Below are 121,896 nucleotides of genomic sequence, written 5' to 3'. Positions count from 1 at the left end.
TTTTGTAAGAGGAGCAGCTTGCACACACACACACAAAATTTACTCATGTAAAACATGACGGCGAGTTATATAACGATGTGTGTTCGCCTCCTCACATAATTTGTATAACGCGGCTGGGATGCAATTATAAATAAATAATAATGAAATACGGTCTACATACGTTCATGTGAGTGCAACTTCAGCAAAAGATGACGAAATAAACTCTCCTTTGTGCCGTTAACGATGCACTTCGTGTCACGTATCCCCAAAGTACAACCTGTAACCTTAGCTTTATGGAAGGTGTTCATGAGAAACAATCGTTCTTAAGTTACTGTTTTGGAATTGAATTAACTGCAAAAACTATCCTCTAAAGCCTGGCATTAACGTATTCCCCTAGCATGAGAAAACTGCCAAAGCTGATGCTTCCGATTTAGTGATCCACCATCGCTGAACCTGCTGACGACGGTACGAGTGCGAACATTACTCCGAGTGGCGTACACAACTCTTCACGACATTTAGTCATTTCCCAAATGTGGCAACGGGCGATTGTTTCTAAACCAGGTACCCAACGACCACTTTGTCCCAAGTTAAATGCCCGTGAATGTCTCTACGCCCATGTATATTTCCGAATTTCACTCCGATTGGGCAATACAGAGAGAAAATAGCTGCGGTTGTAGTACTTTTTTTTTAAGCCGAGGCTTGTGGCACATTAATAAAAAAATATATCCACTTCCATATCAGCCCCGTTGATCAAGAAGATGATAGGCGATGCTGTAGATACTGTCAGCTTTTGTGTGGCGAGGCGGAGTAACTAATATAGATCATCGGACTGCAGAGTAGTCCACTTCATCTCGAGCCATTTCTCGGTGGAAGTTCCGGTAGCGGGGCCCTCACACACACCGGGACTTCATCTTGCAGACGCTGTCAATCTCGTAGATTACCTCTGTTTTCCGGCTGCCAAACTATCTACATGCCACAGCTGTAGAAAAGTGGGCTAGCTACAGCGGCCTTTGTTAGGGAGACAGCAGGTATTAATATAAAGGCAGCGGGTGACGTGCCTCAACAGACTCATCCAAGCAGAAACTTTCTTGTAGAGTGATTGCTTATGATCCACAAAGCTTTTAATCAGGAAGAAACTCCAGGCATTTCATGGTAGGACTGTGCATTATTGGCCGCTCTCCAAAAATGCGATGTCCTTGGTGAGACAAAATCATCCGAGCGTCATAGGGAGCCAATCATCGGAAATGGAAGCATGCTTGAATTTAGAAGCATTTTTGAGGAACATCCAGGGAAGTTTGGTTGTTTGATTCTATCAAGTTGAAGTTCGGAAAACAGAGGCACTTACACACATGGTTGTCTCATGTCATCATAATATATATACAGCATACGCATTATATAACTGAGCCTCGAGAAAACTGAGGTAATGCATCAACCGGCTCCTGAGAGCAGTGGAGCTGCAGCCAGGATACAAATGAACCAACAAACTTAACTCAATCAGCAAGTTCACATATCTGGGAAGCACAGTGACAAATGACACGTAGTCTGGACCAAGAGATTAAAAATAGACAAAGCAGAGCCTCATCCGCTTTCAGTTGCCTTCGATAGGGTATACGGGACAAACCAGGCATAGCAATAAGGACAACGTGCAGTGTAGAGAGCAGTCGTTGTAAGCACTCTCCTTATGACTCACAAACTTGGACCCCCTTACCATCGCCGCTTACATAACCAACTCAACAATCTCCAGCAAAGACATCCGATAAGTCTGATGGGGATCAAATGGCAAGACAGAGTAACGAACACAGAAGTCCCTGCTCGAGTAAGAACGAATGCAGCCCCAACTTTGGTCGTCATTACCCAGCTTTGCTGGGCAGGACACCACTCAAATCAGAGGTAGAGGTCAGCGCTCGCACGATAAGGATGTATGCACTCAAGTTTGAGATGTACAACTGCTGTAGATTCACGGGAAAGGCTCGCTAAGACAGACAGCAATGGCACGCAGGCGTGGCTCAAGCTACTCGGTTAGTTGGAGAGACAAAGAGTTTCGATTTAAAGCTTTCGTGACTGCAGGGATTCATCTTCTTGGTTCTTTCGGTAAAGTCACGTAGAAGGGAAGTAATAAAATAATAAAAATAAAACATAATAAAATAATTCTCACGACGTTTCGGCCACAACGCAAGCAGCCGTCCTCAGGTGAAACCAGGTCTGTCGAGGCGAATTATTTTATTATGTTTTATTTTTATTATTTTATTACTTCCCTTCTACGTGACTTTACCGAAAAAACCAAGAAGAGACAAAGAGTCTTGCAGACACTGAGAAACAAACCAGGATGCAAGGGTCGGAAGCGGTGGTTTTAGTCGACCAGTGAATTTCGATCTGGAGGTACCCTCAGCCGGATCAAAGTGCGTGTGATCTCTGTGGAAAGGTGTGTGCCGTTCAAAAGCTGGTCTTGCTTGACACAAGACAAATCACAGGAAACAAACATAACGACCGTATACGATGCCGAAGGACTGCCGACTCCAGGTGCAAGATAGGTCATTATCCTTGGGGACGGACTATATGATGACACGCATTATACAACTATATACGTCCGAAATGAATATGCTCCAGATGTACAGAATCTTGAGACGTGGTTACATTGTAACGCTATATAAATCCAAATTGTATTGCGGTCATTGTAGTGTATGGAATACAAATAAATATGGCTGTTTGCCGCCAAGGACATCACCGAGAAAGCAAAAGGTTCAATTAACGAGCATTAATGACTTCTGTTGCAGATACTGTTGGGAGAGTGGAATTATGTCCATGTGCCGTCATAATATGAATCTGCTCACAGGTAGCAGGTGCGTTCGGCTGAGAGCTGTGAAGCAAAGTGTTACGACTGCCCGGCGAGATGCAATGTGAGATGTAATACCTTTTAAGAGATCCACGGCCACCACACAAGCTTCCTTACGAGTGATGCAGGGTCGATGGTTTGTGCAGCAATGCGTGAACAATTGTAGAAAGCGTGTTGCTTGGGAAACCAATTGATGGCAAGACAATAGCCTGTAGTGCTTTAAATTGTCCACAATTTCTTTCACAACAACCTCTGCAATAGTTTTGCCTACTGCAGGGGTAATTGAGATTGATCTGAAAGTGTCTGGGTTTTGTGGATTGCCCACTTCATTTTACAGCTACTTTAACTGCATGCAGTTATACCAATTCTAATGGTATGCTAAACGGCTTTGTCAGTGGTGAATGTGCACCAAAAAAGGTAGGCTTATCTGATAGGTTTGCTGGGGATATCTTGTCCCGAGGTAGTCGACATTTTTGTAAGCGTTGACCATAACCAGAACTTTTTGGATATTTAATGAGCACCATTTAAATGCTTTGAATTGAAGAGGTAAAAAAGTGCTCGTAACAATGTATATCGACAAGTCATTTATAATAAATGTCAATGTTTCCTTAATGTTATGCAAGCACGTGTCCTGCATACTTTGTTTTACGATCATCAAACTGCACGTAAATAACGTTCAAGTCAGCCGTAATTAAACCATTCATAAATTAACACGTAATTCTTAATTTAGTAATAAAAACCATGTCTTCAATTTTAATTGAGGTTTTTTTTGTACAATTAATATATGGAGCTTGATTAATGTGTCCATCAAATCATTTAACGTGTTAATTTTTGAAAAATCACCCAGACTAAATGTGATTTTAAAGAGCTCGGGTGCGTTAAAAAAAATACGTCTTTCGGAGAATCATGAAGGGCAATGTGCTGAAGAGGTCCCAAGATAAAATGATCTACCGCTCCGTGACATTCGTAAAACATTGTGCGATGCAGATATTACGTAATCTTTGCGGCCAACTGAGCAATTTTGCCATACTGAATTGTAAAAATGAGAAATTCAAGTGAAACCTGCAATATCGAAGATTTTACATACATTGCAATGCGGTATTAAAATTTAAACACTGTTCTATTCATTTTGGCTAAGTTGACTTTCATGGATGTACATTTCACCATCACGGGAAAACCGATGATTATTTATTGTGACTAAAAGTAATCCATCAAGTTATATCCCAATATTGATAATCTGATTTTAAACTGCCCGTTGGCATCAGTGTTCTACTGGTTATATTCTGTAAAGGAACTGAATGGCTATGTAGAGAACACAATGGATTCCAGGCCATCCAACATCGAACACTCACCCTTCCAAGCACCTTTCTGGCAATATTGGTTAGTTCATTATCATCACGTGCCACCCCCCTTTCCCAGGTTAGGCCACGCGAATACAAAACACCCTTCGTCAGAGCTGTCTGTAGATGTCAGTTTCGTTGATGTTTTTATGACAATGAACCAGTGATGCAGGGTACATCGCATCGGCACTGCATGCGAGATTAGCCAGTCCATCACCCCATGAGCTTTGGTACAATGGGTGTTGTTCACATTCACATGAAAAAAAATAAAACTGGCGTTGATCAATGATCCCACAGCTCAGAAATTACAAGCCAATTACTCAATTGGAATTACACTAAGCAACATCGCCCCCTACTGAAAACAACTTGCTGAACCCTTATGAAAGTCTTGAGTCCTGGGTAAACGAGCATAATAAAAAATGAAATATCCGGTGTTCCCGATTCGGCGATGAAAATGCTACATTCCCATGTTTCTCTCCAGCATTACCATTCTTATTTTCACTCCAATTGCTTCTTAGCAGGTGGTAGTCATTCCACTGAACCTGAAGGGATGATGGGCTGAGTCAACTCTGACCTGAATTAATGAGGTGAAAAGTAAATTCACAAAGCAAAAGCTGGATGGATATAAGCACACCTTATACAAGCACAGTTCTCAAATGTAGCACAACCTTGCATCACCCTGATGTGGGGGGAGGCAAAGGGTAACTTCTAATAGGGTTAGGGGTGTGCTTATATTCAGCTTCTGTTGTATATGCATATCGATGCAGTATAATTTACATAATGTTAAAGGCAAAAAATCTCTTCACAGTACTCTTAAATTTAGGGCATAAAATGTTGTCGACAAAATGATATATGTATAGAAAATAGCCCTTATTTAAATACCACCTATCTATTTGCCTGTTGAACCAAATCAGAAAGCTTTACCCTAGGTTATATGTACAGTATATGAGAGCAGAAGGAGAAAAGCACATCAATATTTTGTTAAGAGCTGCTTCCCAAAATCATTCGGATCAAATCGAGTCAATACAACTGCATGAAGTTATTAAATAAAAATCAGTGGTGCCTGCAAATGTAACACTCAATACGGCAGCTCTGCTTTGAACTCGACCGCAAGCACAGTACTGGATAAGAAAATAGATTTTCATGAAAACGGATAACACAAAACAGTGCTTACATTTGTTGTAATAATGGTCTATTAAAAAAGACATGTAGGAACGCAAGAACCCAACAGCAGAAACGAAGGTAAAATACAAACATTTATTGCAAGTTTGTTTTTTTGCAATAGGCTATATACGCATCAATGAATTAAGGTATTTGCTGACTGCACAGTTTACAGTACATTTGTACAAGAATTGCCATGTCTGTTCGTGATTTAACACCATTAGCTAGTGGACAATAGCTGCTGTTTGTTGAAGCTTGACATTAATGATAATTACAGCATGGCCACAGAATCTACTTTGTCCCCTATGGCATTTGATTGCAAGACCACAACAATAAATATATTATCTATTCATATTTTAAGCATGTCTTGCCCAAAAGCCAGCTCTTCTACAAAACATGCAAGTTTTACGTATGCTGAAATCATGCACTTGGAATAGCAGTTAAATTTGTAATGACGGATCTCTTAACAGATACATTATGCTCTTCAACGCTGTCTTCGAACAGCTTTCAGTTGACCGCATCACCGTTGGAGTCGAGCAAAGCCAAGCAAAATTACAGCTGTGGCACACACTGCCCTATTAAGAATTAAGAGAGAGAAAACTCACGTAATCAAATGTCTTTCAAGGACATGAAAACTGGAAAACAACATTGGTTTTCAAGTCAGAACATCATGCATGAAATAGTCCCCCGCACATTGCAGACTGCTGCTTTCGCAAAAAAGCAAACAATGAAGTGGCACCTCATTAAGAAACAGCATACATCAGTGTGCGTGTGGGACAATGCGAGGAATTCAGTCTTCATAGTCCAAGTCTCCATCCACACTCAGTGCAGAAAACTTGCTGACAGAGCTGAAACTCTGAAATATGAAGATAAAAAAGCAATCAAGCACCCAACAACACATGTGACTTTAAACTGCATAATCTTGATTTCAACTCAATTTATTTTCAATGAAATACAGCATACCTCACACACACTTTTACATCGCCACATCTTTTTTTAAACGGAAAAAAATATTACATACATTGCTTAACCTTCAAATGTCACAGTAGCTATACATATACTACCAGAGTAAAACCGGGAGAGTGTGGGGGTGCGATTACACGCTAGGGTTCAAGTGTTGGTATTGGCTCTTGACGCTCAATTTAGCATGTGCACAGAACTCACCAGTGGCTCAGGCTCATCGTATTTCTTTGTTTCGATCAGTTGAGACTCTCTCTCTTTCCGGCTCTCCTTTCTGTCGATAAAGCAGCTATTTATTAGCTCCACTGCAAATAATCTCTCAATACTTATTTAAATTAAATTTGAATTACAGTTTGTATTCTTTAACAAAGTACGAACTGCTCGTTGAAATGTTTACACATCAAGCTCATTTCCAACAGCACAAAGCAATAATTCCCATGGCCACGTAACATGTGCAACATTAAAACAACACAAATATAACTGCTAAAAATATTGTTCAACCATGTTTTCCAATTTGGGTTTCTAAAGCATCTAAATGTGACTGCATGTCAAGGTAATGAACAACGGCCGGATATGATTATCCAGAGCATTTTCAAGACAATACGAATTTGTCTTTTATCATCTTTTTCAGAGGGGGGCTGCAAGGCATAGAGAGAAAGGGGTGATGGTATGGTAGGTTGGAAATAAAGATACATTTCAGAAACGTTACAGAGGAAGAAGAGGAAGAAGGCATTGAGCCTGGACCTGAACAGGGGAGATGTCTCTGCAGCTCAGACAGTCAAGGAGAGGTAATTCCAGATAAGTGGCAGCTGTGGAGAAGGAACAACCTTCCATAGAACAGAGTTGGCCTAAAGGTCTTGGCATGACTTCGTTACAAGAGTGGAGAGAGGATGTGGCAGGTGGAGTAGAGCAAGATAATACGGAAGAGGCGGGAGGAACGAGTCAGTGGAGGAACTTGGAAGATGAGGAGGATGAACGTTCAGCAGATCCGTTGCTGGATTGGTGTAGCCAATTAAGGTATTGGACTATTTGGGTGTGGTCTCATTTACTTGTGTGCGAGAAGTTGAGTCATTCTAGATTTGAAGCTTTCGTGACTGCTAGGATTCATATTCATATATGTTGTCAGTAATGTGTCTAAACAGCCAACCTGTCAGGGTCTTTTTTGACAGCAATGATGCCACGTCCTCGGCCTTTACCACGATTCAGGTTGTTCTTGGCTCGCACTCCGGCCTTCTCTGTGCGGCCAGTAGTGGCGTCTGGCTTCCCTTCAAAATCATCTGTTCAGGACAGCCAAGAACACAACCACTTGGCAAATTAAATTCAAAGACATGTCGATTGAATAATACTTATGCAAATTGAAAAGAATTACAATATCTAATTTTGACGAAAAAATAATTGCTTTAAAAAAGCAATGAAAATTTAATAAGCAATGAATTATCTTTAGGGAGCTGAAATAATTTAAGGATATGCACAGTGTAGACACAGCAAACAAAGCATGAATAATTGGGCAAGAGTACATCTTACAATAACTTATAATTAACAGATTATTTACAGATTACAAATGCATATACTGCCGTAGACTCAACTTTTTAAAGATATTCAAAATTTGTGACAGTAAATTCCAATTACAACCCAATCAATTGGAGAAATGCCAAATAAAATAATGCTAGTGGCCGGAGAGTTTTATACAATTAAAAAAATGTAAAACCACCTTTTTGAAGAACAAGATATTAATATAAACATGGTGTACACCTTAACTATGAAATATGGAACAATAAAACCACATTTTCAAGAACGTTTATATTGTTTACACAATATGAATACATGTTTAAGTATACAAACCGTTGAGCTTGGTTGTCCTGCTGCCATCTGGCAATAGTTTTAGGTCCTTGTCTGCAGCAACTCCACGAGAATATGTTGCTGTGGAAGGCATCTTGTTGGAAGGTACACTGGAATAAAATGCATAAACATAAAGGCTCACGAACTATCTCCGCCTCTTAACATGACATCGGTAAAACAATTGCAATATTGAGAATAATTTACAAAATCTTGCGCGCGTGCATTACCGGCACTCTGTGGAGGTGTTCACATGACATTTTTTGTATCGATTAGCTCCAACAGCAACATCACAAATGTCACATAAAATTAAAAAAAATCCAAAGGTCATAAAAAAAAGGACTTTCAGCGACACTGATGACCACTACCAAAAGTGAAATGATGCAAAGGCAATAATGGGACCATTAATTAATGTGGAAATATAAAGCCAACAGTGCTGACCTGTTAGCCGGTTTGTGTGCTTGTGTTTTCTCCTGGCATAGTGGCAGTTCTGAAAGGTGTTCGCTGGTGGCACCAGGGTGCGTGGGTGAAGTAGGACCAACTCTTGCAGATCCACAACGCTTGACCCAAGCATTCTCTTTGGGTGGTGGAGCGGGCACCAACTTAGCGGCCGTCTGTGGTGTCGCTTGTGGCACTAACTGCGGCAGCTCTCTCTGCTGGCTTGATTGCTGCGGTTGCTGTTCTGGCTGGCGAGGGGGTCGGGTGGCCGGTGATAGAGGTCCATCTTCCCGAGTAAATACCTCATTATCTCCAGACACATCACTCTCTTTACGGACCCGTGGGCCTGCCACATCATACAAAATAAATGTAAAACCATTTAATGCAAATGTCTATTTTGAATTCAGCATGACAGAGCCACTCACACTCAGGGAAAGCAAATCAAATTGTTGCTGAATCCGATATGACGTGAAACCCATGTCCTTCTTTTATTACAACACCCACAAAGTAGCTTGTTAAGCAGCTAGATTGACAATGGTCAAAATGTTTGCCATAAAACGTGTTTGTATGAGGTAAAATAGGTGCAGCAGCCTCTGTAATGTTGAGGGTGAGCAGCAATGTGTAGTCTTTGAGCAGTGAAACATGTGCGATAGCTTTAAGTCAACTCAACAATAAAAAAATCATTTTTTTCATTTTTGTATTCAGGTCTCCCACGCGAACGGAATAATACACGTCACTCAATTCGCACATGCTTAAATGGAATGGCAATCCATCACTGTGGTCATGTGAGAGGGCCACACCTACCCCTGGCAGATGCACTGCTTGTGGCACTGGCTCCCCGAGATGAACGGCCGGTCTCCGAGGTGTCACTGGTGGGGCGCCGCTCCAAGCGATCGTCATCGCTGCGCCAGCTGGGATGTCTGCCGGGACAACGCAGCATAGGCGAGACCATACGTTCACAAGAATACCGTTATAGTAAGCAGGGCAGATACCCCGTGACTTATTTGTTTGCACATAAAAAAAAAATTTTAGTAACTCTTTTTCAAATTTTCCAAGCGCTTTCGGCTGCAAGAATGTTTGTACGTTGTTTTACTATCCACCCAAAAAAAAACTACAAATGAGATTCAAGGCACCATGTGGATAAAAGTGTCTTTAAATTGCTGCACTGTGTTTATTGACACCATGGAGATGAAAGTATCACTTTTATTTCAAATAAGGTCTATTCAGAGATCTAAAAATAAACGTTTCAACATTTTTGGCCATCAGCTTTTGTGTGTTTTTCACGTGTGCGAAATACTTATCGTCAACGGCATGTATTCAATGTGTATGTTAACACGATTCATTTTAGGATAAACATTTTTGTTGCATGTAGACATTTTTGTGAATTAGGGTTCGATTATATTTTCTACTTTTATCAGTTTATAAATTATGCATCATGCTTAGCAGCGAGATTTATTATGATTAACAAGTCAAAAATAAACGCGGGAACGGCAACTTTGTTTACTAAACTTCCAAATAAATCAATGTTTGTATTTCATGATTTAATAGTTGTGCAGACTTGCGGTGTATAATGACAGGCCTCTGGCAAATATCCTGCTTTTCATAGCATTAGTAAAAACCATTAAATTAATCCATGATGTAGACACAGGAGTCCTTCACTATGTTGCATGGCAGAAAATAATCTGCCTTGCATATAAAAGCAACCAATATTACTGGAAATTGCATTTATACTTCATTTTACAGGATATATATCTTACATTATTTCACAGTACAGTATACAACTCATCTACAATAGCAATTTATCTAATACATTAATTAATGATACTATTTCTTTATTCATATCTTAATGAATTTTATAGCATGGTAGAATACTAATCCAAAAAAGGTAATTCATCAAATTAATTAAAACATTTCAGGAAAAAATATTACGTCTTATATCTCTCTGTACTTTATATGGTAGAGCACTACGAATACACAAGCACCATATAAACTTGTGTAACAAGACTAGAATGTTAGCTCCCTATTCTGCGTGCACAGAAGGAATTCCAATGAAACTCAGTAAATGTACGTACAAGCCAACATTGAACCATAAACTTTCCCTCCATGCAATTCTTGCACTGCCTGAATGTTAAGAGCAACACATTGTCAAACAATATTGTATGCTCACGATACATTAAAATTACAACTTTTATCAAATTGTACATATATAATACCTTGATTATGAAAAACTATGAAAAACGAAACCTGGAAACTCAGCAGCAATGGAAGCAGTGTGTGCAGCAAAGTCTTATCGGCATTGGGCACATGACACAAGTGAACATTTTATGCTGATCTTGATCGCCTGGATTACTAGCATTGTACTATAATACATAGAGGTTCAATAACCGATGCTTTGGCAGACACTAAATCCACTGCACAATAACATTGAATAACTGAAAACTACAATATAAATGAGCACCCTCAAGAGAAATTGTTGTGTAATTGGGCAAGAGTAACAATGAATAGTCGGCACGTAAAGGCAACTAGGCTCTGATGTAACAACAGCAGATGGGCAGTCCACCACAAAGTTCTGGGTTAAACCCGGATGAGAGTTGAGAATATTATGAAATAGTATGGAAAAAACTGCAAGAAAAACAAGGGAAAAGCTCTAGGAGCTAAATACAGGCAGACCTCGCTTAGCACTACCCGGTAGAACGCAGATTCCTTTTCGCGCTCTTTGCCCTGGAGAAAATTATTGCAAAAAACTAAAATCCTAAAATATAAAAAGCACTTACGAGTGAGAACACGCAGTGCTTGTCTAGGATACGTATCTAGTGTCATATTTGTTTACATTCACTCAGCCAATGAGAGCGATGTACGCTCCGAACCAAAAACCACCCCAACCCCTAAAATTCGATAATTATCAGGATGTGATCACGATCACAGCCCCCAAAAAAATCATCGATTTTTTTTTTCAATGGTACTACAATATTTGTTTAGCCAGGTGAGAACTCGTGAGACCAGGATGCAGTCTCAGGCTCCATCTAAAAGAAACCTCCCCACCACTGCCTTGTAGGAGGAGAGGAGAATGCACTCGTGAGTATAATACATAATACTGACTGATGTTATAATACATTATTTTTATTTGTTAAATGTTTACCATCTGCTCATACATAACAATGCTGTCATGAACACATCCCCATATATACAATGATGAGCCCTCTTAGGGCTGATTCTATTAGCGCTCACTTCTCCAGCACCGCATCTTGAGCACGAAGCGAGGTCTGCCTGTATCTCTCCGATATGTTTGTTGTACCGGGTGTTGTTCGGCATGATGTCCGATGTTTCGTTTCGGGAACTTCAGGAACCGAAAGGTTAGACCTCATGACGAACAACGTGGTACAACTCAACAAGACATCAGAGAGCTATGCAACACAACCGCGAGGTACGTACTCGTACGAGGCAAATGTCCTCTTCATTTGTAATTCACGGGCATACATACAAAAAGAGAGAGCACTCGCCTCTAGTGTGCTAGGGGGGTGGAGAAGCGCCTGGAAGGAGACGTGCAAAACCCAACCCAGCACCCGGAGCTGCATGATGAGAGCAGCATCGCAGATTGTGCCATCCTTCATGGGGGAACAACCAAGCGGTACTCTCCGCTTAAATAAACAATAACCATCTCACAACCATTTGCATAGGTAGGTAACAATGGCCACATGTTATGGCCATATGTTACCGTTATTTTATAACTGAATAATGATCAATTTTCCTATTTCATCTCTTTTGAATCATCCTGCCCATGGGGCATTACTTTATTGTTCCATTTAATGTTAAAAGCTTGAATGGCACAACCTCTTGACAAAAAAGGCAGCAGAACATGGCAATGGTGCATCAACAATGGAAGAAGTCCCTTAATATGGGGAAAAAAATAGCCCAAAATGTATTTTCCCAAACTACACGAATTTAGGATTTCATGTCATTTACATTAAATTTACATAACTATTTAGTTACGCCTCTCCAACTTTCCCAAAAATGAAAATAAGCAAGACAATAAAATTTATCAAAACTATTGTCAAAAAAGTATCAATATTAATTGAGTCCAATTCCTCCAATGATGCATGCACACTGGGTTAGCAAAAAAAAGTAATCTAGCCTTTTCCACACACATGTACAAATAATGCAAAAACAACACTTCTTTGGCAGCAGGCTACTTCCATGAAAAACAAGAATTGAAGATTTCTGCAAAGAAAAAATACTTTAAAGTTAAAACGACAAAAGAAAATAAAAATAATAGTTTGGTGCACAAAACAACGACACATTTCATGCATGTTGTACCACTTAAAATATAACATACCTGCAAATGTACTTAAATGGCTATGGATATACCAGGCATATTATACATCACCTCTCCCTCTGGATCCACTCGGGTTTTCCGAGGCGCCCCTGTTCACTTAGGCGCCTTTCCATCTCCTCCTGTTCACGCTTAAGTCTCTCCTCCACCTCCCTCTCACGAGCTGCGGTGTCCACCGGCTTGGCACCACCAAAAATGAAGGCCAGTTTCTGAGTGGCAGGTGCAGGAGGTGGCGGCACGCCCTCCTCCTTGGGCGTACTCCGCGGCTTCAGGTTGAGCTTGGGCCGTTGTACAGGACCTGCCGAATAAAGGCGGCTGATAACGCCCTTACATGTTAACAGTGGATTTATTTTGTTGCATTAAAAAGAGCGCGAATTACGTAAAAAAGGTTTCCCGCTTTCAAGTCATCGGGCTGAAGAAAATATTTGTAGTTTTGCAATAAAATATTACAAAATTCACCTCTCTCCTCCCTGATATAATCGTCCCTCCGCCCGTAATCTCCTCTCCTTTCAAAGCGCTCCTCTCTTCTGTCACCATAGCGATCTCCTCGATAGTCATCATGTCGGTCATCATAACTCTCCCTTCGGAAACCAGATCCAAACGGCCGGCGTCCACTTCTGAAGTCTGAGCCTGCCAAATGCATTGGATCACTCTGCAGGTTTACAATGGTGCACTCGTCGCACAAATCGTAATGTGCAAATAATTAACAGGATATGCTTGAATTACTCTAAATGACATTTTCGAAATTACTAATATATTTTAATGATTGCATCCTTTTAAAAATGTTTCGGCATTTCAAGTACCACATAGTTCAACCTAAATTCAGCAGTGGCCAGTGGTTAGCCATTTATTTTCATTGATTGAAACTTCACACTTGTCCAGGCCCAATTTTCACTCATGATATACTGTAAAACAAAACACTTCTATTAAAATTATGTAAAAGATAATGGGTAGTAATCCATATGAAAGAAATGTTTGCCTTGGCTTTGACTATCCGCCACTGCTGGGGGAAGGGTCTCCCCTCGAGTGCGCCCCGAGAGAGCACCTCCTAAGGGCATTTGGCCTAAACTTTTCCGCTGCCCCGCTTTAAAAACAAATGCAGTATCTTCAAGCAATATGATCTACTACAAGAACCTACAAACTTTGGACCTTTCATGCATAATTCTTATTTCTACGTTCTAAAATTAAGCGACAAATACAAGTGCCATGTCAAGAGAATAACTGACCCCGATCGCTGCTCCTCCTGTCATCATAACCACTGTCACGATCGTCATAACGGTCCTGGCTGTCCCGGTAATGATCCACATCTCGTCGCGGCCCAAATGAGCGCTCCCGATCTCTAAATCGCTCTCGATCTGGCTCATAACGATCTCGGCCCCCTGGGAAAAAACAAGACGTAAACATATTTCTGGAAATTAACACGTTGGTTGGACAAATACATTTGTCAATAATTTCAAACGTAAAGCTTCAGCCCTGCAATTGTTTGTTCACGTCACTTCTGGTGGAATGGTCTCCACTATTAGACCCCCTCTAGAGCAGGGGTCCCCAACCCCGGGCTGCGGACCGGTACCGGTCTGTGGCCTGTTAGGAACCGGGCCGCACAGCAGGAGGTGAGCGGTGAGTCCGCGCGTGGCCCGCCCATTATTTTATTTGCCACTTCCGTCCGCGCCTCTTTCCCGCACTGTGCACTTGTCTTAGTCACGGTTTTGGTAAGCCCACAAGCTAACCCCTAGCCAAAATGAGTCAAAAATAAACGTCGCTGGAGAGTTTCTTTGAAAAGGGGGAAAGACCCAATGATGACCCCCCCCCCCTGGTCTAGAGGGCATTCGGCCCAACTTCCAATATGGGCAGACTTGTTGCAAGAGGTGGTAGTACCTTAGTTTTACCCAGTCGACCTGCCAATCGACAAATTGTGGTGTAACCATTTATACTAATGGCTGGGATTTAAGAACCAGTGCCCTCTAAATTTAAATTCCAGCATCCTAACCATTACACTGTGGAAGCATCCAAATTAATGTAAAATTACTGAAAAAACTAAGGATGTAAAAGTTTTTGGGTGCTACTTACAGCTCGACATTCGATCACGATCTCCATATTGGTCCCCGTTTCGGCGTGGGAAGTCATCAACGTTGTTGTTATTGGATCGAGACCGCCAGTCATTATCTGTTCTGTCATCACGGCTCCAGTCCCGGTCACGTGACAAACCTCCACGGTCATCTCGGTCTATTCACACACACGTGAAGAAAAACCACATATAGCAGCAGACATACCGACAGTTCCCAAGGACTTATCTATGAGCATTTCTGGGGTCATCGTGTAATATTGTAAAAATAAAAAAATTAAGTTTACCTTGTGTTTGATCAGCTATATCTACTCTTACTCTTCTGTTCCGCAACATCTATAAATGCAGAAAACATGCAAGGAGTGATATACAGAATATTACTATACCAGTGATAACGCAATATGTTTTTAACTTAAAAAATACTATGTCTGGATGTATCTTAAAAATTTACCACATCCGAAATATATAAATATTTTACTTGCAAAATGTTCACGACTAATATTAAACAAAGGTGCACCATCTTTAAAAGGATATCTGTAGGGTGCTTTTCATAAGAATAAAAGAAAAAGTAATAAATTTCAGCTTTTTCTACATATTTGATGTAAGTTTGAAAAAATATTACTCACTTCATCATTAAGTGCCAGAGCCCTCATGAGAGACTCAATGTCATCAAATTCAGCATACCCAAAGCCCTTGAGCCGGTCAGAGTTGCTGGCTTCACGTGGCAAGCGTACAGCACTGACCTGAAACAGAGTTCTGTTAAAACTTTTCACATTTGGAATTTCCTTTTTAATGCATATAAAATACCCAGATTGCAGTGCTATATTCTCAGTGGGGAGGATTGGTACATTCAGAGATATTTTAAACACAACTACATGCATTAGAGGTGACCTAGTGTGAGCTCTTGTGCTGTCGCTTCTTTAATGTATTAAAAATTGCATTGGGGGAGAAAAAACGATAATCTATTTTTTACTTGATAAGCACAAGGCATTTCCCAGTAATTGGAATAAAGATACCCCCGGTTGGTTGTTTTCATATATAAAGGCTATGATTCTAATATATACCTACTATACATATATTCTCTCAGACAATAAATAAATCACTTATTTAAAGGTGCATCTTTATTTCGGTACAATAAAGTTATATTTTCCTAAACAACTCATCAGCAATTGTAATTTCCTCCAAGCTAAACCTCCTGCTGAGGAAACAAATATCATTTTGAACACTCCTTCCTGAACACAAGCAAGCTGCCAGAAAAAAAAAACTTGGAACAAACCTGGAGTCCAGTGAAGAATTTGAAAATTGACTCCTCGGTCACATCATAGGGCAGGTTGCCAAGGAAAGCGGTGTAAGGTGGTTTGGCGGGCAGTCGTGCCATGTCCACACTGGGGGCACGGGCAGCACGTGGGGCAGTGGGCAGCAGTGCACGATCCACTGAAGGCTTGTACACACCATCATCAGCAGGCCACGCCGTTGACACTGTAGTCCACGTATTAAGATTTTACATTACAACTATTCCAGACAGTGAACTAAAAGTAACTATTCAAAAAAAACCTTGACACCGTTTATAAACATCCTATGCCTCTACCTTGCTTCAATGTTTCAGTTTGCCTCAGTGTCAATTTCAGACTTCTTAAATAAAGGTTGTGCACCCCTGCAAGCTCTTGCTCACACCAATGCTGGCAGAAGGCTCTCCACTAGAGGGAGCGCTAGAGGACATTTGGCCTATTCTTCCAAACTGACCAGACCTTTTGGAAGTGTAGAATACCCACACTTTTACCCCCAAAACGTGTCACCTACCCATCGACTGTGGTGATATGGGGGGGGGGTGAATTTAAGAAACTCGTCTATTGCTTCAACTGCCGTACTGAGAGATCAAACCGGCAACCTCTGGATATGAAGTTAAGTATGCTATCCATTACCCCACAGCAGCATCTTTCCGATGTTTTACTTTTTATGGAGTACAAGTTATATTTTAATATATTATACACCTAGTGTATATATACTAGATGTATTTGCACGACATTCACATGGGTCCGTTTCAGGTCACAATATGACACTGCAAGCAGTATTCCAACATGTGATATACTATCTGAAAAAGCCAAAAGGGCCTGAAAACACTTTACGTATCTGACATCCCTAAATTCACCTTCTCCTTCAAAATCTTCAGTTTCATCTGCCCAGTTGACCGGCCGAACTGGTGGCACAAATACACTTCCCGCAGTTGCATCTTCAGCCAGAAAGTCGTTCAGGCTGACGGTTTTACCCTTCTTGGGCTTCTTTTTCCCTGCAAAAGAACATTAGAAAGTAATCGTGTAAAAAAATCGCGAAACAAAATTGGTTGCCTCTTGGATGCAATGCACGCAAAATCCTTGAGAGGAAAATTTAATCTGTGATTTGGCATCAAGCACGGGTGCAATTTTACCCCATTATTTAACATTTATCCCACTTTCCTCACACGTGCAAAAGACTCATTAGTAACTCTGAAATCCATACCAATGCCATCCATCCCTTTCCACATAAGCCACTTCGTTGAGCTATCATTTGTGACCAGGTCGCTTCTGAAAAACAGCTGTATAGCTCAGTGGGTCGTACCCGGTAAAATTAAAGGTCTAGTTAAGATAATTTGAGCGCTTTCTTTCCACATGCAAAATAATCAAGGAACTGCCCAACTATCTAGTGCAGGATGCTTCCAAAATATATAATTTTGGATGAGCAGCTTACTAGAAGTACAGTACTTTTAAAATTGTTCTATGATGTTTCCAGACTGTTTGTCGGTATAAATTTCTCTCCAATTCAGGAACTGAATTTTGTTCCCCCATACTGCAAAAATTTGCAGTATGGGGCAACAAATTCGTTCTCAAATTAAATCATTTGAGTAATATTTCATATTCGGACCGTAAATCTAACACACATGGCCCGCGTTTTCGAAAACGTCACGGGGCTTTTAACTTCCACTGTTAATTAGACGGCGCGTATGTGGTTAACACTCAAGCAGTATTAACCAGGGCGGCTGTGGAATGGCACCACGAACCGCTGCAAATGCGCTAACGCTTGGCCATGTCAACGCCCGAACAGCCATCACGTTTAGATAGATGCAGGTGAACGGTTAAACTTGAGCTTTTGAGCGCCTAAATATTGCGTCTGTAGGGGAACTTCGGCGCTGTCGTCGACACAACACGGTGGCCAATTTAATAACAAAAAAGCCCTTACATGTTTACATTCACTTGTGCAATGTGATTTAGATTTACAGCTTAGCTTAATGACAGCAGTTCTCAACACGCTATATATAAAAAAGGGTCAGCCATAAACCAGAGCAGGGAGAGAACGAAGGGACTGTTAAAAACGACAAAGTGTAAATATTTCACAATAATTTGCACAACCCATAACAGTAGCATCGACGGGGAAGACGCGCCCGTTTGCTATGCAGAAGCATCTAGAACACAAACACACACAAAAAACCTTGCACATCACATTTCCCCCACCCCACCCTCTGCAGCAAACAACACGACGCGCACACAAGCACGGCTCCTATTTGAGACGGCTGCGTCAGCTACGCGTCTACCAAGCGTCACGGGCCTACACCGAACGGAACCCTCGACGCCTGCGGGAAATCCCTCGCCGTGCACGGCAGGGCGACTAGGCGAGGTCGGTGGGTTCAGCTTTAGAGGATGTGACATCGTTAAGGCGTGCGTGTGTGCGTGCGTGCATGCATCGGCGACAAACGGGGCGTGAATGCAAAAGAGCGGGCGCGACGTCTCGTGTGCACGATACGGATTGGAACGGCTCGGGGTTGGAAGAGAAGGCGCAGAAGGAGGAGGAAGGAGAGAGCAGCTCCCCAGGATCGCCTCACCCAGAGCGGCCATAACAGCGAGGGTGGCTGTGGCGGGGCGGGACGTCACGTGACGGGCGGAGCGCGGGGACCCGGATGAGGGGCGTCACGTGACACGCCACGGACGCGAGGGCGACACCCCAGTGACGTCATTGAGTGAGGTGCCTCAACCGCGTGGGACGCTTCGTGCTTCTGTTTTCGAACAATTGACGTCGAACTATGAAACTACTTACGAGGATGGGTTTTGCCCTTTCTGGCAATAAAATAGGTGTTAAGCATGTGCAAACACTCAAACAGAAACCTTTGGCAAGGAATCGTGTCTGCATTAAGCACGCGTACTTGTGGTGAACATGCTAAACAAAACCACGCTCTGATCATTGTGTCCACACCACAGATAATATGGGAAATGTCCCATATTTTTTAACTACTTTTAATATGTTACCAGGTAAGGCCCACTGAGCTATTTATATATTTTTCAGAAGCGACCAAACCACAGATGATAGTTATTAGGTTTTTTCCGGTAAAGTCATGTAGGTGAAAATAAAAATAAAATAATAATAATAAATGAAAATAAATCCATTAAATCACGACGTTTCGGAGGCAACACAAGCTTCATTCATCGTCGTGATTTAATTGATTTATTTTCATTTTATTTTTATTTTCACCTACGTGACTTTACCGAAAAAAACCTAAGAGTATGAATCCTTGCAATCACGAAAGCTTCAAATCTAGAATCACAGAAGATAGCTCAACCAAGTGGCTTTTGACGTGGACATTTATTTATAGCAGCATGTTGATTCTAAACGTATAGGGGGGAAACCGGAGAAAAATCCACACCATCACGGGGAGAGATTACGCAAACTCCAAATATACAGCAGGCATCAGGGTCGGGATCGAACCCACGACCTCCTGCATACCAGGCCTGCATACCAGGCGAGGTAGTTAACATCTCGTCACCTTGTGAATGCAGAGGCAACAACTACAATGTCACGTTCGGGTGGTCAAGCCAGATAACCTCTTCAGGAGCATCGGAGTGTATCGCTGTGATGTCTCATTCGTATTTGTGGATCGGGCATTGGGTCATAATATGTTGACATGGTCTGTTCTAGATAGCCACAGTCGCACACTGGAGAGTTTTTTTCCATTTGTGCATCAGGTGTCTGCATCTGCCTGTCATGGTTTGTGCAGTGGATGCGGTTTAGGGTGGACCGTGAGCCCCGTTGGGTCTTTCACAAGGTGTTCGTCAGATCTTTTGAACTCCATTCAGCTCTCCAAGCTTCATCGGGGTTGAACGCGCATTGTTGAAGGTTAAGTGCCGGGGTCCAAAAGCGACGACAAGGGACGTTATTGAGGTCCTGATTAATGGGAATGCGACTTTTTATCGATTCGCAGGACTTCCCGGAGGGTTGTAGCGTTGTGGCGGATGGCTGGGGGCGAGATGTGTGACAGCACCGGCAGCCACGGTATTGGGGTCGAACTTAAGAGTTCCAGTGATACACCGCACTGAAACCACTCGTTCACTAACTCAGCCACCCACCCATCGACCCACACACGCACTCAGTCCACTCATCTACCCACTCAACCATACACTCAGGCACACACCCACTCAACCACCCAACAATCCACTCAGCCACTCAGACACCCATTCATCAATTGAACCACACACTCATCCACCTAGACTACAGCAACAACCGCCGTTCGCCACTAAGTGGCAGTGATGTCATAACGGCGCTTGTGCCAGGCTAGGTGGATTTTGAGGCCACGTGAAGTGTCGAAGACTCGCTGACAGGAGATCACGGGACAGTCTCAGATGTTAAGGGTTAACTGACTGAGATGACAAGCAGATACCTGTGCTCACCGCTGTGCCACCTATCTGCGTTTTAGCCTAGATTTGAAGTTTTCGTGACTGCAAGGAATGGCTAAAACGCATACATTTTGGTAAAGTGACGTAGGTAAAAAATAAAAATAAAATAAATCACTACGTTACGGGCGCAACACAAGCGTCCTTCTTCAGGTGGGGACAACTTAGCGAAAGCACACCGCTTAAGTGTGTCCACATTTAGTTATTTAATTGTTTTTTACCTACGTGACTTTACCGAAAAACCAAAGAGTATGCGTTTTAGCCATTCGGCGTTCCGCTCGTTGTTGTGAGCGTTAGTTCCTCTGCCCTCCGCTATTGTTGGAGGGCGACTGCCTCCAACTGCCCAGAAGCAGCGTCCTTCACGAACCTCCACCATGGGGGTCGATCTTGACACTGCTGGAACCGGTCATCGATAAGTCCACTCGGCTCTACATCCTGTGCGGCATTCACTCAAATCTTCTCTAGCCCCCCCCCCCGCATCCCCCACCCCCCTCATCCCTCACCCCCTCATCCCCCACCCCCTCATCCCTCACCCCCTCATCCCTCACCCCCTCATCCCCCGCACCCCCATCCCCCGCATCCCCCACCCCCCTCATCCCTCACCCCCTCATCCCCCACCCCCTCATCCCCCACCCCCCTCATCCCCCACCCCCTCATCCCCCACCCCCTCATCCCTCACCCCCTCATCCCTCACCCCCTCATCCCCCGCACCCCCATCCCCCGCATCCCCCACCCCCCGCATCCCCCACCCCCCGCATCCCCCACCCCCTCATCCCCCACCCCCTCATCCCCCACCCCCTCATCCCTCACCCCCTCATCCCCCGCACCTCCATCCCCCGCATCCCCCACCCCCGCATCCCCCACCCCCTCATCCCCCACCCCCTCATCCCTCACCCCCTCATCCCCCACCCCCTCATCCCCCACCCCCCTCATCCCCCACCCCCTCATCCCTCACCCCCTCATCCCCCACCCCCTCATCCCCCACCCCCCTCATCCCCCACCCCCTCATCCCCCACCCCCTCATCCCCCACCCCCTCATCCCTCACCCCCTCATCCCCCGCACCCCCATCCCCCGCATCCCCCACCCCCCTCATCCCTCACCCCCTCATCCCCCTCACCCCCCATCCCCCGCATCCCCCACCCCCGCATCCCCCATCCCCCGCACCCCCATCCCCCGCACCCCCCACCCCCTCACCCCCCACCCCCTCATCCCCCACCCCCTCATCCCCCTCACCCCCCATCCCTCACCCCCTCATCCCTCACCCCCTCATCCCCCACCCCCCTCATCCCCCACCCCCTCATCCCCCACCCCCTCATCCCTCACCCCCTCATCCCTCACCCCCTCATCCCCCGCATCCCCATCCCCCGCATCCCCCACCCCCCACATCCCCCACCCCCTCATCCCCCACCCCCTCATCCCTCACCCCCTCATCCCCCTCACCCCCCATCCCCGCATCCCCCACCCCCGCATCCCCCATCCCCCGCACCCCCATCCCCCGCATCCCCCACCCCCTCATCCCCCACCCCCTCATCCCCCACCCCCTCATCCCCCACCCCCTCATCCCCCTCACCCCCCATCCCCCGCATCCCCCACCCCCGCATCCCCCACCCCCCGCATCCCCCACCCCCTCATCCCGCACCCCCTCATCCCCCACCCCCTCATCCCCCACCCCCTCACCCCCTCATCCCTCACCCCCTCATCCCCCATCCCCCATCCCCCACCCCCCGCATCCCCGACCCCCCGCACCCCCCACCCACTCATCCCTCACCCCCTCATCCCTCACCCCATCATCCCTCACCCCCTCATCCCTCACCCCCTCACCCCCTCACCCCCTCATCCCCCGCACCCCCCACCCCCCGCATCCCCCACCCCCCGCATCCCCCACCCCCCGCATCCCCCACCCCCCGCATCCCCCACCCCCCGCATCCCCCACCCCCCGCATCCCCCACCCCCGCATCCCCCACCCCCCGCATCCCCCACCCCCCGCATCCCCCGCATCCCCCGCATCCCCCGCACCCCCCACCCACTCATAAACCCCAGCCCCTTATCCCCCACCCCATCACCCCCCGCATCCCCCACCCACTCATCCCCCACCCCCTTATCCCCTATCCCCGCATCCCCATCACCCCCCGCACCCCCCACCCCGCGCGGGTCACGTGGTGGGCGTCTTATCCGCTGTAGGGAATGTGCGAGGTAGCGGCGCCCTATCCGTGCTGTGAAATCCGTGGCCCTCCTTCCCCGCCTTGCTCGCGTCTTACGCGTGCGCCAAGTACGACAACTTCCTTCCATCTTGGTGACAAGTTGTCATCTTGCGTCGTCGTCGTTGCTGTTGATGTCTGTGGTAGGTTTCGTACGTGTCGGGGCGAGTGGCGGCGGCGGTGGGTGTTGTGTGCGGGGAGCCGCGGGTGAAGTTCGCGGGCTGCGCTACCAACCCAGCCCTGGACCCAGCCCCGGACCCAGCCCGGGTTCGATTCCGACTCGCGGCCAACCTCGCTGACGAATTATCTGAGCCGGGCATGGGCCTCCCCTAGGTCGACTCGGCCTCTTTACACGAGGCTCTGGTGCGGGGAGACAAAGGCGGCCGGGCGTGGTGACGGCCCTGCCGGAGGTGCTCGCCAACAACTTAACAAGTTCATAGTAGAGGGTTATTTTGGGTGTTAGATCGCGTAAATATCAGAGGTGGGACAAAGTCATTGTTATGCAAGTCCAAGTCGAGTCGCAAGTCATCAAATTCATGACTCGAGTCTGACTCGAGTCCAAGTCACATGACTCGAGTCCACACCTCTGGTAAATATATACATGTGTCGTTAAAACCCGCCACCACCCAGCCGACACAGCCAACTAGTGGGGGTTGTCACGTAAACAGAACGTGACAGGACACAACATACGGTGTTGATTTCACGTAAACAGAACGTGACAGGCCACAACATACTGTGTTGATTTCACGTAAACAGAACGTGACAGGCCACAACATACGGTGTTGATTTCACGTAAACAGAATATGACAGGCCACAACATACGGTGTTGATTTCACGTAAACAGAACGTGACAGGCCACAACATACGGTGTTGATTTCACGTAAACAGAACGTGACAGGCCACAACATACGGTGTTGATTTCACGTAAACAGAACGTGACAGGCCACAACATACGGTGTTGATTTCACGTAAACAGAATGACAGGCCACAACATACGGTGTTGATTTCACGTAAACAGAATATGACAGGACACAACATACTGTGTTGATTTCACGTAAACAGAATGACAGGCCACAACATACTGTGTTGATTTCACGTAAACAGAATGACAGGCCACAACATACGCTGTTGATTTCACGTAAACAGAATATGACAGGCCACAACATACTGTGTTGATTTCACGTAAACAATGTGACAGGCCACAACATACGGTGTTGATTTCACGTAAACAGAATATGACAGACCACAACATACGGTGTTGATTTCACGTAAACAAAACGTGTCAGACCACATACTGTGTTGAGGTGGAACATTCAAGGTAGAAGTCAGATAAAGTTCTTAATTTTGGAGCTTTCGTGACTGCAGGAATTATTCTTTGGTTCTTTCGGTTTAGGCCTCGTCACAGAGACGATCCCTCTGTGTGCCGATACGTGTTCTCTCTCTGTGTATCTTTGTGATATCTGTCTGCTTATATGTCTGTCTATAGTTTTCTGGTTAGATTTTTGTTGCTATTTCTTTTATACCTGATGATGATTGCTTGTGTTGCAATCGAAACGTCGGAGTATGCTATTATTTAATTTATTATTTTATCTTTATACGTGACTTTACCGAAAGAACAAAGAATCAGATAAAGTTGTTTTATGCAACCAGGCCCCGGCGCGTTTAAACTTTTGACTGTAGTATTATAATTATCATCGCTCTACAGCGTGAAATGTGTAAAGCCCACTGTTTTGTTGTGGTTGTGGCTGTATAATAGTGCCTCGCAGACAACTCCCCTGTACGTCGTGATTGCTATCACTGTTGGCGAAAGACACGAGTGTTGTCATCTATGTGATGGATGGTTGGACTCGACTCTCGTCAGAGCAATGTGGAATTTCCAACACTGGTTCAGAAAATGTCATTGGAGCGAGGAGTGAGTGTCAACGTCGCTGAATTTAAATCGCGGCGAGGAGAATGGGAGGCCAATAAGACGACAACGTTTTGACAACATCAAGTGGTGGTCGCCTAATAGCGTGAGGCGCACATCAGATGCGCCTTTAAGAGTTAAAGCTAAATGGCAAAGTGCACAAACAAGTTGTTGTGGGTGGTACTCGTCTTCACTGGTGGGCCCCCGGCATTCTGCGCTCCTGTGGCTGTCGATAGCCTATGGGCCCATGTGGCGATCACTTGTTGACTTCCCAATGAGTGGTGCTAGTCTTGTCGTCATGTCTCTTGACAAAAAAAGAAGAGACCCGAGTCTCACCGGGCCCTCACCTGGTTTTTAAATACAGGTTTCCCGTCGGTGTATTTGGTGGTGCCAATTTTCCTTCTTTATCATCATCATCGTGCTATCGGCACGTTGTCGCTCCACTCCCTTCTGTCACCGCTTTGTGTGCTGTTGTTAAATCCCAATGTGCAAATTCTGTCTACCATCTGATCCGATGTCTTCCTCTTGATTTACTTCCGCGTGTCGATTTGAATCGCAGTTTTTGTGGTAACCTCTTCAGAAACGTGCGTTTAGAGTATTTGGCTGCTATAAATGTCCGCATGATAAGCCACATCGTTGAGCTATCATTTGTGGCCAGGTCGCTTCTGAAAACGAGCTATATAGCTAAGTGGGCCTTACCTGGTAAAAAAAAAAATTGTATCCAACCTTGGTAAATATCCGAGCTGCTGTCATCTGTTACCAAGAATTAGACAGACTTCCTCTTGGTCTATCATCTTTCTGACTTCCTCATTGCCTACTTTCATATTCCTACCCCAGAGTGATGATGGCTGTGAGGATGGTAGTTGTACTGCAAATGCTGGTGAATTTGTGAACTCAAGATCCGTTGAGTGGGTACAGTACTTATGTTAGCTGCCCTCTATCACTCAACAGATGCATTCACATTTGTATGGCAGGGTTGTAACAATAATGAATGCAGGTAAAAACTGAAGCATAATGCTGATTAATTTCATAAGACACCAGCCATTATTTTATCACAATCATCAACATGTAAACCATTAAATTACAAACGGCATTGCACTGTAACATTTTCTAATTGTGTGTGCATGATGCTTACATATAAGATCATTAATGATAAGATGTTTAATTTCTGCGTAATTGTACAAAGACAGTAGTGTTTCTTAATCATGGCATTATTTAACTTAATACATGCCCTGAATTGTGTATTATTAATTATCATGACTCGCATGGAACATGATATGCCGTGGTTTTGTTTAACACTAGCGACTTAATGACTCCAAAGAGTTATTTCGATTTCAAGTTCAAGCTAACATGTGCTTATCTCATGATAAACTGCTTCGAGTGACTTGAGCAATGTTTTCATGGTCATTATAGTTTTGACACGCAATTCACCATTTAGTGGCCGTACCTGTTAATGTAAACATTTACTTAAAGTGCACTTAATGGTATATTAATATGCATTTTATCACACAAACGACATGAAAAAGAGCACAGTATTTATATATTGCCAAAGTTATAACGAGTATCACCAGTCCATCCTAATCAAGTACAGTATTCACACAGTCTGAAAGGGGGATTCATAAATGTTGATGTTTATAGTTATTGTATAAAAAATGTATGCATATACAGTGTGTAGCGCATACACAGTGGGGTCTGCTGCCCCCAGATACACCATTAAGCGACAACATAATTTGGGGATTACAGACCCATTTCAACCGAAACTGGGTGGCAGATTGTGAATTCCCACGGCATCATGATAGAGTAGTAGAACAAGACGGTTTAAAGCAAATTGGTTGAAATCATGTTCTTTGGTTTCTTCCTAAATGGCTGTATAGTCTGTTGGGCAGTGTGCTCACCACCATCAACTGTTCAATTCCTGCAACTGGCCAGTTAATTTCTCCTGGGGAATCACTAAAGCATGCCCTCAGCTTTAAAGTGCACATTTTAAAGGTCATGCGCCAATGTTCAAGAGCAGGCTATTGTGTCCCTGTGTCATTGCACTAATCGCAATTGTTTATTTACCCAAAGCTAAATTATAAATAAATCCCTCCCCCCGGCATACATCATAATCTTTTATCGTTTTATACGTGCATTCATCTTCCCAGTCTCTCTGCCAAACTTGTTAATTTTAAAATGACTTAATGGTTAAAGATATATCTTGTAAAACAAAGGGAAAACTTCAATCAGTTTAATTAAATATATTTTGGTGCCTTTGATGTAATCCACTACTAAGTTCTAACATTGTGATCAAAGCCATGTCTCGAAAATGGAGCTGATTAATTAATATGCCCAGGTGTTTTAATAACAGGCTATCAGTGGCATTTATCATGCATCATTTCACACAATTTCATCCGTATTGTGTGTGTGTTCGCAGGAACCATTTGAGGTGGTGATAATATTCGTTTTGTTCTGCAAACATGGAAAACCTGGGAAAATCCAGGAGTGTTGGTGAAAGCCAACTACAGAAGGTGATAAGGGACATGCAAGGTGAGTAGAGCCCACTGCTGCTCCCGAGAGAAGCCTAGTCGGTGATTAACTGTGACAAACTTTTATTACCTCATGGAATATAAATACTTAATGAGAAGAGTGGTTGTGTAATAATGCAATGTGAATTATAGCGCAAAACTCGGGTTAATGGATGACAACATTGAATTGTGCCTGCAGAATCTGTGGAAGGTTTGTGCAAAGAATTTCAAGAACATGGAGAGCCCATAACGGATGACAGTGGCAACCTGCACACATTTTGTGCAAAATTGGAATACCTTTTACAGGTAAAGAAATCCCTACACATTAGAAAAACTGACCACATGTTTCCGTTATCGCCGTGTTTTTTTGTGATTACCGGTGTGTGAGGAACATTGCGCTGTGTGCATTGCCTATGTCCTGTGCCCTGGTAGTTTGACCAGAAGGAAAAGAACACACTGCTGGGCCACAGAAAGGACTACTGGGATTACTTTTCAGACTGCTTGGGGAGGCAAAAAGGCCACAATGATGGAATACGCTTTGTGAAGTCCATCTCTGAGGTAGGATAATTTACCCTTCAGAGTAAACAAATTGATGTCTCCTAAAGAAGAAGGACTACCATAAACGCTTTACATATCTCCTTGTGATCGGCGATAACACACCGTGTCCCGTCTGTATTTCATGAATGCATAAATCGCTCAAATAACCAAGTTTCCTTTTGGTAGTTGGGCAGAAAATTGGGATAGAACTTTCGTTTTGCTTTTTTGCTTGCATCTCATGAAAAGGAGTATTTTGCCTTACTCTTGGACTGCATGAATTACTAGAGACTAATGAAGCTGCTTTATCCTTTCTAAGCCACAGATAGTGCAGGCATAACTTTAAAATTAATACAAAAACCCCCAAGGTCATTACATACAAAAATCCCTTTGGCTCTTAAATTACCTCTACTTTATGTGAACTAATAGCCATTTTCACTCAATTATTGTACACATTCTCTTTTCATGGATGTATAATGTGTCGATCGAAATTTACAATTGTTGCCCCTTTTTATCTCTTAACACAACCCTGGTAAATTTTAAGCTGCATGAATGCATGCATTAATATCAATTAGTCCAAAATGTATGAACGTGTTTCACCGTTTTTACAAACGTGTCATAAGGTGAACTGGTTACACATTCAGCTATCGCAGAGCACTGACGAATCTTCTTTGAGTGACCTTTGGGTGTTTTTTTTCCCCCTCCACACTGTGTAATAGCTAAAGACATCTCTGGGAAAAGGCAGGGCTCTCATCCGTTACTGTCTGGTGCACCGGCGCCTTGCCGACACCTTCCAACAGTGCCTCATAAACCACAGAACCACCAGGTACTGTGCAGCACTCCTCTCCCTCGACGCCTCGCGTATAATGTGTCGGGTCCCATTATTACGAGTGTCATTTCCTTTGGCTGATGTATTTGTTGTGTCGCATGCTACTATTCTTCTTCGGTGACACATGAGCCATTTGCGGAAGATTTACTGCACAGCCTGGGAAGCCTCTTCGTGGTAAATGATGGGTGCTTCTCTAGCTGACACTCAGCTCTCATGCTGCAGCGTACGCACCGAGTAAAACCTATATCTCACGAAGTCCTTTCTATTTTAAAATCATCTGCGAAAGTCACATCCTCGTATGCAGCAGCATTTCCATTTTCAAAGTAAACGCACTGCCACTAACAATCTGCTTGCCTTTTACAACGTAATATTTACATAGAAATTGAGAGCCCCCACCGTATGTCCTCATTTTCCAGCTTTTAAGTTAGATTTCTCGAGCCATGCTACAGTGTGGTTCTTTCTCCACGTAACCCTACTACTGGCTCTGCCTGTGTTTTTTCTGTGCCGGCTCCTTGCAGTGCTGCATAAGCTTCAGCTCAACATCTGTCACCCTCCAAGCGCAGCATGGATTTTTCTATCCGGCAGGATTACGGTGATACTGCGCTTTCATTCTCCTTCCCAGGGTTTTGACCGGTTGACAAATTTGGTTTTTTCATTTCCATTATTTTCCCCCTCAAAAGAATGAGTGGCGCTTTAATGTGCGTGCTTTACTGCTCACAACTCAAAAAACTTTTTACGTTATGTTACTGCAGTTTTAGATTTTTTCACAGGAACCACCATTTTCGCTCTCAACAGATGACATTATGAATGTATTGATTTCTGGTTGGCTATATACTTCGTATTTTTTTTTTTTAAACTCGAATAATATTTGTTCTGTATTTTTATATATATAAATTATAGGTGTGTCCATCACCTACCTGACTTAATTTTTACATCTGTCTGTTTCACTGTAAATCATGTCATTGAATTTACATTATTTTGTTTATTCTTTGTATTTAATTTAACCTTTCTCTTTTTTTACATTAAAATCCCCACTAACTAAAACGAAATAAATTATCCTATTTGTTGAAAATTCTGTCTTTCAGTGACTGGTACTATGTGCGAAGTCCATTTTTTAAAAAGGACCTAAGCTCCTCCATCATTGAATCTCTCTATGAACTAAATGAAATCCACTTTGACCTTGCTCCCAGAGGGCATGACCTCGATGCTGATTGGCCAGTTTTTGCAAGGTAAGACGGACGTTCTAAACATTTTCTAGAAGTATTGGGGAATAACGATGTTGATGATGTCACATACAAAATTTAAAATGTCTGTTATTTGTGCATCAATGCCTCTTTTGAATGTAACATTTAACGTGCATTATTATTTTTTTACTTATTGGTGATGCTTGCTGTTCATGCACCGCCACCTTGCTGTGATGTTGTTCATTGATGTGAAACAGGAGGTCATTGGGCTTCTCGCCAACTCATAACTGGAAACCACCGAGTCGTAGCTCAAGCATGAACAGCCTAGCGAGCAACATTTCCCAGGTGAGTGGCACACAGTTTCCGTTGACAGCTTGACATTTGTGAAAAATGAAGCTAAAACAGAATGAGACAAATGTTTGCTGCCAACCCGGCATGATGAATTTACACTATCATGCAAGATATGAACTTAACAGATGGTCTGTGATGCTTTTGTGTTCATCCACATGTAGGTTATGGACATAGCAGTAGGGCCAGAAATGATGGATTCAGAGTCTGAAGCACAAATGGAGAGCCTGAGGCTGGAGCTGGACCGCTCGGAGATGCTGAAGCGGGAGATGGAGGCACGGATCCAGCGCATGGAGACCGAAAGGCACCAGCAGATAGAAGCACGGGTTGCCATGACTGGAATCCAGAAACATGGGGAAGAGCTGCGGAGCACTGGGGAGGAGTTACGCGGTGCGAGGACAGAACTTAACAAAGAGAGAGCAGAGCTTCAGACAGAGAGGGAGGAGCTCTGCAAAGAGAGAGAAGAGCTGCGGAGAGAAAGAGAAGTGGTCAGGGGGGAGAGGGAACAGCAATGTGCTGACAAAGAGCAACTAAACAAAGAAAAAGAAGCATTACTCATAAGACAAGAGGAACTCAAGAGAGAGAATGAGGTCCTTGCACAGAGAGTGAGTATTTTGGAGTTGGAGATGAATAGCAATCAAACAGAGGGCACTCCAGATTCATCAGCTAAATGTAAGAATTTGTTGCAATGAATGCATACACTTTCCACCTTATGTGCCACTTAAATTTTATGTTTATTTTTTTCAGACTTAATCTATGCTGTGTTAAATTATATTTCGGAATAATAATGAAGCAGCCTGGTTGTTACTAAACGTCATATTATTTCAGTCGATACTACATGCTATAATATTTCTCCAGCAGATGTATCTTCTGCAGCACTCGTAGAAGACTATTTAAAAAAAGAACAAATTCTTCAAGAAAATATTTTTTACCTCGAAAACACCAACAAAAAGCACCTTGAGAGAGTCGCTGAGCTCTCGCAGAGCCTGCAGGAGAGCAACGATGCAGCGATACACACCACGGCTCAGCTGTCAGAGAGTCAGGCCAAGCTGCGTAGTATGGAGGAAGCGAATGATAGCCTGGCAAGCTGGCTTTCCACTGCCCTTGGTGATGACATGGATGGGAAAGCCCTGGATGCATCGCAGCCTGAGAGCCTGCAACAGAAAGTGGAGAGTATCCTGAAGCAACTGCAGAAAATCCGGCAGCGGGAAATGGACCTCAACAAAGTGGCCAAGGAGAATCAGACTTTGGTGAAGCAACTGAGTGAGCAGGTGAGTGAGAGAGAGTCGGTCCTGTTTGAATTGCAGACTCGTGCAGAAAATCATCAGACTGAGATCTCCAGGCTGCAGCAAGAGAAACTGGACATGGAAAGAAAGTGCAAGTATCAAGAAGAAGAGCGAGAGAAGGCCGTTTTACAGCTGGGAGAGCTTGGAACATTTAAAGAAATTGCTGAGAAAAATAATGTTGCTTTTGAAAATGACAAAAGACATTTGCTGGCTAAGGTAGATGAGCTTGAAGCAGATGTACAAGTCGTTAAAGAGAGAGAGAATTCCCTCAGAGATGAAAGAGATAGACTGAGAGATCAAATAGAGCAACAAACATTAAAAATTACTCTGATGGAGCAACGCAATCTTGAGGAGACTGAGACATTAAATAAGGAAATCCAAATTGTCAGAGAAAATGGTCTCAAAGTCAAAGAGAGGCTTGAAGCTGAGCTGCAAGCGCTGAATGTTGTCCTCGCTGATAAGGAGGTCGCTTTAGCGAATGTTGCGAAAGAGAGGGAAGTATTCTGCAGTTCTGCAAGGGAATTGGCTGCCGAAAGAAGTGCTATAGCTGAACGAGTGCAGATTACGGAGCAGCAGGTGGTCACTGCTCAAGAAGAGACCATGGCACTGCAAAAGAAGATGGCAAAAGAAGTCCAGTCACTGCAAGACAGAGCGCGGGAACAAGCAGGGATAATGGCAGAGCGAGGAGACGCCATTAGCATCCTAAAGTCCAATTTGGCAAAGCTTCAGGAGACGGAGAAACTGCTGCAAAGTCAAATTGAAGATGCCAAGCTGTCCTTGGGAGAAAAAGAGCAAAAGCTCAGAGAGGAGAATAAAGATCTTGGTGAAAGACTGAAAGATGTACTGTGGCAGCACGAGGCCTTCATTGAAAATATAACTTCACTGCAACTGGAAAAAGATGTCTTGAGTAAACAGTTGGTGGCCCAGGAGGAATCACTTGCTACTCTACAATTAAATGCGCAAAAAGCTGAGTCACTAAACAGCGAATATGAGAAACAACTCATTAATTTAAGAGAGGAGGAGGCCAAATATAAGCATCTTTTAGAGAATGTGAATGCAGTTTTACTGGAGAAGGAAAATGAACTTGAGACTGTTAACTGGGAATTTACGGTTGAAAAAAAGACACTGAACGTGGAATTAGAGCAACAAAAACAAGCTGTGAGTGCACTGACTGAAGAAAATGAGGTGCTTACGAAGTGTTGTGCAGAACTAAAAACTGTAAGTAGTAAAGAGGCAGAAGAATTGATGTGGAAGCTCGCCTCTTTGGAGGAGCAGCTTGAAGAGAAGCAAAGAGACTTCAGTGGCATTTTGGAGAAGATGACCTCTCTAGAAGGAGTCACTGTCGATAATTCTACCAAACTGGACCTTGAGATAAAGTTGAGCAGTGCTGTAGAAGAACAAAGTCAGGCCATTGATCAAAAACTGGCTCACATGACAAGAAGCAATTTGCAATTGCAGGAACGGGTTAAAAGCCTTGAAAGTGACAATAATATCTTAAGCAAGGAGAAGAAAAAGGTGGAAGAACAATCACTTGCTCTGGAAGAAGCCATAAGCAAGCTTGCACAGCAAGTAGAATTACTTAACCAAGACAGTGCTGCAGTGAAAAGTATGCTGGAGAAGGCGAGAGCAAATGAGAAAGCGCTTGAGACCAAAGTCCAGACTTTGATAGCCAAAAAGGAAGAGCTGGAGGGAAGCCTTTCCGCACGGTCATGTGAAGCAAGCGAGAGGCTGAGGTTGGCAGAGCAAGAGCGTTCCGTCCTGTGTCAAGAACGGCAGGAGCTGCAAGGCAAGTGTGGGACCCTGGAGGCCGAGCTGAAGACGGTCACCAAGAGCCTTCAGCAAGCAAATGAGCATCTTCACTCTGCTCAAGAATCCTCACAACAGCATCAGCAGCAAGTGGACATTGCCAAGGCAGGTCTGGAAAATCAGGAAGCCAGGCTGGAGGTGAGCAGCATGCGCTGAGTGTTTTTTACGGAACCTGCAAGGGAAGAAGCATGTTTTTCTTCTTGTTTTTGCCTGCTGTGTTGTTACGATGGCATGTGTCGTAATAACTAATTTCAGCCATATGTAATAACTCATTTAAGCTTTTTGTTTTATTTGTGATCTTTTTAAATGAATATTAGTGTTAAATAATTGTGGTTGAGGCTTATGTGTTTTTAAAATAATACAGTGGCACCTCGGTATACGACCGCTTTGGAATACGTCGAATTTGGTATACGTCGTGTTTTTTCGAGAGAGAAAAATGTCTTGGGATACGACGTCTTGCCTGGGATACGACGCGCTTGCTATAACTTGTATGGGTCGGGATGAGTCACCGCGGACGGTACCCGCGTATGCCCCGTTCACGACTGAAACAAAGCGAGAGGGGCGGGGTGGGGGACGTGGGGGAGAGGGGCGGGAGGCATGGGGGGCTGCCCCCATGAAGGGTGGAGCCCCGGGTCGAGGCACGCGCGACGTGCGGGGTTGAAGCACGCCACGTGACCAGCGCAGCTGGCAGGAGCGTGGTCACGTGGCTTCTGTATGCATTTTAGTAACTAGTGTCTAAATTTTCTTGGTTTCGGTAAAGTCACGTAGAAGGGAAGTAATCAAATAATAAAAATAAAACATAATAAAATAAAATAATTCTTATTTTATTTTATTATGTTTTATTTTTATTATTTTATAAAATATCATTTATTTATTACTTCCCTTCTACGTGACTTTACCAAAAGAACCAAGAAGATGAATCCCTGCAGTCACGAAAGCTTTAAATCGAAATTTAGTGTCTAAATTATTTTATACAACCCCGTTAATGTATAATATGCCATATAAAATATCATTTATTTTCCTCTGGAACGGATTATTTACTTTCCCTTTATTTATTATGGGAATAATTTTTTATTTTATTTATAAAATAAAATAATTCTTATTTTATTTTATTATGTTTTATTTTTTTTATTTTATTACTTCCCTTCTACGTGATTTTACCGAAAGAACCAAGAAGATGAATCCCTGCAGTCACGAAAGCTTTAAATCGAAATTTAGTGTCTAAATTATTTTATACAACCCCGTTAATGTATAATATGCCATATAAAATATCATTTATTTTCCTCTGGAACGGATTATTTACTTTCCCTTTATTTCTTATGGGAATAATTCGTTTGGTATACGTCATTTTCGGTATAAGTCCTACCTTCTGGATTAAATTAACGACGTATACCGAGGTTACCACTATTTCAAAAATATTGTGTGATTGGCAAGGCTTGTTTTCGTTGCAGTCTTACTCGAAGGAGGTGGAATCACTAAAGGCTCAACTCTCTGAGAAGCAGACACATATCACGTCCCTGGATAGTAGATTTCAAGACCTTCTGGTATTGACCATAAATCCTCCTCACATTCATCCGTGATATTTCTGACTAACCAAATCTGTCAAATACATAACCACACTATGTCTCATTGTATCCATGAACGTATAAAGGTTTATCTTTCAGAATAATGTTTCTATTTTCAAATTTTATCCCAAATGTGCTCTTGGGTCATGCCATAAGATGGTTATTTTATTTAGAACTCTTACCAGTGCAGTGCATCAACCTGCATATTTGCGAATATCCCACTGCAGCAGATTTCACGTAACTTCCTCTGAGTTAGCTTCAAGTGATTTCTGTTATATGTACACGAGATAGTGCACTTTTACACATGCTGCACCACAGAGAGAATGTTTGTTGCTTGGCAGTTGGATTCATTCTTAATTCTCAGAGCAGGAATTTAGCCAAGCTTTAATAACAGGTGGCGACTCGAATTCAAACCCAGGATGTCAGTCGTGCCATTTCAGTGTTCTGACCCCTAAGCCACCCGGCCACCTCTTATAGTTTCATCATGGCATAGTGCGACATTAATAACAGCCTCCATTCAGACTGAATGTGTTTGTGTCTCTATAATGTGTTCGATGTGTTCTAGTTCTGTCTTGATGTATTAACTATTGAAGTAAATGAAAGCATTCCACCTTCCGTCACACTGCAGTAGTGGTGGCACAGACAATTTACGCGATCTAACACAAGAGCCTCTATTATGGACAGGCAATTCTCTAATGCGAAACCACTGTCTCTACAATTGTTGACAGGCACAGCATGAGGAACTGAGAGTCCTGAACACACATCAAGCAGAGCAAGTAAAGCAGCAACAGACGGCACTGGCAGAGAGAGAGAAGAAGTTGCAGGCGTTATCACAATCTCTCGAGAAGTACTGCAACCCATCACAGTTCATCCTATCCTGTAGCCGACCTGTATTTGTTGCTATTTTATAAATTCATGGTGATGTGTCTGAACATTTTAATCGAGAATTTAAGTAGAATAAAAGGCAACCTTCTAGTCAAGTCTCTTCTTGACAAATAGGTTAATAAAACATTAACTTTTTTTCTAATTCAGTCGTTTTCATCTAGAATAATGATTAAAATGGAATTACATTTCACTGTCTCAGTTACAAATTGAATTATTTGTATGTTTCACTTAATTTTTGGCAGACAGTACACTGCAGAAATTTTTTTTAGTAGACTGATCAATAAAAAAATGATTAACATGTTAAATTACCTAATTTTCACACTGTGTCCCTGAGAGATTGCCCTTAACTTGCACACGTTGATAAGCATCTGGTGTGGTTCGCTGAATGATGGGAAGGAACCTTATCGAAGCGGCTCAGGGCTGACAGGCTCATTTGACCCACAGCATGATGAAGACGCAGAACTCCGAGCAAGAAGCCTGGCAAGAGAGATACGAGTTGCTGCGCTGTGAGCGGGAGCAGGTGGAGAGTGTGAGTATCAGCACCCTGCAGGACCAAAGGGCCCAGGCAGAGGAGAGGGAGCAGTCTCTGCAGGCAGAGGTGGCCACGCAGCAGGACACGGTGGCCCAACTCAAGGAGAAGCTGGTTGAACTGCTCAGGTGGGGTGAGCTGCTGTGTCAGATCTCTTACTGTTCGTGTTTCTGCACTAATACACATTGATTCCGAGTGAGTAAAGAAAGTAGTTTTAGGTATCCTTGACATGTTTAACACGTAATAGGCTTTCGCGGACAATATTATCCATAAGATGTTCTTTGTTTGGGTCGCGTAAATATAATTGTCTTTAAAACCGCTACCACCCGACACAGACAATTAGTAAGGTTTGTCACGTAAACAGACATGCTAATTCGTTACTGGTACAGCACACCGGTGTGTTGGAGAGTAAATAGTAAATGTTGTGGGTTTACTCTCCAACATACCAGTGTGCTGAACTAGTAGCGAATTGGCATGTTTTGTTTCCATGACAAACCTTGCTAATTAGCTGTGCCGGTTGGTGGTGGGTTTAACAACATATTTGTCTTCACGTGATCTAACTAAACAACCTCTTATGGATCTTTTCCATGTGCTTTTTTCGTTTGTGCAACTCCCCCGTACGTTGAACTTAAATTCAGGTGCAAAGTTTGTTTTATCGTTTCATGCAGGACATTGTTGAGGCTGTGCATCAAAGTGTGAACTGTTATATATTTTGATTTAAAGCTTTCGTGACTGCAGGGATTCATATTCTTGGTTCTTTCAGTAAAGTCACGTAGAAGGGAAATAATAAAATAATATAAATATATCTTGCTGTGGATTTCACACCTGATGATGATTGCTTGTGTTGCAGTCGAAACGTCGTGATAATTTTTATTGTTTTATATTTATATTATTTTATTATTTCCCTTTTACGTGACTTTACCGAAAAAACGAAGAATATGTGATATATTTATGCTATGTACTTAAAACTATGCAAAGGGAGGGCGACAATTATAATTGTTGCACGTAACATAATGTGACATTGAAAAATAATTACTCAATGTCCTTTAGTAGAGGGCAGACTCAAAATGCATACGCTTTCGATAGACTGATAACAGCAACGATTGCTGCGGACATAAATCACGGCGTTATTAACACCATGACTGTTTCGTTGTCCTTCAGGGACAAGGACACCCTGTGGAAGAAGACAGATCAGCTGGAGGCAGAGAAGCAGCAATACTTCTGGCAGCCAGACCATAACACCAAAAAGTGTACATCCTGCAAGATGGAATTCGGTGTCTTGACCCGAAAACACCACTGCAGGTTTGTGTGCCTTCTGGATATCGGTGATGAATCTTTTATCGTTTTCAGTCACGGAATGTGTGCTATTGCATTGACATTCGTGTTTGGCTTGGGTGAGTACTGTTTAGCTGCAAATGCCTGCTATGCAATCGTGTTACATATCCGACCTGCCTACGGACTTAGCTACATAGCAGATATGTAGAAAGATCAGATCTTTGAACATCGAGAGAAAATAGCAGTTGCACTGTGCACATATTGCACTGGATGTGGGCAGTCAATTGGTCGGATATGCAGCGTACTATAATTCACTGCCACATGAGAAGCCAGGTTCCCTCCCATTGCACGTTTATGCAAAGAGTGTTCATCATTATCCCCCTCCTTACAAGCTGGGTATATTGAGAAAACACAATTTTAACAGCGCCTGACATGTGGCCAACAATATGTGTTATGAATTAAAATCTTAACTGCATGCAGCAAGGCCTCGGGCTCGCCGATGTTGCCGTACAAAGTAAAGTTTAAGTGAACCCTGGGAAACATTCTTCAGTATTGCAGTTACACATTTATGAACACCAGATGGCCACATTAAGCTGTCGTGTAGGCTTTTACCTCCTGGGTAAATGGTGCGTGCATTTCCAGGAGGCATCTGGACACCGTTCACACCAAAACTAACGAATGTAACTGATTTCAAATTAAAACATTGTCCCATCGCTTATTTTGCCAAGTTGTTATAACTGTGCTCAATCAAGAAACATATAAACTCTTATCTATTGCAACTTCAATAGTTTATCATTAGACCTCCTTTGCCAGTACCAAAATATAATAATAGGGTTTTTCCCCTTTTTTCTGGCAACAAAACGGAAACCTTTTTACAAGGATTCATGTCTGCATTAACCACAATACTTGCAGTCAAAATGCAAAAAAAAACACTGATAATATATGCATTGTCCTTGAAACTGATAATGCATGTATTATCATAGTCGCTTTAGTACTTGTGTGGCCCTGATACAGCTGCTAAAGCAGGAGAGGTACGCGTCCGTTTTCACTGCCCCCCCTCCCCCGCTCCCCTTACTCATCCAACAGGTCCTGTGGGCTCATATTCTGCTCCAACTGCTGCAGTAGCTGGGTCGGAAAGAATCGCAACTGCCGGCCATGCTACGTGACGAATAGCAACCTATCCTCACCAACATCCAATGCGGATGGGCAGGCAAGAGCTGGTGATGGGCCACGGACCCCCAAATCAAGCTCACAGACATCAGGTAGTGGGTTGTTGTTTTTTATGAAGGGTGCACTTTGAACTCTTTGATGGTACAATATATAATGTTGATGAGCTTTGAATGTTCGTCAATTGTATAGAACTTTGACAATGCACATAGTAACTACTCTTCTTGCACCTCACTGTGTGTGAGAGCTTGCCCTCATTTTAAAGCAACTCAGATATTCTTGGCAAATAAGTGCAAGTCTGCAGTGCAATAAAAATACAGTTGTAGAGCATTGCAGGTTACTTTGCTTTTTTTTTTTACAAAAATGTTACGTTCACTTTGAGCACATTTTTACATCTTTTAAGCAATGTGTTTCGTGTTGTTTTTACACTCTAGGTATTTCCCAGTGTGAAGACACCTTTGAAGTCATCAATGCAAATATCTCTTCTGATGATCTCTCTTCCTAACACTTTACTCGGTGCTGCAAAACATTGCTGCGAAGTCTAATTATGACGGTTGGCACCGCCTTCACTACAATGTCGCAGTTTAGCAATACTAAAGAGGCTGTATGTTAAATCCATAATATAATTAATGATTTATTAGACCACTCAAGTGGAAGTGCCAGCACCTGTGCATGTGTCGTATTTCTTAGCAGGTGACCCCCCCCTCCCCCACGGTGGAGGGGGGGGGGTTAAAACTCCCTCTCACTGAGGAGTCGATGTGTTTACAGTATTACGCACCTATTGACTGCGTTTGTGTAAAGTTGTAATATGCACATGACACTATAAAAGGAAAATTGCACACATTTTACCAAGATGGTTGGTGCATATTTTTTATACATATATTTGCGTTTTTTTTATATATATATGAAAAGCACCTTAACAGGATTCCATCAAGTGATATAAACACAGCTGTCAGACAATTATGCATATGTTGTCTTTTTTATAAAAACGTAGTACAAAAACATGCATAAGTAATGTATTTCATGAAGCCACGTAAGGAATATTGCTTTTCAATTTGGATTTGAATTCTGGCATATTCTCAACATGTTCATGACAACCATTCATTGGACGAAAACCGCAAACAAGAAATCTATTAGACCCCTGCCTCTTTGCATTACTTTATTGTTATACTCACTAAAATTGTAATTCTCAAATGATTAAGGAAAGTATGTTTTAAACTGTATTGTTTGTGGCTATCAGATGCAGGTAACATTACACACACATTGAATTTGCAATGTCTGTATTGTAAATATTGGGTATAAATTATAAGTGCAGTAATGTGCAGTGGTTTCTTCGCTGAATATAGAATGTGCTTGGTGGAATAACGATATTTAGGAATACTTTTCTCTAATAATTTAAACTATGCGATGAATTGACATTGTAGTTTTTGGTCCATGGGATGCGGTTATCTGTTGTGGTGCTTTGCAAAAAAAAACAGATGAGAAATACGCCCAGCTGCTCTTTAACGGCGTGAGAATGTCTGACCGTGCGGTGTGGGTGAGAACTGGGTTGCTCGCGTTTTAAGAACAAACTTTTGATCAAGAATAAAGCAGTTTTTCAAATCAATGATTTTAATCAACTTCGTTCCAGTTACTCTGGGGATTCGTTAGTTGATGGGGGTGCGCATACACTGGGTACCAGCTGAGATCGCAAAACGATTGTGGTTATTTCTTTATAGGGTCAAAATATCGGATTATTTTATTTCATTGACTATGTAAATAAATAAATGCTATTGAAGTGTTGCCACCTCGGGTGCAATATCCTGTCCAGGCCCATGGATTGAACTGCATTGGTGTTATCTTGACTTAAAGCTTTCGTGACAGCAGGAATTCATATTCTTTGGGTCTTTCGGTAAAGTCACGTAGATGGTTCCAAGAAAAGAACAAAAAACTTTGACGTTTCGATGGCAACACAAGCGTTGGTCATCAGGAAGAAAAAAGCTCTTTTTTGTTATTTTCTTTGGGTCTTTCGGAAAGGTTACGTCGTTATTTTGTATTTTCTTTGAACCTATCTACGTGATAATAGGTTTTTCCCCTTTTTTTCTGGCAACAAAACAGGTGTTAAGATGTTAAAACACCAAACTGAAACCTTTTACAAGGAATCATGTCTGCATTAACCACAATGCTTGTGGTCAGAATGCAAACAAAAAACATACTCTGATAATATAAGCATTGTCCTTGAAACTGATTGGTCCACACCAGAGACAGCTTTCTTTTGAGCCTCGTCTCAAACGGTGTTAGACCAGAGGACGTCAAAAGGCATACAGCACAAAGACAACGCACTAGCAGAGTAATGAGAGCTCGGGGCGAGCATCTACATCATGGGATCTTTGCCAGTACCAAAATATGATCATATGTTTTTCGCCTTTTTCTGGCAACAAAACAGATGTTAAGATGTTAAAACACCAAACTGAAACCTTTTACAAGGAATCATGTCTGCATTAACCGCACTGCTCGTGGTCAGAATGCAAACATCTTAACACTTGTATCATATTTTGGTACTGGCAAAGGAGATCCCATGATCTATTTCCGTGACTTTACCGAAAGACCCAAAGAATATGCGTTGGTGGTGTTTGTTGTTTGACGCGATCTCCGTTGAGCCCTTTTCACAAGGTGGAGCAGTTTGCGTGGCACGGACCTTCACACAACGCACATTGAATAGCAAGGAGTCTCATCCACAGCGACACAGGGACTTACTATGAAGCTACACACCGTGAGGGTAATGTCAGTGTCACATTTTCACAGGGACTCTTCCTATGAAGGTTCACACCATTGAGAATACATGGCAGTTTCCTCCACAGGGAACTTACTATGGAGCTGTAACACCATAAGGGTAAATTACAGTGTCACATCCACAGGGACGCCTACGATTCCACCACAGGCATCCAAAAAAATGTCCCAGTTTCCTGCTATGACCATTTTATGCACAGAGTGAGCTGCAGGCAAATAAAAGGCAGCTGCTGCCGCTTTTTTCCTCATCTCTGTTAATGAGGGAAGCATGTGTAAAAATAATGAAGCAATGTATCACGACTTTACAACGTATTTTCATGTTCAAAGTGTCGTGCTATTTTGCCACTTTCCTTTCCACCGACTTAAAATCTAACCGGATAATTTTCAGCAGCAAAATGTCAATGCTTTACAAGTCATCTCTGGGAATCTCAATAGCTGCTGCCACATTCCCAAGTCACGACATGGAAGGGTGACTGTCCATGTGCCCTCTACATTATCGGTGAGTGCTTACAGCTAGAGCTGGGATACACAATTATTGAAGTAACCGATTACTCGATGGATTTATGTTTAATTGCTCGACTAATCGATTAACAAACAGTTGTGGAATGATCACATCGTTTCACATGTTCGCATGTTGATGGGGGTGGGGCTTGATGACGCCATCAGCTGTCAAACTTTGGATGTGGCTTGGAGGGGGTTTCCCACCTTCAAGATGCAGCAGGATGTGAGTGACCGACCACGAACAATTAGTTGAAAAATTATGGTCAATGAATTGACTTGAGCAACTAGGCGTCCCAGTGCTCGTTGCTACGTGTCTTGTGTGTGTAAGATCTAATCGCAGTCCGCTACAGCCTCAAGATATGTACGTCATCGCAGTGATGTGTACGTCATCGCAGTGATTTTCTGCAACATGACTAAGGGGCGTCGACAACGTGATCACCACAGGCGGAGTAAAAATAAACGATCTGTCGTTCGTGGTCACTGCGTTCACACAAGCATTTATTGACATTTTCGCCCTTTGCATGTTTACACAACGAAATAAACACGTGGCATACAACTGGCATTATTATTTACATTTGATCTGTATACAACATTTTACCCGTGGCACACGGCGGGAATGGCAATAGGGTCAAGGATATAATGAATAGGAAAAGAAAAGGAAACGGAAAATGTAGAGACGAGAAATAAGAGTAAAGGGATGGAAAAGGGCCAGAAAACGGAACCCAATGGTCAAGAAAGGTGACAGAATAGGGAGGAAGAGGCTCCACGTAAGGGCCTCGCGGTAGACGATGTTACCAGTCACTGCAGAGGATGTCTGAGTAAGGGCAACGCAGAGATGGTGAGAAGAAGTCACCCGGGACAGGACGGCATTGAGTTGTCCGTGGGTGAAGACCAGGATCCGTAACAACACTCGAGCAGACTGGAATAGCGCCGGGCAGAGAGGGAGAGAAAGAATGACGGGGAATGAGAGGGGAGAGAATAGGTATGGAGCGGCGTGTGTTTTCACAGGAGGCGGGGAGAGCGGAGAGAATCAGAGTGGGGGTGGCTATACACAAGTGACGTGGTGTTCGGGAGACAGCTTATTTTACGCATCGATATATAGAAAGGTGTGTTTTAAAAACGTGGAGAATGACGTATTGTCTAGCATTTAATAGTCAAAGTATACACATGAGTTCCCTTCCGCACTGGGTTTCCAGTTCGCGTATTTAACTACTAAGTGCAATTTAAGCCAGCATAAAGTGGAGAATATAGGACAAATAAAGTAATCTTAAATATATATACATATCTCGCATTCAAGACAAGGACATTTACTAGGTGTACAAGAACGCATATTTGAGTTTACATAGAGGATTCATGACATCATTCAGACTGTTCGAAACATTCAGTGGGTTTGGTCAGGACAGGTCGCTAAGGGTCAAGAATAATAACGGAGTGGCAGCCAAGGAATGGAACGCGTCCGAGAGGGCGTCGACCAAAGAGATCGTGAGACATGGCGGGGGGGGCTTCGGATTGACGATGGCTGATAATGTCAAAGATGCATCGAATTCACTCCAAAATATTATTCCGCTCACAATACAGTGCATGCATTGAATTACACTGGTCAACACACTTTTTCTGGCATAAGGTATTCCAACGGTTTTAAGGTAAGTTTGGGGTGCTGATTCCAAATCCGGCATCAGTTTTTGTCTATCACATCAGGTTTTTGAGATATCAAATATTGAATGTTCAATAAAAATTGCAGAAGAAAAATATTAAATAAATGTGGATACTACATAAAATTGTATTATAAACACTATCCTAAAAATACAGCACCATATTTTAACACTAAAGCAGTCACTGACTCGCAACAACTTGCAATCATAAGTGACAGAGTTAATTTCGGGTAATATCAATGAAAATGGGGTATGCCGATAGCATAAAAATGAGATGTGATAGAGCAAATCTGAGATCAGATTTGGAATCAGCACCCTGAAATTAGTCTAAAACAGCTGCAAAATTCCAGGCCAGAATTTTGTGTGTCTGTGTGAAGTGGTGTTAGGTTCGTGTGTGTCTGTGTGCGTGCGGTAGTGTGTGTCTGTGTGAAGTGGTGTTAGGTGCGTGTGTGTCTGTGTGAAGTGGTGTTAGGTGTGTGTCTGTGTGCGTGCGTGCGTGCGGTAGTGTGTGGGGAGCGGTGGTGTAGCGGTTAGCGCAGCGCTGTGAACCCGGCGACCAGAGTTCGATTCCTGCTCACGGTCAATACCAGCGGCGATTATCTGAACCGGTCTTGGGCCTCCCCTAGGTCGACTCAGCCTCAAACGAGTAACTGCTGTGGTGTGTGAACATCGCCACTGGGGAGAGACAAAGGCGGCCGGGCGTGGTGGATCCAAGTCCCGGGCGAAGCCGGGGGTAGTTCAGCTAGTCACCGATAAAAGAGATCGAGCTCTGGACCGTATCCTCCCTGTTTAACACGAAGCAGGCTTTCGCGACCAATATTATTCATAATCAACGTTTCTGGGGTGAGATCGCGTTATTTATAAATGCGTCGTAACCCTCCACCACCCGACACGGCCAATCAGTAAAAAAAAAGTGTCACGTTGACAAAAGACAAAATAGTTCACCGCTTAATTGGACACCCCGCGGTTGGCTCACGAAGCGGGTGAACGCGCGTGGGAGAGCTCAACTAGCGGGGATGGTGCTCGTAGAGAAGTCCGAGTCGGAGCTGATGGGATGTGGCCGCCTGCTGCTCTGCCGCTTGCCCTCTCGGTACGACGCCGCACGCGTCCCGCACGCCCTGCAGCCCCGCAGCCGCGCCAGGTTCTCCTTGAACTTCTTGCCCACGAAGGCGTAGAGCACGGGGATGAAGCAGCAGTGGGAAAAGCCGACGCCCTCCGTGACGGCCACCGCCACTCCCAGGCGCTGCTCCATCTCGCAGTCGGAGTTCACCACCGCGTCCAGCCTCATCAGCGTGTCCAGCAGAGTGACCACGTTGTAGGGAAGCCAGCAGACGAAGAACGCTGCCACGATGGCGACCACCACCTTTAGCGCTTTGCGCTTCTCGTGGTTGTGCAGCTGCGACAGCGTCCTGATCACCATGACGTAGCAGAAGACGATCACGATGCCCGGCAGCGCGAAGGCGAGCACGTGGTGCAGAGCGCGCAGCGCCGTGCGCCACAGGTCGGACGCGCTCTCGGGGTACACGTGCTCGCAAAGCTGGTGGCCGCTCAGTGGCGCTGTGTACACGTGGCTGAACACGAGGTCGGGCACGGCGAGCAGCAGTGAGAGGGCCCACACCGCCCCACACGTCACCTACGGGGGCAGCGGGGGCGCAAGAGTGATGATGATGATTATTGATCAGGTGTCAGAGTGGGTTTTATGGACTGCATTGCATTTGTGTGTGTGTGTGCAGGCCTCTATTAGAGACCTGGAAAAGGTTGACGTACATCAATGGACTCGCACGCGGTTTTACATTCTCAGCCTTTTGGTTTTGACCTCTGGCCATACCCTACAATATTTACAGGAGTTGAACAAGCGCACAAGAAACTCCGCTATTGGAGCCTCCATTGCGATAGACACCCATGCGTTCTTACGGATGCGTGAGCGCCTGGCCGTTACACAACACGATAATAGTGGTGTATATAAACCACTGCTGTCGTCAGTCTTGCCCCAAAAACTAAACCAACCTCTATAATGGTCTTGGTAATGTGTGGTTAGTTCATGAACATAACTGCGTCTATCGCAATAACTAGGTAGGGGGTGGTGGCGCAGTGGTTAGCGCATTGCACTGTGAACACTCCAGCACTCTCACGACCTCAGTAAGAGCAGCGAGTGGGATACTGTTCGTAAAGCTCTTGACGGTCCGCGTGTCTGGCGAAGGGAAGACAGTATTGGCGAGATGTGGTGACATCAACGGCTTTAGCCATGATGACATCGTGGGACCTCTTTTGCCAGTGTCAAGATATAAGAATAGGTTTTCCCCTTTTTTCTGGCAACAACACAGGTGCTGTAAATAAATAAATAAATGTTCTCGGGTGCAATATCCTGTCCAGGTCCATGGATTGAACTGCATTGGTGTTATCTTGACTTAAAGCTTTCGTGACTGCAGGAATTCATATTCTTTGGGTCTTTCGGTAAAGTCACGTAGATAGTTCAAAGAAAATAACAAAAAACTTTGACGTTTCGATGGCAACACAAGCGTTGGTCATCAGGAAGAAAAAAGCTATTTTTTGCTATTTTCTTTGGGTCTTTCGGAAAAGTCACGACGTTATTTTTTGTTATTTTCTTTGAACCTATCTACGTGATAATAGGTTTTCCCCTTTTTTTCTGGCAACAAAACAGGTGTTAAGATGTTAAAACACCAAACTGAAACCTTTTGCAAGGAATCATGTCTGCATTAACCACAGATACTTGTGATGAAAATACAAACAAAAAACATACTCTGACAGTATACGCATTGTCTTTGAATTTGATTGGTCCACACCGTTTGAGACTATAGGCTCTAAAGAAAGCTAAAGTATAAATATACATATTTTAAACATTCTGGTACCCACACACACATATACGGAAATTCCTAGGGGGGCCAATCCTACTTCGCGGATTTTCACCTATCGCGAGGGGTTCCGGTCCCCATTAACCGCGATAAACGAGGGGTCACTGTATATCTGACGTGCCTTATTACGCCGAGAATGCCTAGCAGTGCTCATTAAAAAAAGAAACATCGAGTGAGAAATGAGGCCCCCTGCTTTGCCCACCTTGGTGGCGAACTTCCTGCGCACTTTGTCCGTCTTGGTGGCGCGCACGATGGCCAGGTAGCGCTCGATGCTGATGCAGGCGAGCAGGAGGATGCTGCTGGCCACGTTCACGGTGAACGTGAAGTTGACGAGGCAGCACAGGACGTTGCCGAACACCCACTCGGTGGCCGAGCCCACCGCCCAGAAGGGCATGGTCAACACGAAGAGCAGGTCGGCGGCGGCGAGGTGCATCAGGTAGAGGTCGGACGAGGTGCGCTTCTTGGTGAAGCACGTGAGGATGACGAGGATGAGCCCGTTGCCCGCGAAGCCCAGGAGACACACGAGGCCGTAGACGACGGGCAGAAAGACGCGGTGGAAGCTCTGGGATGGAGCGAGGCAGTCGGGGCTGTAGCAGCAGGGCGAGGACGAGTTCTCCTCCAGCTCGGACGTGTCGTTCAACCCCATGGGCAGGAGGTCGACCTCGTCTAGCGAGATGGAGTGCATCAACTCCGCCTAACGGGGGAGGAGAGCAGACAGGCAGCGCGATACAAAAGGGAGGGGAATGGTCCAAATTAGACGGATTTGAGAAGATACTCCGATATTGATTGGGGAAAGCCATGTAGCAGCATCGCTCCCTACCAGCGGCGTGATTCCCATCTGTAGGCTGGTGCTGTGTGCAACTTCTTCCACACAGGGAAAGCTTCCACTGGGTGTCTCCGTGGCTATGCACCACACTTGTGATTTTTAGGACCTTATGCATGGATTTTGAACTTTTTTCGCACCGTACGGGCATATTCACATCCTGACGAATGTTCATGTTCGCATGCTCTTTTGCGGAAATGCACCGATCACCGGCGGTGGGGTAAATCGGCCAGGCGATGTAATCTTAGCCGTTTCGTCAAGTTTTTAATGTGGCCCATACTGTCTGGCACGTGGAACAAACGTGATATCCACTGGCATTTTTATTTATTCTCTTGCGCCACTGATGGGACTGGTAATCGTTATTTCGTTTTACAAAGGCGGTTTTGTGCTCTGGCCAATTTTTGTATTGAGATTTGTCTACATAATAAATATTTCACTCATAGATTATTTAGCATTATATCGAGTAAGTTTAGGGATAATGTTTTTTTTCAACTATTATCCTCCTCCACCCGACAGAGCCAAAGAAATCAAGTTTTCACGTGAGCAGACATGCCAATTAATCCACTTTTTCAGAAAACCGGAGGAATGTTGAAAAGCAAGTCATATATTTGACAATGTTACAGGACGTTTCGCTGAACATTAAACTCAGCATCTAGGTGTTAACGAAGCTCAGCTCTTGCTTTAAAACAATTCTGGTTCTGCTAAAAACCAAAATTATTAGCATATTTCCCCACGTGACAACTTGATTTGATGGCCTTTGTCGGTTAGTGGAGGGTTATAATTATTTTAAAAAAGCATTTACCTACACGATCTAACCCCAAAAACACTCATTATGAATCATATTGGTCGTAGAAACCTACGTATCTAAATCCATACATGATTTAAACTGGAACTAAAATTGTTTGAATTAAACAAATGCTTGTGTATAATCAAGCGTAACCTATACAAGGAACATGCTGGACCACAACCACAACCGAAACCGCGAGGGTGTATCGTGCATGCTGGTTAGAGGTAACGCACACAATTGTACCCAATACTACACAGTATTAACACCGTTGCTTTAAACGAAAAAATAAACCCCAGCAGTGTCTCTTTTGCTAAACATTGAGAACAATTCAATAATATATGCCGACCGTCAAGGCGAAAACGTGTACAAAGCACAATCTGCCCCCCCCCCACCCCTTAAAATGAATTGTCGGCTATGTAGTGTAGCAGGCAGCGTCAGGCAGCGTAAAGTCCCAGTGTGGTCTGGGAGCAGGCGGCCTCGCATGCACTTTCAATGACTCGAGTTCAAATTGCTGCTAGTTATGACATATCATGTCACCGTGTACTCATCATCATCATTACCCGTACAGGATCGGTAAAATAAGAACCAGCTTGGAATGCGGGACTATTTGCTTTAAATTCAACAGTGGTTAACACATTTGTCCATGCCATAAAATTCTTGAATTTCCTCTGTACCAACTCGGGAGCAATTATACGAAGATTACTTTGTCCAGTAGCCACTAGCCCTCGAGGCAGCTGCAAGTTACTAATGCAAGTTAAACCGTAATGCTTACCATGTCAGCAACCGTCGTAGTTGCTAGCTTCCAGAGCTGCTAATGTCTCGCAGCCGCAGTCATGTAGGATGTGACGGAGGGCTCGTGACACGTTGGTGTCTTTCAGTCGCTGTCACCTGTCTCACAATCTGTCCCCCGATATTGCCTCTCAGTCCGTCAGTCCGTCCGCCTCTTAGTCCGCAAGTCTAAGGTTTACCATCTGCGTTGTAATATCTCATGGATAGCATCTGCCTGCCTGCCTGCCAATCAGTGAGTCAGTCTGGTCTGTCTGCCTGCTTTGTCCAGCCCGAGGAGTCAAGTCAATGCGGGTCCGCCTCTGTCCGCCTCTGTTCGCCTCTCTCGCTCTCTCGCTCTGATTTAGGAAGGGGAAGCTGCTCCATTTGTAGCCTGCACTGCCTCCCGTTTTTGGGCGCGCTCGTGTTTACGGAATCCGGGGGGTGGTCTGTGCCGGACTGATACCGCGACCGCAACTCGACCGCGTCCCAACGCCTTTTGTTTACACCATTGGAACCTCATTTGCCAGTAAAAAAAAATATGATAATTGTTTTTTTACCCTTCTATCTGGCAACAAAACTGACACCTTTTTTTTACAAGGAGTCATGTTTGCATCGACCACAATACCTGCAGTCATAATGCAAACAAAAAACATAACTTTGATGATGTATGCACTGTCCTTGAAGTTGATTGGTCTACACCCGAGAAAGCTTTTCTTAGAGCCTAGTCTCACATGGTGTTGGACCAGATGACGCCAAAAGGCGCACAACTCAAAGACAATGCACCATCAAAGTATGACAGCTCGGGGTAAAGCATTATCATCCTTTTGTTTACTCAAGCAGCGGCCACCAAGTAAATAATGAACTTAATTCTAGATATGAAGCTTTCGTGACTGCAAGGATTCATATTCTTAGGTTTTTTCGGTAAAGTCACGTAGGTAAAAAAATAAAATTAATAAAAGTAAAATAGAAATAAAATAAAAATCACGACGTCTCGGAGGCAACACAAGCTTCCGTCTTCAGGTGGAACCGTCACAGCACGATAGCTGTAATTTTTTACCTACGTGACTTTACCGAAAACCCTAATAATATAAATAATGAACATCGAACAGGCCGTTCCCCCCGGCAGCGGCGCCGAGGAGCTTCTGGTGGTCGCGACTGTCACGGATCCTATCGAATCAAAATCCCCTTTAGAACGACAGGAGACGCATTTGGGCAATCCGTATTGCCCACTCGTATACCTTGCGAGTGATAGTTATGGGTAATCTCTAGGCCTGAGTCGTGTCGTGTCCCCGTCTAAGGCATTGTAACATTCTCCACAATGTCGCTTAATGAAAGTGTGTTGTGTATTTCATAGCCCTGTGTCGAACTTGCCGATGAACATCAACATCGGGCAGTTTTTGCCGGCATTGTCTTAAGCGGGCCCGAATCTGCTGACGAGACACTGGATGTCGAAACCGGTACAGTGTTTAGGTTGCTTGTGTGAAAACACACGATGTGGAGAGACGTATGGGAAGGAGGCGTTATTTATTTTGCCATGAAGAAGGGCCATTGCTCGAAACGTCGCCACTTACTCCCCCCCCCCCCCCCGTTAAGGCCCCGTGTCACTAACGAATGTGTTGATAATTATTAATAATAATTTATCCTTATTCGTGCCATTGCACCGCTGCCAAAGCGATATCACAACAGACGGTGTGTTTTAATGTACGAATTAATGATTTAATGCAACTAATTGTTTTCTATGGAGACATCAGAACCCCTTTCGTGTAATCCGTACACCTGCAATGCGTTTAATTAAGTTAATTTTACAGATTTTATTCAATCCACTGCTGGATGAAGGCCTTCCCGTGCCATGTCGATGGGCCCCTGTTGTGAAGGAGCCAATTGTAGCATCTTGGGATTGTTTGTTGTTGTATTGAAATAACAAAAAAACATTTCAATAATACAGTGCGTGGCCTAAAACGAATATACATAATAGGTGACGCTGAGGGCAATGGTCGTTCTTGATAGCGCATTAAATAAATCATGTTCTATTAGGATGCTTTATGCATTTACATGGTTGTTATTGTCATTGTCTTGCATGTGTGGGATATGCAAGAGTCAACAATAAAGACACGGATTGTGGTGGTCATCTATGCTCATTGAAGCTTCACGGAGGTTGATGTGATTCCAGCGCTTAATTTCTCACTCGATGTTTTTTTTTCAAAATTCTGCGAGTAGACTGGCATGGAGTCGGGATAATTATCAGCAACAATCATCCTCCCACTTGAGTACAGGGTACGTCTATCCATAGTCATCCCATCTACAACGTTGTCGCCTATATTCCTATAATAACAAAGTAAGGTGATATGGATGTGGCGTGCCAACATCATTCCCTCAACGGCGTTTCGGATTGTTCTCGCTGATACTGAACACGCGCGTTTCTAAGTAAAGGGAAATGTACTCCAACGGTGGAGTTGTGGCAAACCCTTTCCTGGTATTGCTGAATCGAGCCACTATGGAATGTTCGTTGAAGTACAATATCCGTGGTCTCAGCCGTTGGCCCGAGATGGAAATTGAACAGGTGACAGTTATGAACTTTGACTGGGGTCACACTCTGCCCATGTGTTCCCCCTTCGTGACCCTGTAACGTAGAGATTAGTCAAACAAAAAATCCCTTTCGCGGTTTGTTTGGGCCAATAGTTTTTACTTAATTACAATTCAAATGTTAATACATTTCCCACGTGGTAAGTGGTGGAGCTGTTTGTGCAATGGTGACTTGGTTGAGGTTATCGACTAACTAAGAATGTTAATTCAGTCTAATCACGGCTTGGATGACACCCAGGACACCAAAAGTTGTACCAGCTCAATGCTCTAAGCCACGGAGCCCACCCGGCCAGTTTCTTTGAACACATTTTATTTATTTATCTTCTAGGTGTACGTTCAAGCCATGGGTCACAGTTTAAACATTACAATTTCACACGTGGTGATGATGATAATGAGTACCTTTATGTATGCGGTTTACGTTTAGATTTTCCCCTTAAACGCGGAGCGGTTATCTACAAGCGCCGCTGTTTCCTCCCAAAATGATAACACTCCCTAAAATGAAACTGGCCAAACATTCTCATGCATGACCTTTCTAAAAGAGCCTTGAGACTTATTGAGGCTTTCCTGTATAAATTGCATTGATGTGTGTCCACCTGCACTGGTAGACAATGGCAGGGTTTGAATGTACTTAGTCTAAACGAACGCATTTTGCTGTGAATCCAGTGAGTGTGACTCACATTATTAGCGGCGAGTGATATCTTAACTGGTCTTGGACAACCCCCTCTTGAGCAGCCTACACTAGCCAGCGTGATAAAGTATGGTCAAACAACCCCCATGACCAAACATTATATGGGGAAGCGTTCATCCAGCACCGGATTGATGAAGGGCTGTACGGTACATTCATCTCAAAGGGACCTCCATCGAATAAGCTCCATTGACCCCTCCATTCAGAGATATCACTTTCAGTGCACTAACCGCTGCGCCACCGCTCCCCACACAGCTGGCTTACAAAAATAAAATATCTCCCGTAATAGCCTGAACAGACTATTGGGGCAAGTGCTGTTAGCGAGCACCTATGAAGGCCGACACGGCACACGAGGAAGTGGATGGCCAGCACCACGCCGGGTCGCCGCTGTCTCCCTAGTCGGCATGTTTACACACCGCTCTAGGTACTCATTTGAGGCTGAGTCGACCTAGGGGACGCCCAGGACGAGTTCAAACAATCGCCACCGGTGTTGGCCGTGAGCTGGATCGACCTGGGGTCCCAGGGTTCGTAGCGCAGCGCGCTCACCGCTACGCCACCGCTTCCCACACACACATAAACACACATACACAACGTAAACATAAGTACATACGCGACCACATAAACACATAACCACATAAACACATAACCACATAAACGCACACACCCGTGCTTGCGTGCGCACTTGCACATGGTGTTCAACCGCAGTCCGGCGGGACACACATTTGCGTCAAACGTCGATGGCTATCTCGCTCTGGGCGTCAACTCGTTGCGCCGTTACGTAACATCGCCTGGCGTGTTTATTTCCATCAGAGCATCTGCTGATTGTCCTCACCGCGCCGTCGCGTGTCTGGCCTCCAGATTGTGGTGATGGGGCGAGGGGCGAGGTTGCGTGCGCGTGTTCACGAGGAGGTTTCCAGACGCGCACGCACGCAGCTGCAGCAGCAGCGGCGCGTAACGCGAACTCGGCACTCGGTGAAGCGGGGCTTGCCCGGCGAGATGGGCGACCTTACATGTGATCTGTGTTGCTGTGCGTTGGACTTCTTTCGCGCGGCACGCAGCCAACCGGCCTCATCGGACCGTGGGATGAAGCGAGTGGCGAGCACTCGGCCAAGCACATGCTCGGATCTTCAAGCGGCTCCAGTTGGACTCTGATTCAGGAACGCAGAGCGTTGGATGAAATATCGGCTCGAATTCAAAATAATGATTCTTGATTCTAATGGACGTCTTAGGTTAAGCGACGTAAAATGGCAATTCACCTGTCATCTCTGTTATTTTCTACAATGATATCTCATCTGGCTGCATCTGTATCTCTTGTTTACGTCCCGTCTGTCATCTCACTCGAATTGTATTTTTTGAAATATTGAAAAAAAGGACAGGTCTCAAAACTAGCTGATGATCAGGGCCCCCAATGAGCAAGCACCGAGCACGACATCGATGGCATCTGACACATTTCTGGCCGTCCTCTATGTCAACTCAGCATTAAATTAGTATATGTAAATGCGTGGGAGTTAGCAATGTAAGCCAACAGCGATCGAGTGTGGTGTGGACCGCACTACCCCAACACCACCACCACCACCTTCTCGTTAACCAGTCAAGCCTTAATAGGTGTCCCCGCTGACAACACCTGATATCAAGGCGGTAATCATAAATACACACTTTTTTACACGCACATATTTCGCGAATAGGACACATTGTTCGATCGACAACTCCGGGGTCCACATCCGCTCTCCGTGCCTTAAATGAGATGCGTACTTGGGCTGTCGCGTGAGCTACGATCACCTACGAGACGAAACGCGCCGCTGACATATTGACCCCATGACGAATTGTCTTGATCCACAGCTCTTCGCTGTAGAAGAAAAGTAAAAACGACAGCGTGGAGACGTCGTGTTTTGGTTCACGTGATGTTTATTCACTCCACAGCAAAGCAGAATCAGCAAGGGTCGCTCACCCATGTGCGTAGTCTACGGACGAGGCTGCGCATGAATCATCAGAGGCCATGCGTTAGGCCGGAGGAATGCACGTCGTCACGTAAGCATTGCCCGGGGGGGAGAGAAGGGGGAGAGGGCATTAACTTGAAGCAACCAATGACATTTGCAGCCAAACCTATGCGGGTAGAGAGAGAGCAGACAAAGAACTTGTCACGATAGCCAGGCCAAAGTTCCTCAAACAAAGTTCCTCAAACGTAATTTTCCAAAACCACGAGCCTTTGCATGTTAACTTTTCCTCTCCGTTGAAACACAAACTATCGTGCGCTGCACGCGCCCGATAGTTGTTAAACGCGTCCCCCGCGACGTAGAGAGAGCTGCATTACTGTGCGCCACGATCTCGGTCTCCATTTTAATCGGAGCTCTCTCCATCGCGTGGGACATGATTATAAATCACGAGGAACGGGGCAGCATGTGAAGAACTCGTCGTGAACGTCGATGACCCTTCCCAGGTCGCGTGCGCAGGATCGGAGCTTGAGAAACCCTGGGCTGGAGGTGACGAATCGAGATGGTGTCACATTCTATGTTTCATCCTTTTCTCTTGGGCGTCACTTTCCTGAAAAAAAGAAGGGCAGTACACAATCCATATTATTTTCCAAAAATGTACAGGGACTTAAATTTTGAGACGAAAAAAAAAATCAAATGTACGTCTTCTTCCCGTTTTACAAACACCGGGGGATGATGTTCGGTGTGTTTTGTTGTAACTGGTAGGTTGATCAAGTTCTGCTTGCCGGCGATCGCGTACGGTTGTGACCTCTGTCCCTTTCACTTCCTCTGCGGCAAACGCAGCACCCTTGCCACTTTCTCTTTTGTTGTTTGTGTTGCGCATCTCATAATTCTCTGCCGTTTACACGGAATAGATGAATCCCGATCCATTGGGAGTTCTCGCAGAACACTGCATCAGCCCACGTTAGAGCACGGCCCTCGCGGAAGGTGATATCGGAGAAACAACTTCTGAGAACTTTGTATCCCGCACACTAAGAACACTGCACACTTTCCCGCACGCGCGCTACAGAATAAAACAATCCTGTGCAGTCTTTGCCGATGAAGCTAAGGCCATCACCTCGGGACCCTCAAGAGCTGGTTTAATCATGGATAGCCGAGCCCCGTGTTCGATCCCAGATTCTCAGCAGGGCTGGCTCCGTGCTTTAACCCCCTGAGCCGCCCGGCCACGTCTCTCTCGTTGTATGGTGAAGTATGGTCAAACAACCCCATCGACCGACACAGCGTGGGGAGACCTTCATCCAGCAGTGGATTAACAAAGGGCTATATATTACACATGTAGACGAGGGATGTCAAATATAATGTCCACAGAAATACATGGAGTGGCTCACCTGTTTTCAAGGCCCCTTGAGCTCTTAGATTTTGATGTCGGTAGCGCTGCTGGCCGCGAAGCTGGCTGACTTGCTACTCGCTGTTCCAACGGCACAAGTTGACATGCACGAATTTAAGTTCTGCCTTTTCATCTCAGATTGTTCAAACACCAAGCCCTGAGCCACAACAATTCTCACTCACCCTGAGTCACATGCTGCCTCTCACTCACTCACCCTGAGCCACATGCCCTCACACACTCACTCACCCTGAGCGACAGGTCCTCTCTCACTCACTCACTCGCTCACACTGAGCCACATGTCATCTCTCTCACGCGCTCACACTGACCCACATGCCACCCCTCTCTCTCACTCACTCACCCTGAGCGATAGGCCCTCTCTCACTCACTCACCCTCAGCGTCAGGCCCTCTCTCACTCACTCACACTGAGCCACAGGTCCTCTCTCTCACTCACTCACCGAGCCACATGCCACCCCTCTCACTCACTCACTCACCCTGAGCCACATGCTGCCTCTCACTCACTCACCCTGAGTGACAGGCACTCACTCGCTCACACTGAGCCACAGGTCATCTCTCTCTCTCACGCGCTCACCTGACATGGACATGTGGGTGGAGGAGACAGAGCGCGAGCTGCTGCTCCCTGCCGACACCACGTGCACCCCGCCGCCGCCCAGCGACAGGGAGCTCAGCTTCATGCCGGACACGCTGTCACGCAAGGACATTGCATCGGCTGTCAGGCAAGCGTAACACTCCTGCGATGGCGAGCGTTGTAACACCGTGACGCGCAGTGAGTGTGGTCATCGTGCCGCCCCCCCCCCGCCCCCCTCTGTTGTGAGAAGTGCTTCCCCACAGCACCTGGCCGCCTCGCCCTCCAGCAGATTCCTGTAGGTGGAGATCTCAGCGTCCAGCTGAAGCTTGACGTCCAGCAGGCTCTGATAAGCCATCAGCTGCCTCTGCAGGTCCATTCGAGCGGTCTCGATGGCCACCTCCATGGTGGCCACAGAGGACTGGTAGCTGGCCACCTCGGAACTGGCCCGCGCCTCGTAGGTAGCCACGGACTGCTCCATGGAGTAGCTCTGTCAGACCGACAGTGAATTCGTTCATGTGTTAGTTCGTTCATCTATTGGTTCGTTCGTTCAAGTGAGGGGAAGAAGAGACCGCGCTTGAGGGAACACCACGGTGATGTCGATGCACCATCACAACTTGGCAACGTGAGTCCCTCCCGTCAGCTCGTTAGCGAGGATTGGGCCGAACGGAGGTTCTGTTTCTATCGCCAACATCACTGCCTCCTTCAGTCTCTATCCATTCTCCTCTTGATCTATTACCGCTGTGTCTATCAAATCTCAATTGGTGTTCTACACCGCCATTGTATTTGTTCTCGTTTTACTCGCCATCACAGCTCACATTTGCTCGTGTAGTTTTTTTTCGACCGTTTTAATCAATAACCAGCGCCTACATTAAATATAGACGAAGGCGAGTGGGTGGCCGATGTAAATGCTAATCAGAATCTTTATATATCCTGGAAGAATGCAGAAGGATTGTAAGGTGAATATTGACACACATATAGTCGAGTAATTTTTTTTCAATATATGGGCCCCCAAAAAAATAAATGCCCTAAAATTGTGGGACATGTTGAATGAAATGTTAACCTTTAACCAAGACCTATGAAAGTTTTTACCCGTTCATTTTGAAGAGCAGTGATTACAAATGGCGATACTCTAACTCGATTTTATTTTCTGGTATATTAGGAAGCATGTGACACTGAGGCTGATAAGAAGTGGACAAAAGCCACCGACATTTACCGGTACACGTGTATATAAACATACAAACGGCGGTGAAAATGTTTGGTGGAAAGGATTTATGTGTTGGTAGGCACCGCTTTCCCACCAATTTTTTGCAGAAAAAAATCCACGCTGGTGTAGGACAAAAAGTACGTGTCCACGATACGCCACTCAAATTCACAAATTCACGTGGAGCGTAGGCAAAGCTGAGAACCGCGTGGACGGTGTGCTGGAGACGAGCACCTGGGACAGGAGTGTCTGTAGCTCCGAGTAGTGCATCTGGATATCCTTGGTCACCGACACAATCTCCGACTTGGCGAAGTTGATGGCCTCCGTGGTCTTCGAGGTCACGGCCTGGATCTCTTCTATCTGCAAATGCGCGCAGAGGAGAACGGTTAACACCGTGAGAGCCGAGGCCGACTCTGGCGCCGTGCTGGGCATCAGTGCGCGGCAGCGAGTTGACGCTAGTCTCTGAATCGGTATCGGTCACTTTGAGATTCTGCAGAAATGCAAAATTTTATTGTGTTGTGTCGAGCGTCAAATTTAATTATTCACGTAAAAAAACACAAGTATACTGAAAAAAACAGCATTGTGAATGATACATATATCACTCATGCATGAAAATATATTTTACAATGTTTTATTTTTATTATTTTATTATTTCCCTTCTACGTGACTTTACCGAAAGAACCAAGAAGAAAAATATTTGTTATTTATTTTTAAGACTTTGTTCAGCCCGTTGATGTTTTCGATGAGCTGTCGGTTAGAATACGCGTCGCGTTCGTGTGTGTATCGTATTTTTTCGCCCGTTATTTGCTCTCATAACTCCGTGCTGCTCTTGCGACGATAGCTTTAATAAAACGAGTACATGACGAGTTAGGTTTAGAGATAATCCAAATGATACCGCCATCATTTCTGTTTACACCACTAAGCCTCCTGTGCAGTGCATCTCGAGGCGCCAGAACAAAGTGGCGTTTGAGATTATAACTCGACAAGGAAGTCATCGCAGACCGCATACGACGTTTCAAACATTTGCATGGTCGACTATGTACGGTGCGAAAGAAGTTCAACATACATACAAGATGGTAGAGACAATATGCACAGCGGAGAAGAAATATAAAATATTTCAAAGTTATTATCTGTTTAAGACTACTCTTATATAGAAGTCTATATATAACTATAAACAACCTCCACAGCATTAGGAGGCCTTCATCATCCAGCAGTGGATCGACCACGAGCTGCACATCGCCCCCAGACGCTTCGTGTCACCGTGGGGATGACCTCACCCTGCTATGGTAGTAGGCCTCTGCTTCTGCGCGGTTTCTGGTGGCCACCACCTCGTACTCGGAGCGGATTTGGCTGAGGGTGGACATGAGGTCGAACGACTTGATGGTGTCGACCTCGATGATGGAGCCGCTGGAGACCTCCGTGGTGCCCAGGCGGGTCTGGAAGGTGGCGAATTCCTGCGAGGGAGAGAACAGCGGAGAACCAGGCGATCTGTTCACATCTGAGCACGTGTTCTGAAAAATGTCAAAATTAAAATCATGATCACCTGCTCCTCGTTAAAACTCAATGGTTAAGCAGGGTTGACCCTGGTCAATGTGTGGATGGGTAGGCAGTACCGTAACGTTGATTTGAGACTGATAGGATCGAACCCAGTGCCTACCTCTTCATAGGTCTTCTTGAGGAAGGTCAGCTCGTCCGTCAGGGCCGTGTAGCGCGTGGTCAGGTTCACGCGCGTGTCGGTCGCAAACTCGATGTCCTACATCGGGGGAGGAGAGGCCGGGCACAAGCAAACCAAGCAAAGGCTTAGGGCCCCTGATTCATGAACAAAATAAATGTGTTTTACTCAATTAGCAGCTCAGATTAAAATTAGAATACACATAGCAAGCTAATCAACATAAAGAAACAATGAAATCTCTCTCGTCTCCATCTTGGCTTCGTCTCTCTGCTTTCATCAATATCTTAATCTAAATTTCTATTACCTCACTACATCTACGTACATATCATTGTCTATATCCATTTTCTCATATGGTCCCCAGTGGACCAACACCACCGCTGATCAGCGGGTCCAAGATTGCCCCACGAACACCCTAGTAAACGTTGCTCCAACGTTTATTCAACGTTCTCAACCACATGTCAACGTTGGCATAACATTGCATGTTTCCTGGGACCACCGGGCATCATAGCGCGAGACAAACTGTGTGTCCGTCACTGCAGTCCTCGTAACGGCCCCCGTATTCCCATGCGTGTTGTTTGGTATGCTGTTCCCCTCGGCACGAAATGTCCTCAGGGGTGAAACGAGGAAGCTCTTGCCACGTGCAGCGAGCGAAATGTCGGACATCGCGCCGAGCGGCACGCAGGGCACACGCCGAAAACAGCCGTGAGAGCGACGCTGGCGGTGACTGTCGCCGTACCTTCTTCATCAGGCTGATGTCAGACTCCAGCTGGTAACGCACCCCGGCCTCGAACTCAAACCTGTGGCGGCAGCGGGCATCGGTCAGTGCAAAGAGTGACAGTGAAATGTCGCGATGTACCAAAATTACTGGAGTTAGGAGCTACGGTCATGATTTAACTTCTTAAGAAACTACGCATCCACACGTCCTCTGTACAAGTGCTTCACTCATCCAGAACAACCCTTTAAAAGCAGTGTTTTTCACTAATGTTCAGAGGTAGGGCCACTTTCGCCGATAAGACATCAGGCCTCGAAGCAATGAGCGGTGCAGGGTGAAACGGGTGGGCGACTGCCTGTCGGATGAGACCTTACTTGGCTTTGAGCTCCTCGGCAGTGGCTCTGATGTTGTCCAGCTCGATCTCCATGTTCACCTTGTCGAGGATGAGCGTCTCGATGGTGGTGCGCAGCTCGGTGATCTGGACCTCGTAGTTCACCGTGAGCCCCCCGTCGGGCGAGAGCGGCGCGCCGCCCGTGATGGAGGCGAGCTGCGCCTCGAGCGCCGCGTTCTCCCGCTGCAGGAGTCGAACCTTCTCCACGTAGCCCCCGAAGCGGTCGTTCAGGAACTGCAGGGTGCTCTTCTCCGCCTCTCGCGACGCCATGGGCGGGATGGAACCCACACCCACGAGGGTGCCGGACAGACCCCCGGCCGTCAGCATTTTGCCCGCGGCGAATGCGGGGCTCCCGTAGGGGCCGACCCCGCCGCCGGGCCCGATGCCGAACCCACCGCCGATCAGGCCCGCCGCGCCTCCTCCCGGGAGCATGTAGCCACCACCTCCAAGACCCACTGCCCCATAGCCCAGACCAACTCCTCCTACTCCTCCTCCATAGCCCAGACCAAGACCTCCACCGTAGCCCAAGGCTGCCCCTCCACCGTAGCCCAGACCTGCTCCTCCGCCGTAGCCCAGAGCTGCCCCTCCACCGTAGCCCAGACCTAACCCTCCACCGTAGCCCAGAGCTGCCCCTCCACCGTAGCCCAGACCTAACCCTCCACCGTAGCCCAGAGCTGCTCCTCCGCCTGACGCGTACCCGAGGCCGGCACTAACTCCCTTGTAGGAGCTGCTGCTGCTGCTCTTCATTTGGCTGTACGAGCTGGAGCTCGCGGCCGTTGCACTCACTGCAGACGCAGACATTGTGGCTGAGAGGATGGATTGCGGCTGGAGAAACTTAGCTGCGGTGGAACGAAATGCAAGAGGGACCTCGCCAACGGCCGCAGCAGGTGAGAGAGAGATGATTATTCTGCCGCTACCAGAGAACTCCTGCGCCTATTTATCAGGAGGAGGGTGAACAATAAGCCCAGTGTCACCGTACGAAGTTACGCACGCGAGCCAGACTCAGATTGTTGAAAGAATCCCTCAGAAGCGTCTGGCATATTTTGAATGGCTGGACGTGTGCTCGCTCGTCGCCAGCTCGCAATACGCTCATTACCGAGAGTCTGAGCTGCCAGCGAGAGAGGGAGAGTCGTGGCACCGTCAGCAATTTACAGGCGTGATTCGCAGCCAGATATTTAATCAAGATCAGCATCAGCAGTAGAGTTCAAGTGTCTTACCGTTCAAAAGAGCAATTAATTTCTAGATTTGAATCTTTCGTGACTGCAAGGATTCATATTCTTAGGTTTTTTCGGTAAAGTAACGTAGGTAAAAAAATTATAATTAATGAAAGTAAAATAAAATACAAATCACGAAGTTTCGGAGGCAACACAAGCTTCCGTCTTCTACTTTACCGAAAAAACCTAAGAATAAGAGCAATAAAGCCACGTTACGTTGGTGGCCCAAAGCCTGCGGTGCGAATTTCACATTCTCATGGCGGGGGTGAGACTCTTGATAAGGATAACAGGTGTTGGTGTCTTCTTTGTATGGTACAGTACTCATTTTGTCACAGACTCCTTAAAACCTTCCAAAACAATCGTTTTGTCTAATCAAACGACAAATCTAAAAGGGCACGCCAAGACACGCATGCGGATAATGCAATAACATTATACAGAACAACAACTGTACACACGTCAGTGCTGACCGGCTCAGAAAACAATGGGCACATAACAATAATATTAACGTAGAAGTGAATACAGGGTTTGTGAACGGGGCTGTGCCATTGTTCCGGAGTCCACTTGAAGTCACGAAGGTCACTCGTTTCGCGCATTGTTTTCCTGGCTCAGCGTCCGGCCTTGTAGAATGTATCAGTGTTATCCGCCATCGCCCATCAAGGCTGCAACAGCGCACAACAAGGTGGCGGTGTGACCAAAACCACGCTCGGCCGCTTTTGTCTCACTCACGCCGTTGAATCTTCTCCATCCCGTGGCCGGAATGCGTTGACGTGTTTGCGGTACGGTCCACACCTATTCACTTCATTAATCAACGTTTTTGGGTTTAGATCGCGTTATTTAAAAATGTGTCGTAACCCTCCACCACCCGACACGGCCAATCAGTAAAAAAGTGTCACGTTGACAAAAGACAAATAGTTCACTGCTTTAGCCCACCGGTGTGTTGAATCGTGAAACCACAACATTTACAAAAAAAAAATTCACGCTTCAACACACCGGTGGGCTAAAGCAGTGAACTATTTGTCTTTTGTCAACGTGACACTTTTTTACTGATTGGCCGTGTCGGGTGGTGGAGGGTTACGACACATTTATAAATAACGCGATCTAAACCCAAAAACGTTGATTATGAATAATATTGGTCGCGAAAGCCTGTTACGTGTTAAACTGACCTATTCACTTATTCATTGGGGCCAGGGGTTGAGTCACCAACCGGTGATAGTGGTGGTAGCCTTGTGCCGGTGTGGTGTTGGTGATTTCGTGGTCGTGGCGTTTGAGCTGGGGCTGACTGTAGACGTTGTGATGTACGATGATAGTGATGATAATGGTAAACGTCATCATCACCCATCGCTTTATCTCAAGTGGAACAAAAGCCATCACCGTCCCTGACGTGCACGTAAACGGGTCTTGTCGCTCCATCTCCACGGTGGTCGCCCTCACTGAGCTCGCTCTCGCCTTCGGTTACCGTTCTGTCGCCAGTGTCGTCCAATTTGCCATCATCCCGTCTCGCGACGCCGCCACGGTGGGGAGATGTTAACTACATCGCCAGGTATACAAGGGCACATGGGTTCGATCCAGACCTTGACGCCTGTTGTTGTATATTTGGAGTTTTCACGTTCTTCTTGTCGTCGCGTAGAATTTTCTCCGGGTCTTCTGGTTCTTCCCTCAACATTTAGAATACATTTTATTTTCTCCGTGACTTTACCGAAAAAACCAAAGCGTAATTCCTGCAGTCACGAAAGCTTCGAATTTAGAATCAACATCACGCGTTTAGAGTGTGTTGGCTGCTTTAAATGTCCACGTGATAAGCCACTTGGTTGAGCTATAAATTGTGGGCAGATCGCTTCTGAAAAAGAGCTATATAGCTCAGTCAACCTTACCTGGTAAAATAAAACGTAGATTTTTTGTGTTACTTTCTTTGAACCTTACTCTTTGGTTTTTTCGGTAAAGTCACATAGGTTAAAAAAGGAAAACAAATACATTAAATTACGACGTTTCGGAGGCAACACAAGCCCCCGTCTTCAGGTGGAACAGTCACAGCAAAATTACTGCATCAAGTGACTGTTCCACCTGAAGACGGGGGCTGGTGTTGCCTCCGAAACGTCGTGATTTAATTTGTTTGTTTTCGTTTTCCGTTTTTCACCTACGTGACTTTACCGAAAAAACCAAAGAGTATGGATCCTTGCAGTCACGAAAGCTTCAAATCTATAATTATTTGAACCTATCTACGTGATTTTACCGAAAGACCCGAAAAATATAAATAAAACGTAGTTTCGTTTTTTTATAGTTTACTTTGATATTTTTAATTGGTGTAGGTAACGTGTCATCGGAACCGGGGTGGTTTGTAATGGCCAGGGGTCTGAAACTTGCGGCTCTGGAGCCGCGTGCGACTTCTTCAAGAACTGCTTCGTGACGGTCGTGTCGTCCTGACATGCATCGCGGCTCTGTTTGTGTGTTTGTTGTCGATCCCTGGTAATGGGAATACGCATCGTGGTGATGGCACCCGAAACTGTAGTACATTCAGTGCCGGATTAAGCTAGTGCGGGGCCTGCAGCATTTGTTATGAAGGGGGTCTAAATAAAATAAAAACACGTAAATATTAAAACACATAGATTTTTTACTTGCATAGTAAAGTAATTGTATTTGTTATAAGGCCAGATAATAAGACAAATCGCTAACCTCAAACACCCAGTCGTTCATTAAAGTATAAGGCAGTATAGTACTATAGTAATAGAGCAAGTGCAGAATCACTGATCCGGAATTGATAGCTTGAAAGCATTTAGCGCGGGGCCCTTGAAACTGCGGGGCCCGTAGCATATGCAGCTACTTTTGCTACGAGGATATCACTGGTCAACAAAAAAAACACATTTTTTTTCTGGCCTGGACTTTTGCAGCTGTTCTAGACTAATTTAGGGTGCTGATTCCAAATCTGATCTCAAATTTGCTCTATCACATCTCATTTTTATGCTATCGGTATACCCCATTTTCATTGATTTTACCCGAAATTAACTCTGTCACTTATGATTGCAAGTTGTTGCGAGTCAGTGACTGCTTTAGTGTTAAAATATGGTGCTGTATTTTTAGAATAATATGTTAATAATATAATTTTATGTAGATATCCACATTTATTTAATATTTTTCTTCTGCAGTTTTAATTGAAAATGCAATATTTGATATCTCAAAAACCTGACGTGATAGACAAAAACTGATGCCAGATTTGGAATCAGCACCCCAAAATTACATTAAACCCGTTGGAATACCTTATGCCAGAAAAAGTGTGTCGACCAGTGTAATCCGGCACGGAGTACATTTCAATCTTTAATCGCGGTGTGTGTGTGTGAAGAGGTGTGTGAGCCGTGATGAAGAGGTCGGGGCGGGGGGCGGGTCGCGGTGCCACCCCCTCCCCCGTATCGCCTCTGGGCGCGCGCCGCGTGGCGTGGTCTGGGCGAGTGGCGCGGGCGTTATGGAGGCGGCCAACGCCGCTGAGTCGCCAGCTTCGCGTGCCGAGCGCGCAGACTCGGCAGATCCCAGAGACAATGGAAGTCTTCACGCTTCCTTCTCTGCGCCCTGCACCGCGTGGGCTGAGCGGCCGCCAGGACACGGAGGGGAGAATGCGCGCGCTCTGTGTCACGCCAAATGCCGTGGCCGTGTGCGAGCGCGCACAGTGGAATGAATGAATGGCTGGCTCGCTGGCTACCCCTGTGTCCTTAAAGCAGTGGTTCTTAACCAGGTGGGTGCGAGATGCCCTTTCTCAGGGGTGCGAGACATGCCATATTTCTTTAGAAGGTAAATAATCATGGAAACACAAATTAATCACGGAACGTACCACTACTTTGTTTCGTCAAACTTAAGTATGTATTAACATCGCTACATTTTTTTATCGATTGAGAACCAAAGGGGTGCAAGGCTGCAGTAAAGGATAAGAAGCACTTCCTCAAATTAACTTATACTCATAGTTCTTTCGGTAAAGTCACGTAAGTAAAAAATGAAATTAAAATTAATAAAAAATAAAAACAATAAAAACGTGATTTTATTGTTTTTATTTTTTATTAATTTCACAACACAAGCCTCCGTCTTGTGATGCCTCCAAAACGTCGTGATTTTATTGTTATTTTTTATTAATTTGAATTTCATTTTTTACCTACGTGACTTTACCGAAAGAACTAAGAGTATGAATCCTTGCAGTCACGAAAGCTTCAAATCTAGAATCAAAGTAACTTCTCTCCCATCCCCCGAATAGAATGTTTTTTCTTCTCAATTTTACGAATGTGAATATCATTTGAATAGATGTTCATCTATTAGGTGGTAGAATTAAAAAAAACGACATTGTAATTGTCAGTTCACTTCATATGTACGTTGAATTTCGATTTAAAGCTTTCGTGACTGCAGCGATTAATATTCTTGGATCTTTCGGTAAAGTCACGTAGAAGGGAAATAATAAAATAATAAAAATAAAACATTATAAAATTCTCACGACGTTTCGGCCACAACACAAGCAGCCGTCCTCAGGTGTTCATTAGGACGCTGTCTTTCCGACAGCTCTGTTCTTCACCTGAGGACGGCTGCTTGTGTTGTGGCCGAAACGTCGTGAGAATTTTATGTTTAATTATTTTATTATTTCCCTTCTACGTGACTTTACCGAAAGATCCAAGAATATGTACGTTGAACTTCTTTCGCACCGTACGTAGCCATCGGTGCGAATCGGAGGTGCGGGTAATCTGAAAGTAGTTTTTTTTAATGTGGTTGAAATAAACTCACGAGTTAAATGTGCGTTAGATGTATTCAGTGGTTTTAAACATAGCCTCGTGATTGATTTGCGAATAAAAAAATAAAATAAAAAAATGTTTTTACTCTTTCTTACATGTAAAAAATCATTTGCGTGAAGTGTGACATTGAGGGATGAATTGGGCATACAAATGAAGTCGTGTTACTTGCTCGATATAAATCCTTGCTCAAACATAATTTGAGATAAAAAAGGAAAAGCCGTAGAAAAATGAATTATTTATTTGCAATCGTCTCGAGCCGATGTTGATAAGATCCAGGATGGTATTTCAGGGACTGCGTGCGCAGTTGTATAAACACTGTACGACTTCTCCTTTACAATGACGACGATAAATCTTCGTCGAAGTTGACACTTGGCTGTTTTTGCGTCACCTTTACGGTTCCCCCCATTTATCAATCGGAATGTCCACTTAACTCAGAAACTTAAGGTAACAAGGAATGCAAACTTTTCGGGACTAAGAGCTGTTTAACAACAAAACACAGCTCATGTGTCGCCTTTTGTTATCAATGTGATCAAGTTTACACTTTGCTAAACACACGTTAAAGACGACACGCAACCCGCACTTTATCCAACTCTTAACATTGCCGTATTCTCTCGAGTTTCAGACTTTCCAGAAACTTGACCCAACAGACGGTTTGGGCAAGTGCCGTTAGCGAGCACCGATGAAGGCTGATTAGGGCACACGAGGGGGGTGTCCAACAACCACGCCCGGCCGCCTTTGTCTCCCCAGTGGTGATGTTTACACGCCACACCACTCATTTGAGGCTGAGTCGACCTAGGGGAGGCCCAAGACCGTTACAGATAATAGTCACTGGTGTTGGCCGTGAGCGGGAATCGAACTCGGGTCACCTCGGGTCACGGAGTTCGTCGCGCAGCGCGCTAACCACTACACCACCGCTCCCCACCAATAAAGATCCACACATCTGGCCACACACACACCTCGTGGATGATAAGGCGTACTCCCCACCCGCTCAACATTTGTTAACTACTTGGGGGAGAATGTGTGCCACGTAATGCGGGAAATACGGTAATCGCGAAGACATCTGTTGGTCCAGATGTCTTGTGACCCGCAAATAATTCACCCCTGATTATTTTTTCCTTTGCATGCTCATTTCTGTCGTCACACCCATTGGTATATACAAACAAATATTCAGTTTTAGATAAATTGAGGTCACAAGACATCTGGACCACACTTTTACAGCGCGTCCAGCAAGCAGCCGCAGAGTTTATAGCCGTACAAGCCCACGTGGTTTGTTATTTAATCATACTTTAACCACGCTTGCCAGTGCGGATCGCTGAAGAAGGGGAGCACAGACATGCAGTACAACGGCTTTTTTTGTCAAGGCTGCCCACCACATGGTCGTGTAGCCGCCCGTGACACCCCCGGGCGCGCTGGGTTGTGGCCAACCCAAGAGCTCTCCACCAGGCTCGGCCACCCCGCTTAGCCTGCCGCAACGGGCGAGATCGGACACATTCCGGCTGATTTTACGACGGGCGTGCCCATCTTATATGCAACGTTCACGCAAATCACGCCCTGTTGTTTATCTCGCTGCCGCAACTATCATTATTTAAATTACAATCAATATGATTAGAAGCGTCGTTGCCGGCGTGAGCGTACGCGTGACAGAAAAGGGGAAGCTGGAGTCCGCGTGGTTTAAACTCGTGAGCAAGCCGAGATGACCAGATGCCCCCCAGTTGGGCAAGAGCGTCCGTTGCGCTGATCAACACGTGGCACAGCCGCAGCGCGGGCACGACACACAATGTGCAATGCAAGTGGAACTCCGTCTGTCTTCAGGGCTGGCGGGGCTCTTGCGCACTCGTAATCGACAACCGGTGGTCGATTTCTGTGCGAGAGGACCGACACAAACAGGATGGGTGTCTCCCTTTGCGGTTCAGCAGTCCGTTAGATACGCCGTTTTGTGTTCCCATTTTCAACAACAACAAAAAGGCCCACTGTTGTTGTTGAAACATTCCATCATCCCGTGAATGGACCAGCAGCTAAGCTCATCTCGGTGGCGAGATGTTATCTCCCTCGCCTGGTATGCAGGAGGTCGTGGGTTTGACCCCGACCTGACGCATGTATATTTGGAGTGTGCATATTCTCCCCTTGGTGGCACGGATTTCATGGAACACGATATCGACGTTTAGGAGAGATTATATATTTTTTAGTCGACTGAAACGCCAAGATCCATCTTTCCTCTTCGTGACAAACCAGTGTTTATACAGTCACTGAATAAAAACACTTATTTTCCTTTGACAAAAATTAACTTTTTTTTTTCAAAATAGACTGGCAGTGTTGACCTTACGTGTTTATGGTAATGGAGCTGTGACGCAAACTATGATCACGATGGTGAAATTTAGTCTCGAGAAATGGATGTGATTTTTTTTTCTACTTAAAATCCGACTTCTTTATTTCGACTTCAGGAATCCGATGAGCTATGAAGATATTTTTCACAGAAGTGATCCATCACTGGTTTTCCTCCTTTTCTTTGAATGCTATATGATTGCATGCCAATTCATCTCCACTGAAATCAGAAAAGGACCCTGGGGTTTTTTTTGCAGTTTGGAGAAACTGCAAAAAACAAATTTTTACATTTTTGCCAAAAACGGCCAATATTTACTTTCCTTTAAAAAAAAGTCGATTCCCTCTTCGTGTTCTTGATGTGCTATATTTGAAAATAAACGTTGACATTTTTCACCAAAAAAGCTTATCTGAATGTAGGCAAGATATTTTTCAGTACGTTTATTCCCTGCATTGGGTTCAAGCCTAATATGCTATGTCAAAGGAAAGTGGGAATTTTGACGATAATTTTCACAAAAATTATCGAAAACATGTATATTTACTATTTGTATAAAAAGTTAATTCCTCCACCGTGCTAAGGCTAACTCGTGCCCAGCAACACATGTGGGAGCAAAGGTGAGACTCATCTCCAACTTTTTTCGTGTTATTCAATTGTTTGATTAATAAAACGCATAAAACTGGAGTCATTGATTTCTCAATGTACAATAATCGTTCATCCCAGCTCAATAAAACATGAGGGTCTTGTTGCATCTTTCCCGCCTGGCATGTGAAGGCAGCTGCAGTGTGGACACGTCCATGTAAACCTGACACACTCAAGTTGGTAAAGTACATAGTGTTTTTTTTATTTCGCTGACAAGCCGAAGCGTGTGGACAGCACAGTGGTTTAGATACAATTTGGATTCATATCGGGGTCTAATTGTGACTGCATCTCAAGACACTGTACACAGTGAGCACACTGTATATAATTTAGACCAACAATAACAATGTACAGCCCTTTATCAATCCACACGGCTGGATGACCTTCCCATTTTTAATCATGGGGGTTAATTGACCATACGTCACCACACTGGGGAGCGTAGTAAAAGCGTAAGGTCTTGCAGCCTGTACTTTAACTGAGGCAGGGATTCAACAGCATGGATTTCTGGGTTGTTGAGATGTCTGACATGATAAAAGCTGTTGCAACATTTGACATTAAAATATAAAACACCTTTCCTAATAGGCCAAGATGGAGCCACGAGTAAGCTCGTCTGTCTGAAAGCCACCTCCTGAAATTACGTTTCAACCACTGATACCCCTTTTCCACCAGGAACATCCGACATGAGCCAGCACAAAGCCCGAACATAACAGGTGAAATGTCACTTCTGTGCCAAGCCAGAAGCAACTCGATATACCATCCTCACATCTTAATCTGGTTTGGGGTCAAACACTGCCAGAGGTGAAGCGAATGACAAGTTCTTGGTGACATCAGTGACATGGCTTGCCTTCTGCAGTGGAAAATCTGGTGCCTCCTAAACTGTGCCAGGCTGGCTCGGCATGGCACAGTTGCAGCTTGGTTGCCGATTGGAAAATAGCTATAAACGTTTCCGTGTTCCATGAGGTAATGCGAGTTAGGACTCTACACGGCTGTCCACATGTAAATGTGTTTAAATATCACTCCGTGTGATGCACATTTTTTGTCGGTGCATTTCTGCAAAATGGTGCCTCATTTTTTTCTTTCCTTCGCTGCAATTACACCCTCAACATTAATTGATGGATATTATGTCAAAAGTACTTTTTAATATACAGTATTGGTTTCATGCTAACGACAGCACACTTTAATAAGAGGAAATATTTGCAATCAAACGTGAATCAGTAATTGATGCCCGCGAGCGTGGCAGTGCAAGTCTGGCTTGGGACTCTGGGACGCCAACTTGCAAGGGTGGGAGGCAGTAGCAGAGGGTCGCACCAAAATTCGACAAGGCCACAAACTCCACCTCGTGTGTGTCCCAGTCTCAATTGTTGTTGCAAAAATGGAATCACTGATGATTGGAATACAAAGGTAATGTACGATGATGATGATGATGGCGATGCACAGGTGCTGGGTTCCTATCTGGCCAGTTCACCTGGGAAGTGGCATGGGCCAAGTGTGGTCATCTGGTGGAGAAAGTGCTGATGGTGATGATGATGAAGCCACTGCCTTCAAATTCCAGTTATTTAGCAAATAATACATGTATCCATCGATTCAAATGTATCCTCAATCTAACGATACATGCATCATAAACAATTATTAGCAATTTAAAGATATTATATATTCATGTTACTTTTAGGCAATGGTGCAATGAAAATGATACAAACGAAATATTTTTACAATAGGGATTTTAAAATTAAATCGCAAAGCTAAGTTGAAACAATTCAATCTACACTTTCGTATGGCAATACGTTCAGGAGCTAAATGCCAATGTCTAAATGGACATCGTTAATTCGAACAGTTCATCGACTTGCTGGGGGGTGGTGGTGGGGGAGGTGGGAATCACCACATACCTACCTGTTACTCAACAAATCCATTGATGCACATGACCTGAGACTGCAAAACTGAAGACGGAAGTTTGTCGTCTCCTCAACCTGGTGCCACAATCCGCCACTGCTCGAGCGGGGCGGAAGGACAGTTATATCGGCGAGCAGACAAAGTGAGGGCGGGCGGGCGAACAAATAGGTGCGGGCACAGGGACGAGCGAGGCTGGGCGGGCGGGCGGAAGAGAAGGGAGGAGCGTACGAGCCTCACTCGCACAGCGAGCGCATCCTCGACTCGAGGCCCGTGAAGTTCTTCTCGATGGAACCGGCGTTGTCCTTCATCGTCTTGTTGAGCTGTGGGGGGAAAAGAAGAGCATGCCGTGGAACATCCGTCGGAAACGCGACGCGTGACGCCGATTAATGCGCGACTGCACAAGGAATCGTTGGGGTCAATGGGGGTCACTAGGGTGGGCTTACCTGGGTCAGCAGCGAGGAGTTGGTCTGCACGGAGCTCGAGATCATGTGCTGGGTTGACTCCAGGTGACTCAGCAGTTGCCCGAACTGCATTGCTGCATCAGAGAATGACAAAAACGAAACAACACGTGTAAGACGATCACAGTACACATACATTCCGATGACAACATCAGAGTTGAGCAAATTGAGATTCTGGACTGCCCTGTCCATACTGTAAGGTTTATAATAAAGATCATAAATACTCATGTAATTTAAGCAGTAAATGCTAATGAAATCTCTCCCTTTTTAAGGGGGTGTATTTTTAGGCAAAAAACAAGAGAAAAAGATACCTTCAGAAAACCCACAAATACAAGGGGACCACACCTTTGAACTCACTTGCTGTACTGCCATCTTGTGGCAACCTGATAGGCTGACACATTTGTGAGTCACCTATGTGTATCACAGGCATAGACTACGAAGATGCATAAATGCATGCAGTGATGTTGATGTGATGGAAATAGAGGGTGATGTCCTGGCTGAGTGGAGGGTAAGATGGGGCCTGGTAATGTCTGGATGGGTGTCTTAATGGCAGGGTGGGGTGGGGTGTGGTCATGGGGGGGGAATGGAGCTCTTTGTGGAGCCAATAATAGCACCTTGCTCATGGAGCTCTTTGAGTGCACGGAGTCGCTCCGCAACACGGGGCAGAGCGTCTGCCACAGAGTCCCACCGTTCCATCATCTCATATAGCTTAGTCACCTGCACAAGCACACAACAACAAACATCCCCGTATGACCTGTAGCAGAAGATGAAGGCTGGAACGGCGCACGAGGAGGAATGTTTATACACTACACCAGACACTACTTTACGGCTGAGTGTACCTCGGCGAGGCCCAGGACTGGTTCAGATATTCATTACTGATGTTGGCCGTGAGCGGGAATCGAACTCAGGTCGTCGAGTACGTAGGAGAATGCGCCATCTACTAAACTACTACCACTCCCCACATTCACACACATACATATACGTGCATTGGTAATTCACTATGTAACACGATTTTTGTCCCTGGGTAGTGTTATTTTTTTATTGCTTATGCCTAAAAAGTATAGAAAATGGCTATTATTCCCCACAAACTTTGCTTTTGTGACCAGCACTTTACGTGAAGGAATGACACAAATGCACACATTTTATCATTGAAAATCGGTCAATTTCAAAATATCACTGTCCTGGTCACAAAAGCAAAGTTTGTGGGGAATAATCGCCATTTTCTGTACTTTTGAGGTATAAGCAATTAGGAAATAACAATTACTACCCAGGAACAATGTTTTTTGTTACACAGTGATAATTCAATAAAAGTTGTACGATGAGGGGTAGTGAGTTAAGAAACACTGCACTCAGAGGTGAAACATTACACATGTAATAGGCACAGGCACAACCAAAAAAACACAAGTCGCAATCTTGCAAAATAGATCAGGTGTACTGCAGTGACGTCACTGCGACATCATTTCCTGCTACGTATTCATGAATCCCCAAACCCAAGTCAGAGAGTACGGTACACACAGCAATCGGTATTTATCTACAAGACAAAAGTTGTTTGTTTTTGTGCGGTTCTGGCTTCCAATAAAACATGTTAATGCACCTCACCTTGCTCTGGGTCTCAGCCTCCTCTGCGTAATCCTTCTGTTTGGTCACCTCGTTCAACTTTCCCAGCACGCCCTGCCAAGAGAGAGCTCCATTCACACCACGATTGGCTGTTGTATGCACTACGTCTGCGAAACACCGAACCGCACCAGTTGTGCCGAATGCACATCTATGCCGAGACACCTCGCCAATTACGAGATGACAGCGCTGTGCTCACCAACTGCTGTTGAATGTCAGATTCACATTAACGAAACACCGCTGCAGCTGATGCATGTGGCGCCAAGGTAGTTGACCTTGAAGCCAATACCATATATTTTGACTTTTATCTGGGAACATAGCATCTAAGCAAGGATAACTCAGAAACTTCGCATGGAGTAGCCTCGATAGTGCTTGTATGGATGACCACGAGGCACAAGCAGGTGACCGGCTGCAGCGCTACATGCTGGTTCTATGCTCAATCGTCTATGCTTCCCGCCTTCACCAAACCACACTGACCAGCATTGCCAATTATCGTCAATTCTCTCACGACCGGAATGGTATGGGAGGCTCTCACTCAGCAGTCGATTGACAAAAGGGGTTAACAAGCAGAAGAGGAATTTAAATTGTCCTGGAGCAGCACAGGTGTCGCCGAGAGAGGGGGGAGATCCGAACCTGCAGCCGAGCCTCGATTTGGTCCAGGTTGGCCGGGTCCAAGACTCCCAACCTCAGCTGCATGAGCTCCAAGGCCCCCTGTCGCACACAGCAGCAGCAGAGATTACGTCAACACGTTACCATCACGTCATGATCATCAGTACATTACCAACATCGCTCTGTATAACTACATAACTAATATGGCTCTACTACTACACCATATCACAAACATTATCCCATATCGCCACATTACTACCACATCATTACCACATAACCAAAACATGACCAACATCATCATCAGATCAAAACTACATCAGCACCACATTGCCAATATCGCTCCACATCACCACTATCTGTTGTGGCAGAGGCCTAACTTTGCAGGCGTTCTACAAAGCGGTGGATTGTGGACACACTTGTTTTTGGCGCCACGGGTCTTCGTTGCCATAGCATTTCTAATGATGATAATCGTTACACACCTAATAATTACCCAGTCACCCTAAAGTGGCATGAAGTTGTTTTAAACTTACCATGACAGTTGAACTCTGCAAGCCAACAGCGATGGGGTTCTGTTAATAAAAATATAGACACGAACAACACATGTACACACGTACATACACACAACGCCTTCGCACGCCCCCCTCTAGTGCCATCTGCGCCGTGCATGTGCAATGAGAAACCATGAGGTGCCACCGAGGTTTACCGGCTTGTCTGGAGCCTTCCCAACCAGCGCCTCCAGCTCGCTCAGCCTCTTCTCCATGTCGGCCGCCTAGGGCAAACGGCATGCAGGGCAGCACCAAATCACCGTCTCTGTGTATGTCGTGGTGTTGGTGTATTTCTCCGCCATTTGCCCATTTCCCACACCAGTGCCAGGCCCTCACGTAAATGTGGTTTTACACGAGCTACTGGATGAGCCGAACCAGAACAGAACCATGATACTCTGGCCTCACAAGACATCTTCATCTGGCTCGAGGGCAAGCAAGACCACTCGTGAGCTGAATAATTCTCACCATAAGTTGTGGCCATTTTTGTCATTTATTGCATCTACATACGACTTGACTGATTCATTATGAAGGACATCGCCTGCACGGCTCGGGTTTTGAAATGGAAACACAACCTGGCACCTCTCCTGAACCGCACCGGGGTTTTCTCGGCACAGCTCTGGCACGGCTAGGTTGTACTGCGTAAAGGAGGTAATTGTGTATGATTATGCATCTGTGTGTTTTTGTCCTATGTGTGCATGTGTCAGTGTGAAAAGGTTTGTTTCTGTGTTTGAGGGCGTGCATGCAAGTGTCTGCGTGTTTGGGCATCTGTGTTAATGCAAGTACGTGTTTATATACTTTCTCTGTGTGCACGTACGTGCGCGCGTGCGTGCATCTGCCTATCAGTGAGCGAGCGTTATGGGCGGTGGTCACACACCTTGGCCACGTGCTGGAACTTGTCGTGCTCAGGCCGGTAGAGCAGCTCGTATGTGATGATGGCGCCGTCCCCGCCAGCCTTGCCAGAGCCCTTGGACTCGGCACCGTCAGGGCGTCCGCTCTTCAGCGTGTCCAGCTGAGTCAGCAGCCGCCTGACATAGGCAGGCGGCAAGAGGGGGAGAGAAGAGGGAGCAAGGAGGAGAGTAGCACGGCGCATGTAGTGACACATCCAGCAATCCCTACGTGGAGCCAAACCAGTCACAATCACGCTCCAAACATGGACGTTCACTTTTGTAATTATAGTCACTCCATAAATCAGCCATATCTTTTTTTCATTTATATATAAGATAAAAAATTACATACCATATTTATTATTGACCCCTAGAAACTGTCCCAGAAATTATATTTATACATAACTGCAAGCATCTTAGCTGCACTAATCGGGTGCAAGAAAATTTAAATTTTGACCTTGCATCCCTGCGTTTCAAATTTTAGCACGCTCTGTCACCTCTGTCACTTCAAGGCCCTCTTTAAAATTAGGTTGACACGCGTGTTAGTTTTCACATTATTCATGGAATAGCGACAAGGTGTGTTAATATGTGGCCCATCCAAGGTATCTGAATGTTATATTCACTGTTGGCAAAGAAAAGATTCCCCACTCCTGCTTTAAAGAATACGGGAATGGGGGGGGGGCTATCGTAGTCTTGGAGTCCAGAAGTGATCCTTACTTGGCGAGCGCTCCGTGGGGGTCAGCCAGGTCAAGGGAGGCATGGGGGCCTAGCGATCGCTCTAGCTGCAGCGAAGCCAGCTGCTGCCGGAGCCCAGAGACCTGCTCCGACAGCACCACGGGGCTCAGCTTGTCCTCCTTATCCGTGTCTTGTGCCAGCGTCTGGTGTGAGAGGATAGGCGGAGTTTGTACGCATGGGTCATAAACAAGCGTGCATGCGTGTACGTGCGCGTGTGAGCGCGTGTGAGCGCGTGTGAGCGCGTGTGAGCGCGTGTGAGCGAGTGTGAGCGTGTGTACACACTGGAATCGCACCTGTACTGACTGCACCTCCTCAGCCAGCTCTCGGATCTCGTGCTGCAGACGCTGGTACCACTGCTGTGGCGTCTCCTTGGCCTTGCTTCCGTCCTCCAGCTGCCGAGACATAGCACAGACGTGTCATGGTGACACATAGCCGGTATGACAATGAGCGCAGCGTAGGGCATGCAAAGAACAAATAGCACATGTAACGTACAAAGCATATGCACAACACACAACACACGCCCCAAGCACATAACAGCACTCATGAGTTGCAGTAATGTACGGCTCGTACAGCAGACAGCACACAACACGCACAGAACACACAGCACATGCACCAAATATATGTCATGCACCACACACAGCATACAAAGAAAATGCCCCCTTGACAACCCTCCTTCTAACAAATTTGTGAATCAATTCAAGAACTGATTTTTTTGTCTCATTCCTACAGTGTGCTTTATAATGTTTGTGTTTTTCCATCTTGTTTGTACGATTCAGTGAACTCAGCCAGTTAATCCTCGTCATACTTCACTCAATGTGACGTCACCCCTCTCCCAGGCTCTCTGCACTGCGAATTCCCTCCTCCTGTTCAAGTCCAGGCTCAGGACGTTCTTCTTTTCCTCTGCCTATGACAGTCCCTGTGATGGGTCATCCTTCTAACCTTTACCACATACTCATCTACTTTCCTTCTATTTCCTGTAACCTATTCCCACCCGTTCCCCTCTTATGAATATAATTGTTTTCAAGCTCCCAAGGATGCAGACGCCCCCACGATTTGCAACGCGGCCACATTTGCATTATTTATAAATCAAGTTAATATTGTGTTGTCCGGAGTACAGTCTACATTCCATGTGGTTTTCAACGCATGACCACTCACTCACCATTTCATAATCCCCGGCCTCATATCCAGTTCTGCGTCCCTTGCTTATCCTATCGGAAAAATCTGCACAAATGGAAGAAAATTAACAGCTATAGAGTGCATGGAACAGGTGTTTACAAAGAGTCACAAATAGGGATTGGATGTATGTGTGGGTGTACATGACCATGCGTGATGCGAGTGTGTGATTGAATGCATGTATCTGCATGTGTGCATATGCAGAAGCATGTGTGCATGTACTTTTAAGTTCATGCGAAAGCTTGTGGTCATTTTTAGGTGCGTGCTTGAGTTTGTGTGTATGTGTTCATGCGCAAGCTTGTGTGCGTGCACCTGTGAGTGTGCATTTGCGTGTGCGTGCAAGCATACGTTTAAATGCATGGATAAGCATATGTGAATGTTAGTGTGTGAGCTTGCAAGTGCTGCAGATGCGAGCTTGCGTTTGTGTGCCTGCGTGTGAGCGTAAAGTTGCGTGCCGTTCATGAACGTACATTTACACGCGTGTGTGTGAGCATACGTTTATGTGTGCGTACGTGCGCGAGCAAGCGAGTGGGCTGCTGCAAGGTACCCGTGTCCTTCGAGGAGACGTGCTTTTCCTTGAACTCGTCGAACGCCGCGTTGGGACTCACGACGATGCGCTCCACGCTCACACTATTCAGCTCCTCCTGCAGGGGAATGGTGGTGGGGGAGCAAGGAGATGGTGCCCAGCTCAGAAAAACATGCACCGACGATGACTGCGAACAAGGCTGCTCCCCCAAATTTACCAACGTCAACCGGCGGTGAAGGCTTACCAACGTGGCTCAGACAGACTAACAACCACCTTGCCGTGTGGACAGAGGAAGGCATTCCTATGCCACATACATTTATATAAGTGAAGCTGTAGCACAGTGGTTAGTGCACTGCTATGTGAAATCAGCAATCTGAGTTTCATTCCTGGCCACAGCTAACGTTAGTGGTAAGACATATCCGAACCGCCCCCGCTCAAGTTGACCAACCTTCACCAGCGTGAAGTATGGTCCAAAAAACCCCATGCCACCTGAAATATCGTGGCGATGCCTACATCCACCAATGGACAAAGGCCTGTAACTTATAACTACTCTCATCATTTTATTCTAACGGGTTTTAGTTACATAAAACTTAAGCAAAGCTTTACTTTAATTTCTTAAATAAATTAATGGGAAATGATCAATTAAGTAATAAATGCCTTTCTTTACAAAACTTAAACGAGGAAAACCCAAAATACAAATAGCTCTTGTAGATTAACATCTCTGCTCAGCGCCCTGTGATGCCCAACATGAGTTTGAAGTTTTGTTCGTGAATATACTTTTAAATATTGTTAGGCGTGCCATTATAGCACATTAATCACACGTTTTATAATATCTCTAGCACTACAGCAGCCGCATTCTTGACCATAAATGTTGTCTATTCTCATACACAAGAGCATTAAACTCACGTAGGACAGCCTCGTTGTACACAGCCTGGACTATATATTTATGAGGCAAGAGCTTTTTAATTCTTGATTTGCATCTTCCGAGCAAAAATATATATAATGGCAGCAGCTGAGACTGCAAGGAAGCTTGTGATTATTGGCATCTCAATGACCAGACGCACATTCAGTACGCAGAGAAGTGCAAAGATGACAGTGCCAGAACATCCTTACCAGCTCCTTTTGGAATCCACAGAGAAGACAGTGAGGGTTTTAAAACAAACCAAGCGGAGGATAAGAATAAATAAGAGGTGGTCAGTTAGAACACAGAGAGAACAATAGCAGTCCGTTGGTGGGGGCTACGAACAAATAGATTTAGTACAAAGATTATAAGAATGGCTTACTCGTAGACACAGTACACAAATATTATTGGGTCTTTCGGTAAAGTCACGTAGATAGGTTCAAAGAAAATAACAAAAAACTACGACGTTTCGATGGCAACACAATCAGTCATCTTCAGGAAGATGACCGTCTTCAGGAAGACGTCCGCTTGTGTTGCGGTCGAAACGTTGTAGTTGTTAGTTTTAGTTATTTTCTTTGAACCGATCTACGTGACGTTACCGAAAGACCCAAGAATATGAATTCCTGCAGTCACGAAAGCTTTAAGTCAAGAAAGTACACAACCCTTAAAGCAAAACCTTTAATATCTCTAGAATTACAATTGCTAAAAAAATAAGTAAGGCTATTATTATTGAATATTAACATGATCAGATGAACCTATGTTAAATTGGGGAAGGGTGATTAGCTCTACATGCAAATGCTCAATGAGGACAAATAAAAAAATTAATTATAATAAAATAAACAAACTATTTCTACCGACAAAGATGACCGCATCATGCAGTGTTAGCCTCAAAAGCGAAAAGCGAACAAAAAGCGAAAAGGGAACTTTGAGAAGCGTTGGCGGTGGATCACGGTAGGGCTCGTGCTGAAGCCGGTTGGCTAGGGTTAGTACTTGGCTCACCAATTTGTTAAGGCTAGGAGTAGTGCTTGGTTTGTTTGTTTTGGTTACGGGTAAGCCAAGTGTTTTATTGGCTAGTTTGTTATTGTTAAGGCTAATGCTATGGTTTGGTTGGCTCTTTGTTAAGGTTAGGGGTAAGGATGGCTACTTAATGAGGTTTTAAGATAATTGCAAACATTTGTTTAGTTTGTTAGGGTTCACTAGTTTTTAAAGCTATGGTCTGGCTGGATGGTTCATGAGGGTAGGGTTTAGGGTAAAACTAGCTACTGGTTAGCTAGTGTGCTCAGTTTTCGAACAGTTTGTCCTCCATTGTGAAGTGAGGCCCTTTCGCTTTTTGGTCGTGTTTCACCGATGCTGCTCATATAGCCTGTTTCTACAACTGGCACGGGGGCAGGGGACATCAAGCGGGGAGGTATCATGCAGCTCAGAGTGTAGGATAAAGTGGAGGAAATTGACCTTACTTGAGCAAACTACAGCATCCAGGTTACAAAGGAGAAGAGAAATAGTAACACATTGGCACATACAGCACGAGAAAAATGGTTATTGGTCATAAGCAGGGCACGTCAAACCTTGAAGTGTTACTCACTCATCACGTCTTATAATAGCCTCAACAATTGAGGACATTACTGGTAAAATGATGCAACTATTAGCAGAAGCATTCATTTTTATTGGCTGTGTTGGTGCACTAATTGTATTGCATTAAGTGATACGTATATATGTTTTATCACAAACATGTAAAAAAAAAACTGATTTGGTTGAATAAAAAAAATGCATCTGGTTGGATCAGTGCCACAACACTCGCTTAGTGTGGGATTGGTAGTGAGGGGAAATCACTGGGGAAAAGGATACATTCCATAGGAGTGACATTTGATAAGACAGGGGTTGAAGTTGATAGTCTCACTTAAGACATCTGTTGGAAAAGAGGTACTTGATATCTGTGTTCAAGTGCTTTGGCAATGCTGTCGTGTGCTTTGGTGATGATGTTGATTTTGCAGTAGTGATTGTGGTGCAGGGTGATTGGTGGTGGTTTTGGAAGGAGTGCAGAACAGAGTTTGACTGTGCTGTAGAGAGTGACTCACGGACTCAAACTGTGCTTGGTCGTCCTCGGGTAAATCTGTCGTCTCGAACACATCCGGCTCGTTGAGGGCCTTCTCAACGACATACGGAGAAGCAAAGACAAAAACAAAGACATTAAGTCACAACATACAGACACACAAAGGTGCACAGAGACACATGCAGATACAGACACAGAAACACAGTGACATGAACAGATACACACAAAAACACATTGAAAGATAAATAGGTGAACACAAAATTACATGGAAACACACAGACAAATAATGTACACGGAGACACAAGCAGATGCATAAGCACAACAACAACATCCGCCATTTGCCACTAAGTGGCGGTGGCGTCACCACGCCGCTTGTGCCAGGCTATGTGCACTTTAAGGCCACTTGAAGTGTCGAACACTCGCTGGCAGGAGGTCACGGAACAGACCCCAGGTACCATGGGTTGACTGGCTGAGATGAACGGCAGATGCACCGCCTGCGCCCCCTACTGTGCATAGGCACACTCAGATGCAGACACACAGAGACACAATACTATAAACAAAGAGGTAGAGATATGGACAGTCACAGAAGACACAAACACAGACACAATGTTAAAAATACAGCAGTATTCGAAAACAAATGTTTGTAGGACCCGAAAACACAGCCAAGTCCACCAGCCTCGTGTACCTGACCTTGGATATCTGCCAATGATTTTCACCAATTGTCAGGCGCACATTACTCTTCATAATAAAGGTTTTTGGGTTAGATCGCGTTATTTATAAATGTGTCGTAACCCTCCACCACCCGACACGGCCAAACAGTAAAAAATGTGTCACGTATACAAAGGACAAAATAATGCACTTCTTTAGCCCACCGGTGTGTTGAAGAGTGAATAAACATTTTAAAAGTTTGCAGTAGTGGTTGTCGCGAAAGCCTACGTGTTAAACTGCAACTTACTCTGCTTAACGTTTGAGGAAGATAACTTATATTATAACTTAGGTCATCTTCCTTGGCAGTAACTTGCCGAATGAATGCACATATCACACATTTAAACACAGTACAGTACTTGTTAATACTGGTGAATACATTCCCAATGCATTACTTCACACGCATTCTTGTATAATTTTCTATTTCTGACAAGTTCGTGAAATCTCTACTGGGGATTAATATTGACAATGTCTACTGTAAGACCCAGTGGCATCATATACAGAAAGTCAAACATAGTTTATTGGCGTAAACGCCTAAACTCTTCAGTTTAACAATTATTTGCAGCTTAACCATCATTATTTGTAATATATACCACACCTCCTGTGCAGTACATTTCGATGCATAAAGAAATGTAATGGACTGTCCTTAGTGGCTGACTGCAATGGGGCCAGTAGTCCTGAAAAGTGCCTTTGCATTTTACTACTTATATCCGCATTATAATTAATTTAAGATGAATTGGTCAAACATTCCAATGTAGGATTTAATTGACTATAAATGTGTTTAAAGGCTTCCCATGAGATATAACTCACGTAATTATTATAATTCATTAAAACAGAAACGCTCAACTTCCCAATGTAGGGGCTCTCCTCGTGTTCTACTATCAAAGCAGTACCCACGATGTACGAGAAAAGCAGCCAAAGAACCGGGAGAAAACTCACCGCACATAGGGGATGGATAACGCCCAAAGCTCCGTACAGATTGATTAAAAACCCATTGATTTACCGCCCTCTCCCGGTCCCCTGACAACCCAGGCTACAACATCAGGTATACTTAGCCAGTCTCTCATTCAAATACTGTAATAGCCAGGCTCAAACCTTAACTTCCGAAGTATGACGAAATATATATGTTGAACTTCTTTCGCACCGTACGTAGCCAATCGTGCTAATCGGAGGTGCGAAATAGGACGCATTCCGTGTGATTTGGTAATTGACAAAGGCATTAGGATACGAACAGAGCCATCCCAGATGCTAATGATGGCTTGTCAATATAACCAATAGAAATTAACTAAACAAATGGAGTCTTGACACTTCGTGAGGTATTTCTATACAAAGACATACACAATTCAGGCTATTATTGATAAGGAAAGATCGATTTACCAAGCATCCTAAAACATTAATCTCCAAAACAAACAACAGTGTGACTGTCACGGCTAGAAACCCGACACGATCACAATTAGCATTGTTATTGTTCTTCAACGGACTCCGAGGTAAAGAGGGAAGACCGCCTCACGGCACCGCCAGCGGGTCCAGAGGCGCATTCTCACGGGCAACCCCACTAGACAACACCGAGGACTTCCAACGTCGGCTAGCATCGGCTAGGCCCAAATCGGCCGTGTCAAACCGAGGGGCATCGCGCCTGAGTGAAGGCGCACTTACGATTCCTGGGAGGTTCGCGTACTTGGGGTCGGCCATGGCTTGCGATCCGCTGCGATTGTCGATGTTTTTTTAAAACGCGAAGCTACCGCTGCTGCTGCTGCTATTCACCGCCGAGACAGCGCCCCGTTGACACCGATGCCACGAAATCTCGCGAGAACTCACGCCAAGCCCTCTGGCCACGTTCACGCCCCCTGTCAGGATAACCACGCCCCTCTGGCAGAGTAACCCCGCCCCCTGTGCTTTCGAAAACGAAATGCATGCCTAGATTTCGATATCAAGCTTTCGTGACTGCAGGGATTCATCTTCTTAGTTCTTTCGGTAAAGTCACATAGAAGGGAAATAATAAAATTATAAAAATGAAACGTAATAAAATACAATTCTCACGACGTTTCGACCACAACGCAAGCAGCCGTCCTCAGGTGAAGAACAGGTCTGTCGGAAACGTCGTGAGAATTGTATTTTATTATGTTTTATTTTTATTATTTTATTATTTCCCTTCTACGTGACTTTACCGAAAGAACCAGAGAGTACTGCATGCCTGTCAACCCATACGGTTTATTCTTGTTGCAGGGAAATTTAGTTTTCAGGACCATACGGCGTACAGCCATTTCAATACGGGCAACAACACTTTTTTATGTTTGTTTGTTTTTCTCCCTTGTGATGGAACTTTTGTAGGATGAACGCTGATATTTATCAGGGCACTGGGTGACCAATAGGTTCTGAAATGTTCTGGAATACGGTAGGCACTGATAAAGGGCTGACAGGTATGTACTCTACTGTAATGAAAACATTGTTCTAAGTTTATTTTGTTAAAACGGGTGGCAATTCAATGGACCATGATAATCCCATTTGCAAGAATTCCTTATGTCAACCAGTGGTGCACAAGCACACATCACAAAAAGGCTTAACACATTCGTCAATACCACTCTTGCTTTAAACCAGTTTGTCTTCACCGCTACTGCAGCCTGCACCGCTTTGTTTTCTCAGTCGTAATTTGTATATATATTAAGAAATATATATTGATGAAACAAAGTAGTTATACTCATTGGTTCTTTCGGTAAAGTCACGTCGAAAGAAAATACATTAAATAATAATAGAATACGTCGTTTCGATTGCAACGCAAGCAACAATCGTCAGGTACGAATGAATGAGAAAACAAACCTATCAAACTTAGCAATATAATGCAATACGACCCAGAGAGTCGGCTAACACAACAGTCAACACCCTACCTGGTTGATTGACGTTCTTCCAAAGAATGCTAAATTTGAGAGAGAGACAAAACACAGACACGGAGACATATAGACAGACACACAAGTAGAGAGAGAACACACAGAGACACACAGAGAGGGACACACACATATAGACACACCGTAGTTGTACTTACGTGCGCGTGCTTCATTTGTGTTTTTGATTATTTACCTTCTAAAAAAAACATCTGCCCACGTCTTGCACCCCCAGAAAGGGCATCTCGCACCCCCAGGGGGTGCGTACACCCCAGGTAAAGAACCACTGCCTTAACATAAAGGATACAAAGTAATAGCCGACGTATTAAAATGACCCATTGCCATCTTCTCTTTTCGTATGACGAGAAAATCTTACCCAGGGATGTCGACTTTGGATTTACACTCAATGGCTTCCTGAGATGCTAAGTGGGGAAATTAAGCGCTTCTCACAAAGTAATAGACAAACACAATTGCACGAATATAGTTTATGCGTATTATACGTACCGATGTGTTGATCAAATTTTGGCCAATTAAGGTCTCACCGATGGCTTAATACTCTCCACGAATTAATTTAAATGGCATCAATATACGACGACTTTTTGCTCAAACTGTCAGGGTTTTAATTAACCCTGAAATCGAGTGGCTGCTACAGCTGTCCTTTCATTAGCCGCTGTGACATCACCAACGTCTTAAAAGCCAGTCACAAAACGTGTTATAAGCCACCGGCGGGGAGCTTAATTGGGTCACAATTCGATCAACACATAGGCAAGTGTAAATAACTCCTTTGTAAATGTGTCAACTCTTGCCGGGTGGTGGAGGAGGGTTAATGACAAGAAGTTTGGCATCAAACTACGCACGTGGCCTTAACAACAAAAAAACACGTAGATATTTGTTTTGGCTACGAAAACATTACGATTTAATTCTAGATTTGAAGCTTTCGTGACTGCAAGGATTCATACTCTTTTTCGGTAAAGTCACGTAGGTAAAAAATAGGAAGGCCAGCGTCTCGAGAAGCTGTGACTTCTTGTCTCGTTGTTGTTTTTTAACAAAGTATTACGATTTAAGTTGCATCGAGGATTTTTTGTGTTCATTAGAGCGCTGTCTTTCCGACAGCTCTGTTTCTTCACCTGAGGACGGCTGCTTGTGTTGTGGCCGAAACGTCGTGAGAATTGTATTATGTTTTATTTTTTCCCTTCTACGTGACTTTACCGAAAGCATCTTAATGATCCATTCTCTGACCGTGCCTCCTTCCTACCATAACCACGCCCCTCACGTGTATCCGACCACCAACCCCGAGCCCCGCCCCCACCCCCCCAGGTCTCAAGACGAGTGACGTCACAGACCAAAACTCAAAAGGGGAACGATGCTCCGATTCGCAATACGTTGACTCGACTAAAATCGATTCCTAAAGTCGTAGCGTCTTATGTTCCATAAAGGATCGATTGCTTCCCATACGTGTAAGTTAACAGGAGAAGATTACACCACTTTGAACTCGCGCAGCCGTAGTTTCTGCATGCCCCCGGTGACTTTAGTTGAGGGCACACGCAGAGACATCGAATCGTGAATGGGCTCGTGCCCGTGAACGGTGATCCTCGATTCGTTCATTTGGCTACTAAAGAGGACGCGCGCTTGCACTTCCCCGTTGAGACGCTTGTGCCAATGTCAATGTGAGCCGGTCTCTGGAGACGCTGTGTGTTCTACAGAGAGATAGACTGTGTGTGTGTAAGAGCTACTGAGAGTGTGTAAGAGCTATTGGACGAGAGTGTGTATGTGTGTGTCAGCATGAAGTTGTGCTAGACACGTGACAAGTCCGTGACAAGTGACACGGTCATCGCTGTTGACCGCGGGATTAAAACAGAAGTCAAACACAGCAGGGCACGGGAGTCTACAGGTGAGTCTCAAACAGAAACACGCACATACGGTACACACACTGCAGACACAAATGTGGAAAACAGGTGTGTTAGTGGTGTGACTGACACACACGTGTGTTAGTGGTGTGACTGACACACACAGGTGTGTTACTGGTGTGACTGACACACACGTGTGTTAGTGGTGTGACTGACACACACAGGTGTGTTACTGGTGTGACTGACACACACGTGTGTTAGTGGTGTGACTGACACACACAGGTGTGTTACTGGTGTGACTGACACACAGGTGTGTTACTGGTGTGACTGACACACAGGTGTGTTAGTGGTGTGACTGACACACAGGTGTGTTAGTGGTGTGACTGACACACACGTGTGTTACTGGTGTGACTGACACACACGTGTGTTACTGGTGTGACTGACACACAGGTGTGTTACTGGTGTGACTGACACACAGGTGGGTTAGTGGTGTGACTGACACACAGGTGTGTTACTGGTGTGACTGACACACAGGTGTGTTACTGGTGTGACTGACACACAGGTGTGTTACTGGTGTGACTGACACACAGGTGTGTTAGTGGTGTGACTGACACACAGGTGTGTTAGTGGTGTGACTGACACACAGGTGTGTTACTGGTGTGACTGACACACAGGTGTGTTACTTGATGTGACTGACACACAGGTGTGTTAGTGGTGTGACTGACACACAGGTGTGTTAGTGGTGTGACTGACACACAGGTGTGTTACTGGTGTGACTGACACACAGGTGTGTTAGTGGTGTGACTGACACACAGGTGTGTTACTGGTGTGACTGACACACAGGTGTGTTACTTGATGTGACTGACACACAGGTGTGTTAGTGGTGTGACTGACACACACGTGTGTTAGTGGTGTGACTGACACACACAGGTGTGTTACTGGTGTGACTGACACACACGTGTGTTACTGGTGTGACTGACACACACGTGTGTTAGTGGTGTGACTGACACACACGTGTGTTACTGGTGTGACTGACACACAGGTGTGTTACTGGTGTGACTGACACACAGGTGTGTTAGTGGTGTGACTGACACACACAGGTGTGTTACTGGTGTGACTGACACACACGTGTGTTACTGGTGTGACTGACACACACACGTGTTAGTGGTGTGACTGACACACACATGTGTTACTGGTGTGACTGACACGCAGGTGTGTTACTGGTGTGACTGACACACACGTGTGTTACTGGAGTGACTGGCACACACGTGTGTTACCGGTGTGACTGACACACACGTGTGTTGCTGTGCGTGACTGACACACACGTGTGTTGCTGTGCGCGACTGTCACCCACCCACCCCGCGCACAGGTGTGCGTAAGAGCTGGCTGGAAAGGGCAGCGTGGAGGCGCGGGGCGGCCGCGGGGGGTCGGACCGGGCCATTCGGAGCCCGGCTCTGGGCGGGATGTGCGAGGCTGCCGAGTGCAACATCCGAGTGGTGTGCCGAGTCCGGCCACTCAACGAGGCGGAGCAGAACCGTGGGGACAGAGCCGGCCTGCGCTTCCAGGGACACGACACCGTTCTGCTCGGGGTACGCGACGCGACAAAGATGCCCCGTGTGTAGTCTTCTCGCACAGACTGTTGGGGAAAGTGCTGGTTAGCCAGTAGCGCCTACGAAGTAGGGCTGAACGATTAATCGATTTCATATCGATTAATCGCAATTTGAAACAATGCGATTAGCAGATCGCAACGGCTGCGATTTTTTTGCGATTCGGAAAGTCATGTTACTTTCTTATTGGAATTGTTTTATTTTTTATTATTATAACTTTACAATTGTTCTATGTTTGATTGTTCTATTTCAATTAAAACATTTTAATAAATACATGTTGGAAGCAATTCAGATATGTTAAGTTCTCATCCTTGCATGAGAATATATAGAGCAGTTCATATTTTGATGGTATCATGTGGTAATGCTCCATCACGTGTTTTAAATCTATTACACTGTGAATATTGAACTGAAGCTTGACTTTAAAAAATGTAATTGCAAATCAAATCGCAATCGCAATATTTGTCAGAAAAATCGCAATTACATATTTTCCCCAAATCGTTCAGCCCTACTATGAAGTAACACGAGGGGGTGGGTGGCTAGCATCACGCCAAGCCGCGTTTGTCTCTCCAGTGCTGATGTTTACACACCGCACCAGGGACGTGTTTCAGGCTGAGTCGATCTAGGGGAGGCCCAGAACTGGTTCAGATAATCGCCACTTATCGTTCGCCAGGGGAAATCGAACTCGGGTCGCCAGGTTCGAATCGCATTGCACCAACTACTGCACTACGGCTCCCAATACGAGATGCGCTACACCGAGTGTGCGTGAGTGCGAATGAGTGAATGTGTGTGAGTGAATGAGCATGGGCGAGTGTGGGTGAGTGGGTGAGTGATTGGACATGGGCGAGTGTGGGTGAGTGGGTGCCTGAATGAGTGTGGGTGAGTGAATGAGCGTGGGCGAGTGTGGGTGAGTGGGTGCGTGAATGAGTGTGGGTGAGTGAATGAGCGTGGGCGAGTGTGGGTGAGTGGGTGCGTGAATGAGTGTGGGTGAGTGAATGAGCGTGGGCGAGTGTGGGTGCGTGAATGAGTGTGGGTGAGTGAATGAGCGTTGGCGAGTGTGGGTGAGTGGGTGCGTGAGTGAGTGTGGGTGAGTGAATGAGCGTGGGCGAGTGTGGGTGAGTGGGTGCGTGAATGAGTGTGGGTGAGTGAATGAGCGTTGGCGAGTGTGGGTGAGTGGGTGCGTGAATGAGTGTGGGTGAGTGAATGAGCGTGGGCGAGTGTGGGTGAGTGGCTGCGTGAATGAGTGTGGGTGAGTGAATGAGCGTGGGCGAGTGTGGGTGCGTGAATGAGTGTGGGTGAGTGAATGAGCGTTGGCGAGTGTGGGTGAGTGGGTGCGTGAGTGAGTGTGGGTGAGTGAATGAGCGTGGGCGAGTGTGGGTGAGTGGGTGCGTGAATGAGTGTGGGTGAGTGAATGAGCGTGGGCGAGTGTGGGTGAGTGGGTGCGTGAATGAGTGTGGGTGAGTGAATGAGTATAGGATTGATGTAGATGAATGTGGGCGATGAATGAATGGGGGTGGATTCACGCGAGCGGGTGCGTAAAATGAACGTGGATGTGCGAACGAGTGTGGATTCGTGTGGGCGAGTGTGAATGAGCGATTGAGCGTGGATGAGGCTTTTGTGAATGGTGAACAAGTGATGGTAAAATATAATACTGTCGTTTAACACGTAGGCTTTCGCGACCAATATCATCCATAATATAGGTATTTTCGGTTCGATCGCATAAATGTTGTGGATTTGCTCTCCAACACGTCGGTGTGCTGTACTAGTAACGAATTGGCATGTTCTGTTTACGTAACAACCCTTATTAATTGGCTGTCGGGTGGTGGCGGCTTTAACGACACATTTATATTTACGCGATCTAACCCAAACAACCTATATTATGTATAATACTGTAGTCAAAAATTCGTGGACGAATGATGAATAAGCGATGGGTAAGTTATCGATAAAGGATCCGATTATGGTGGCTGGTTCATGAGTTGTGATTGAGCCCTGAACGAATGGTAAACGAGTCGGAAGGTGACATCGAATGAATGGATAATTAATAGTGAATGAGCAGTGAATGAGTTGAGCGCACTTTGCGCTCTGCTGATTGCTATAACCGAGCCCGAGTCTGGTATTAGAAACATAGAGCCCTCGAAATTCACGCGATAAGGAATAACAAAGCATGTAGTCACAGACACGCGCACAGACATGTATGCAATTTCTGTTGATTATGAAATATTGGTAGTGAAACGGGTTAAGGCACAATGCTCATCATCATCCAATAGGAGCCATGAGGCTCTGTGACGCTTTTCTGGGTAGAGAAGCGTAATACTATTAATAATAACCCATCATCAATATCACCCATCATCATCATTATCATCTTCAGATGCAGCACTATTTCCAAAGTCATCTTCATCATCCTATTCGTTCACCATCATTATCATCAGTTATTGTAGGTATCATCATCCACCCAATCAGCGTGCGATCTCAGTGTAACAACCGTTTACGCTTTGTAAATAGTTTTTAAGACTTTCTATTGTTTCCAGTTGTGTCCCAGTAGTGGCTCTCCAACAGTTATTTTATTTTGTTGAACGAACTCGTTGTTACGTAACCTTTGTTTTACTCGTTTGGATTTCGAGCACCAAGTTGTATGCGGCCTACATTATTATTATTTTTATTTTTAAATCGTTGCCTGTAATTCACTTACATTGGTGTTGTTATGATGACAACAAATTGAAGTGTTCCGTGTGTTTTTTCGCCACTTTTCGCCCATCAAATTTTCGGGAGGGAAAAAAATCCCCATAAAAAATGTCCAACCTCCCTGAGATTACATGAAGAAATTACCCAAAAAGTACACAGCCCCCTTCTCGTAGAGGATTAAGACAAGGAAACGCGCGGATATCTCTATGTCCATATCAAATAGATTATCTGGTGATACTACTGCGTTGGCAGTGGTGCGTAACAAGCAAAAATGCTTCAATACATTCGTCAAAGGAAACGTCTATTATAGGCAACGCTTCGGGCAAAATGCCCTTTCCTCACAGCGTCACATATGATGTATGTTTTACTTTTGAAAGAGCTACCGCGTTATTGACGACATTGCTGAGTTTCCTATATTCATATGTAATGTCGTATGCAACGCGTACTTGCATAAAGAATATCGGCATACCGTTAAATGTGCAGCTTCACTTTGAGCTCAAAGAGCACCTTTGAGCTTTATGAGTAGCGAGAGAAAGTTCTGTTAAGCGAGCGCCGATTAATAACTGAAGGTTATTGTGAGTGGGCCAGCACCACACACGGCCAAAGCCCGATCTGTAGTCGTGTTTATGACCGCAAATCCGCGCCAGGCAACTCTCTTTAGTCTGAGTCGACTTAAGGGAGGGCCAAACCCAAATGTGGATACTGCTTGCGATTTGCAACGTGATATGAAATCAACCCCGCACACAATACTAATATCCCCTTATTGGGGTTGTTAAACGATAACCGGTAAACATTATATTTGAAGCTTTCGTGGCCGTGCTTGAATCCATACTCTTTGGTTCTTTCGGTAAAGTCACGTAGGTAGAGAAATAATAGATCACGACGTTTCGATCGCAACACAACATCAGGTGGGACAACCACCTGATGACGATTGGTAACCGGTTACACGCCCGGCCGCCTTTGAGTCCCTAGTAGCGATCTTTACAAATCGCACCAGGTACTCATTGAGGCCGAGTCGACCTAGGAGAGGCCCAGGACCGATTCAGATTAAACGTCACTGGGGTTGACCGTGAGCAGGGAATCAAAACTCGGGCCGCCGAGTTCTTAGCGCTACCGCTTAGACGCGGGCGTGGTGATGACGCACGCGCTCACCGAGACACGAAGAGACGCAAGACGCACACGGGGAGCAACTCGTACGAACCGTTGTTCATTGCACGGGGGGTGGGGGGGTGTAAGTGGAACGGCTGTACACTAAATTTCGATTTAAAGCTTTCGTGACTGCAGGGATTCATCTTCTTGGTTCTTTCGGTAAAGTCACGTGGCAGGGAAATAATAAATTAATAAAAATAAAAATCTATTATTTTATTACTTTTATTTTTATTATTTTATTATTTCCCTTCTACGTGACTTTACCGAAAGAACCAAGAAGGCTGCACACTAGTTTAACTCCGTGGGCGAGGGTACAAGCGAGTGGTCAGCAAGCTGCCCATCAGCGCACACGCGCGTGTCTGTGACCGTGGTGTAGTGGGGAGCGGTGGTGCAGCGGTTAGCGCGCTGCGCTACGAACCCGGCCGACCCGGGTTCGATTCCCGCTCACGGCCAACACCCGGTGACGATTATCTGAACCGGTCCTGGGCCTCCCCTGGGTCGACTCAGCCTCAAAAGAGTACCTGGTGCGGTGTGTAAACATCGCCACTGGGGAGACAAAAGCGAACGAGCGTGGTGCTGGCCACCCACCCCCTCGTGTACCGTTCCGGCCTTCATAGGTGCTCGCTAACAGCACTTGCTCCTACAGTCTGTTAAGGCTATACGGGGGGTCTTTGTCTTTGTCTTGTGCGCTACGAACCCCGGCAACCCGAGTTCGATGCCGGCTCGCGGCCAGGCAGCATCAGTGACGACGAATATCTTGAACCGGTCCCGTTCTTCGGCTAGATCGACTCAGCCTTAAACGAGCACCCGGTGCGATGTGTGACCATCACCACTGGGGAGACAAAGGCGTCCGGGCGTGGTTTCTGGCCGCCCAACCCCGAGTGTACTGTGCCGCGTTTAATAGGTGCTCGCTAACAGTACTTGCCCCGACAAGTATGCGATGGCTATACGGGGCATCTTTGCCACTGTAAATGTGTGTATTTGTGTTTGTTTTTGCTATGCGTTTTATGGTTTGCACCGTATGTGTATGTACGTCGCACGCGTGTGTTTTATATGCGCGTGTTTTATTGGTGCGTATGTGTGCGCGAGTTCGATGTGTGTGTGTGGTCGCGTGTGTGTTTGTGTACGGTAGTGTAGCGGTTAGCGCGCTGCGCTATGAACCTGGCGACCTGGGTTCGATTCCCGCTCACGGCTAACACCAGTGACGATTATCTGAACCGGTCCTGGGCCTCCCCTAGGTCGACTCATCCTTAAATGAGTACCTGGTGCGGTGTGTAAACATCGCCACTGGGGAGACAAAGGCGGTCGGGCGTGGTGCTGGCCACCCACCCCCTCGTGTACCGTTCCGGCCTTCATAGGTGCTCGCTAACAGCACTTGCCCCTACAGTCTGTTAAGGCTATACGGGGGATCTTTGTGTACACAGCGCACGAGCTACGTGCCGCCTCGCTCGCACACCTTGGCGTGCAGCGGTCAAAGTGCAATCGTCACTCCCTGCGCCGCACTCACACAGAGCCACGTTCAGCCCCGAGCAGCGCTAATCAGTCGCGACTACTCCATTCCAAGGCCGTAATTATAAATATATATTGGGAGGGGGCATCCCCCCAATCCCCCCCAATATTCAAATATGCTCAAAAGGTCCCCCCCCCCCAATATATTGCTATAAACAATATTGAAACCAAACATTTCTATGCTATGTAAATGAAAACAACAATTTGCTAAAGCTTGGCCACAATATCTGGACTTGTCTTCATATAACAATGCATAGATTTCTGTTTATGTGATTGTGGTTATGGTTGTACTTTATTAATCCCTAATCTCTGCCATTATATACAATGAAACAAGAAAAGGAAAAAAGAAACAAACAGAGCACTATTAGACATTATTGTAAAAAATAAATTAAAAGTCCATCCTATGTGTCAGTGATTTTTTAAAATAATTTTAGGCAGGATAATGGCTGGAAATTCGTTTTCAAATTTAGATTTTTTTTTTTCTGGGGGGGGGGACCCCCAGACCCCCTGGAAGATTTGGTCCCCCCAATGTTGACTCCATGGCTACAGCCTTGCTCCATTCATCATCATTGTTTTTTTCCCCATGGTCATTATCATGATGATAACGATCATCATTATCATCACGGCCATCACCTGCATGGTCAAAGTCATCATTGTCATTGTGGGTTGGTGGGCCACGCATAGATAACATCGCCCATGTTACGAGACTCATAAAACACTTCGGCTGAAAAGTTGCCAACACATGTCAGTGCAGAGAGTAGGTTCCTGACTCGTCCGTGCAGAGACATCCACAGACACCTGTGTGATATCCCCCCGTGAGCGAGGGGATAACTCGCACTCCGTAAAGGAAAATGCGAATACTGTACCCGGTAATCGTGGAACGTTGGGGCAACGTTGGTTCAATGGTTCCAACCACATGTCAACATTGATACAACGTTGACATGTCTACTGGGTATAAACAGTTGGGCGCTCAGTTACAACGCTCCAATGACATCATTGTGCCCCCCCCCCCATACATTGTAACACGTCCATGGAAGCGACGTCAGTTGATTGCCATAACGTCGCGCCTGACCGTTGCTGTACCTTTTGCTGTCTCTTGCTCATTGGCGTATTGGGAGCGACAGCCCGCAAGGCACAGCCGAAATGCGTGGAGCAGCTCCACGGCCGAGAGCTGTGTCCGTTCGTGTGCGTTTCGGTCCAATCTTCATTTGAAAATAATACGAATTGCCCATTAATCCGAATGTAGTCAATGCATGTACCGTATGTTACACTTTTTTCGCACCGTGCTAATTGTAAAGATAAAGGTGCAGCCCTGCATTCACTTTCCCCCCCGCCACTGCTGCTGGAAGACAGCCCCATCTAGTAGGTATATTGGCCTACTCATCCTCGCTGGCCACGTGTCTGGGAAGAGGTGGGAGTAGCCACACTTCACCCCAGCAACAAGCCACGACCGGCAAACGCCGGTCGACCAACGATCAGCGCCGTACCCGTTCGCACTGCTGGGCGGACAGAGGCGGCTATAGCAAAAACACAAACGTGTCCATTATTTCAACTGTTACGCCACGAGATTGAATCTAGCCGGCAGGCTCTCTGTTGACAGTCCATTGTGCTTATTATTACGCCGCAGCAGCATTCCCAATGCAGGGGACCTTCTTGAACAACGAGCAGGTCATTATTTCATTATTTCGTTGGCCACGGATTTTGTTGTTGCAGAGTGACTCGGGTCCGTGGTGTAGGCGTGACAGTCAAACTTGACACGCGCGCTAAATTTAGACTCTGTAGAGTCACGTCCAGTCACTCTGACTCGGACAAACTCAGGCACCGACTCTCTCACTACGATGTGGACGGTGGCGATTAAAGATGAAAGTGCAGCCCGGCTATGGCTCGCTCAAGACACTGCTGACGGAACGGCTTCGAATACAGGGAGCTCGAGAGAGTGAACAATCATCGTTAGCAACGGCAATCATCATACTAATCATCAGCAACAAAAAAATATCAACCGTCACCATCCTCATCATCATCAAAGACAGAGATCCCCCGTATAGGCTTAACAGACTGTTGGGGCAAGTGCTGTTAGCGAGCACCTGTGAAGGCCGGCACAGCACACAAGGGGGTCGGTGGCCAGCACCACGCCCGGCCGCCTTTGCCTCCCCAAGTGGCGATGATTTAACACACCGCACCAGGTACTCATTTGAGACTGAGTCGACATCGGGGGAAGCCCTTGCTTGGACCAGTTCAGATAATCGTCACTGCTGTTGGCCGTGAGCGGGAATCGAACTCGGCTTGCCGGACTACCGCTCCTCATCTTCACCGTCCCTCATCATCACGGTGGCCATGTGCCCCCAGAGCACGTGTCGCGTGTGACACGCGTGTGGGCTGTGCGCAGGGCAAGGCCTTCGCGTTCGACCGCGTGTTTCCCCCCGAGGCGGGACAGGCGCAGGTGTACGCAGAGTGCGCACGGCAGATCGTGAAAGGTGAGGCGCCCTCACCTGCACTCACTCACCGCGGTCCTCAGCTATCCTTACTTCTCCTCAACCACCCTCCCCATTGCTTACCTGTCCTCACCTCCCCAGTCCTCACCTGTGCTCGTCTACCCACACCTGCCCTGACCTCCCCTCACCAGGTCCTCACCTACCCTCACCTGCCCTCGCTTGTCCTCACCTGACCTCCGCTCCCGTCACCTGACCTCACCTCCCCTCACTTGTTCTCACCTGCCCTCACCTGCCCTAGCTTGTCCTCTCCTGCCCTAACCTTCACTCACCTGCCCTCACTCACCCTTACCCCATTCTCACCTGTCCTGTGCGAAGAAATTGGCGTCCTTTAAAGTAAGAGATGCAATTCCCCACCGCCGGCTCACCACCGAGCTTGTCTGCGAATACTGTGTGGGGCATTACATATTTAAATTATTATTATTATTCTTATGTACTCTGTGTATACGTGTGTGTGTGCACTCCGTGTGTGTGTGTGCACTCCGTGTGTGATACACAAAGACGTGCTGCAGGGCTACAATGGGACAATCTTCGCGTACGGACAGACATCATCGGGAAAAACCCACACAATGGAGGTAGGTGCGTGCTGGCGTCCCGACCACGGTCACCGATCTCGCGGCTTGTTGAAAGCCAAAAAGGGCTTGTTTTTTTAAAGGCTTGGCTAGTACTCGGTGATGCTGTGCAATGTTGGGCCAACGTTGGGATGTGTTTGGAACACGTTGGACGAACGTTGGCCAACGTTGATCCAGCTTTTGAGGATCCTGCTACATTCAAATGTAGCAGGTTCACCTTCTTGGTTTTTTCGGTAAAGACACGTAGAAGGGAAGTAATAAAATAATAAAAATAAAACATAATAAAATAATTCTCACGATGTTTCGGCCACAACGCAAGCAGCCGTCCTCAGGTGAAGACCAGGTCTGTCGGGGAGACAGCGTGACTTTACCGAAAGAACCAAGAAGATGAATCCCTGCAGTCACGAAATCTTTAAATCGAAATGTAGCAGGTTGTATACTGGACGTGGTGTACCCGGGACGGGCACACCCGCTTGAAATGCGAACGTAGCAGGACCCTCCTGAAGAAGGGGACTTGAGACTCGGGCTTTCTCCATTGGTGATTTAAAAGTTTGGAATTTGGCCCAACCCGAAAATGAAGGTGGCTTCCATTAAAAAAGGAGGACGGCTGCTTGCGTTGTGGCCGAAACGTCGTGAGAATTGTTTTATTATGTTTTATTTTTATTATTTTATTACTTCCCTTCTACGTGACTTTACCGAAAGAACCAAGAAGATGAATCCCTGCAGTCACGAAAGCTTTAAATCGAAAAATAAAAAAAAAACTGTTCAAACATTCGCTTGAACCTGCTCTGGGCAGGAGTTGGGGTGTAACCAACGTTAACATTCTCACTGGAAGACTTCAATAGGTGTAAAGTGACTTGTGACCACACACCATAGCGAGTGGTCTGCGCGCTTTAAATTTAGCCCTGAATGTAAACCGTCCGTGGACTAATGCCGTGTCGATGTTTGGCCTCCACTCTTCTCTAAAAAAAGGCATCGAATCCAAAGTAAATGGAAATGTATCTGTCATTGCTATGCTTAGGTTAGTGGGGGCCGATAAACTCGGGCAAACGAGACAGACAAATGTGAGAAAGAATACAAATAGGACGGTAAAAATTAGACAAAATGCGACCATATTCTTGGATTGAATCGTCACCCTAAATCGCGACAATTAATCGAATTGCCTGGGACAGTGAATCGTTACAGCCCGAATGAACATGTCAAATGATTCATAACTTCGGCGTGACCCATCTCTACGTGATCCACCACCCCTACTCCTATTTTGCGCCCTTATACCGAACATCATAGCCACCACACACACCGTACACTGTACACTCACATGGAACCGGTAAGCGAGACTTTGCTATCCATCGGCGTTTTCGCATCACACTCCACGGAAGGCGAATTACTTGGTTCGCCGATGACGGGGACCGTGTATGTGTCAGTGTTTACCGTGCAATTGCTGGGAATCCAAACTCGAAAGTTGTCCGTTTTGGATGTCCCCGGTGTAAGCAGGGATGCGGCTGCTGTATGTTCAAGTTCATGTATTAGGTATAGCCCTGTGAGCTATTCGGCTCTAGAATCGGGTGCAACTGCAACAAACAAAAAACTAAAACATGAACAAGAAAACATCTTAAAGTGAATATGTGACTAAGTGCAAACAGAAAATCCAAGAAAAGACAGCAAAATATTGCAGAAAAAGCACCGTACACCAACACTGTGTGCAAAAATCCCAGTGGGATGCAAGTCAAACAACAACAACAACCACAAGACAACTTAGATTAAGGTCATCAGTCTTACTCCGTACTACAACACACAAACATGGCCAAACCAGTAAACTTTTCGAAATCACCAAAATAAAGCGATGAAACAGTATGCACAATTACAGAGTTCTCTGGCCCTTCTTAGAGCACCGTCGTTAGACTTCACAACAGTCGCTCACGCTCGCCCCATGTGCGATTCAGTGCAACTCGGGTTCGACTCGGGTGTCATCTTCAGCGACTCGATGCAACTTCGGTGCGATTAAGTGCAACTAAATCCGACTCGTTGCAACTCAGTCATCTGTGCGCGCGCTGCAGCGCAACTCCTCGGTGCGACTCAGTGTACATCAATATGCAACTCGTCGGTGCGACTCAGTGGAGCTCAATATGTAACTCGGTGCGATCCGTGGCAACCCCTCGCCCAACAACAGGGCGCGCAGCAGCAGCAGCAACAACAACAGCAACAACAACAACAGCAGCAGCAACAACAACAACAGCAACAACAAGAGGAGGAAGAGGCGACTGAGGCCGGAATCATTCCCCGCATCGTGGACGATGTTTTCTCACACATCGACGCCATGGACCACAACCTGGAGTTCCATCTCAAGGTGAGCACACTCACCTCCACCCTCATCACCCTCATCACCGTCGTCATTAACACCGGCATCGACATCGCCACCGGCATCCACACCAGCGTTAACATCGCCACCAGCGGGCAACATCAACGCCGACATCAAGTGTGCACACGTGCCGTGTGAACGTGTGTGTCCCGTGCGCGTGTGTGTTCGTGTTGTGCTCCTTCTGTGTATTTGTGGGTGTTGTGCGTAATGTGCAGACACGCGCAAACACCAGATTCCCGCGTTGACAATGTAATTCACTTAATCGGCAAAAAGTAGCAAACAAAAATGTTTTATCGATGTTACACCTCTGCGAAGGAGCCACACAACGTGGATATTTGCAATGTGCATACCCATTCATGTCCCAGATTTATGATTGATGCTGCGGCTGCTGCTACTGATGCTGCTGACAATGGTTGGTTTGCTTCATGCGTGCCACGTTGTTTTATTCTCACAGGTGTCGTACTTTGAAATCTACATGGAGAAAGTCCGAGATCTTATTGACGGTCAGCTGATTCATAAATGTACATTTTCAATCGCTGGTCAATTGATTTAAAATGCACGAGTCTAGTGTCTCGAGAGGCTGTCACGCTTGTGGACCCATTTGCAATCATGCTGCGATTTAAAATAATCTATGCCTCGAGTTTCCTGGCTGGCTGCTGGCTGGCCTCCTGTGCACCCCCAACAATAACTCTGTTGTTGGTGGCTGCGGACTGTTGACCCCAACACTATCTGGGCAACCAGCTAAACGCGATTCCCCGTAGAACAACGTTGAATTGAATTGAAATGGCAAAAGAAGTTCAGAAGCCATCATAGATCGTGACACCGAAGAGGTCGGAGTAGCACATCCGTAAGACTGACACGATATATTTAAAAACCTATCTAGCATTTCAATTTGTGCTCCTATTAATGTAATTTTTTGCCAGAATATGCTTTTAAATCCCAGACAATATAAAAAAAAAACTCTCAACGATACTTTCTATCTTGGCATTCTATTATGCAAAAAAACACATTTAGTTCACTGAGCACAGGGTTCTGAGAAGAGCATGAAGCTGACAGCTGTTTATTATTTTCCATTTCAGAGCAACGGGCACCCTACGAGTATAAGTAATAATAATATTGACAGTCGTTTTACGTGGGAAAGCCTGAGTCTCAAGACATGTTTTCAGGAGGGTCCTGCATCGCAAGCCTTGCTCACCTCTCGCTTAGCCACGTAACTCGCTCACCCGTCTCCCGTCGCGTGACTCGTTGCAGTGACCAAGGGGAACCTGTCTGTGCACGAAGACAAGCATGGGGCGCCGTATGTCAAGGTGGGTGGATGGGAGTCTCACCACTCGTGTCCGGGAGCTCGTTGATCGACGTTCGGTCGCCGTTCGATGACGTTCGTTGTGGTTGTCCGCGCAACAGGAGTGGGCCGTGGGAAGGTCGCGTTAGCCTCCACCCAAAATTCACCAGCTCGCCAATGCTCAGGCAAAGCAATTGATTGGCTTCACCCCTTAGAGCTGAATATCGCATAGTCGCTCATCACTGACGATACAAATTCATCAGACGGGTCCTGCCTCTTGGCAATTGCTTGGCCAATTCCTCAATTGAGGACTCAAAAAGCACCGCGACAAATCTCCGTTCACAGACGGTTTACGGTGATGGCGGAATTTGTTGTGACAGTGGTGACTGCTGTTATGTTTGTAGAGGATGGCAAACTTTGCTGGTGATGATGATGACGAAAATTATTATTGTTGTAGATAATCTTGACCGCGATTATTGGCATTTTCGTTGCTGTAGATGATGATTGTTGTGGTAAATGATGATTGTGAAAATGTATTGCTGCTATGAAAGAAAATGATTGTTGTTGCTGTTGTAAAAAACGAGGATGACGGCGATAATAATGCTGATAAATGAAGTATGACGATTTTTGTTGTAAACGATGATGATGATGATTATAATAATAATGATGCTGATGACGACCCACACAGGGCTGCACGGAGCTGTTTGTTTCGAGCCCAGAGGAGGTTCTGGAAATCATTCACAAGGGCAAAGCTAACCGCCACGTGGCCGTGACGAGTGAGTGTCGCACTCGGGAGCTCACGGCGGCCCGGCGCCCTCGACTGATTCCTACATGGACCCCCCCATCACAGCGCGGGTTTCCTTGCTCCCCGCAAATCCTCCCCACAATCTTCCCTCCGGTCCGCCGCTACACGTTTACCCGGGGCTATCTAAACAAATAAAGTCGTTAAACGATGCGCATGAAATTTCGATTTAAAGTTTTCGTGACTGCAGGGATTCATCTTCTTGGTTCTTTCGGTAAAGTCTTCTGTTTTATTTTTATTATTTTATTATTTCCATTCTACGTGACTTTACCGAAAGAACCAAGAAGACGATGCGCATGCCCGATAATTGGTAAACACGTTCACCATCAAGGCCTCCTTGGGCAGTTAACCTAAGGCAGGGGTCGGCAACCAAAATAACAAGAAGAGCCATTTCTTTCCAATTCGGTACAAAATTCAGTATTTCAAGAGCCGCAATGCATCTGAGTACATACGTACATATCGTCAAGAAGCAGCCCGTAAAGAGCCGCATGCGGCTCCGGAGCCGTAGGTTGCCGACCCCTGACCTAAGGAAACGGGCGCGTGGACTGGCAGGAATTAAAGGGGTCTGGATTGTCTGTCGGAAACGTCCATGGATGTGAAAATGTCTTCGGATGGAGAAGAAGCATCTCTCTCGGTGAGATGAGATTGTTCCTTGCCCATCAGCGTCCCGGTGTTAACCCCGCAAACGCGGTGCGTTTCAGACATGAATGAGCACAGCTCGCGCAGCCACAGCATCCTGCTGCTGCACGTGAAGCAGCAGCACGTGGAGACGATGCACATCCTGAGCGGGAAGCTCTACCTCGTCGACCTGGCCGGCAGTGAGAAGGTGCAACCCGGGCCCCGACCCTGACGCTAACGCTTCTGATTCATTTCCCTGCCGTCCGCTCAAGCGTAGAGCTGGGACTAACCAATCCTTCTGCTATGGAGAAGGGCCATTGCCTGAAACGTTGCCGATTGTATGTATATTTTTTCTTCTTTACGGCAGCCTTATTGACGAATATGTTTGAGCTTTCAATGAACCAAGTGCTCCATTATCCGACTGGTTTTCGGTTTGGTTAATCAACCTCTCAGATGACGCCGCACGTACTTATGGGAAAAAATAATTCACCTCTTCCCATGCGTGTCGCTGGATGGGAGGTGATGGGCGGGGCTTGGTGACATCATCAGCATCGTCAGCCGAGGCACACTAGGCCTGGCTTGTAGGGGATTTCCCGCCTTTGAGAGGCAAGATGTGGGGGCAGCCATCTTATTTAGAGAGTCCTGGGTAATCCGCCACACAGACATTACTTGATTACAATTTTTCATCCATAAATCTACTTAGTAGACAAGTCACCCTTTCTCTACTTAATGGCCACGATGAGGCCTATGAACTCGACCCATCTCTGTCTGTCCTTTGCCGGCTTCAGTTCAGTGTCAGTTCAATTACATTCTAACCCAGAGCAGCCAAAAAACAACCGGTTTTTATCACGTAGCTACACACCTAGGTAGTGTTTAGACAAGTTGGAATTCTCATTTATATTCCAAAGTATATTTTAAAGTTACTCTCAGGAGTGTTCCAATCAAGTCATTCCAACGACGGTGAATTGAAGGCTACAACTGTGACACCAACTGCTGCTATCGTGTGTGCATGTGTAGTGGGTTCCAGAGGCAACACTTTTATTTATAACAAGATAACACCACAACCCTCACCCCACTCTCTAGGGAGGTACAGCCTCCGGGCTAACGTGCCCTATTACTTGGGGTTACTTAGAGCCCTCCGGCTAAGGGTGACCTAGGGGAGGCTGACTGACCCGACCCAGCCAAGGTGCGGGTCCTGACCACTGGTCCACGCTCAGCCCCGGCCCTTACAAGGACATCGGGTCCCGAAATCCCAGGGTCCTTGCCTCTCTGGTCTTCAGTCTTCTTCTTCGTAGCACTGCCCCGAGCCGACCTGAGAGCCGCCTTTTATACACATCCCGGAGACTCTCCGCCCCCGGTACCGCCCCCCTTTCTGGAACCTTCCAGGGAGCCCTGGAAAGCCCCCCCCCCAACCCCTCACCTGGGGTCGGGGAGGGGAACCCGGCCTCTCTATGCCCCGGCTCTCTCTCTATCCCCATGTACAGGCTGGCACCCCCTACAGACCCCTGGCTGCAACTGCAGGTAAGTGCACACAGGCGGTGTGTGGATACGTCTGTCCGACGCGTCACGTGTCTGCGGTTGGGAGCGGTAGTGTCACGGTTAGCGCACTTCACTACGAACCCGGTTAACTGAGTTCGATTACCGCTCATGGCCAACACCAGTGACGATAATCTGAACTGGTTCGCTTAGGTTGACTCAGCCTCAAATGAGTACCTGGTGCAGTGTGTAAATATCACCACTCGGGAGATAAAGGCGGCCGGACATGGTGCTGGCCACCTACCCCCCCTCGTGTGCCTGCTGACTTTCATAGATACTTGCTAACAGCACTTGCCCCTTCAGTCTATTAAGGCTATATGGGGGATCTTTGTCTTTGTTGTGTGTCTGCGTGTGTGTAGGTGTCTAAAACCTTGGCAGAGGGAGCGGTTTTGGATGAGGCTAAGAACATCAACCGCTCTCTGTCCGCGCTGGGCAACGTCATCTCATCACTGGCGGAGGGGAATGTAAGAGACCGTGACGATGATGATGATTGTTCTTGGAGATGATGGCTTACGTGTCTTGAGTGTCGATTGTGTGTCCCAAACACCCCACATGCCCCGTGTATCTCCTGACCTGCCTGTGCCATGTGTCCCCAATGGACGTTCTGTGTCTCATGTGTGTCTCATGTGTGTCCCACACACGTCTCTTGTGTCTTCCGTGTCTCTCTTGTCACCCGCCAACGCGAACAGAAGTCTCATATCCCGTACCGCGACAGCAAGATGACGCGCATACTCAAGGACTCGCTGGGAGGTAACTGTCGGACCATCATTGTCATCTGCTGCTCGCCTTCCTCATACAATGAAGCCGAGACCAAGTCCACACTCTTCTTCGGACAGAGGTGAGCGTAGCGATGGGGTTTGTACACGACAGACAGAGACTGGTCGCCAGACAGAAATGCCAGCCTCTGATGGGGGTCTCCAGACAATCGACAGGCAGACAGGTTTCTCATGGGATGTTTACACCACGGCATTCTTTGGGACGGAGCAGTAAAATAAAAACATCGCATTCTAGATTTGAAGCTTTCGTGACTGCAAGGATTCATACTCTTAGTTCTGTCGGTAAAGTCACGTAGGTAAAAAAATTAAATTAAAATTAATAAAAATAAAACAATAAAATCACGACGTTTCAGAGGCAACACAAGCTTCCGTCTTCGGGTGAAACTGTCACAGCGAAATATCAGTTTCACCCGAAGACGGAAGCTTGTGTTGCCTCCGAAACGTCGTGATTTTATTGTTTTATTTTTATTAATTTTAATTTCATTGTTTTACCTACGTGACTTTACCGAAAGAACTAAGAGTAAAAAAGCATCGCATGCTTCCTCATCCCTTGCTCCCCGCACCTCCTGACCCACCTCTGCTCCCCCACTCTATTTGCTTCTCCTTTACCAATGCCCCCCATCCCCTCTCCCCCTCCTCCCGCCACCCAGGGCTAAGACAATCAAGAACACGGCGTGCGTGAACGTGGAGCTGACCGGCGAGGAGTGGCGGAAGCGCTTTGAGAAGGAGCGGCGGCGGAGGAAGTCTCTGTGGGCTCACCTGCAGAGGGCCGAGGCTGAGCTGGAACGGTGGAGGGCAGGTCAGATGGAAATTCAATGTTCATATGTCCAAGTCTGTACACATTCAATTCTGCTCAAACCACCCCTATAGTTGTTTTGGGCATGATGCACATATGGGGGGGGGGGGGGCTCATCCAGCAGTGGCTTTGCTAAAGGTCTGTGCACATACGTGCAAAGATAATAGTAGCAGTTATCCATGAAACGCACTAATGGTTATTTATAGGTGGGCTAAGACCATCATCTCAGTGCACTTGATAATCCAGTTTGATCTCAAGTGGCTGCAACACAAATTTGAACCCAGGATCTCAGCGGTGTGAGCTCATTGTCTCTGACATTATGAATCAAAATCTCCCCCCACGCACCAAGCCACTGAACTACTTAGTCTAGTCTATTAAGTATAGATGTTGCCACAGTGGTGTAATGGTTCGCACCCTGGACCTGCAATCCAGAGGTCGCCAGTTCGATTCCATCTCCTGGGGATGCAGTTTAAATAATGGCGCAAGTTTCGCAATCAACGCCTCTGTCCACCCAGCAGTATTAAGGAACAAAATGGGTCACCCCGGTTATTTGATCTTCCCGCCATGGTGGCAGAGAAGCCCCGAGGGGGTGGGCTCACGTGAGCTCGCGGTCTAGCGGCGGCCCTTCTTCCGTCTGCAGCACGAGCGATTAATTGCGACGGCTGCCCCTTGACCTTCACGCCTTCACATGTTTCGGGAGCGATGCGAGTGGCGTCGGTGAGAGCGCCGGTGGGTGTGCCGTGCAGGTGAGAAGGTGGCGGAGTGCGACTGGTGTCACGTGAGGGGTGAGGCGGGGGGCCTGGGCACCTCAACCTCCGAATCCGGGGTCGTGACCCCCGGTGACAGCGGTCTGACCGAGGCCTTGAGGCAGGCGTACGAGGAGCAGATCCGCAAGCTCTACCAGAACCTCGACAATAAGGTCGCTCACTACGCATCCACCACGCGTCCACCGGGTCATACAGATGCCCACCTCATGTCCATAACGTCCGCCGCGTGTCTATGATTTTTACGGCATGTCCAAAACTTTCACCGCACATCCACTCCATGCACCATATCCACCACAGGTCAACACATCCACCACGCCACATACGGGTCTACCACACCATGCACACACACGAGCCTGATTGACGGGTGTGGCGATGCTGAAGGTGAGAACGTTGATGAGGGTGACGAGGTGGCTGGTGGGTGCGCACGTGCGTGTGTGGCACAGGAGGAGGAGTACAATCAACAGGCCCAGCTGGTGGAGCGCCTCAACAAGCAGATGCTGGATCAGGACGAGGTGAGGGCCTCATTTACTCGTTGCTAATCTCGAGATATTTTAATGTTTTTAATCCTTTACAACCAAGGGTGAAAGTGTAAATGCGTTAACTCTGTCCATATGTCTGTTTGCAACGAGGGGGCATGATAGCTCGCATGAAGATTATTCAATACGAACGGAAGTTTTGCGTTGAGTTGTGTTGCTTTTAGGGACTTATCCTGCATTAAACCGAGCACATTGATCTAAGGGTAACCCAAAACTTGGATTTGAAAACAAGCGCTAAAATAATTCCGCTTTGGCCTTTTCACCAGAGCGGCTCAGGCTTTGTTCGCTTGCTCTTCTGTCCTGATGGCGCCTCGAGAAGTAGTTCTACGTGACATCATCTGGCGAATGTCACACAACTCTACATGGATAAACGCACACACACACACCTCGACATAGACACACACACACGCACGTCATGCGCCGCGTTACGTCTTCTCGTAATGCGGCTAGAAGCGCACGTCGCTATTATCGTTATCATCGCCAGTCAGGGCCGGTGGCCGGGGGGTGCTCTCCACCACCAATTGTCCCTTTGGCCCTCCCAAGGTCACTCTGCTCATCCATACATCACCACCGTTGAGCCCCACCATAACTAAGATGATCAGCTGGATCCTCCGGGCGCTGTAATTAGGACAAGCGCAAGTTGAAAAGTGTTTCAGAATCCATGCATCCGCGTGATTTTTATTCCTCGCTACCCCCCCTCCCCCCCCCCAGCTGCTGGCGTGCTCGCGCCGCGAAGCGGAGCGGCAGCAGGCCGAGTTGTCGCGGCTGCAGGCGGACGGGCGCGAGTCGCGGGACGAGATGGCCGAAGTGCTGCGCTCCATGGACGAGCTCGCGGCCGCGTACGACGCAAAGAGCGCCGAGCTGGATCAGCGCGGCCGCGAGAGCCAGACGCTCCACGCAGAGCTCCAGCGCAACACCGTGAGGGGGGGCGGGGGGGGGCAGGGGGAGGGTGGTGGTGGTGGTGGCTACGGGGAGAGCAGGGGAAGGGGAGCAGTTGGAGTATAGTGAGCGATGTACACGGTGTGCGCATGGTGTGAGTGGGGTGTGTATGTCAGAGGTCGCAAACGGGTTTTGATTCCTTACCCGTACCCGGCCGCACCAGGGTCGCAAACGGGTACCCGTACCCGTACCCTACCCGTACCCGGCCGGGTACGGGTAGGGTACGGGTATCGGGTACCTGATTGCGACCTCTGGGATGAAGCCATGTTGCAGGCGTGGGTGGGTTGATTCTAGGAACTTGAATTGTGAGAAGAGACAAGACGTTGGGAAATGAGTGACAAACAGTTACTCACCAGTGACTCATGGCCTACCCGTACCCGTACCCAGCCGCACCAGGGTCGCAAACGGGTACCCGTACCCGTACCCGGCCGGGTACGGGTAGCCGGGTATCGGGTAGGGTACGGGTATCGGGTACCCGGTTGCGACCTCTGGTGCATGTGCATGCTGTGTACATGGTGTGTATGTACATGGTCTGCATTTGTATGATATGTACATTGTATGGACATGGTATCTACATACATGGTGTCGACATGATGTGTCCACGCGGTGTGCCCTGCAGGACTCCCTGGCGCTGGCGGAGGGAGAGATCTTGAGCCAGCAGGAGCTCGTGTCTCAGGAGCGTCGCCGCATGGCCGACTCCACCCTGGAGCTCCTGCGTGAGCTCAGCGAGATCACGAGCTCCGCGGGGGGCAAGGAGAGCCCGGTGCGTCCGTGCGTGCGTGCGTGTGCACTCTCCCACGGCGACAAGAACAACGAATCCTCTGTATAACCTCAACAGACTATTCTGTTAGCGAGCACCTATGAAGGCCGATACGACACATGAAAGGGTGGATGAGCAGCGCCACGCCCGGCCACCTTTGTCTCACTAGTGGTAATGTTTCACATTGCACTCGGTACTCATTTAAGGCCCCAGGACCGGTCGAGATAATGATCACTGGCAATGACCACGAGCCGCCCAGTTCGTAGTACTAACCACTCCACTCCCGCTCCGCACATCTTCACACACACACACACCTGTACAGTATAGAAATACACGTGTGTACAAGCACACACCCGTGAATGCACACTCCTCTTCCACCTATCATCAGATCTCTCCCATTCATCCTCTCTTCCATCTCGCTCCTCCTACCCCCCCCATCACACCCGCCACGTGTCTGTGCAGTGGGTGGGTGCGGTGGGATTCGGGGGCGAGGAGGAGCTGTGTCTGGCTCACCTGGGAGCGACGCGCGTCAAGTCCGAGGTGAAGGCGCTGGCCCGGCACTGCCTGCAGCTCGGGGAGGATCAGCGCGAGCGCAAGCGGCACCAGGCGGAGACTGAGCGTGAGCTCAGCACGTGCCGCCTGATCGTGGCGCAGGTGAACCGGGCACCCGGCACCTGTCCTCATGCTGGCGTCATCCCATCATCCTGGCACCCGTGGTCTTCCCATCGTCATCATCATCATCATCCCGGAGTCATCCCTTCATCATGTCATCTTGTTACCCATCATCATCCCGTCATCCTGGCACCCGTGGTCTTCCCATCATCATCATCATCATCCCGGTGTCATCCCAGAGTCATCCTTTCATCCTGTCATCTTGTCACCGATCGTCATCCCGTCATCATAGCACCCACCGTCATCCCAGCATCATCCTATCCTGGCGAACTGGGCGCTTAATTAGCCAGTCTTGGTGAAATAACGATTGATAACGATGACTAATATTAATGATGACCCCAGCAGCGATTGGTAATTGTTAATGATGCTGCTGTAGAAGAAGATGACGATGGTGAAGATGATGATGATGATTATAAAAGCTTTTGGTATTGATTCCACGTCCATCGCCCACCCTTTTGGCCTCGCCCCCCCTCCCTCCCGATACGTTCCTTTCATTGGCTACCATAGTCTGATGAGCTCCCCCCTCCCTCTCCCTCCCCCCTCAACTCGCTTTTAAGGGATTACATCTTGAATCATTGCCTCACTTGATACAGCTAATCTGGCTGTGACGGTCCCACCTGATGACGGAGACTTGTGTTGCCTCCGAAACGTCGTGATTTTTGTTTTTATTTTTTTTTATTTTATTTTACTTTCTACGTGACTTTACCGAAAAAACCTAAGAAGATGATTCCTTGCAGTCACGAAAGCTTCAAATCTAGAACTTTTGGTATTATTAGGCAATGATGGTGACGATGATCACAATGACTGACGACGATGCTGACGCTGATGAAGCTTTTCGTGGAAGTTGAGTGGCACATGTTACGCTGATAATGATGACGATGACTGATTGGCGGTGTAATATGATGGGCGATTGAGATTGCTCATTGATTTACGACGGCGATGGCCAAAATGTTCACCGATGATGACAGTGATTGACGATGAACAATAACGATGTTGACGACGTTGGTCGCTGATGATGCTGCTGATGATGATGATGCTGATGACGGTTGGGTTGCTCCCATCTCAGCTGGAGGCGAGCGTGGGTTCGTTGACGGAGGTGGCGCGCGTCGAGGAGCAGAAGAAGCACGCACTCGAGGAGACGTGCGAGCAGCTGCAGCAGGAGCTCGTGCGGCTGCGCACGCAAGGTGGCACCAGCCCCGCACACGCGCGCACGTGCACAGCATTAGCAGGCTGTTGGGGCAAGTGCTGTTCGCGAGCACCGACGAAGGCCGAAACCGCACCATAGGTGCCTTCGTCTCCCGAGTACTGTTGTTTACACATCGCACCGGGTACTCGTTTAAGGCTGAGTCGACTTAGGGGAGGGCGAGGACATGTTGAAATATTCGTCACTGTTGTTGGCCACGTGGGGGAATTGAACTCGGGTTGCCAGGTTCGTAGCAAAGCACGTATACACACATACGCGTAATAAATGTCAAGTTCATTTTGTTTCTCCATTTGAGAACTCGAGGGCCCAGGAGGAATTTCCTTATCAAGTGTGACCTGAGTAGAGGCCCTGACTCACAATAATAAATAATTATTAATCCAGGAAAGTTCAACTATTAAACTAAACTATGTTTTATTTTACCAGCTATATCGCTTTTTTTCAGAAGCGACCTGGCCACAAATTATAGCTCAACGAAGTGGCTTATCACGGCAGAAATTTATAGCAGCCAAATACTCGAAACGCACGTTGATTCTAAACGAGGAGGGAAAACCCGGAGGACCCAGAGAAGAATCTACGCGACCACGGGCAGAACAAACTCCAAATCTACATGCGTCAGGGTGGCGGTCGAACCCATGACCTCCTGTATACCTGTCGAGTTAGTTAACATTTCGTCCCAATGCTTTTTTTCAAGACGACGTTTGCCCAAAACCAATTACCATCTGTGTTTTAGCCATGGGAGGAATCCGGAGAACCACGCAGCTACTTAACCTCCCGATCACCCCACTCAACCACCACCACTCCAACTGCAACCAACACTGAACACCAGACTGCTGCTCACTCTCCGCCGATGTTTTTGTATTGCAGAAAAAATGCATGAGATGTCTTTCAAGGACAAGGAGAAGAAGCACTTGAGCATGATAGAGAAGGCCATCGAGATGAAGGTGCTTACGTACACACAGAGACAAAGACCTCCCCATATAGCCTTTAACAGGCAGATTGTTGGGGCAAGTGCTCTTTGCGAGCACCTATACAAGGGGTGGGTGATCACCACCACCACCACCACCACACCTGGCCGCCTCTTTTTCCCCAGTGCCGATGTTCATGCACCGCACCAGCAACTTGTCGAACTGGCGGAGACCAAAAACCAGTTCAGATATTTTTCACGGATGTTGGCCACGAGCTGGAATAGAACTCGGGCACCAGGGTTCGTAGCGCAGTGCGCTCGCTGCTACACTGCCGCTCGCCACATATCCCCACGCATCCAAAAGAACAAATGCAAAGATCCCCCTATAGCCTGTAGCAGACTGTTGGGGCAAGTGCTCACACTACACACGACCGCCACGCTGTCCCTTCCGCAGGTGTCTGTGGTTGAAGAGCTGCGGGTGCTGGCCGAGCGACACCAGGAGCAGCTGGGACGACTCCGGCAGGAGGGCGAGGAGAGGCAGCGGCTGTGTGAGCAGCTCAAGAGGTGAGTGGCAGGGCTGAGAGCTCAAGGGGTGAGAGCTCAAGGGGGCAGCGATACGGGCGAGGAACAAGGGGTGAGCATTTCGATTTACAGCTTTTGTGACTGCAGGGATTCATCTTCTTGGTTCTTTTGGTAAAGGCACGTAGAAGGGAAATAATAAAATAATACAAATAAAACATAATAAAATAATTCTCACGACGTTTCGGCCACAACGCAAGCAGCCGTCCTCAGGTGAAGAACAGGTCTGTCGGAAAGACAGCGACAGACCTGTTCTTCACCTGAGGACGGCTGCTTGCGTTGTGGCCGAAACGTCGTGAGAATTATTTTATAATGTTTTATTTTTATTATTTTATTATTTCCCTTCTACGTGCCTTTACCGAAAGAACCAAGAAGAAGGGGTGAGCAGTGATGGGGACGATGGCTCACAGGTGCTACTCACTGGCAGCACTTGACACAACGGACTGTTGACCCTTTCCCGTTCCGAGACATCTGCAAGTTGCAGGGTGGGTCCCGTTTGCTGCTGAATCTCGGAACGCGCAAGCGGTTACCATTAATTTTATTTAGGGAGGCATGGCGCTATTGTTTTTAAAGACATTGTCTTGACTGACCTCGGATAACTGTAGTGACACGAACACACTGTGATAGCTGGCGCCAAACTATGCCACACGCTCTCCCACATGGCCTTGTAGGAGCCTCGGTACATCTCTGACCTGAAGACGTACCGTCAAAGTTATTTTATTCTCGCTTTTCTTCCGATTCCGAATCGAATGGGAAATGGAATCAGAATGGGAAAGCGTGAAGCTTACACGGGGGATCGTTGTCTTTGTGTGTGTGACACGCGCAGTGTGAACGGGCGTCTGGAGCTGGAGCTGGAACAGATCCGAGGGGATTGCGAGCGACTTCGAGCCGCCGAGCTCGACAAAAGCAGCCAGCTTCACGAGATCAAGTACTTGGCTTGAGTGTCACGTCGCAAATGCACGATCCTGTTACGTGCACGCATGCGCATATTTCAAAAACAACCGCCATTCGCCACTAAGTGGCGGTGACATCACCACGGCGCTTGTGCCAGGCTATGTGCACTTTAAGGCCACGTGAAGTGTCAAAATATACAACACATATGCACAGCAACACACGGAGAAGACATCGTAGACGCGATGATTGTCGGTTCCCAGGTGTCTGTGAAATTGAGTCAACACCGTTGCCCCGTGCCCCCTCCCCCGTGACCCCCCGTGACCCCCGTGACCCTCTGTGACCCCCGTGCAGCGAGAAGCAGCAGAGGCTGGACCTGGCGAGGCATGACCTGCGGGAGCTCGAGAGGACCGTGGTGAGGATGCGGTCCACCGCCCATCGTCGATGATGGGCGTGGAAGTGATGATGATGATGATGTTGCTGCTGGTGATGATGATGATGATGGAATTGATAATTATAACGATGACAGAAATAATATTGTCGGCGGAGATGATGGTAAAGATGAAGGTGTTAATGGTGGAGGAAGTGATGACGTACACTCTGATTGTGGTGGAAGTGATGATCATGATGGTGTGGAAGTGATGATTAGTTTGATGATGAGTGAATTTGACGATGGCATTGGTAATAATATTAATTATAAATGTGCTGATGATGATTGCAGTGATGCTGTGAATGGCTGTTTAGATGATGATGATGATGCTATTTATAACAATGATGTGTTCTGGATGCATTGGCTGTGATTGTGATGATGATGTCTTTCACTCAGATCAAGGAGCTGCAGTCGCTGTACAACCTACGCCGTGCCCTCACACATGAACTCGCCATGCGCATCCGCAAGGTAGCACTGCCCTGTCGCGCGGCGCAAACTCCACGTTCCTACATCGGGGACAAGAATATCCAATTTATTTTCGTACTATTCTGCCCGGTGCTGGCCCTTTTAGGTGCTCGCTGACAACATTTGGCAGTCTCATACAGTCGTCATGTCATCCTGCCAGTCCATTCAATTCGTCATGTCATCCTGCCAGTCCATTCAATTCGTCATGTCATCCTGACAGTCCATTCAATTCGTCATGTCATCCTGCCAGTCAATTCAATTCGTCATGTCATCCTGCCAGTCAATTCAATTCGTCATGTCATCCTGCCGGTCCATTCAATTCGTCATGTCATCCTGACAGTCAATTCAATTCGTCATGTCATCCTGACAGTCAATTCAATTCGTCATGTCATCCTGCCAGTCAATTCAATTCGTCATGTCATCCTGCCGGTCAATTCTTATCGCAGTTCCAAACACCACCAGAGGGTAGCGCTATCACCGCTCTCGCCCAGGGGTCAGCAACGAACATGACAAAGAAGAGACATTTTGGTTCGAATTCGGTGAAACAAAACCGAATATTTGAAGAGCCGCAATGCACGAGAATACGAGACTGGCGGTCCTTGATAGATGACGTCACAAAGGAGTCCTCAAAGAGCCTCAGTTTGCCGACCCCTGCGGTGGCCAGAGGTCGCAAACGGGTTTTGATTCCTTACCCGGCCGCACCAGGGTCGCAAACGGGTACCCGTACCCGGCCGGGTACGGGTACCCGTTTGCGGCCGGGTACGGGTAGCCGGGTATCGGGTAGGGTACGGGTATCAGGTACCCGGTTGCGACCCCTGCGGTAGCCGGAGCGCGTGTCACAGCTCGAAATCCCAAATTCCCATGTCAGAGCTTCTCCTCTCATTGCAAGTAAAGAGGCGCGTGCGGCGGGCTGCGTTGTCTTTGGGCAGAGCACGGTGGAGTCGAGTGGAGCCTCCGGCAAGCGGGATCAGCGGGGCGTTGTGATCCGCGGCTCCGCGGAGGCGGAGCGCCCCACCTCCCGCGATGACACCTTCCAAATAGAGAACGTGAATAGGATCCACAAGCAGGTGCTGTGACCGCTCGCACAAGCCAAATGCACCATCGCCATTGTCGCCATCGTCGTCATCATTGCAGTAATCATCGCTGCATCATCACACAGCTACCATCATCATCATCATGCTTCTCTCATCTCAATCATCACTACCTTTGTCATCATCACATCATCATTCCACCAACACCACCACCATCATCATCTTTCTCGCTCATCATCATCATCACCGCCCTCATCGTCCCACCAGCAACCACCATCAACACGCTTGCTCATTGATCAGACCGTGGCCACCACCCTCCCCCCCCCCCCTCCTCCTGCCCCTCGTCACAGGTGCTGGAGAACAACATAGACCTGCACAAGGAGGTGCCGCGGCTGCGTTCGCGCGCCAGCACCGTGCAGCGTCGCGTCTCCGCGCTGAAGCTGGCGCTGCAGGAGGCACGGGAGGCGCGCCGGGCGGCCCCGGGGGCGAGCGGCCCCGGGCGCGACGAGGCGGCGGGCACGCGCGTCGCCTCGTCCACCGCCGCCGCCATCGTGCGCCGCATCAACTTCCCGCAGATCGGTGAGGGGAGGGGCCCCCACCAGCCCCACCGTCATAAGTCACCCACCCACCCACTGCCCACCGCCTGCTTGTGATGCCTGCTTGTGACGTCTGCTTGTGACGCCTGGTTGTGACGCCAGGTTGTGACGCCAGGTTGTGATGCCTGGTTGTGACGCCAGGTTGTAACGCCTCGTTGTGATGCCTCGTTGTGACGCCTGGTTGTGACGTCTCGTTGTGATGGCTCGTTGTGATGCCTGCTTTTGTTGCCTGCTTGTGACGCCTCGTTGTGACGCTTGCTGCCCCCCCCAGTGAAGCCGATCCGGCCCGGACAGAAGCACACGCCAACTCGACCCCTCGGCCAGCTGCGCTCCATGTCCACCCCCTTCCTCTCCACCCTGGAGTCTACCCTCAACTCCAGCCTCGAGTTGTCCTGGAGCTCCAAGGCGGACGCCTCGCTCAGCCAGCCACGGGACAGTCTCGGCAGGAAAGGGTGCGAACCATCAGCATCATCATCATCGGCATCCTTCAGAATTCATTTGATCGTCTTCAGCGTCACCCTTTCATTTCGACCCCTTGCTCTGCTCTACCGATCTGGACACTCCGTGCACATCTCTGCTCAGTGCTGCTGATGATGATGAAAGTCACACATCAACATCGGTTACAACTTCACGAATTTGCATTGACTATATATATTGTGTTACGCAAAATGTACAGTTGGCAGCAACAACCAGCACTATCATATAGCTGTAATAGGCAATAATTTGCACATTGATTGAAGTGAGTATGGAGGGAATTATAATGTGGAGCAATGTGAGGGAAGAAGTAGAAAGATAAGTGTTGGTGACCTGCTGTGTGGTGGGTGGGTGGGTGTGTTGTTGTGGCGACCCGGGTTCGATTCCTGCTCACAGCCAACACCGGTGACGATTGTCTGAACCGCTCCTGGGCCTCCCTTAGGTCGACTCAGCCTCAAATGAGTACCTGGTGCGATGTGTAAACATCGCCACTGGGGAGACAAAAGGCGGCCGAGCGTGGTGTTGGCCAACTACCCCCTTCGTGTGCCGTGCCGGCCTTTATAGGTGCTCGCTAACAGCGCTTGCCCCTACAGTCTGTTCAGGCTATGCAGCACCTGTGACCTGCAGTGTGGGTGATTGGGTGTAGTATTGGATGAGTAGAAACAGTCCAGTGTGATAGAGTCCTCATCATAGGTGGAGGTATCAATGGTTACCATGATAGAGTAACCCTGATAGCGTTCGAATAGCGATAAGCAGCCTACAGATCTCTGGTGAGCGAGTGTCTGGAGTGAATAGGTGAGGGCTGGATCATCATTCAACCCGCGTCCTGACTCGCTGTGTCCTGCCCGTGACAACATAGGTGGGACAAACAGCTCACGGAGATCAGCAGCGACCGATCGGCGATCCTACACATCCCAGAAGGTGCGACCACACTCACCTCTCCTCCTCACCACTTTTATCCCAACCGCCGTCGGTGTCACGCCAAGAGCTGCGAGTTTCCCTTTTGGAACTCTCTCTCCGAGTGAAGCAGTGCACGACTCTGCCGTGTTACACGGAGACACACGCGCACACGTGTACGTGCAGCCTTACACAGACTGTTGGGGCAAGTGCCGTTAGCGAGCACCTTAGAAGGCCGGCACGGTGCACTAGGCGGTGGTTTAGCCAGCACTGAACGCCTTTGTCTCCCCAACGCTGCAGGTTACACACCACACCAGGTACACATTTTTTTAAGACTGAGTCTACCTCAGGGAGTCACAGGAACCGGTTCCTATGTTTTTCGTTTTTCACCAATGTTGGCCGTGAACTGAACTCGGATCGCCGGGTCTATAGCGCAACGCACGAACCACTACTCTACCGCTCCCCGCATACAAAGACAAAGATCCCCCGTATAGCCTTAACAGACTGTAGGGGCAAGTGCCGTTAGCGAGCACCTATGAAGGCCGGCACTGTGGCACACGAGGGGGTGGGTGGCCAGCACCACGCCCAACCGCCTTTGTCTCCCCAGCGGCGATGTATACACACCGCACCAGGTACTCACTTGAGGCTGAGTCGACCTAGGGGAGGTCCGTGACCGGTTCAGATAATCGTCACTGTTGTTGGCCGTGAGCGGGAATCGAACCCGGGTCGCCAGGTTCATAGCTTAGCGCGCTAACAGCTACACTACCGCTCCCCACACACACAACGACACACACGCGTCCTCGTGGGGACGTGCGTCTTACTGGCCGCTCTGTGTTTGACCAGGAAATGAATGAGTTGGAGTCGGAGGGTGAGAGAAGTACGAAAGGGAGGAACTCTTCTGCCTCAGCGACTCAACCCATGGCCCTGACGGACCAGGGACTCGAGCCAGCGACTCTCACGGACTCAATCCAACCCCGTAGCGTGACCTTGTTTAAACTGGTGTGTATGTGGGGGGGGGTTCAACAAAGTCAATGTGAAACAAACTTGAAACAAATGTTAATCACCGTTCACCCGACAAAACTTTGAAGAAATTCCGCTGCTGGTGTGAAATTTGGCACCGACATTTTGTGTCTTGGCTCGGCTTCTGACGTGTACGGCTGGAATTCTCTGTGAAAAAAAAACTAAACTTGAATGTCCGAGGGTCGTACGCCGCTTGGCGGCTTTGATAGGTGGTGTCGTTGATGCCCCTCGAGGCCTCCTGAGAAGCGTCGCTCTGGGCAAGAGCTGACGACGCGTTCTGTTGTTCGGTCACCGTCTCCGCAGTCACACTGTGGACTATCTTGCATCATTTAGAAGTGGGACCCTGAGCCTTCAGACACTACGGGGGGGGGGGGGGGGGGGTGACTCTACTCCCAATGCTCAGCCCCACAACTTTAAGGGACCAGGGACTCAATCGCTGACTCTAAGGGACTCTAGTCCAGGACTATTGACCATAAATGTCACCACCACCTAAGGTTTTGCTGACTCTGCAGCGCACAATATAAGAGTTGAGTCAAAATCAGAATCGGGGGAAGAGATTGGCTGCTCAGTTGCTCCGTTTATAGTTCATACGCCGGCATGCGTTTCACGCAGACAAATGTGCCTTTGACATATTTACCTCTCGGCCTGCTGTACTGCCATTTCCTGGCCACGTTGCTGCCCAGTTGGTTTGAGAGTCACATACTGTGACTGTGACCCATGCGCTTGGGGACGTGGGTTGGTGGATCACGCGCAGATTTGTGAAATTCCCAAACATGCTTGGCTGCGAAGTGATTATCAGGGGATAGCAGTGCTGCCAGTGGGTTCATGAATCGAGCTGTGTGGACATCTGTTATTCCCTCTCGTGCGTAGCGGGTTTGCTGCTGTTTTCTCCCGCTTTGCAAAACGACTACTCAAGAGGGAATTGGCTAAACATCCCAAAGAAGGACCCACTCTGAAAACATTTTGAGACTCAGCGAGGCTTTCCTGAAAAATCGAATCATATCGTTGTCTTCACTGATTGCTGTAATTTATATGTAATGCCCATGTACCGATGTGCAACAAAAAAACTCAGGACAAATGTCAAATGGCATTTTTTAATGAAGGTAGGACAGCAAGTCGGTTGCTGATGTAGAAGGTGCATCAATGTTCTCGACAATTGTATGTGTGAGTCTTGTCTGACTTTCCTTGAAAAATAAATTATTGTAAATTGTCAATAATTGTAAAAACGAATTCAGAAATAAAAACTATGTTTCTCTTCCTGTAACTATTTGCATGTAAGTGTAATTCAAATAGTTCTACCGATTGCAGAGGAGTGGGCACGGTGGTTCGCGCACTGCGCAGTTGACACGGCGTGGTGAGTCCATACCCGAGTGGATTTTCACGAGGCTTTACATTATTGTTTTACTTATTGCAGAAGCTAGCTCGGTGGCACTGTAAAATAACACTTGAACTCGTAAGACACGAGTTCAATTTCCAGTCAGGGTTCATCATCCCTCCAGTATCGATACAATTAGTACCACTTTTTTTTTTAATAGTGACCACCTTAAATCAGCCGATGAATGCCCTGGTCCCCGCCATGCGAATATGGCATTGACATCGACGGCTCAGAGCCACGAATTTAAGATTGCAGCACCGCCTAACACCTCTCTTGGAGCAGGGAGACACGTGCGACTCGGTTATGAATCCAATTGTGATTTTATTGCAGAAACGTTCAACACAACGAACACAAAATTCACAGTAACTTGAGGAGCCCAGCTGATACGAGCTGCGTGGCGACGCATTGCTGTATCGATGCAGGCGGTTATTAAGAGATCACCGGAGATGCAGCGGATCGTGTGAGCGAAATATCAGTCTTCGCGGGACTTCATTTCTCATTCGATATTTTGTGGAACGCTGCTCGTATGGCATGGAATAGGGATTATCAGCGTAAGTGACTCCCACTAAAGTACAGGGTACACCTATCCATAATAATAACCCTATAGTATTGCTACATTTGAGTCACCACCTTCCACAGTTGTAAAGTATATATTGCTTATTTTGATGTATTGCTATACTCCGGTGATGGTTTTGCAAAAAATATATTTTGTACAGAAGGAACATTTATTTTGTGCCTGATAGAAAAATACAAAATGACATTCTAGTCAGGATGGTTTCAAAGGTGACGTTTTAAAATATATAAAAATCTATACAGTATATATTAATATTAATTTATATTAACACAGGTTCTAATTAACATTATATAAATACATTACTGGACTACGCATACCAGTGCACATTCATAATATTACATAAATACCAGGTCACACCATCACACAAACACACTTGCTTTAAAATACTAAAGACAAAAACGATCGTCTTTTTAGCCTGTAACAGACTATTCGGTACTGTTAGCGAGCACCTATTAAAGCCAGCAAGACGCACGAAGCTATAGTGTGGTCAACACCACGCCCATCCGCCTTTGTCTCCCCAGGGGCTGATGTTTAAACGCCTCACCCGTCAGCCTGTGGTGGGTGGGGGGGGGAGGCCAATGACTGGGTTCACGTATCGCCCGCCACGGATGTTAGCCACGGCTCACAATCGCACGTGGGGGGTGCCTCTGTGAGCAGCTGCGGCATTGCTCCTCTCTGCACTGAGCTACGCACACGCCAGGACATTCACACACAAGTGTTACACGTAGGCAGCCCCACAATAAAAACGCGTACAAATCCATAAGTACTCGCGCATACGCCCGCAAAGATTCCCCCGTACAGTCTTAACAGGCTATTGGGGCAATTACTGTTGGCGAGCACCTATGAAGGCTGGGGGGCGGGGGTGGTGGTGGGTGACCAGCACCACGCCTGGCTGCCGTTGTCCCCCCTACCTAGGCGAGAGCCATGACCGGCTAAAATATTCGCCCCCTTTATTGGCACACACCGCCCAAAATACACAGAGACTGACGCTCCGCACAATCCAAACCCACCCCACTCCCACACACCACGCACACTACCCCACCCCCTAACACCCACCACCCACACTACCCCACCCCCTACCACCCACCCACACTACCCCACCCCCTACCACCCACCCACACTACCCCACCCCCTACCACCCACCACCCACACTACCCCACCCCCTACCACCCACACCCACACTACCCCACTCCCTACCACCCACCCACACTACCCCACCCCCTACCACCCACACACACTACCCCACCCCCTACCACCCACCACCCACACTACCCCACCCCCTACCACCCACACCCACACTACCCCACCCCCTACCACCCACCCACACTACCCCACCCCCTACCACCCACACACACTACCCCACCCCCTACCACCCACACCCACACTACCCCACCCCCTACCACCCACCCACACTACCCCACCCCCTACCACCCACACACACTACCCCACCCCCTACCACCCACCACCCACACTACCCCACCCCCTACCACCCACCACCCACACTACCCCACCCCCTACCACCAACCACCCACCACCCACACTACCCCACCCCCTACCACCCACACACACTACCCCACCCCCTACCATCCACCCACACTACCCCACCCCCTACCACCCACCCACACTACCCCACCCCCTACCACCCATACACACTACCCCACCCCCTACCACCCACACTACCCCACCCCCTACCACCCACCCACACTACCCCACCCCCTACCACCCACACACACTACCCCACCCCCTACCACCCACACTACCCCACCCCCTACCACCCACCCACACTACCCCACCCCCTACCTCCCATACACACTACCCCACCCCCTACCACCCACCCACACTACCCCCCCCCCCCCCGTCACACGCCGTGAATCACCACACAGCCGTGGGAGCGCATGGGCCCCGGCAGTGCCCCGGCCAGCGCCCAGACGCCGGAGCGGGGGTCGTACGCCTCCACGCTCTGCAGGTAGGCCCCCCGCTCGGCCGAGTAGCCCCCCGTGACGAGCAGGCGTCCGCCCAGCGCCGCGCAGCCCCCCTCGAGCCGCCGCTCCACGGTGACCCCCCCGGGGCGCCACTCTCCGCGCTCGGGGTCGTACACGTCCACGTGGGCGCTGTGGCCCCCCAGCACGTAGATCAGGCCCCCCAGCACCGCCGAGCAGAGGCCGTACTCTGGGAGGGGGGAGGGAGGGAGGGGTTGAGTCGGGTGGCATTCGGGGGGTGAGTGTGAGATGCATAGCAGGTGAGCGGAGTGGGAGTTTGCTGTTGGGAGAGCGATTGCCTCCCAGCTGCCCAGTGGCGTCCTTCGCGAACCTCCTCCGCAGAGGCCGACCGTGACACCGCCGGTGCCGGTCACCGGGAAGGTCGCTTAGCTCCACGTCCTCCTGGTGCCGCGTCAACTCCATCTCGATCCGGCCAAACAGAAGCTGACTGGGCACGCGGTCCCTGGGCATGCCGGGCTACGTGACCCAGCCAACGCAGCCTCGCCTGCCAGAGGAGCTCACCGATGGGAATGTATCCAGATCGTTCAAGGATCTGTGAGCGCACCGCACAATCTAGCCTGGTTAAACCCGGAGTGGACTTTAGTCAGGCCAGCATGAACGTTTCAAACTAGCACAGGCGTTCCTGTATAATTGGGTCGACGTTTCGTGGGCATTGAGAAGTGCGTGCATAACTCGCAGCGGAGAAGACCCAACCACAGAGCTTTGTTTGGAACGGCAGGCCAAGCAGCTTCCGCGCGCCGTTGCGCAGATGATGTAACTAACTGTATGTATACACACACAGACACGTGTACTGAATACACACGCTCGCACGTATGCAAAAACACACCAACACATGCAAACATTCGATTTGCAAGTCTGAAACCTGAATCTTTGCATTCGTGCAGAGAGTGCGAGAAAACCAAAGATAGCTAGCCTGCCGCTGCGATGCGGTGGGAACTCCATGGACACCGACTTCTCATTGATGAACAAACCACCAGAGGTCTACAAGGGTTAGAGTTGGGGTTAAAGTCAGGGTGAGAGTGAGTGTTGCGTCATGATCGAGGTTAGGAAACACCACGTGTAATCTAAAGTCACCCTGTGCGTGGTGGATACGAGAACTTCCTACGAGTGCCTGCGTGAGCTCACACAGCGGCACCGCGTTGAAGAAGACATCGAGGAGGTGGGGGGGGGGCAATCGCACTCATGAACCGGTTCATCTATTGACATCGATTCTCATGCCGACGATCCGCGAACAAAATGCATGACCGCGTTTCTGATGCACGCTTTAGGCTGACGAATGAAATTGAACGAGGCCAGCAGAGAAAACTAAATAATTATCTCGCTCGCTCGCTCGCTCTCCAGCGAGGGAGAGAACAGTGCAGAGGCGCGCGAGGGGGAACCAGAGGCGAGTGACATGAAGGGCAGCAGCAGGAGCAGCAGCCAGGCGATGAGCCGGCGCTACCAAACAATTGTCCAAGCTCTGCAGTCCTCTACATGCAGTCTGTTCTCCGATATCGCGGCAATTGCTTTCCTGAAGAACACCGCGTTTATTGGAAAAATCGCGTTATAATAAATAATATATGCGGTAAAGCACAGTCCGCGATAACACGCGGGATGCGTAACGCAGGGCAAACAAAGACTGAGGCGCTTGGGTAGATCTATAAGGATCCAGCAGCATCCCACTGCCGTTGTGTGATGCTCCACCGAGGCAGCCGCACAGCCGCTTGTTCCGACTCGGGTGACGTAGTTCTGTTCACTCGATCGCGTTTTATCCAACTCGCGTGATGAAAACACGCTTTTATACGAGAACAGACTGTCCTAACGCGTTATTTGTATCGGCCAATGGGACAGTACACATGAGACTTGACAATACAGAGGGCAAAGTGCAGACAAGTCGGACAGAAGAACACAAGTTGAC

General features: G+C 46.9%; 7 protein-coding genes across 13 annotated transcripts in view; 2 read left to right on the top strand and 5 right to left on the bottom strand.

The window, feature by feature from the left end:
* Positions 1-5,338: 5,338 nt before the first annotated feature.
* Positions 5,339-18,883, bottom strand: EIF4B (eukaryotic translation initiation factor 4B). Of its 2 annotated transcripts, XM_078868156.1 has the most exons (15): positions 18,793-18,883; positions 17,089-17,226; positions 16,216-16,418; positions 15,566-15,682; positions 15,227-15,275; positions 14,945-15,100; positions 14,104-14,256; positions 13,337-13,507; positions 12,932-13,175; positions 9,352-9,467; positions 8,551-8,893; positions 8,116-8,222; positions 7,421-7,550; positions 6,478-6,547; positions 5,339-6,169 (listed from the first exon to the last, which is right to left on the bottom strand). In XM_078868156.1, exons 1-15 carry the CDS (start codon positions 18,803-18,805, stop codon positions 6,104-6,106), a joined length of 2,076 nt encoding a protein of 691 aa, XP_078724282.1. In that variant the 5' UTR covers positions 18,806-18,883; the 3' UTR covers positions 5,339-6,103. The 2 variants fall into 2 exon arrangements, with proteins under 2 accessions (XP_078724282.1, XP_078724291.1); XM_078868165.1 differs by having other exon boundaries at positions 5,343-6,169; positions 16,216-16,324; positions 17,089-18,845.
* A 3,926-nt stretch (positions 18,884-22,809) lies between these two features.
* LOC144941689 (uncharacterized) lies at positions 22,810-40,374 on the top strand. Of its 4 annotated transcripts, none has more exons than XM_078868077.1 (15): positions 22,810-22,974; positions 27,151-27,263; positions 27,441-27,547; positions 27,674-27,799; positions 28,495-28,601; positions 29,690-29,833; positions 30,046-30,133; positions 30,301-30,808; positions 30,998-33,366; positions 34,680-34,772; positions 35,522-35,640; positions 36,123-36,335; positions 37,369-37,509; positions 38,569-38,744; positions 39,084-40,373. In XM_078868077.1, the coding sequence occupies exons 2-15, from the start codon at positions 27,194-27,196 to the stop codon at positions 39,152-39,154; spliced, it is 4,332 nt and encodes a 1,443-aa protein (XP_078724203.1). In that variant the 5' UTR covers positions 22,810-22,974; positions 27,151-27,193; the 3' UTR covers positions 39,155-40,373. The 4 variants fall into 4 exon arrangements, with proteins under 4 accessions (XP_078724203.1, XP_078724196.1, XP_078724219.1 ...); XM_078868070.1 differs by having other exon boundaries at positions 30,995-33,366; XM_078868093.1 differs by having other exon boundaries at positions 30,995-31,407; positions 39,084-40,372.
* Positions 40,375-42,475: 2,101 nt separating this feature from the next.
* On the bottom strand, positions 42,476-49,133 carry LOC144941737 (C-X-C chemokine receptor type 4-like). The gene is made up of 3 exons (XM_078868144.1): positions 48,827-49,133; positions 46,647-47,138; positions 42,476-45,204 (listed from the first exon to the last, which is right to left on the bottom strand). Exons 1-3 carry the CDS (start codon positions 48,827-48,829, stop codon positions 44,575-44,577), a joined length of 1,125 nt encoding a protein of 374 aa, XP_078724270.1. The 5' UTR covers positions 48,830-49,133; the 3' UTR covers positions 42,476-44,574.
* A 4,844-nt stretch (positions 49,134-53,977) lies between these two features.
* On the bottom strand, positions 53,978-60,501 carry LOC144941723 (thread biopolymer filament subunit gamma-like). The gene is made up of 9 exons (XM_078868119.1): positions 59,955-60,501; positions 59,605-59,665; positions 58,854-58,949; positions 58,474-58,650; positions 57,431-57,556; positions 56,262-56,482; positions 55,999-56,111; positions 55,410-55,489; positions 53,978-54,631 (listed from the first exon to the last, which is right to left on the bottom strand). The coding sequence occupies exons 1-8, from the start codon at positions 60,401-60,403 to the stop codon at positions 55,434-55,436; spliced, it is 1,299 nt and encodes a 432-aa protein (XP_078724245.1). The 5' UTR covers positions 60,404-60,501; the 3' UTR covers positions 53,978-54,631; positions 55,410-55,433.
* Positions 60,502-69,074: 8,573 nt separating this feature from the next.
* On the bottom strand, positions 69,075-82,800 carry DCTN2 (dynactin subunit 2). Its single transcript, XM_078868131.1, has 14 exons — positions 82,642-82,800; positions 80,306-80,374; positions 77,351-77,447; positions 76,790-76,851; positions 75,924-76,022; positions 75,613-75,773; positions 74,886-75,036; positions 74,170-74,235; positions 73,997-74,035; positions 73,491-73,568; positions 72,843-72,914; positions 71,858-71,960; positions 71,229-71,320; positions 69,075-71,105 (listed from the first exon to the last, which is right to left on the bottom strand). Exons 1-14 carry the CDS (start codon positions 82,675-82,677, stop codon positions 71,019-71,021), a joined length of 1,212 nt encoding a protein of 403 aa, XP_078724257.1. The 5' UTR covers positions 82,678-82,800; the 3' UTR covers positions 69,075-71,018.
* Positions 82,801-85,616: 2,816 nt separating this feature from the next.
* On the top strand, positions 85,617-115,973 carry LOC144941713 (kinesin heavy chain-like). Its single transcript, XM_078868107.1, has 28 exons — positions 85,617-85,755; positions 87,081-87,300; positions 95,042-95,129; positions 95,646-95,719; positions 97,917-98,063; positions 98,530-98,578; positions 99,327-99,382; positions 100,046-100,133; positions 100,861-100,985; positions 102,673-102,777; positions 103,003-103,151; positions 103,740-103,888; positions 104,632-104,804; positions 105,096-105,164; positions 105,900-106,106; positions 106,747-106,890; positions 107,350-107,541; positions 108,626-108,743; positions 109,628-109,704; positions 110,122-110,231; positions 111,073-111,174; positions 111,492-111,552; positions 111,964-112,035; positions 112,962-113,099; positions 113,414-113,642; positions 113,931-114,111; positions 114,993-115,054; positions 115,874-115,973. The coding sequence occupies exons 2-28, from the start codon at positions 87,175-87,177 to the stop codon at positions 115,882-115,884; spliced, it is 3,102 nt and encodes a 1,033-aa protein (XP_078724233.1). The 5' UTR covers positions 85,617-85,755; positions 87,081-87,174; the 3' UTR covers positions 115,885-115,973.
* Positions 115,974-119,857: 3,884 nt separating this feature from the next.
* Positions 119,858-121,896, bottom strand: part of KLHL23 (kelch like family member 23) — an 18,536-nt gene continuing 16,497 nt past the window's right edge. For all 3 annotated transcript variants that reach the window (XM_078868021.1, XM_078868004.1, XM_078868013.1), the window contains exon 4: positions 119,858-120,168. In XM_078868021.1, the coding sequence (XP_078724147.1) occupies positions 119,858-120,168 (311 nt within the window). The remainder of the gene's footprint in view (positions 120,169-121,896) is intronic.

This window comes from Lampetra fluviatilis, chromosome 2, assembly GCF_964198595.1.
Source record: "Lampetra fluviatilis chromosome 2, kcLamFluv1.1, whole genome shotgun sequence".
In the NCBI taxonomy this organism is placed as follows: domain Eukaryota; kingdom Metazoa; phylum Chordata; class Hyperoartia; order Petromyzontiformes; family Petromyzontidae; genus Lampetra; species Lampetra fluviatilis.
Note: the sequence above shows the minus strand (reverse complement) of the source record. Positions and strands in the feature narration are given on the sequence as shown.

What these genes read in the sequence shown, in the direction of transcription:
- EIF4B (XM_078868156.1), bottom strand. An exon ending in CTCTGGCACTTAATGATGAA is followed by an intron (nt 15,276 to 15,565) that starts GTGAGTAATATT and finishes CTGCATTTATAG; the next exon opens with ATGTTGCGGAACAGAAGAGT. An exon ending in GAGTGGATCCAGAGGGAGAG is followed by an intron (nt 9,468 to 12,931) that starts GTGATGTATAAT and finishes TTGTCCCGGCAG; the next exon opens with ACATCCCAGCTGGCGCAGCG.
- LOC144941689 (XM_078868070.1), top strand. Translation starts at nt 27,194, where the DNA reads ATGGAAAACCTGGGAAAATCCAGGAGTGTTGGTGAAAGCCAACTACAG. An exon ending in TTGTGAAGTCCATCTCTGAG is followed by an intron (nt 27,800 to 28,494) that starts GTAGGATAATTT and finishes ACTGTGTAATAG; the next exon opens with CTAAAGACATCTCTGGGAAA. An exon ending in GATTGGCCAGTTTTTGCAAG is followed by an intron (nt 29,834 to 30,045) that starts GTAAGACGGACG and finishes GATGTGAAACAG; the next exon opens with GAGGTCATTGGGCTTCTCGC.
- LOC144941737 (XM_078868144.1), bottom strand. An exon ending in GCAGGAAGTTCGCCACCAAG is followed by an intron (nt 45,205 to 46,646) that starts GTGGGCAAAGCA and finishes CTGCCCCCGTAG; the next exon opens with GTGACGTGTGGGGCGGTGTG.
- LOC144941723 (XM_078868119.1), bottom strand. Translation starts at nt 60,403, where the DNA reads ATGCTCCCGGGAGGAGGCGCGGCGGGCCTGATCGGCGGTGGGTTCGGC. An exon ending in ACATCAGCCTGATGAAGAAG is followed by an intron (nt 58,950 to 59,604) that starts GTACGGCGACAG and finishes CCCCCGATGTAG; the next exon opens with GACATCGAGTTTGCGACCGA. An exon ending in CACCCACATGTCCATGTCAG is followed by an intron (nt 55,490 to 55,998) that starts GTGAGCGCGTGA and finishes CCGTTGGAACAG; the next exon opens with CGAGTAGCAAGTCAGCCAGC.
- DCTN2 (XM_078868131.1), bottom strand. Translation starts at nt 82,677, where the DNA reads ATGGCCGACCCCAAGTACGCGAACCTCCCAGGAATC. An exon ending in AGGCTGAGACCCAGAGCAAG is followed by an intron (nt 71,961 to 72,842) that starts GTGAGGTGCATT and finishes GTGCTTGTGCAG; the next exon opens with GTGACTAAGCTATATGAGAT. An exon ending in CAAAGAGCTCCATGAGCAAG is followed by an intron (nt 71,321 to 71,857) that starts GTGCTATTATTG and finishes TCTCTGATGCAG; the next exon opens with CAATGCAGTTCGGGCAACTG.
- LOC144941713 (XM_078868107.1), top strand. Translation starts at nt 87,175, where the DNA reads ATGTGCGAGGCTGCCGAGTGCAACATCCGAGTGGTGTGCCGAGTCCGG. An exon ending in ACACTCTTCTTCGGACAGAG is followed by an intron (nt 103,152 to 103,739) that starts GTGAGCGTAGCG and finishes CCCGCCACCCAG; the next exon opens with GGCTAAGACAATCAAGAACA. An exon ending in CTGTGTGAGCAGCTCAAGAG is followed by an intron (nt 110,232 to 111,072) that starts GTGAGTGGCAGG and finishes TGACACGCGCAG; the next exon opens with TGTGAACGGGCGTCTGGAGC.